Source organism: Triticum aestivum, chromosome 2B (genome assembly GCF_018294505.1).
Source record: "Triticum aestivum cultivar Chinese Spring chromosome 2B, IWGSC CS RefSeq v2.1, whole genome shotgun sequence".
Taxonomy (NCBI): Eukaryota; Viridiplantae; Streptophyta; class Magnoliopsida; order Poales; family Poaceae; genus Triticum; species Triticum aestivum.
Window position 1 is genome coordinate 734,147,939 of NC_057798.1, and position 144,179 is coordinate 734,292,117.

Genomic DNA, 144,179 nt, shown 5'->3' on the forward strand with positions numbered 1-144,179 from the left:
CAAAAACTTAAGTCATAGAGGTGCATAAAATGGCGGAAGCAACAACCGTTATGGACAAAGGAAGCTTATAAGCTTTCAGTAAAATGCTTCATTAATGAAGCCCCAGTGTATGGTGGGGTGTATACATTTAAAGATGTGTACCCTGAATAATGCGGTAGATCCAAACATACATTTGTGAAGGAAAAGAAAATTAGCAAAAATAAGGGAGAGAAAAGGGGAAAAACAAGTTAAAGTGAAACCTAAGGAGGCCGAACTATGTGTAGAATCTTGGGAGCCGGACAACGTTCCATGGGTTCGGCTCAAGGCGATTATCCGCAGCATTACGAAGGCGATAGGCTCCTCCAGTAGGAACTTCATCTATGATAAAGGGGCTCTCCCATTTGGGTTTGAGCTTGTCCTTTTTCTTTTCCGGGAGGCGTAAAACAAGTTCTCCGACATTGTATGTCTTAGCCCACACTTCTTTGCTTTGGTAATGCCTAGCCTGTTGTTGATAAAATGCAGAACGAGCTTTAGCAACATCACGCTCCTCTTCGAGTCCATCTAGGTCATCCTTCCGATCTAGTTCGGCTTCTCTCTCTTCGTACATGCGCACTCTAGGTAAGTCATGAATAATGTCGCCAGGCAATATGGCCTCTGCGCCGTACACCATAATGAAGGGTGTGTATCTGGTCGTTCGATTGGGCGTGGTCCGGAGTCCCCAGAGTATGGAATCGAGTTCCTCAACCCAGTGCTTGTATGGTTCTTGTAAAGAGCACACTAGTCTGGGCTTAATACCACTCATGATCAGACCATTGGCCCTTTCGACTTGGCCATTTGTTTGAGGGTGGTATACGGATGCATAGTCGAGTTTAATGCCCAACTTAGAGCACCAAGTTTTCACCTCATCAGCTATAAAGTTGGAGCCATTATCAGTGATGATACTGCGCAGGATACCATAATAGTGGACTACGCCGGATATAAAGTCAATCATTGGCCCTGCCTCAGCTGTTTTGACTGGTTTGGCTTCTATCCACTTAGTGAATTTATCTACCATTACCAGCAAGTATTTCTTTTTGTGGCTTCCCCCTTTAAGGGGTCCAACCATATCAAGCCCCTAGACCGCAAAGAGCCAAGTAATGGGGATTGTTCTTAATGCGGTGGGAGGCATGTGACTTTGATTGGAGAAAAGCTGACAGCCCACGCAATGTTGGACATGGGCTTGAGCATCTGCTCGAGCTGTAGGCCAGAGAAAACATGTCCTGAATGCCTTGCTTATGAGGGCTCGAGCTGTGGCGTGATGATCGCCCAGGCCAGCATGTATTTCTGTCAAGAGTTGCCTTCCCTCCTATTCGGAGATACACATTTGAAGGACTCCTGTAGTGCTCCTTTTGTACAGCTCACCCTCATGCACTTTGAAGGCTTTAGAGCGTCGAACCTATGCACCGAGCTTCATTTTGATTGTCGGGAAGCTCCTGCCTATTAAGGTAGGCCAGGAATGGTTCAGTCCAGGGAGCGATAACCGCCATGATCTCATGATTAGAGGGTGTTATCTCGATATCCGGACCCCCAACGATGTCTGCATTGTGTTCGGCAGCTGGGGGTGTGATCAGGTACATACTGCCTTCTCTGCTCTCACCCAGCCACACTACGGATGGCTTAAAGGGCCTTTCCACAAAAGTGTTAGGTGGCATAGGGTCGCACTTAGCGCCCATACAAGCAAGGATGTCGGCTGCCTGATTACTCTCTCGAGCGACGTGATGAAACTCAAGTCCTTCGAATAGAGCTGATATTTTTAATATGTCGTTTTGATATGCCGCCATTTTTGGGTCCTTTGTGTGGGTCCTTTGTGTCGAACTCTCCATTGACATGGGATATTGCGAGGTTGGAATCACCGCGCACCTCCAGGCGTTGTATACCCATGGAAACGGTCATGCGAAGACCATGTAGCAGCGCCTCATACTCGGTTGCATTGTTAGAGTCCGTATACATAATTTGTAATACATAGCGGACTGTGTCCCTAGTAGGAGATGTTAGGATGACGCCAGCCCCTAGTCCGGCTAGCATTTTAGAGATGTTAAAGTACATAATCCAATTGGAGTATGAGCTATACTCTTTAGGGAGTTCGGCTTCCGTCCATTCAGCGACAAAGCCAGCTAACACCTGGGATTTAATAGCCCGGTGTGGCTTGTATACTATTTCAAACGGTAAAAGCTCAATGGCCCATTTGGCTATGCGGCCAATGGCGTCCCTGTTATTGATATTGTTGTTGAGTGGTACTTTAGATGCCACTGTGATCGAACACTCTTGAAAGTAGTGTCGCAGTTTACGGGATGCCATGAAGACTGTGTCGGCTATCTTCTGATAGTGGGGGTATCGGGATTTGCAAGGTGTAAGGACCTCCGATACATAATAAACTGGTTTTTGGGTGGGCAATTTATGTCCCTCTTCCCCTCGGTCGACGACGAGCACAATACTAAATACTTGGTCAGTTGCCGAAATATATAATAACATAGGTTCTCCAACACCTGGTGCATCTAGGATTGGGTTGCTTGCGAGAAGACCTTTGATTTCTTCCAATCCGGCTGTGGCAACGTCCGCCCATTTGAAGTTGTCAGTGCGTCGTAATAGCTTGTAGAGTGGTAATGCTTTTTCTCCCAATTTGGAGATAAAACGGCTTAAGGCCGCGACACACCCAGCTAATTTCTGGACTTGTTTTAGGTCTGTTGGTATGGCCAATTGTTACAAAGCTCGGATCTTGGCTGGGTTTGCTTCAATTCCTCTATGGGAAACAATGAACCCTAGCAAATTTCCGGTTGGTACTCCGAAGACACACTTTTCCGGATTGAGTCGTATGTCGTATGTCCGGAGGTTGTCGAAGGTGAGGCGATGATCGTCGACCAGCGTTTCGACGCGTTTTGTCTTAATGACCACGTCGTCTATGTATGCTTCGACTGTTTTGCCGATTTGTTTTTCCAAGAAAGTTTGAATCATACGCTGGTAGGTAGCTCCAGCGTTTTTGAGCCCGAACGGCATAGTGTTGAAGCAGAAGGGACCATAAGGGGTGATGAATGTGGTTGCAGCCTGGTCTGATTCCTTCATCTTAATCTGATGGTATCCGGAATAGGCGTCGAGGAAACGCAAAGAATCGTGCCCTGCCATTGCATCAATGATTTGGTCGATGCGAGGCAATGGGAAGGGGTCTTTAGTGCAAGCTTTGTTGAGGTCCTTGAAATTGACGCATGTGCGCCAGGATTTGTCCTTCTTTGGTACCATAACCAAGTTGGCTAACCAATCCGGATGTTTAATTTCCCTAATAAACCCAGCCTCTAGCAACTTGGCTAGCTCTTCTCCCATGGCTTGACGCTTTGGTTCAGAGAATCGCCGTAGTGTCTGCTTCACGGGTTTGAATCCCTTGATTATACTGAGACTGTGTTTGGCTAGTCTACGTGGGATGCCAGGCATATCTGAAGGGTGCCAGAAAAAGACATCCCAATTCTCTCGCACGAATGTGCATAAGGCGGCGTCCAGTGCCGGATCCAGTTGTGCTCTGATAGATGCTATTTTGTTAGGGTCCGTCGGGTGCACTTGAAATTTGACTATTTCCTCAGCTGGCTTGAAAGAGGTGGATTTGGATCTCTTATCGAGAATCACATCATCCCTATCCACCGTGGACCATAGGTTGGTTAATTCCTCCGCCGCTAGGGCTTCGGATAGCGCCTTGAGGGCCAAGGATGCAGTTTTGTTTTCGGCACGAAGGGCTTTGTCCGGGTTGCTTGAAATTGTGATGATTCCATTGGGTCCAGGCATTTTGAGCTTCATATACCCGCAATGGGGTATAGCTTGGAAGCGTGAGAAAGCATCCCGGCCGAGGATGGTGTGATACCAACTATCAAAGGGGACCACATGAAAGAGCAACTCTTCGGATCTATAGTTTTCGGGCGTGCCGAATACCACATCCAGCTTAATTTTCCCAGAGCACCATGCTTCTCGACTGGGGATAATGCCTCAAAAGGTGGTATTGCTTTGCTTAAGCGTGATCTGTACATCTGCATTTTATCGAGCGTGTCCTCATATATGAGGTTAAGCCCACTGCCGCCGACCATGAACACTTTAGTAAGTCGAAAACCATCCATGATGGGGTTTAGTACTAGGGCAGCGGATGCTCGGACTGATCGGGCCTTTGGTTCGTCTCCGGCCGTAAAGGTTATTGCCATGTCGTTCCATGGGCTAAGTCGGTAACTTGGTGGACTTCGGCGAGGTCGCAGAGTGCCCATTTGTGCCGATTGTTTGAACAAAAGGTCTCGAAGACAATGAGGATGCTAAAGTTGTCCCTCTCTGGAGAGTATTTCTCCGGAGTGGTGGTGAGGATGGCCTCTCCACTTTTTGCTACTTGTCGGAGTACCCAGCATGCTCGAAGGCTATGGGTTGGGAATGTGCGCGGAGGGGCGTGTATCGGGCAGGGCTTGTCCAGGAGTTCGTCAAGAACGGACCTCTGTCCCGTGAAGGGTTTATTTTTCCTGCCCATAGACTGGTGGTCGGGTGACTGATAACCCACAAGTGTAGGGGATCAGTTGTAGCCTCTTTCGATAAGTAAGAGTGTCGAACCCAACGAGGAGAGGAGCTAAAGGTAGAACAAATATTCCCTCAAGTTCTATCGACCACTGATACAACTCTACGCACGCTTGACATTCGCTTTACCTAGAGCAAGTATGAAACTAGAAGTACTTTGTAGGTGTTGTTGGATAGGTTTGCAAAATAATAAAGAGCATGTAAATAAAAGTAGGGGCTGTTTAGATGAAGAAAAAATAAAGTAAATATAGCGAGTGTGGAAAAGTGGTGGTAGGAGTTGTGAAATTGTCACTAAGCAATTGACTACTTTACTAGACCGATAGCAAGTTTTATGTGGGAGAGGCATAAGCTAACATACTTTCTCTTCTTGGATCATATGCACTTATGATTGGAACTCTAGCAAGCATCCGCCACTACTAAAGATCATTAAGGTAAAACCCAACCATAGCATTAAAGCATCAAGTCCCCTTTATCCCATACGCCACAACCCCCTTACTCGGGTTTATGCTTCTATCACTCAAGCAACCCACTATAAGCGAATCATGAACATATTGCAACACCCTACAGCGAGAATCCCTCACGCTTGCACGACACAGAGGGCACAATAGGATAGCAACATAACCACAAGAAAATTAAACCAATCATAGCAATTCATCAATCACCGGTAGGACAACAAAAATCTACTCAGACATCGTAGGATGGCAACACATCATTGGATAACAATATGAAGCATAAGGCACCATGTTCAAGTAGAGGGTACAGCGGGTTGCGGGAGAGTGGACCGCTGAATATAGATGGGGGAAGGTGATGGAGATGTTGGTGAAGATGATGGAGGTGTTGGTTGATAATCCCCAAGTGCAGGGAATCATCGTAGCAATTTCCAAAGGTGGAAGTGATAAGTATGGAGTGTCGAACCCACAAGGAGCTAAAGGTAAGATCAATATTCTGTCAAGCCCTATCTGCCACTGATACGACTCTACGTGCACCGAACGTTTGCTTCCAACTAGAAACGAGAAATAAAACTATGTTGTGGGTATGAAGAGGATAACTTTGTATGATATCGGAGAGCTAAAACATAAAAGTAGGTGCTGTTTTCATGAAGTTAGAATATAATACTAAATAATATAAATAGTGAGTGTGGAATAATGGTGGATCAGTGTGCGGAATTGACCTATGCAATTGTTAACAAGACCGGTAGTCACTATTGCAATTTCATATGAGGGAGAGGCAAAAGCTAACATACTTTCTCTACTTGGATCATATGCACTTATGATTGGAACTCTAGCAAGCGTCCACAAATACTAAAGATCATTAAGGTAAAACCCAACCATAGCATTAAAGCATCAAGTCCTCTTTATTCCCATACGCAACAACCCCTCTTACTCGGGTTTGTGTTTCCATCACTCACCAACCCACTATAAGCGAATCATGAACGTATTGCAACACCCTACAACAGGGATCCCTCACGCTTGCACGACACGGAGGGCACCATAGGATAGCATCAAAGTGAAACATACAACTCATACCAATCGATATCATCAATCAACCCAAAGACAAAAGATATCTACTCAAAACATCATAGGATGGCAACACATCATTGGATCATAATATGTAGCATAAAGCACCATGTTCAAGTAGGGATTACAGCGGGGTGCAGAAGAGTGGACCGCGTAAAAGAGATGAGGATGGTGATTATGATGGTGATCTTGATGAAGACGATCACCGCGGCAATGATTCCCCTCCCGATGGCACTCCGGTGCCACCAAGAGAGAGGATGAGAGGTTCTCCACCTTGTGCTTCCTCCTCCATGGCTTTCCCCCTCTGTTCCTTAGCCTTCATGGAGATGATGGCCCCTCCGAGATCCTCCTCCATGGCCTCCGGTGATGATGGTCCCCTCCGGCAGGGTGCCAGAGAGGGCCTAGGTTGATTTCTCATGGCTACAGAGGCTTGCGGCGGCGGAACTTCCGATCTAGGTTAATTCCCGAAAGTTTCAGTATTTATAGGAATTATTAGCGTTGGTTTCACGTCAGGGGAGTCTCCGGGCCGTCCACGAGACAGGGGGCGCCCCCCCCCTAGGGGCGCGCCCTCCTATCTCGTGGGCAGCCCGGAGCTCTTCTGGCCCAACTCCGATGCTCCGTGGTCTTCTTTTGGTCCATAAAAAATCCTGAAAATTGGCACGTCATTTGGACTCCGTTTGGTATCCCTTTTCTGTAGAACACAAAAACAAGGAGAAAACATAAACTGGCACTGGGCTCTAGGTCAATAGGTTAGTTCCAAAAATCATATAAAATGATATATAAATGCATATAAAACACCATAGATGGGTAATATAATAGCATGAATACTTCATAAATTATAGATACGTTGGAGACGTATCAACATCCCCAAGCTTAATTCCTGCTCCTCCTCGAGTAGGTAAATGATAAAAGAAATAATTTATGGAGTGTGAATGCTAGTAGGTGGACAAGTTTGATCAATGATAATTTCAATCACCTTTTATAGCATCAATATGTGTCATAATAGTAGCTTATCTCATAAAACTTTTCATGATCAAGTAACAATCTATTCACAATGTCAAGTATGGTTCAGAAACTTCATTGAGAACTAACAAACTATAATTTCAGTCATTGAAGCAATTACAATTTATCATAACATCAGAAAGAATCAAGAATAGAGCTATTCAGCAAGTCCACATACTCAACTATCTTATAGTCTCCTACAATTGCTAACACTCACGCAATACTTGTGGTTATGGAGGTTCAGCCGGACACTGAGAAAGATAGGGGCTTATTGTGTTGCCTCCCAACATATTCACCTTTAGGTGATGTCAACAATAATAGCCCATGCTAACTTACATCCAATTGGATATATATATCATGATCCTTCAAACACGAGGGGCTTGCCAAAGGATAAAATGAAAAAGGGAAAGGTGAGGATCACCTTGACTCAAGCATAAAGTAAAAAACATAAAGTAAAAGATAGGCCCTTCGCAGAGGGAAGCAGAGGTTGTCATGCGCGTTTAGAGTTGATGCACAAAATCTTAATGCAAAAGAATGTCACTTTATATTGCCCCTTGTATGTGGACCTTTATTATGCAGTCCGTCGCTTTTATTACTTCCACAACAAGATCGTACAAAGCTTATTTTCTCTACACTAATAAGTCATACATATTTAGAGAGCAATTTTTATTACTTGCACCGATGACAACTTACTTGAAGGATCTTACTCAATCCATAGGTAGATATGGTGGACTCTCATGGCAAAACTGGGTTTAAGGATATTTGGAAGCACAAGTAGTATCTCTACTTGGTGCTAGGAATTTTTGGCTAGCATGAGGGGGAAAGGCAAGCTCAACATGTTTGGAAGGTCAATGACAATATACTTTAACTGAGATGTCGGAAAACATAAACCATTACCTTGTCTTACTTGTCCAACGTCAACTCTTTTAGCATGTCATACTTAATGAGTGCTTCACAATCATAAAAGATGTACAAGATAATATATTTGTATGTGAACCTCTCTTTCCTTATTACTTCCTATTAATTGCAACGATGACCAAAACTACGTTTGCCAACTCTCAACAACTTTTATGCCTCATACTTTCTATGTGTGAAATCATCACTAACCACGTTATAAGCATATGAAACATATAAAAATTCAGATTTATGACATTCAACTTATTCAACAATTTACTCAAAGGATATACATGAAGCACATGAGTAAATGACAAACTACTCCAAAAGATATGAGTGAAAGACACTGAGTAGTCAAATAATTAACTAGCCATGGAAGGGTTCCCCTTTTTTTATTCAATAATTCAGATCCAAAGATTTTATTCAAACAGCGAGTAAAATTTAAATAAAATGACATTGCAAGGATAGCACAACTCATGTGAAGAAGCAAAAACTTAGGCTCAACCGATACTAACCGATAGTTGTTGAACAAGAGAGGTGGGATGCCTACCGGGCAATCCCCAAGCGTAGATGCTTGAGACTTCTTGAAATATTATCTTGGGATGCCTTGGGCATCCCCAAGCTTGATCTTTTATGTCTCCTTAATTCCTCTCATATCACGGTTTCTCTTTTTATCAAAAGCTTCATTCACAACAAACTCAACAAGAACTCGTGAGATGGGTTAGTATAAACCAATACAAAACCTTATCATTTTCTACTGTAACAAATCACTAAAATTATTATTCAACATTGAATACTAAATTCCTCTGCATATTTAATACTCCTATTCTCAAATAGAATCATTAAACAAGCAAGCATTCGCAAACAGTGCAAACATAACAGCAATCTGCCAAAACAGTATAGTCTGTAAAGAATGCAAGAGTATGAATACTTCCCTAACTCCAAAAATTATGAAATAAAATTCACACTGTAATAAATTTATCATAGCTTAATATGCAAAAAGATTCAACATTATACCGTTCTCTGACTTTTCTAGGGAATTTTTGCAACAGCGGTAAAGTTTCTGTTTTCAAACAGCAACATGTATACTAGCAAAATAAACATGGCAAAGGCTATCCTTGACTTTTTATTCAAAATAAATATGCAAAACATTAATATAAAAACCTTCAAGCAAATACTAACAAAAGAAAATGACGCTCCAAGCAAAACACATATCATGTGGTGAATAAAAATATAGCTCCAAGTAATGTTACCGATGAACGAAGACGAAAGAGGGGATGCCTTCCGGGGCATCCCCAAGCTTAGGCTCTTGGTTGTCCTTGAATATTACATTGGGGTGCCTTGGGCATCCCCAATCTTAGGCTCTTGCCACTCCTTATTCCATAGTCCATCGAATCTTTACCCAAAACTTGAAAACTTCAACCACACAAAACTCAACCAAACTTCGTGAGATAGGTTAGTATGATAAAGAGTAAAGCATGCACTTTGGTACTGTAAAGAACAAGGTTCATAATTGTTTTCACATAAAGCCTACTGTACCATATCATTTCTACAAATTATATTGAGAAATATAAGCCATAGAAACTAGAAAACAAGCAGACTATGCAATGAAAACAGAATCTGTCAGAAACAGAACAGTCTGTAATGATCTGAACAATAACCATACTTATACTACTCAAACAATTATTAAATAAATTGGTGGACTTGAGGAATTTGTCTATTAATCTTATGCAAAAAGAATCAACTCAAAATCACTCTTCTGTAAAACATGACAGCTAATCTCGTGAGCACAAAGTTTCTGCTTTTTACAGCAAGATCACATTAACTTTCACCCAAGTCTTCCCAAAGGTCTTACTTGGCACTTTATTGAAACAAAAGCTATAAAACATGATTACTACAGTAGCTTAATCATGTATACACACAAAAACAGTAAGGATAAACATTGGGTTGTCTCCCAACAAGCGCTTTTCTTTAATGCCTTTTAGCTAGGCATGATGATTTCAATGATGCTCGCATAAAAGATAAGAGTTGAAACAAAAAAAGAACATCATGAAGAATATGACTTAGAACATTTAAATCTAACTCACTTACTATGCCTAAGGATTTTGTGAGCACACAATTTATAGGAACAAGAATCAACTAGCATAGGAAGGCAAAACAAGTATGACTACAAAACTTTAAGCACGTAGAGAGGAAACTTGACATTATTGCAACACCTACAAGCACATATTCCTCCCTCATAAAAAAATTCAGTAGCATCATGATAGCAACTTTGTTCTCATACTCAAATGGAACCTCTCCCGAAATAGTGGAATACTAACTAAAGTTGACACTCTTCCAAATCCACTTTCATAAATATCGTACAGAGATTCAACATCCTCCAAGAAAGTGGGATCACTAATTCCTAAAGTTGACACTCTTCCAAACCCACTTTAAACTATAGCATTATTCATAGTTCAAAAGGTATAAGTGAAGTTCCTGGAGCATTTTACCATTAATATAGACTAGCCAACATACAAGCTCAAAATATATAAGTGAAGCATATGAAGCATTCTACAAAACCATACTAAACGATTTAAGTGAAGCAGAAAGAGCAATTCTATAAGATCATACTTAAAAGATATAGGTGAAGCACATGAAGCATTCTGTAAATCAATGAAGAGCTAGCTCATACTAGCATGAATCTTAAAGAAAAATACAAACACAAAGGACACAAATCATGTGAACAAAACAAAAACCAAGGTATACCGATATTTGTTGAAGAAGAAAGATGGGATGCCACCGGGGCATCCCCAAGCTTAGATGCTTGAGTATCCTTTGAAATATTTACTTGGGGTGCCTTGGGCATCCCCAATCTTGAACTCTTGTCTCTCTTTATTCTTCTCACATCGGTAACTCCTCGTTCTTCAAACACTTCATTCACAAAAACTTAAACAAAAACTTGTGAGATCCGTTAGTGTAATAAAGCAAACTACCACTTTAAGGTACTGTAATTAACTCATTACTTGTTTATATTGGTGTTAAACCTACTGTATTCCAACTTCTCTATGGTTCATACCCCCCCGATACTAGCCATAGATGCATCAAAATAAGCAAACAACACACGAAAAACAGAATCTGTTAAGAACAGGACAGTCTGTAGTAATCTGGAAGTTTAGTAAACTTGTGTAACTCTAATAATTATAAAATAAATTTGAAAAATTGAAAAATTTGTACAGAAGTAATGTGCAAAAAGTTTCAGGCCCATTTGACTTTCCAGTAAAAATGTAAATTCATGCACTACAGCCAAAGTTTCTGTTTTTGTTCTGCACATAGTAAACAAGCAATCTTATCATGCTAAAACCAAAGCTTAACACATTATTTTTATAATACAATGGTTATATACAAGGGGATAATTATTTACATAGAAACTTCCATGAAAAATTCTACATTGCTTCCGTGAGCATGAACACAAGTGCTCAAGGTCGACCCTCACTTCTTCAATGCATAACTTTCCAATCACTTCTCTTTTTGAAAAACTTTTTTAGGCATGAGAGGCAAGCAATTCCTTTTTGGTATTATCATTCTTTAAAAAAATTGTATGTTTCACCCACAACTAAAAAGGAACAAAAAGGAAAAACAAAATCTACTTAGTGAAGGAAGCAAACAAGCACACACGGGAATATCACCCCCACGCTATTGCTCCCCGGCAACGGCGCCAGAAAAGAGCTTGATAATCCCCAAGTGCAGGGAATCATCGTAGCAATTTCCAAAGGTGGAAGTGATAAGTATGGAGTGTCGAACCCACAAGGAGCTAAAGGTAAGATCAATATTCTCTCAAGCCCTATCTGCCACTGATACGACTCTACGTGCACCGAACGTTTGCTTCCAACTAGAAACGAAAAATAAAACTGTGTTGTGGGTATGAAGAGGATAACTTTGTATGATATCGGAGAGCTAAAACATAAAAGTAGGTGCTGTTATCATGAAGTTAGAATATAATACTAAATAATATAAATAGCGAGTGTGGAATAATGGTGGATCGGTGTGCGGAATTGTCCTAAGCAATTGTTAACAAGACCGGTTGTCACTATTGCAATTTCATATGAGGGAGAGGCAAAAGCTAACATACTTTCTCTACTTGGATCATATGCACTTATGATTGGAACTCTAGCAAGCGTCCGCAAATACTAAAGATCATTAAGGTAAAACCTAACCATAGCATTAAAGCATCAAGTCCTCTTTATTCCCATACGCAACAACCCCTCTTACTCGGGTTTGTGTTTCCGTCACTCACCAACCCACTATAAGCGAATCATGAACGTATTGCAACACCCTATAGCAGGTATCCCTCACGCTTGCGCGACACGGAGGGCACCATAGGACAGCATCAAAGTGAAACATACAACTCATACCAATCTAGATCATCAATCAACCCAAAGACAAAAGATATCTACTCAAAACATCATAGGATGGAAACACATCATTGGATCATAATATGTAGCATAAAGCACCATGTTCAAGTAGGGATTACAGCGGGGTGCAGAAGAGTAGACCGCGTAAAAGAGATGAGGATGGTGATGATGATGGTGATGTTGATGAAGACGATCACCGCGGCGATGATTCCCCTCCCGATGGCACTCCGGTGCCACCAAGAGAGAGGAGGAGAGGTTGTCCCCCTTGTGCTTCCTCCTCCATGGCTTTCCCCCTCTGGTACTTGGCCTTCATGGAGATGATGGCCCCTCCGAGATCCTCCTCCATGGCCTCCGGTGATGATGGCCCCCTCCGGCAGGGTGCCAGAGAGGGCCTAGATTGATTTCTCGTGGCTACAGAGGCTTGCGGCGGCGGAACTTCCGATGTAGCTTAATTCCCGAAAGTTTCAGTATTTATAGGAATTATTGGCGTTTGTTTCACGTAAGGGGGGGGGGGGGTCTCCGGGCCGTCCACGAGACAGGGGGCACCCCCGTAGGGGCGCGCCCTCCTATCTCGTGGGCAACCCAGAGCTCTTCTGGTCCAACTCCGATGCTCCGTGGTCTTCTTTTGGTCCATAAAAAATCCTCAAAAATTGGCACGTCATTTGGACTCCGTTTGGTATCCCTTTTTTGTAGAACACAAAAACAAGGAGAAAACAGAAACTGGCACTGGGCTCTAGGTCAATAGGTTAGTCCCAAAAATCATATAAAATGATATATAAATGCATATAAAACACCATAGATGGGTAATATAATAGCATGAATACTTCATAAATTATAGATACGTTGGAGATGTATCATTGGTGTAGATCACGGTGATGATGATGGCCCCCGGCGGTGTTCCGGTGCCACCGAAAGCAAGGGGGAGAGAGCCCCCCTTCTTCTTATTCTTCCTTGACCTTCTCCCTAGATGGGAGAAGGGTTTCCCCTCTGGTCCATGGCCTCCATGGCTTGGGAGGGGCGAGAGCCCCTCCGAGATTGGATCTGTCTCTCTGTTTCTGTGTTGTGGGATTCTACCCTTTCACCGTTTCTTATATATCCGGAGATCCGGAAGTCCGATTGGGTTGAAACCTTCGCCAAAAATTTTCTCCGAAAATTAGCTTTCTTGCGGCAAAAGAAGAGTGTCAACCGCCTTACGGGGTGCCCACGAGGGTCAGGGGCGCGCCCCCTGCCACGTGGCCCCCTCGAGCACCGTCTCGCGTTGGTTTTTCTTCCCAATAATCATAAATATTCCAAAAATGATCTTTGCCCGTTTTTATCCCGTTTGGACTCCGTTTGATATGGGGTTTCTGCGAAACATAAAACATACAACAAACAGGAACTAGCACTGGGCACTAGATCAATATGTTAGTCCCAAAAATAATATAAAAAGTTGCCAAATGTATATGAAAGTTGTAGAATATTGGCATGGAACAATCAAAAATTATAGATACGATGGAGACGTATCAGCGTCCCCAAGTTCAATTCCTGCTCGTCCTTGAGTAAGTAAATGATAAAAAAGATAATTTTTGATGTGGAATGCTACCTAACATAATCTTGATCATATGTCTAATCATGGCATGAATATTAAGACACGAGTGATTCAAAGCAATAGTCTATAATTTGACATAAGAACAATAATACTTCGAGCGTATTAATAAAGCAATCATGTCTTTTCAAAACAACATGGCCAAAGAAAGTTATCCCTACAAAATCATATAGTCTAGCTATGCTCCATCTTCATCACAGAAAATATTCAAATCGTGCACAACCCCGATGACAAGCCAAGCAATTGTTTCATACTTTTGATGTTCTCAAACCTTTTAAACTTTCATGCAATACATGAACGTGAGCCATGTATATAGTACTATGGGTGGAATAGAGTATGATGGTGGAGGTTGTGTGGAGAAGACAAAAAGGGAGAAAGTCTCACATCAACGCGGCTAATCAACGGGCTATGGAGATGCCCATCAATTGATGTCAATGCGAGGAGTAGGGATTGCCATGCAACGGATGCACTAGAGCTATAAGTATATGAAAGCTCAAACTGAAACTAAGTGGGTGTGCATCCAACTTGCTTGCTCATGAAGACCTAGGGCATTTGAGGAAGCTCATCGTTGGAATATAGAAGCCAAGTTCTATAATGAAAAATTCCCACTAGTATATGAAAGTGACAACATAAGAGACTCTCTATATGAAGAACATGGTGCTACTTTGAAGCACAAGTGTGGTAAAAGGATAGTAACATTTCCCCTATTTTCCCTTTTTTCATTTTTTCCGGGCTTCTTTGGACCCCTTTTTTTATTTAGGATTCTTTGGCCTCTCTTTTTTTAATATTTTTTTATTGGGCAATGCTCTATAATGATGATCACCACACTATTATTTACTTACTACCCAATATTACAACTCGATACTAGAACAAAGATATGACTCTATATGAATGCCTCTGGTGGTGTACCGGGATGTGCAATGATCAAGCATAGCAAAGATATCAAAAAACAGACAAGCCATGAAAACATCATGCTAGCTATCTTACGATCATGCAAGGCAATATGACAATGAATGCTCAAGTCATGTATATGATGATGATGGAAGTTGCATGGCAATATATCTCATAATGGCTATGGAAATGCCATGATAGGTAGGTATGGTGGCTGTTTTGAGGAAGATATAAGGAGGCTTATGTGTGATAGAGTGTATCATATCACAGGGTTTGGATGCACCGGCGAAGTTTGCACCAACTCTCGAGATGAGAAAGGGCAATGCACGGTATAGAAGAGGCTAGCAATGATGGAAGGGTGAGAGTGCGTATAATCCATGGACTCAACATTAGTCATAAAGAACTCACATACTTATTGCAAAAATCTATTAGTCATCGAAACAAAGTACTATGCGCATGCTCCTAGGGGGATAGATTGGTAGGAAAAGACCATCGCTCGTCCCCGACCGCCACTCATAAGGAAGACAATCAATAAATACCTCATGCTCCAACTTCGTTACACAACGGTTCACCATACGTGCATGCTACGGGAATCACAAACTTCAACACGTGTATTTCTACAATGCACAAGTACCCACTAGCATGACTCTAATATCACCATCTTTATATCGCAAAACTATTGCAAGGAATCAAACATATCATATTCAGCGATCTACAAGTTTATGTAGGATTTTATGACTAACCATGTGAATGACCAATTCCTGTCATCTCTCTAAATAGATATAAGTGAAGCAAGAGAGTTTAATTCTTTCTATAAAAGATATGCCCATGCTCTAACAAATATAAGTGAAGCAAAATAGCGTTCTACAAATGGCGGTTTTCTATGTGAAGAGAAACACGCAATCCAAACTTCAAATGATATAAGTGAAGCACATGAAGCATTCTATAAAGCCATACTCAAAAGATTTAAGTGAAGTGCAATGAGCATTCAATAAATCAACCAAGGACTATCTCATACTAGCATTGTGCATAAAATAAAAGTGAAAACTAAATGCAAAAGACGCTCCAAGACTTGCACATATCGCATGAACGAAACGAATCCGAAAACATACCGATACTTGTTTAAGAAAGAGGGGATGCCTTCCGGGGCATCCCCAAGCTTAGATGCTTGAGTCTCCTTGAATATTTACTTGGGGTTACTTGGGCATCCCCAAACTGGAGCTCTTGCCTCTCTTCCTTTTCCTCATATCGAGACTTCTCGATCAAACACTTCATCCACACAAAACTTCAACAGAAAACTCGGTAAGATCCGTTAGTATAATAAAGCAAATCACTACTATAGGTACTGTTGCAAACCAATTCATATTTTGTTTTTGCATTGTGTCTACTGTAATATAGCTTTTCCATGGCTTAATCCACTGATATAAATTGATAGTTTCATCGAAACAAGCAAACTATGCATCGAAAACAGAATCTGTCATAAACAGAACAATCTGTAGCAATATGAACATTCACCATACTTCTGGTACCCCAACAATTCTACAAAAATTAGGAAAAATAAAAACTTTCTATAGAAAGACAGTGCAAAAAGAATCAGAACATTTTGACGTTCCAGTAAAAAATGTAAATCACACACTACAGCCAAAGTTTCTGTCCTGCACCATACAAACCAACAAGCATTGTAAACAACCTAAAGGCAAACCTTAGCACATTATTTTTATAATACAATGGAATTGTACAAGGGGATAATTATTTTTGATGAAAAGTTTCTGTAATTAAGATTCACAAAGTTTCCATGAGCATGAACAAAGTTCAAGGAGCTCTCCCACTTCAACAATGCTTGTCTTTCTCACTTTCAGTTTCCTTTTTGAAAATTTTTGGGTTCCCCTCTTTATTTTATTTTGTTTTTAGACTATATAAAAGCACTCAACAGAAATAAATGACTCTGTAAAACTTCCGGGTTGTCTCCCTGGCAGCGCTTTCTTTAAAGCCATTAAGCTAGGCATATAGTGCTCAAGTAGTGAATCCACCCAGATCCCAAGGTATATCAAAGCCAATTTTAATTAACAATGATTTGTGATTTAGTAGTGAGCACAAAGTATCAAGCAACAACGAAGTCTAACTCTCTTCCCATGCATCAGCATGTCATAAAAGAACAATTCATGCACACATAGTAAAGGCCAACGCATAGTATAAGCAGTTTCTTGCAATTTTATCATATTGGAAACATGGAGAGGTAGATATATAGTTCCTCTCTCATAATAATTGCAAGTAGGAGCAGCAAGCACATGCATATTATGTCTATCAAAATCATCATGTGTAGTAGTAAAACGCAACCCATCAATATAATACTTAATAAGCACAAACTTCTCCGATAGAGTGTAGTCGGGAGAATTCAAAACGATAATAGGACTATCATGCGTGGGTGCAATAGAAACAATTTCATGTTTAACATAAGGAACTATAGCAAGTTCATCTCCATAAGCATAATTCATATTGGCATCTTGGCCACAAGCATAGCAAGCATCATCAAAAAGGGATATTTCAAGAGAATCAACGGGATCATAACAATCATCATAGCAATCATCCTTCGGTAAGCACGAAGGGAAATTAAACAATGTATGAGTTGAAGAGTTACTCTCATTAGAATGTGGGCACGGGTAGCTAATCCGCTCTTCCTCCTTTTGTTCTTCGCTCTCCTCATCATCTTTTTCATCCAATGAGCTCACAGCTTCATCAATTTCTTCTTCCATGGGCTCCTGCAAAATATTAGTCTCTTCTTGGACAGCAGAGACTTTCTCAATAAATGCATCAATATCGGCTCGGAATTGAATTCATAATTCTCATAGCAATATTGAAGTATAGCAAAAAAATTCAGGTCTATAAACAGCATCATCAAGATTTTCAAACTCTTTAAACAAAGATTCAATCTCATAAGCACCCATAAAAGCAACAAATTCCTCTATTTGTTCCACATCATAGTAATCATATTTACCATTAGCATAAGAAGCCAAGGTTTTATCATCATTAAATTTGCATGAAAAGGGAAGGTGTGGAGCCTTCATCCTAGAGCAACAAGTATAATCATATCTCAAGCATAGTTCCCGAGCATACCAATGCAACATATAAATTTGATCCCATAATAGTGTTCCTTTTTGTGTCAAGCAATAATCCCTAAAGTAATCATGTTGATCCAACGTGTCTCCCATAACATAATTGAATGGGGTTTTCTCAGGATTATCAAAGTAGTACATAATATCTTTCACATAATGAGCATCGAGGGGTTTAGGAGGTTGCCCATCTCCATGAGTAGCAAGTACACCTAATTTTTTTAGTATTTCGTGTTCCATTTCCATAACTAAAGATAGAGAACAACTAAGAACAACAAATAAAAATTACTTAGTGATAAAGCAAACAAGCACACACGAAAATATTCACCCCACGCTATGACTCCCCGACAACGGCGCCAGAAAAAGGTCTTGATAACCCACAAGTTTAGGGGGTAAATTGTAGCCTCTTTCGATAAGTAAGAGTGTCGAACCCAACGAGGAGCTAAAGGTAGAACAAATATTCCCTCAAGTTCTATCGACCACCGATACAACTCTACGCACGCTTGACGTTCGCTTTACCTAGAACAAGTATGAAACTAGAAGTACTTTGTAGGTGTTGTTGGATAGGTTTGCAAAATAATAAAGAGCATGTAAATAAAAACTAGGGGCTGTTTAGATGAAGACACAATAAAGTAAATATAGCGAGTGTGGAAAAGTGGTGGTAGGAGTTGTGAAATTGCCCCTAAGCAATTGACTACTTTACTAGACCGATAGCAAGTTTTATGTGGGAGAGGCATAAGCTAACATACTTTCTCTTCTTGGATCATATGCACTTATGATTGGAACTCTAGCAAGCATCTACAACTACTAAAGATCATGAAGGTAAAACTGAATCATAGCATTAAAGCATCAAGTCCCCTTTATCCCATACGCCACAACCCCCTTACTCAGGTTTATGCTTATGTCACTCAAGCAACCCACTATAAGCGAATCATGAACATATTGCAACACCCTACAGCGAGAATCCCTCACGGTTACGCGACAAGGAGGACACAATAGGACAGCAACATAACCACAACCAAATTAAACCAATCATAGCAATTCATCAATCACCGGTAGGACAATGAAAATCTACTCAGACATCATAGGATGGCAACACATCATTGGAGAATAATATGTAGCATAAGGCACCATGTTCAAGTAGAGGGTACAGCAGGTTGCAGGAGAGTGGATCGCTGAATATAGATGGAGGAAGGTGATGGAGATGTTGGTGAAGATGATGGAGGTGTTGGTGTAGATCGTGGTGATGATGACGGCCCCCGACGGTGTTCCGGCGCCACCGGAAGCAAGGGGGAGAGAGCCCCCCTTCTTTTTCTTCTTCCTTGACCTTCTCCCTAGATGGGAGAAGGGTTTCTCCTCTAGTCCATGGCCTCCGTGGCTTGAGAGGGGCGAGAGACCCTCCGAGATTGGATCTGTCTCTTTGTCCCTCTCTGTTTCTACTTTCTAGGATTCTGCCCTTTCACCGTTTTTTATATATCTGGAGATCCGTAACTCCGATTAGGTTGAAACCTGCGCCCAGATTTTTCTCCAAAAATTAGCTTTCTTGCGGCAAAAGAAGAGCGTCAACCGCCTTATGGGGTGCCCATGAGGGTCAGGGGCGCGCGTGCCCCCTAGGGCATGCCCCCTGCCTCATGGCCCCCTCGGGTACCGTCTCGCATTGGTTTTTCTTCCCAAAAATCATAAATATTCCAAAAATGATCTTTGTCCATTTTATCCCGTTTGGACTCCGTTTGATATGGGGTTTCTGCGAAACATAAAACATGCAACAAACAGGAACTAGCACTGGGTAGTGGATCAATATGTTAGTCCCAAAAATAATATAAAAAGTTGCCAAAAGTATATGAAAGTTGTAGAATATTGGCATGGAACAATCAAAAATTATAGATACGATGGAGATGTATCAGTGATCCACCGGGATGTATCCGTTTAGTCCGGGCCGCACACTGCTTAAAGGTAGTAGGCTCCAGTTGAGTTTTCTGGGCCCTCCATGTGCTTTCCATCGCACAGTACTTTTTCACTACTTGTGATAGTTCTGTAAAGCTGTGTATGTGGCGACGGTCAAGGGCATTCAATATCCCCTTGTCAGTGCAGTTACGATGAAAGACCGAAACTACGTCGTCGTTCGGGCAGTCTTTGATCCTGTTTTTAACAAGCAGGAATCTGGCCCAAAAGTGGTGGACCGTTTCCTGAGGCTAAGTGCCGCACATATATCATGTTGTATATATCTGGAGGACCTGAGTTGCTTGGAGAATATAGATTGTGGTGGGTGTGTGGTTTACATTTTAGGTCCAGTTCCACATCCGTACTCGGAGCTTTAAGGGTCTCCGAGGCGACCCGTTCGGGTCCTGGGAGGCCCAAGGGCTCCTGCAATCCTATGCTTGAGCCAGAGTCCGGAGGGCGTGAGGTCCCGTCCGAACGGGGAGTGTCCGGCTCAGGGGATTCAGAGACCCGAACATACTTATTCGTCAATGTAGGGAGGGAAGTGTACTTGGTCGGTTCCTCAACGACCGCTACGAGGTGGGTGATTGGAGGGTGATTAATTTCCCTCTGGTCGGGCTTGAGCCCGATCCGGTCATAGTCTGTTGAGACCCTTGGGGCGGCGATGCAGTCCAGCAGTTCGTTTAAAGACGAGCATCCGCTGGATCCAACTTTTTGGAGTACTTGGGGCCAACGCGAAGACGATGTTCGGCGGCTGTAAGGGGTGTTGCGGGCTCGATGACTATGCAAGTTCCTACGGTGAAACTGCCGAACTGGAGAGTCTTCCCAAAAGCGAGGCACCTTCCAAAAGTGATATTGTTGTTGATGACTAGGTGAGCCATAAATCGCTTTTGTAGACAGCACGACAGAGCTCTCAATGAAAGCACCTGGGTAAACACCGTGTCCCATGGTTTTACCTCCTTTAAGAGGGCCCGAACCTGGGTAAATATTGTGTCCCCTGGTCCCCTGTTACCATTGATCCTTAGACGCACAACTTGGCCTCCCTATCCGAGATCTGCCAGTTTTGACACCGACAATGGTTGCCCACAAAATTGTCGACCACCAAATAATACCGAAGCACCGCCCAAAAAATTCATGAATTAATTTCTAGTTAAGTAGTCAACCATATGGTTGAAAAATTGAAAAGTAAATGGTGTTTCCCAATCCATGTCACAGCAGCTAAGCAACTACTCGTTGGTTACAAGGTCGAGGTAAGTATGGACCTAAGTTGTTCACTATTGGGTTGTATAGAATTTAGCATCCTAAACTCACACACCTATCATGCAAAAACTACAATGCATGAAAATACTGGGTAACATGGTAAAAGTGGAATTTGCCTTGGTTGTTGTTGTCATTGGTGCACTCTTCACAGTCACACGGGTTGCACTCATCATAAAATAATGTTGATACAAAAATAACACATAGCAATCATAAGCACACAATTCATGTAAAGAGAAAACTTGCATGAATGCAAACTAACAAATCACACATCACAAGGTGTTGGTGTGTCTTAGTTTGTTTTAATTCAACTAGATCACTCCAAGTTTGAGTTCCTGGTTTGGTTTGCATTTGTTGGAACTTTCACGAGGTAAGGCTTGGGCACCTCAATTCATTGCATACCTTCTTTTTAGTGTGGATGTTGTGGCCCAGGCGTGGCCAGCGGCTCGGAATGGCCCTCCTGGTAATTCTCCTCGGCTTTGGATGGCGTCACCATGTTGATATCTTGGCGTGCTCCTGCCAATGGAGCCACTGTCGGTCATGCACCAAAAGGTACGTGGATGACCGATGTTCACAATAATGATACTAGCCCCCGGGCCTGGGCTTGGCATGCATTCGCCTCATAGCCAGTGTCAGGCCCTATCAGCGAATGAGCTAGGCATGTGGCTTGCTCTTGGCGTGTCAATTCTAATTAGACCGCTCGAGAGGAGGCTTATCCTCTGGGTCGAGCATCTTGCCCCCAGTGGGTGATGCAACACGTCGCTTCATGATTCTATCAGATGCAGGAAACAAATCATTTGCACCAGGCATGCCCGGTTTGAAAATGTGTAGGTCTTCACACACCGACCCATCGATCCTGCGTTGCTTCGGTCTTTTCATAGAGTAGCACGTGTCATGATGGCTCTTGCCAATAAAATCCACCGTCGGGTGTTGTGACATCGTCGCTTGGGTTTGCATGGGGAACCCAAAGGTCAATTAATCAAATTAATTGCCTTCGGCAGAGAGGAGTCGATCTACTATGAGCTTCTACCTATAAAAGGTGAAGCGTAGTCTCTCCTTCTCTTCACTCGTCTGCTTCTTCTTCCTTGCTCTCTCGGTTCTGCAGTTTCATAGTTCTTCAGCTGCTGCCACCGCCTGCCGCCTCACCTCTCTTTTTGACATCACCATGTCTGCAAATGAGGTGTCCGAGTTCGAATTGCAGCGGCTATGGGTGCGTCTCGTCGTAAAGGAGGCGGATATGCGCGAGCTTAGCGGTGCTTTGAGCAGCACTGATCTTCCCCTGGAGGAGACGGCGCGGAGCTGCGTGGCAGCTTGGAGCACGAGTGTGCCCGCCGAAGGGGGTGGAGTGGCTCTTTAGCCGTCTTTACGCTGACCATAATCGTCAGGAGGGGCTCTGCACGACATCTACCTTGAGATCAAAAGGGGTGACCAACTTCGGGCTCTGACCGTTCAAACCCTATGGTGCATTCGATGGGAGCCAACATAAATCACCTGATCTTGTGGGAATTACCGCCCTAAGTCAACTTTATAAACTCGAAACTGATTCTCGAACATTTCAGAGCTAGTAGCATGAGTAAGATTTATTCTGGACACTAGGATAACAAAAAAGGGGCATCAAATTGTTATTGTTTGCTACAAAAGCAACATCGACCATGCATCCTGGCTCCTGCCGAGGCCAGAGGCTATGATTTGCACTCGACATGGCACCTAGATTCTTTTTTATGAGTAACTTTATTTTAGCAAGGTTCTTTTTTTATGACAGCTACATTCTTTTTTTTATTAGTAACATTTTTTAGAAACACTGCATCCTTTATTAAATGTTAATGTTCAAAGAGATACATGTAATATTGGGCAAAGTAGTGAGCCACATATGGCGCCCGGTTGAAAGAGAAGAAGCCGCCTTGGCAAGAGGATGAGCTTCTCCATTATGAACTCTTTTTTCATGGATAAAACTTGTCTCTAGAATTGAGCCGCTTGGTGCTGGATCTATTGCATAATCATCGCATAGTGGCATGGGACATCATTCCGAATATTAGCCACGACTTCTGCACAATCTGATGCAACACAAAACAACTGGATATGAAGATCAGAGGCTAGAGCCAAAGCCTCATTGCAATCGTAAGCTTGAAGAGAAGCCAGATCAACCAAACCTTCAAAAACCCCAGCGAAGCTCCAAGATACAGTCTGAGCTTATCGTGGTATATAATTGCAGCTGCTCCCCGCTTGTCGTCCCTAGAAAGACCTTCATCGATGTTAAACTTGACATCACTATGTTCAGGTGGAAGGCAAGTTGTTGTTGTAGGCACTGAGCTAGTCACATGGATATCCCTATAATTTGCATGCAACTCCCTGGATATCGCAGCCCGGTCCATGGGCGTCGAACTGAGTGCCGCTATTTCAATATCTTCCAGAAACTTTCTAATAAAACATGAGGTACTTTAGTGGGCTTTAGAACTGATCATCATGGATAACCCTTCTCCTAGCCCACCAAATTGCTCATATTGTGACGAGCACGTTGGTAATGTCGTTCGCTAGGTGTACCAACTAGCCAATGGAACTAGAGTTTAGCATCACCTGTTCGGTAAGAAAGGATCACATCTGTCAATTCTTCATCCGCCAAGGCCGAGACACAGTGTGTCATCTGACAATCAGATAGTGAATGATGCCACGAATCAGTGCAACCTTACAGATCGAACACCCTTGTGAGTCACCATGTTTCTATGGTTTTGAACATCCCTCGTAGGCAGAGAGGTCTTGGCTAGGCGCCATATAAAATTATTTATCTTCGATGGTATTTTCAAGTTCCAGAGCTAGCTCCAAGAACGGCGATCTACCTCGTAGTAGGGGTTGCTGGGATTGTTCTCCAACCAATCTGTGCGCTGCTAATTTGTTGCTGAGAGTAATCTGTAAGCAGATCAAACTGAAAAACTCCTTTCTTTTCATAATGCCAGTACCAAAATTCATCCTAGACTCGTGAACTAAGCGGGATGTTAAGGATTGCTTCTTTGTCCACAGCATAAAAGTGTGCATCAAGTACGGCTTCATCCCAAGATAAAATAGTTTGGTCTATGTGTTGGAAATATGCCCTAGAGGCAATAATATCGTATTATATATTTTCATTATTCATAATTAAGAGTTTATATTTCATGTTATAACTGCTATGATCCTGGAATATGTGATTCAGTGGAAAACTCATATGCACATGTGAAATGATAAACAGATAAAATAAAGGTTTCTAGTCTCGCCTCTAAGACTAGCTCAAGTGTTGTTGGTGTCATGTTTTTCGGATCTTAGGATATCGTAAGTGTAACGATGATCCTAAAACAACATTGAGATTATGACGTTGGAAGAAAGATCATATTGAATCGAGCCAAACTTATTTGTTATGAATTGAGTTAATATCGTCTATATTCAATTGTATTAAGGTGGAGTGTTAGCATGTGTTTTAGTTCCTCAGACCATGAGAGTGTCTCGGTCACTTCCTACCAGACGGTGGGCTTTGGGGTTGCTCAAACGTGATCTGTAACAAGGTGATCATAACGACAACTTCCAGGCTCACCGGAAAGTTTGACAAGTGACCGGATAGCTCGAGAGTGGGATTTTCTCCTCCAACGATGGAGAGATATTCTTAGGGCCCTCTCGGTATGACGGCATCCATCATCATCTGTCCAGACACAGGTGACTATGTCACAGGATTGCCGAAACATGTTAGCAAGAAAGAAGAACAAAACAGGTAAACGAGAGCAACGGTATAGTGAGCATGGTGATGACTCAAGAGGATACCAATGCAGACTGGGTTTTGTAAAGTATTCCGAAGCAAAGGGAACATTGCATGATAACCAAAGGTTCACTGGAATATCATTCGTGTAATCATAGGGACCGATATGGATGTCCACGATTCCGCTATCGGTCCTTGAACGAAGGGGTTTCGTTCATGTCTATGATTTACTGAACCTATGGGGTCACTAGCTTAAGATAATCATGATCTACTGAGTGTTAGTAGTACGGGACTGATGAGAATATATTCGTGAAATAGTTTCATTCATATCTGGAATAGTTCTGAGAGGTTTCGGAAGCATTTCGGGGTCACTGGAAGGGTTTTAGTGAATATCGGGTAATACCGTGTATTACCAATTAATTATATATAGGTGAAAAATGTTTTCGAGGATGTTAATATATATAATACTCTGAAAATGTTTAAAGTATTTTTATATAATTTAAATATCAACGGGCCTTAAAAGGCCAAGAGGTGGAAGGCAACTTGGGCCAAAAAGGCCCAAGTGGGAAAGTGCCACCCTTCCATAAGGAAGGGGGCCGAAATGGACTAGGGGTGGGAGTAGGACTCCCACCTCCTTGGCCGGTGCACCAAAGGAGGCTTTCCTCCCTTGGCGGCTGCCCTCTCCTCCCCTCCTAACATATATATACTAGAGGATTTCCACCCTATTTACACACAAGTTCTGGGTGCCTCTTCTAGTTGATCTAGTTCTAGTTCTAGTTGGTTCTAGACTAATTAGAGCTAGCCCTACCCACCTCTAATCCTCATAATTAGAAGTCCAGTGTGGTTCTAATCTCCTGTCACTAATTCTATGGCGATGATTAACTCTGGCCGATGAAGCACTGCCGGATCGTGAAGACTGTACGCTTGCAACCAAGTAGAGAGGCCGTGCTTTCGGTCTTCGGTTCGAGGGATCGTTCGAGGAGGTTCGCGGGATCTTCATCAACGTTTGAGGGACTTCAAGCACGATCTACACCGACTCTTCTTCTTCCACCGCACTCCGGAGTTGGTAACGATCGTTGATCCCAATCCGTTATGCATCATCATATTGATCTTGGTGATCGTAGGTGCGATTTTTTTTGTTTTCTACTATGTTTCCCAACACTATGAGCTCACATACCTTCTATGCCGGGTTGGCTGTTTAGGACACACAGGTCGCACTCTAAAATCTCTCGAAATCCAATTATCTTGCCAAATGTAGTGTCATTACCTGAACCGATCCTCCATATTAGGCCCAACTTTAGAGTATCACTGCCCTCGACAATAGATCACCACATCTGTGAGTGATTCTCCCCTAACTCTGCATCAAGGACTGGACATGTAGGGTAGTACACCGACTTAAGATTGCGAGCACTCAATAACGTAGGCTCTTGCAACAGGCGCCACGCTTCGCGAGCAAGCAGCGCCAAACAGAATATATCAGTATATCTAAAGCCCGTCCGCCCATAAATTTGGGTTGAGTCATGACCTCCCATGAATCCCAAGTAGTTTTGCTCTCGCCTTTTTTCTTTGATCCCCACCAAAACTTATGAAGAAACCATTGATGTGATGACAAAGGCCATGAGGCAAGTTGAAACATCCCATAGAGTAAGTTGGGATTGCCTGTGCCATGGATTTCAGCAAAACTTCTTTCCCACCAACTGAAAGTTCCTTCTCCATCCATCCTTGCACTTGTTTCCATATTGTATCCTTCAAGTATTTAAAAGATTCCTCTTTTTCTCTTCCCACGTGAGAGGGTAACCCCAGGTATTTCTTTGAAAGTTTCTCATTCCGAACATGCAATGCATGTTTAATTTCCTGTCTCACTGACTCCGAGCATCCCTTGCTGAAGAAAATAGAGGACTTCTCTCTATTTATGCAATGTTCAGATCCCACCCTTCTGGCCATGTCTAGAGTAGCATTAAAAAATAGCAAACTATCACCAACAAACAAAAGATGATTAACTTGTGGAGCATTAGGGGCCACCTAGATCCCATTTATAGCCTCATTAGGAACAGATGATTTCTAGAGACAAGAAAGTCCCTCAGCGGCTAACAATAAAAGATATGGTGATATAGGATCTCCTTGTCGAATCCCACGAGTTGGTTCAAACTCCTCCTACTTGCCACCATTGAGCATAACTGAGAAACAAACGGATGTTACACACCTCATTATGGTTTCCGTTAATCGTGGGCTTATCCCAAGTTTTAGCATTACCACCTTCAAATACGGCCACTCCAGCCTATCATAAGCCTTCATCGTATCATGTTTTAATGTACAGAGCATGTTGCCCTTCAACTTTTTATTAGTAATTGACACTTGGATTCTTGCAGCAGAGCTTTGGACCGATGGGCTGCTAACTAACCGATGGATTTGCCTACAATTTGGGTCCTTGAACTGCATTGCGCTTTGGTCCACGACATTGCAGCTCTTCTCTTCCTCTTGACCACTAAAACGCTGGAAAATCTTATGTGTCGCATTCTGCAGCAGATTGTAGATCCATCGCACACGCGATCGACTTGTGCCAGCCATTACATAGATTTCACGTTCTTATTTTCAGAACCTTCTAGAAGGTATTAGCCGTCTTCTTCAAATTTTGGAAACCTTCTACGAGGTTCCTGAAACATTTTTTTTCTTTTCTCTTTTCGTTTCCTTTTGGGTTTTTTCATGTTACTTATTTTCTTTTCTCTCTATATCCTTTCCGTCTTCTTTTTTCATCTATATGTATTCTTTTTTTTAAGTTCATTTTTATTTTGCAAAAAAACTCGTGTTTTTGGCAAAATGTTCATCAATTTAAAAATGTTTGTGTTTTTCATAAATTGTTAAAAACTAAAAGAAATGCCCTCGTTTTCAATTTCAGTTCAAAATGTCAAAAAAGTTTTCTTTTACAAAAACTATTCAAGAATTAAAAAAAATTGCACTTTTCAAAAATTGTTTTGAAGTTCAAAAAACATTCATGTTTTAATTTTTGCAAATTCTAAACATTGTTTGGAAATGCTAAAATGTTTATTGGGATTTAAAAAAAAGTGTTTTCGAAAAATGTTTTCTCTTTTCCAAAAAATGTTTGCATTTTTCAAAATTGGTTGAGATTCCATAATTTTATTTTCTCAAAAACAAATTCAATTTCAAAACTAGTCCACATTTTTTAAACAAATAAAATCATTTTCATAAATTATTTTCGTTTAAAACAATATCCGGCATTTAAAAATTGTTGAATTTAATTAAAAAACTGTTTTGATTTTTTTAAATGCATTTAAATAATAAAGCTGCGGTGTGTTCTTATGTACTCCTGTTTTGAGTATATCGTGCTTTTTATCTTCCTCTGTAGCCATCAGCGCGAGTAGCCAATCAAGCTCACTCCTTTTATATGACTAGTACGTCAGTAGTTATGAAAAACATGTGGCAGGTCTCGCATTACACCAGACAGAAACAGAAGGACAAAATCACTAATTAAGGAGTACTTCTTGCGGAGATCACTCCAACTTTCCCAGGTTGCGACAAGTGGCGCGCTGCATGTGCGCCACTTGTCGCAACCTGGGAGTTTTCCCTTTTTTCGTAGATCCATTTATTCAAAATGTTTTATCTCTTAAACCGTGCGTCCAAATCTCGAACCGCTTTCGTCATTGGATTTCTCGTGTCGAGATCTTCAAAACTAGATCCCATGTTGATAGGTTTTGACGAACTTTTTTTTCACGAAAAAACCGGACGAAAAAACGAACCGGAAACACGGGTTTTTTTCCCTTTCCGAAAGAGGCACGCCCGTGCCTCTGACGAAAGCACAACCGTGCCTCTGGCGGAAGCAAAACCGTGCCTCTGGCGAAAGAAAAAAAAACAGAAAACATGTTTTTTTCCTTTTCCGAAAGAGGCACGCCCGTGCCTCTCGCGAAAGCACAACCGTGCCTCTGGCGAAAGCAAAACCGTGCCTCTCGCGAAAGAAAGAAAAACAGAAAACGCGTTTTTTCCCCTTTCCGAAAGAGGCACGCCCGTGCCTCTCGTGAAAGCACAACCGTGCCTCTGGCGAAAGCAAAACCGTGCCTCTCGTGAAAGAAAAAAAATATAAAACGCATTTTTTTTCCTTTTCTGAAAGAGGCACGCCCGTGCCTCTCGCGAAAGCACAACCGTGCCTCTGGCGGAAGCAAAGCCGTGCCTCTCGCGAAAGAAGAAAACAAACAGAAACCGCATTTTTTTCCTTTCCAAAAGAGGCATGCCCGTGCCTCTCGCGAAAGCACAACCGTGCCTCTGGCGGGGGCAAAACCGTGCCTCTCACGAAAAAATGCATTTTTTTACGCAAAAAAGTATTTTTTTTCGAAAACAAAATTGGTCAAAAAGCTAGGGATAACCGGTAGAAAACCAAAACGTAAAAAAAAAACGAAAAAAAACTTTTAAAAAGCTGAAAACACGCACGTAAAAATAAAAAAAACAAAATCCGGAGGGAGCGCCCAGAGCGCGACACGTGGCGAATGGCTATGAGCGCGCCAAGTGACGCTGATCGTTGCGAGGCTTCCGAAGGTGTGCTCATTAATTAGTTGCTTCCACAGAAGGATGCCACGCTTCACGCGGCTGCCAGATTTGGCCGGCCCAACGTGGACCACAAGCCATCAACGCTTTGTTTTTCTTAGTTTTTTTTTCGTATTTTTGCATTCATTTTTCTCTCTTTCCCTCAAATTTTTTTTAGTTTTTCTCTTTATTTATTTTTACTTCTGCATGTATTTCAAAATATTCTGAATATATCTGTTATAAAAATCACTACATATACAACAGTTGAAAATTATTAATCGTGCATTGAGAAAATGTTAAACGTGTATACAAAATGTTTCTAATGTATACGAAATTTTTACAATGAATACGAACATAGTAGGCCTTAAAAAATATTTACAAGAAAGTGTTAATCATGTATTTAGAAAATATTCAACATACATATAAAAAATGTTGGTATATATAAAGAATGTACAATGTTTATGGAAAGTAGACATAAACAACTGTATGTTTAATAAATTGTAAATTATGTATTTAAAAAACATTAAACATGTATATCAAATGTTTCTGAAGAATACGAAAAAAATTACAATATTAATGGAAAAGTAGAAACCAAAATATTTTTTTTATAAAATGTTAACATATACATGAGAAATATTAGAAAATGTTCATGATGTAAAATAAAAATGTGCAGTATGCATGGATAAAGTAGCTATGAAAATTATATGTTTTAAATAACCGTATATTTGGAAAGTGTTAAACATGTATATATAAAATATCCCGGATGTTTTCAAAAGATGTACTATATTAATGGCAAAGTAGATATAAAAATATAAGTTTTAAAAAGTGTCAATCATCTATTTATAGAAATGTTAAACTTTTATATAAAAATGTTTCTAAATTTTAAGAAATTCAAAACTTATAGAGAAATGTGGACATTTAAAAGTAAGATTTCAAAAAAGTAAAATAATTTATTTCGGGTATGCTAATGAGTACATAAAAATGTTCCTGATGTATACGAAAAATGTTGAATATGAATGTAAAAAATTTGACATCAAAAGAAATAAAAACAAAAAAACAGTGAAACCTAAGACAAGATAAATAAAATAAAATATAGTAAAACCATGAAAGGAAAAACTGAAATCTGGGAAATAAAATGAAGAAACAAAACAAAACCAAAACGAAATATAAGAAAATAGTAATAACAAAAGAACCGAAGAAAACCAGTAACCCGAGCGACCTGAGCGAGTGTACAGCCTGCGGTAATGGGCCTGCCTTATATGCGCGCGCCTTCAGGCGAGACAGATGATATTCTGGTGATAAGGGCGAAATCACTAATTAAGGAGTACTCCTTGCGGAGATCACTCCAACTTTCCAAGGTTGTGACAAGTGGCGCGCTGTATGTGCGCCACTTGTCGCAACCTGGGAGTTTTTCTATTTTTTCGTAGATCCGTTTATTCAAAATGTTTTATCTCTTAAACCGTGCGTCCAAATCTCGAACCGTTTTCTTCATTGGATTCATCGCGTCGAGATCTTCAAAACTAGATCCCATGTTGATAGGTTTTGACGAACTTTCTTTTCACGAAAAAAACGGACGAAAAAAACCGACGAAAAAACCGAACCGGAAATATGGGTTTTTTTCCTTTCCGAAAGAGGCACGCCCGTGCCTCTGACGAAAGCACAACCGTACCTCTGGCGGAAGCAAAACCGTGCCTCTCGTGAAAGAAAAAAAACAGAAAACGCATTTTTTTTCCTTTTTCAAAAGAGGCACGTCCGTGCCTCTCGCGAAAGCACAACCGTGCCTCTGGCCGAAGCAAAACCATGCCTCTCGCGAAAGAAAAAAAAATAAAAAACACGTTTTTTCCCTTTCCGAAAGATTCACGCCCGTGCCTCTGACGAAAGCACAACCGTGCCTCTGGCGGAAGCAAAACCGTGCCTCTCACGAAAGAAAAAAAACAAAAAACTCGTTTTTTTTTACATTTTCGAAAGAGGCACGCCCGTGCCTCTCGTGAAAGCACAACCGTGTCTCTTGCGGAAGCAAAACCATGCCTCTCGCGAAAGAAAAAAACAGAAAACGCGTTTTTTCCCTTTTTGAAAGAGGCACGAAAGCACAAACGTGCCTCGGGCGGAAGCAAAACCGTGTCTCTCGCGAAATAACAAAAAAACAGAAAACACGTTTTTTCCCTTTCCGAAAGAGGCACGTCCGTGCCTCTCGCGAAAGCACAACCGTGCCTCGGGCGGAAGCAAAACCGTGCCTCTCGCGAAGGAACGAAAATCAGAAAACGCGTTTTTTCCCTTTTCAAAAAAGGCACGCCCGTGCCTCTCGCGAAAGCACAACCGTGCCTCTGTCGGAAGCAAAACCGTGCCTCTCGCGAAAAAAATGCTTTTTTTTGCACCAAAAAATTATTTTGTTCGAAAAAAAATTGGTCGAAAAGCTAGGGAAGACCGGTAGAAAACCAAAACGTCAAAAAAGAACCGAAAAAAAACCATTTAAAAAGCCGAAAACACGTGCATAAAAATAAAAAAATAAAATCCGGAGGGAGCGTCCAGAGCGCGACACGTGGCGAATGGCTGTGAGCGCGCCAAGTGGCGCTGATCGTTGTGAGGCTCCCGAAAGAGTTCCCGAAGGAGCGCTCGTTAATAAGTTCCAGGTGAGCGCTCTTTCTACAATCCCTGAACTTAAAAAAAATGTGAATTTCGTTCAAATCTATGAAATTTTTACCTATTCAAGTAAACATTTTTCAAAATTGTGAAATTACAAATGGATGATCATTTTCAAAATCAACGGTCAATGACTCTACTCGTCAAGTAGTCAATGATTAGGAAATCTGTGATGATATTTTCTGAAATATGCGAAGATATTTTTTGAAATATGTGAAGGTATTTTTAAGCACAATTTTAACATCGTTTGGAAATAAGAACATTTTGAAGATGCATAATCAAACGTTTCTAAAAATACATTGAGCATTTTTAGTGAGAACTTTTTAAATAACTACTTTCATTATTTTTTAATTGGAAAAACAAAATATTATTATGGATATATATTTGTGAGAACATTTTCATAGTATATATATATATGAATGGAGGAAAATTAAAACACAAAAAGGTAAAAGAAAAATGAAAAAACCTAGCAAAACTGTTCCTACTCTTCAGCTACTAGCGTTCTGGCTGGGTCGGGCCACCCCAGAAGTATAGACGCATGGACCTCCTATTCTTCCCATAAGGGCATGTTTGAATTCCTATCAAAAGTTGGTTGACCCGTAGATTTTTGCATCCGTTTGAATCAGAGAATTGGCTCGCCCCTCTTGCCCTGCTCACCTCTGCATTATTTACACCAACTCTTTGGCTACACGAAGGCGCTGAAATGCTTGGCAGAAAATTGGCTTTGTTAGGGCATCTCAACGCTGACTTGTATCGGTCCGGACCGAACAATCCGGATGTGTTTTTGCTATGGGGCAACCTAATCATCCGTGCACCGGTTAGGATGTCCTTTTTTTGCAAAGAGGGGGTTGTGGGCGTCTGGACCGCTATCACGCACACGTCCGACACCTCGGGCACATCCAAAACCCTCTCTCGCGCTTTCTCTCCAACGAATGCGTCGCATTCATGTCGGCCCAGAGCCGCAACGGTCGGCATTGATGTCGCACGATGTGATCAGACGGGAGGGTGGTGCTGACCGATGCTTGAGAAACCAACTTTGGTCGTTGCGCCACATTGACTGCCCATTCATATGGCCACGACTATATAAGCACGGCGCTATCCACGTCCATATCACACTCTCCACTCCACATCTTCGCACACCTACATCGCTCTGCTCCTCCCCCACTCACCGGCGATGGGCAAGTCTTGGCCCCCAGCAGGCGGTTCATGATCGTGGCGCTACCGCCCTTGCCCTCGGGTGGGTCTTGTCACCCCGTCTCGCCCGCACCTCCACGGAATGGGAATATATTGAAGCTTAATGCCTCACCCCGATAATTATTGGGAGTTCCAAATACCATGTCTAACGTTACCTTTCCGATGCAATGCATTTCCTTGCCACGGATATTACCTTTAAAGGAACTCTTGCTCGGCTGAATGTGGGACTTGTCAAACTGCATCTTTTATAGTGTTTCCTCATAAATGAGGTTAAGGTTGCTGCTTGATTACTTCCTTTGCTGATCCAAAAATGGAGAAGAAAGGATTCTCGCCATTTTTACCAGAGCTGACCCTCAGTTATCAAACCCACGGTAGGATTATGCCCTTTAAGCCAGGGTATCAGACAAGCTTTTGCTAAAGGATTGATTCCAGCTTTTGGCTGGATCGTAAATCAAACTTGACACTTCAAACACTTATAATAAAAATAGCTACATGTATGAGGTCTTAATGCTTACAGCAATATACTTGTGAAGGGACCATATATAATTTTAATTTGTGCACTGGAAGTCACCCATAGAGATGTGCTTGTTACGAACTAAAGTGGGGGATGTGTCCAAATTACGTCTTGGACGACACGTGTCCTGCATCAAGAGTCAATTGTCCAACCAAAGGCCCTATCCATCTCATGACCTTGCCTCCATAATTAAGATTGCAATAATTAGACAAAATCATTGGGTTTTTAATGACTACACCTCTTGAATTCCCAGAGATGGGATCCGTGTTACCGTACTAAACCTTTCTGTCACTGGTGTTCTAAAAAAACTTCACGGTCTCCCTGTCCTTAGCCACTCCGGGGATCGTTCTCCATGATCTTGGGTACCTGAAGTGATGAAGAACACGGATGAGACAAGAGACAACTACAGAATAGTTTTATTGCACACATACAGGATGTTAATTCAAAGCACTTCCATTGATTCCTCCAACAAATACATCAGGTTGTAAGGCTCTTGCCTCAAACCATAGCTTACCAGACTACTCACACATGGAGATTAGATCACACGAAGAACACATCATGAAGATAGTTTGATTGATAATATGTCTTACAATGGATGTTGTGTGTGATACTCGATTACAAGCATGACTAGAGGAGTAAGAACTATGGTGGAGATCGAGGTGGTGGCTATGGAGACGGAAAATGGCGGTGGCTAGGGTTGATGAAGATGGGGATGTAGATGACTCTGTTTTGTGGTTATGCGGATCCTCTATTGACATTCCGGTCTTGACACATTTATAAAGTATGTTCAGGTGAATGAGAGGCATCGGTTTCCATGCCATATGACCGCTCATGCGAGCAGGCGCGGTCGCATGGAACACCATCTTTTGCTCTGGAGCTTCTAGTGCGCCTCCACTTGGTTTCTACTATCCCCTCCTTTACTCATTTTTGTGGCACCCCGGCTCAGAGCAACCAATTTACCTTGCATCGCCAGCCCAGAGACCAAGTCTTCTGGCAATACACAACAACTTGGTACAGAAAACAACCGCTTTATTGATCTCATGCGAATACATAGGTTCGATGATAACATAAGGAAACGAGACCAAGCGGCACACATGGTGTTGCTGCACTTATGTACATTATTTAATATACAGGACATGGACCTTGATGATAAGGACTCATCTACGCAGTAGCGGAACACCGACGTAGCGAAACTCCATCTCAAAGGGACACTACTGGGACAAGGCCTAGATCACGACGAACGGAACGACTTCAACTACAATTGGCATGACACGCCAGGGGAGTACTTTGAATGTACTCGCAAGCTCACATCAAACAAAGCAAATATGACAAACAACAATAAGGCATTTAACAAGTTGGATGCATGAACATGAGCATGATACTATATCCATGAAGTGCACTAGTGTAATGATCACGGTCCCTCAGACCAACTTACCATCTTGGGTTACTTCGTAACCACAAGAAAAACTTACCATCGTGATCCTGACTCGATCACCTCAGGAATAACCATAGTGATCCTCACAAGATCACCAACTTTTGAATGTGCCATCTCGGTGTTATGGGTGTGTCGGTTATTAATTTCCGTTGACCCACGATGTGACCTAATATGAATTGTGTCCATAATTGAGGATGCGGCTATCGATAGATTATACACTTTGCAGAGATTATACACTTTGCATGACACTCTCCCCGCCACTCCGACAAACTCTCCTTTGGGATAAGTCCTGGGTGGCCTCGATGTCACTGCGTGACATCCGCCACCTTTGTGGCCGACCACCGTCATGGCCAAAACTAAAGCAAACGATCCCAAACGGGGACAATGGTACCATACAACTTCGGGCACACAAGGTTATGGCTACCTACCGGGCCAGGGCAGAGCGAGCACATAGCCTTCCCTAGTTCGAGGCACCGACGAGAGGCATGACAATAAACTGAATTAGGGCCTCCCAATCCAGGCAAGTGTGGTTGCACTGGTGAGCTCGATTCGATGCCACTATGACTCGATCAACAACTTGTTCAAGTTGAATTAACATCATGTTTAACTTGAATTTAAAATAATTCGAGTCATAGTATGAAATGAAATGCACAGGTCATGGATATGAAAGATGAATGCACCATCATTAGCATGAACATATAACATGATCTCTACTGCACATAGTACTAAGATGACATTCATTCTACTACATTGATATAACATGGATGAAATAATATGCACAAGTTTTATATAACAAATTATTTCAACTAAATGCAATTAAAGTGAACTTTAATTCAAGTAAAAATCATTGCTATTGCAATGCCATCCTTGCAAATGATTGTTGTGGCTTGCCTCAGTTCTGAGGAGTGTCACAATACTCCTGGTCTTCTCCGAGGCAACTAGAACCTTCTGAAAAAAAATTAAAATGCAAAAAGAAAATTTCACATAAAGCCTTTTATTGCACCAGAAATTTTCTATAGCAAGATAAATTCTCAAACTTGGCAAACAGAAACTTTAGCTCGTTACAAAACTAGTGCAAAAAGAATCAACTCATTTGTACTTATGGGAGATATTGCTGGTCAAAATTGTGGTCAAAATATATGAATTAAACAAAAATTAAGAAAATCCACAAGCAGCCACTTCGAAGACGTATTCTCAAAATACGCCTCCACTTATACTGCTTCAGGTGAGTGGCCGAGAGGCTGACAGGTGGAGCCGTCCTGTCAGATTTGAGAGAGAGAGAGAGATTAACAAAGGAGGCGGCGCTACCGCCGGTGGTTCTCCGGCAAGAAGACCTCGGGGACCACCGGAGAGGAGGGGGATGGATCCAGCGCATCAAAACGACCACATACGTACCTGAAATGACGACAGAGGTGGACGCACGGCATCAAAACGTTCCTCTCTAGAGATGGCGGGCAGCGGAGCTCGTCGGAGTTGATGATTCCGGTGCGAATCCGATGAACCAGCAGCACCGTCAGGCTCAGGAGGTCAACACGAACATGTCTGAGGTGGTGGGTAAAGACGGGGAGCACCGGAGCAGGAGGTTGACTGTGGGGGGTCCGTGGCCAACTCCAGCAAGGATTGGCGGCAGGAGGCCCTCCCGGCCTTGGCGCACTAGTTAGGAGATAGATTTGTGGCCAGAGAAAAAGTTTGGGATGATTGAAATGGCTCGGGAAGCATTCTATATATAGATGGCAAGGTGGCCGAGCTCAGGCTCCGCTGGCAATGAGCTGCAGAAGAAAATGAGAGGGGGAGGGGCTTGGGCTCGACACGTAGATGAAGTAGATGATGCCAAGAACAGTGTGTGCACACCGCCAAGTCTATAGCGCGTGAGGTGGATCAAGATATTCACGCGAGCGCACAATACCGAACGGATGTGCCATGGTCGCGTCTGTCGTGCAGTCTGCTAGCGCCGGGGGTAGAGGAGTGCTAGGTGGAGAGAGATGAGCATTCTAAGTGGCGCGAGCAAGCTGCGATGGCGCGAGGAGGGCGAACGAGAGGTTGTAGGAGTGTCCCAGCGTCCGGAGAGTGTCGAACGCCTATCAAACACCCTGCCCATGCACGGTCACCCGTAAACTGGCACACGCGATGCATCTGAGGCTGTGAGACCGTGTCTAGGTGTAGTCCCTTCAACGTGATTCTGCAGTGTACCCTCAGCTCGACACCTAGCTCGTTGGACAAGAAAGGAGAGGGAAGAAGTGTTTCTGGGTAGAAACTTGTGATCAGACCTGAGAGAAAATTACTTGGAGATAAATAGTAAAAAAATTGGTGTGTAAGAATCTCCTAGGAAGGTAGTGATGTGGTAAAAATTTCAGCCCAAATGAATCAAGGAAAAATCTACTTGCTTCTAAAAGAGACAGTTCTGTCCAGAAGCAAAAACATTTTCCTTAGCTAAAATTTGCCAAATGACCCAGGCATATTTTTACATGGGAAGGTGAGGTATGATCCAAAGAATATTTGGGAATTTATTGAGAATATTATGAGTAAGGAAAAATGAGTGTTGCTTCATAGCTTAGTGAACAAACCTTCATTTGCAAAGCGCAAATGAATATTATGCCATTAAAGAAAATTATTTCATGGCATAATAATGAGAGTGAGGGATAATAGAATCCACTTGGAAGAAAATCAAATGGATTTCCAAGTGGTAAGTCCAAAAGAATTGACTGAAAATCCAAATGCAAATCAAATATTCAATAAATCCAAGAAAAAGAAAAATGGGGCAAAATCCAGGGTGTCACAATTTCCTTGTTCTAACTTGATTTCGTTCATAAAATAGCCCATTACGTGTGGAAACAAAATAAAGTAAGAATTTTTGGAATCCTGTCCATTCATTAGTCATTACAAGCAATATCGGAGCAAATATCTCGGTTTTAATGGATAGATCGGTTTAAACTCAGGTTAGAGGAGTGTAAAAATAATACTCATCAACTCCCCCAAGCTTAAACTTGATTGTCCTCGAGCAACATAAAGAGTAATCCAAATCATAAGGAACTCAGTTTTTTAAACCGAAATAACAAGAAGGTTTCGGTTCACTTACGATCGGTACGCCTAGATAGCCCTCCGCTTCTTAACCTAAAAATTTAGCATAAGTGTAGCGGTGGCATGGTTATTATGCAAGTGTTAGTGAAGCAAAGATAATCAAATCAGAGTTTTTGTTATACTAGATAAAACAACTTTGCGATACTTAATTCAATTTCCTCTAGTTAACACTTGCATGTTGGGAATGCATAGAAGAGTTATTCTTTCATTGAGCCATGAAAACTTAAATTAGGGGCTGAAAGATATGTAGAGACCAACATGATTCTAGAGTACTCATTAACATACCCCTGAATTTCTCGTCCTCAAGGCTCTGAAGAACTTTATTTCAATCATTCTTTGCTGATACTTTGGTTGTCACGTGAAGGGATTATGCCAAATAAGTGAACATGCATAGAGTTTCGTTGTGGCTTAATTTTGGGAACTATTGATCTTGATATTTTTCTCTTTCGAGCTCTTATTATCAGTTCTCGATATTTACCACATGCGCACACATTCAAGACAAAGATAAATAATATTTGATGTGGTGTTGCCACTACATATGCCAACAAACTCATAGCTGAAATCCGAGCTGAAACTCTTGTGGATCATTCATTAGCTAGCAGAGTTCTCAGCATAACATCAATAAAGGTGGTGAAGTTATAGTTACACACATACATGTGCATATAGTAGCAGGGCCATGGCACCAGCGAGAAGTTGAAGCACCATGTAAGAGATACAACACAAAATTTTGGCATAATCTCGTTCACCCTTCAACTAAGTTCCTCTAGACAACTTAATCCATAAGTGTTATTGAGTCTATGAAATTAAAAATATGAGGTTGAGCATTTCTAACATCATCTTCTCCACTATTTTTCTCAACATCCAAGTTTTTCAAGACTTTCTCTTGTGCATGGTTATTCTTGATTAAGATCGTTTTCTTTTAGAAACAGTCCCACGACAAGTCTGGGTTATCTAGACTAAACAAAACAAAGGCTACAAAATTATTTTAGCTACTAGAACAAAACCTTTGTTTTAATTATCAAGACTTACTCCCTCTTGCACACATCACACATACTATTACCACATCTATTATCAGCATTTCATGTGCATAAGATGGGAGTCGTAGGACATACCTTCACGGTCATGAATGTGTGCACTTCTCTTCCTCAATCTTGCATTCCTCGTTGTCTGGCATAGATCGGCTCCTCTACAATATAAAAAAGAATGCAAACGAACTCACGGGGGCAAAAGAAAAGAGCAACGCAAAACTTGTTCTATTTTTGGGCTTTGGGGTTTTTTGAAAACTAGCTTGCAAACAAAAAATCACAAGAGCAAAAAGAAAAATGAAACCAAATAAACAGCAAAGTGTTGGAACAGACCAACACGAGTAGTGTTTCAAAGCTCAGCGAGCTGAAGTAAAACCCGCATTAGAATTTATTCAAATAACACTAACGCATCTTGGTGTAGACGTGGAAGTGACCTCCCCCAAGCTTAAGCTCTTTCAAGCCCAAATCGGTGATATCATTGTGGCGGTTGGTCAGCAGCCCATCCTTGGCTCCAGTTGGAGAAGCTTGTACTCATGTAGGCGGATGTGTCTCGAAAGGATTCAGCAAGGTTGCTCATGTCATTGATGGAGCCTTTTAGACTGTAGAGGCCCGTGTAGGTGGTGTAGGCTTCTTGCTGCAGCTACTCCTCTTTGTCGTCAATGCAAGTTCTTCATTAATCTGTTCAAGTTCCGGACCTTCTTGGTCAAAAGTTGCATCTCCTTCCTATGACACATATGTGATTGTCCAGTTCTCTGGGGAAACGGTCAGGAATAGGAGTAGGTAACAAGTACCTTACTCCGGGAATTTGAATGCAATGATAACCACGGGGAACTACTACCATTCTAGTGCTAGAAAGAACACGGATATTAACAAGGTTGTTACCGACAATAGGGTGAAGATGATTGTAGTTCAGGCCAATGAAGTTCGCCAACATGGTGATCATGCCTCCACATATGATGTCTCCTTGTGCATGGTTTTCTTAATGTGTGAGGTGTAGAAAAAGTATTGCCCCTAAGTTGGGTGAATAACCAATGCCAAGTTTAGCTGCTTTCCCGAGAACTAGAATATTCTCATCATTTATATTAGAAACCTCTCCTCGTGCCTGCAACGAGTTAGTGACAACATAAATGAAATAATGTATGGTAGAACCTTCAATGCAACTGGCTCCTTGCTTAGAGCCATGGTAACTCGTCTGATAGAAAGATTGCCTTGAGTGCGGTCCAGTAAAATCATAAACATAACGGATGTCATCATCATTGTTCGTGAAGCCAAATTGAGTACATCAATCATCCAGAGTGATGTTGAAGTCCTAGTTCATGAGATGGAATGTGATCCGCTACTCCTCATATGTATTTGCCATAAGACAAGCATTATGTGAGAGAGTACTAAGAAACTCAAGCGCCATGCGTTCATATGTGTCACATCCCTGATAAATAAAATAATGCAACCCGACATTATCACAAAGTAAATTTAAACCATTAGTAGTACCTAGCTTGGCGAGTGTGCACTAATACATCTCCAACATATCTATAATTTATGAAGTATTCATGCCATGTTTACAATAGTTTTATATGGTTTTGGTGCACTTTTATATGATTTTTGGAAACTAACCTATTAACCTAGTGCCCAGCGCCAGTTGTTGTCTTCTACAGGTTTTTAGTTTTCCAGAAAATTCATACCAAACAAAGTCCAAATGCCAAAAAAATACGGTGATTTTTTTGGAACATAAGAGACCCCCGAAGCTTCGAGGAAGGACCATAAGACCCACGAGCCGGCCACAAGCTCACCCCATGCACCCTAGGGGTAGGGAGTGCCGTTTGAGCTTGTGGGGCCCTCGTAACTCTGATTGGCATGACTCCAATGCTAAAAAATCATATAAATCCATAAACCCCACAAAGAAATCTAGAACTTTGAGGCCGCCATCGTAGGCCTCTGTACTGAAGCAATCTCATCTGGTGGCCTTCTCCGGCACCCTACCGGAGACGGAAATCATCATCGGAGGCCATCTTCATCATCTCGGTGGTCCCCATGGTGAGGAGGGAGTAGTTCACCCCGCGACTGAGGGTATGTCCCAGCAGCTATGTGTTTGATCTCTATCTCTCTCTCTCTCGTGATCTTGATAGGGCACAATTTTGATGTACCATGGGCTTTGTTAATATAGTCGGATCGTATGGTGTTCTTCCCTCTCTATCTTTTTGTGACGAATTGAGTCTTGCCCTTTAAGGCTTCATTATTATCGGATTGAATATTTTGGATTTGAGATCACTTGATGCATGTCTTGCATGTGGATACCTATGGTGACAATGGGGCATTATAGTGAATCACTCGATGTATGTTTTGGTAATCAACTTGCGGATTCCCGACGTGACATTAGGGTAATCTAGGCACATATGTTGTAGCGACCATGATCCCAATGGACCGAAGTCTCTGTGCTTAAGTGTCATCCCTGGATCGGTAATGCTGACACACACAGTACTCGAGGAATTATAACAGAGTTCAATCACACACTTATTACATCGAGTCCTCATAAAGAGTATGATTACACAAAAAATATATGGCTGAAGGCCATCTAAACTAAATAATTGTGGAAGCTTCAAAGGTAAATGAGTCCATCAACTCCAACGACATAGCTGAGTGCATGACAACGACCTATCGCACCTTATTCATCGTCTGAGTAGTCTGCAACATGAGATGTTGCAACCGTGTAGGTCAGCACATTGAATATGCTGGCAGAGTTACACTGTAAAGCAATGAATGCAAGAACTATATCTACATGCAATATTTGGCTGGTGGAGGCTCTAAGTTTATGATTTTACATAAAGCTAGTTTTTTCTACAACAAAGGAATAAATTTTGTTTAAACTACTCCCAGTTGGTCCAATATTTGAGAAGGTTCCTCCAACTCAAATCCCAATTAAACAAGTATCATCATTAAACCCAATTCAATTTATTAAAGAGTGATGAGATCAAAAATAATATCCAATTCCAGATACTCAAGATGTCCATAACCAGGCACACGGCTAACCATGATGAGTTTATACACTCTGCAGAGGTTGCGCACTTTTCCCCACAAGACTCGACCTCATCCGTGATCGGAAGATTGAGACATAGTCTTTCTGAAGCATTAACTCTCTACTCTGGGCAGACCGGTACACCTACTTTCTCCTACATCTGCTAGTCCACCTCTTCGAGAGCTCAGGCAAGTTACTAAACTACGCTAGAGCCCATAATGGCTTGTGGCTGCACACAGAAGTTTCTAGGCATGAAATATCATATGATCCCTTTGAGCCTGGGTGGTGAACCGAGGAAAAATCACACGGGTACTCCGGGATTTCCCTAATGGACAAACACTTGATTCTCCAGGTGCCCCAACCAATCAACCCAGATGTGTATTAAAGTTGCCACCTTAATGTTATCCAAGATTACAAACTCTCATAACTTCCATGTGAATCATGATCCAATCCCCGTCTACGAGCATGGCTAAGCAATAATAGAGCATAACATATATTCCCGGGGTGATTAAAAGGTATTAGGTTCCTACCTCATAATACTACAACAAACCACATATTCCCAATCCTACTCATGCAAATATTTGAGGGGCAATACTAATGCATAGTAAAACTGGGTATAGAAGAGTATGATCAAAGTGTAACTTGCCCTGCTGATGATCTGCAAACTCTATAGATTTGTAGTAACAAGCTTCGCACTCCGGATAATCTAGCATAGACAAACAATAGCATACATAAGCAATCACTCAAACGAAACAAAGAGAAAAATCGAGAAAAGATCCAAATCCAACACGAAACAAGCAAACGGCTAACCTAAACAGAAAACAAAACCTAACAACATTATTTTCATGTGGATTATATCTTAACAGTAGGTACAAGTGATTAGCTACAATTTGCAAAAAGAAACGACTCAAACGGAGATACGGAACTCAAGATACAAATGAAACAAGATCGTTTACTAATCTAAACTAAACTCAAATTTTAAATTTTCAAAATCATGTTCAAGTTGGTTAATTGGAAAGAAGAGATCGTTACAAAGATTTAGGCGCTGGTTTCATCTAATTTGGATAAACGAGCAAAAAGTTACGCTAGTTTTAAGATCAAGGGCTAAATTGCGAGAAAAATATTCGCAGATAGGTCCCTGACCGAAAATAAAACTAAAAAGAAAAATCTACGGAACGAACGTTCGTTAACAGAACTAAACGGATGAATTCATTTGTTAATATGAACGAACGGGTGAACGTTCACTATTTAAACTAAAACAAAAATGAAAAATCTATCTAAACCCTAAACCGAAACAAACCGAAAAAACTAAAAAGAACCAAAAAAACCGAGTTGGTTTTTATAGGTCAACGCGGTTCGGCGCGGTCAACGGGGCGGTGGCTCAGCTCCGGCGGCGGCGGGACGACGACAGCGGGTGGCGGCGACGCGGGGCGGTGGCGGCGAACTACGACGGCGGTGGTGGAGCTCAGCGACGGTGGTGCGCGGGGTGGCGGCGCGATGAGGAGGCGGGGGGTCGGGTCCCGGCCCTTATAAAGGGGGTCTCGGGCTCCTCCGACTTGGAGGCGGGGTGACCCCGGACTCCAGCGAGTCTGGCTCCCACACGGCGTCGCGGCGGAGGAAGGTGGCGCGGGCGAGCTGGGCTGGCTAGGCCTTCGGCCGAGTTCGGTCCGGAAAAAGTTTTTTTAATATCGCCGTTGAGAAAAATCCTAATAAAATATAAAAAAATCTAAAAATTCCAGAAACAATTTTCACCGTCCAAACCTAATATTTAGGACAAGATGAAGATTTTTTTGGACTAAATGCAATTTTCAAAAATGCATGTTTTTCTCTAATTCAAATAAAATACAAATAAAATAATAATTTGGTTTTAAAATTTCTTCTCCAATATTTCTCTTCTGTTGAGGAAGTCATATTATCTTCTCTCATTTATTTTCATTGTGGGAAATAATTGGAGAGAAAATATTAAAATCAAATTGATCCTCTTTTCAAATTTGAACTAAATTCAAATATGAAAATTTTGTGAAACCTCCAACTCTCTCCTTGGGTCCTTGAGTTGCTTAAGATTTCTAGGATCACAACCAAAATGCAAATAAAATATGATATGCATATGATGATCTATGTATACATCCAAATTGAAAATTGGGATGTTACAAACCTACCCCCTTAAGATGAATCTCGCTGTCAGTGTCAAAACGGGCGGATCTCGGTTAGGGGGTCCCGAACTGTGCGTCTAGGCGGATGGTAAGAGGAGACGAGGGACACGATGTTTTTACCCAGGTTCGGGCCCTCTTGATGGAGGTAAAACCCTACGTCCTGCTTGATTAATATTGATGATGTGGGTTACAAGAGTAGATCTACCACGAGATCAAGGAGGCTAAACCCTAGAAGCTAGCCTATGGTATGATTGTTGTTCGTCCTATGGACTAAGGCCATCCGGTTTATATAGACATCGGAGAGGGCTAGGGTTACACAGAGTCGGTTACAATGGTAGGAGATCTACATATCCGTATCGCCAAGCTTGCCTTCCACGCCAAGGAAAGTCCCATCCGGACACGGGACGAAGTCTTCAATCTTGTATCTTCAGAGTCTTGGAGTCCGGCCGATGATGGTAGTTCGGCTATCCGGACACCCCCTAGTCTGGGACTCCCTCAGTAGCCCCCGAACCAGGCTTCAATAACGACGAATCCGGCGCGTATGTTGTCTTCGGCGTTTGCAAGGCGTGTTCTTCTTCATGCTCCATGTGTTTGCCGGATAGTGTCCGGTTGCTTCATAAATGCTGCGCTCCTTGGCTTCTGCGTCCAATAATGGTCTTCTTCCATGCATCGCACGAATGCGAAAAGCCAGGGTATTTTTATGTTTTACCCCCTAGCTGCGCAAATAAGCTGCCTATAAGAGAGGCGAGGATCCAGATCCAAATCACATCATCCTCCTTCCGCAAGCACTCATCGAGGCGCATCTGACACCAAACCCATTCCAACATGGACAGTCGACGCAGCTCCTCTTCTCGCGCTCCCAGCCCTAAGCCAGGAGATTGGAGGAGATGCTCAGTCCCGCAGAGCGAGTTAGTGAAGCTCCAAGCAGAGGGATATCTTCCCCCGGCCTTCATGGTTCCGGTTCGAGCCGGACTGGCCACCTACAAAGGTGGGAAGCAGGCGGAGAGCGCCCCCAATCCCTCCAAAGGAGAGCGGGTGTGCTTCGTCTCCTACTTAATAAGGGGACTCGGATTTCCTATACATTCGTTTCTCCGGGGCTCCTGGAGTTCTACGGACTCCAGCTTCATCACCTTACACCTGCCTCCATTTTGCACATCGCGGGCTTCGTAGCTCTGTGTGAGCTGTTCTTGGGCATTGAGCCCCATTTTGCGCTGTGGAAGAGGCTGTTTTGCCTCGTACCCCGCTCTCACAAGGGGTCGATATATCAAGTGGGCGGAGCCGAAATATGGCGCATCGCCGGGACCGGATACCTGTCCGGGACCCCGAAGAAGACGTCCGAAGATTGGCCTTCGGAGTGGTTTTATATGGAGGACGCTCCGCTGCCGGATCCAGTCCGGATCGGCCTCCCGGAGTTCAGCAACGCTCCCCTGAAGAAACGCCTAAGTTGGCGCCCACGGAGCCCTCGACGAGAAGATGATAGTAGCGTCCATTACTTGATGGGCTGGATATGGCTGCTAGCCCATTCCAGATTAACCATGATCGGAGTCATGGCCACATGCATTATGCGTGGGGTGCAGCCGCTCCAATATAGGGGCCACCCCATATGGGACTTCAACGGAGACGACGACGCCACCCGTCACAGCCGCAAGGGACCTGGCTCAGCCGACGATCTGGTGAAGATCCTGTCCGGCTTGTACAAGGGGGAGAAGGAGGACTTCCTCCGCACGAATCCTCTGAACGGATTTTCCATGAACAACCCTCGGAGCTGGGTAAGCGGTCGCATGCATATCTGAACCGTGCCTTTAAAGGCAATTGTCTTATTGTATGATTTTGACACAGGAACTGCGTCGGGATGTGGAGGGCATAAAAAGCCCAGCCCCACAACCCGAAGACCTAGAAAGGTCCCTTGATCCGGCCTCCGAAGAGGATCCGGACTTAGCGGTGGAACTGATCAACGGGGTGTACCACCAGCTCAGCATAGATAATGCTTTAGTCGCCATTATGGCTGACTAAGTACGACCGAAGTCCTGGCGCCATTACTTCTTTAATGCTTAGTTCTGACCACCGTGCACCAATGGTGTTCGACAGGAAGCGCCTTTACGGCAGGAAGTCGAGCCCGCGGTGACCGGCCAACAAGGGTCAGTCCGGCCCAGCAGGCGGAAGAGGAGTGCGACGCGAACTGAAACGTCGCCGCAATGGTACGGAGCACCGCTATTTTTTAAGGGAAGGATTCCCAGGAGGTATATTAATGCTCATAACTTTTCCAGAAAGAGCGCTCGCCGGACAGTGTCCGGAGAGGTTGCCAATCAAGCCTCCGCCAGCCATGCTCCAACGCATGGCCCGGAAGGGGAGGCGAATACAAGGCATGAGTCGGACTCTCCTCCGACGGAGGATGCCGATAGGCTGTCCGCCACCCGGTCTGAGGTGGAGAGCGCCATGAATCACAGGCGTCGCCGGACAGTTCTTCATGACGCGTGTTTCTCCCCGGAGGCGTTAAATGCCTTTGATGCGGGAAACGCGCACCTCCGTGCCACTCAAGATGGGTTAACCAGAGCCACGGAGCAGTATGTGAAAGACATACGTGTAAGTAATTTTAATAGTTATATATGCCAGTAGCCCCCGAGACTTAAAATGGTTAAAATAACTAATTGAAGGATCAATTTTTATGCAGGATCTTACGGAGAAGAATACCCATCTGTCCCAGGAGCTCCAAGAGTGCAAGGCCCAACTTGAGGCCGCACTGGCCGCCACAGGGGGAGCCACAGAGACCCCCGCTGGTAAGACATACTTTGAAAAGATAATTAATTAACAAAGCGCGGCGTGAATCTGACAATAATATGGCAGAGGGCGCCGGACTAGATCCGGACAAGCAACAGCTACTGCACCAGCTAAAGGCTGGCAAGAGGGTGCTTATGAAGGTGCAGCAGGAGAGAAACAAGCTCCAAGATGCCCACACCCAGCTAGGAGAAGAGCTGAAAGGTGTTCGGGCCCAGCTGTCTGGCTCCTTGAAGGAGAATCAGCGACTTCGTCGCGGCATTTATAGTAAGTGCTTGAGCAAATTCCTTTGAAAAGAAGAATTCGGCGAGGAAGTCGTTTGACAGAAATATGTCTTTAGGTGTGCTCACAGGTTGCCCTGCGGAGGAAATGCCTGGGTCAACAGGTGACCAACTTCCCGAGCTGGCGCAATTGTTCGAACGTGTTCGGCAGGCGATGAATGGCGTCGTTCAGGCTTTATGGCCATCCGTCTCCCTACCCGAGGGTCTTGGTGAGCTTGCTGAGAAGCTCCAGGGAGCACGGCGACGCCTTCGTTTGTGGAAGATATCGGCCTGCCGTCAGGGCGCCAGGGAGGCCTGGGCCATGGTGAAGACGCGCTACCCGAAGGCTGACCCAAACCACATGGCCGAGGTCGGACCTGCGGGGCCTGATGGGAAGGAGATCCCTATGAGCTTGATGTATGGCCAAGTAGAACTGGCCGCGAAATATTCCCAACAGGACTGTAAATTGGACAGCCTGTTAGATGGGATTGAGGAGGAGTACAATCAGTCAGTTTGACGATGTAGTTTGAAATGACATGTAAGATGCCTTCTAGCCGGATTGTAGATCGTTTGTCTTTGCGGACCGTTTTGCTTCAACCTCGGGACCCAACAGTCCGGAGTGTGTCCGAATACCCTTACGGTTATAAAAGAACCGGGGCATGCATGGAGAGAAGGCGTCGGGGTCATAATTGCTTTATCAGACAAGTGCCCAGCTAGTTATGTTATATTACATGGTTAGTAAGAAACATCTTCCAGGGAGAATAGTTCCGCTAAGGGTTCCTTTCCCTGGGAGGCATGCCCTAAGGTGCAATGCCGGACTGCGAAAATAGCAGAAAAAGCATCTGGGGGCTTATAAATAAGTAAGTAATAAATCATCTTTCAAGTCACCGACCGAATATTCTCTGAAGAATGCTAGCTTTCGGCTTCACCCAGTCTGAGGTACACATCCGGCTGACCCGACAGTAACAATCGCAGAGGTGCTCCCTTTACCTCCTAGCCGAACAATCGGGAACGTAGGGGTAAGCACAGGAGCCAGGCAACCCAGCTTGGCCAAAACTTAAGTCATATCGATGCATATAATGGTGAATAAAAGGTACATGCGGAAGTATGACACATGTATTGGGCGTGAAGCCCATATTAATAAGCTTCTGGAAAAGAAGCCCCCAGGTATAATGAGTGCTAGGAGCACATCAGGTGTGTGCGAACAAAGCGCAAGTCAGCCTATAAAAGGTATTGAAAAAAAAGGTGGGAAGAAGGAGGGGGACAAGAGACAGTAAAAAATATAAAAAGGTGGACGGGGGAGTGAGACGAACTCTGAGTCCGGTGTTTAGGCGTAGAATCTTTGGAGACGGGCTGCGTTCCATGGGTTCGGCTCGAGTCGGTTGTCAGATGCTTTACGTAGACGGTATGCTCCGCCGGTCAGGACTTGGTCGATGATGAAGGGACCTTCCCACTTGGGCTTAAGTTTGTCCTTTTTCTTGTCCGGCAGGCGTAGAACGAGTTCGCCGACATTGTAAGTTTTGGCACGTACTTCTCTGCTTTGATATCTTCGAGCCTGCTGCTGATAGAATGCGGAACGAGCCTTTGCCACGTCCCGCTCCTCCTCTAAGGCGTCCAAACTGTCTTGCCGATCCAACTCGGCTTCTCTTTCTTCGTACATGCGCACACGAGGTGAGTCATGAATTATATCGCAAGGCAGAATTGCCTCTGCGCCATACACCATGAAAAATGGTGTGAATCCAGTAGTTCGGTTTGGCGTGGTCCGCAGCCCCCAGAGTACGGAGTCGAGCTCCTCTACCCAGTGCGTGTTAGATTCCTTGAGGGACCGCACTAGTCTGGGTTTGATGCCGCTCATGATTAGACCATTTGCTCGCTCGACTTGACCGTTAGTTTGGGGTGATAGACCGAAGCGTAATCGAGCTTGATGCCCATGTTTTTGCACCAGAGTTTAACCTCGTCGGCAGTGAAGTTCGTGCCGTTATCAGTGATGATGCTGTGGGGGACACCAAAACAATGTACTACCCCGGATAGGAAGTCTATCACCGGTCTGGATTCTGCCGATTTAACCGGCTTGGCCTCAATCCATTTGGTGAATTTGTCCACCATGAGCAATAAGTATTTGTGCTTGTGGGTTCCCCCTTTAAGGGGTCCAACCATGTCAAGCCCTCAGACCGCGAACGGCCAGGTAATGGGTATAGTTTTGAGGGCGGTGGGTGGCATGTGGCTCTGATTAGCAAAGAGCTGGCAACCGATGCATCGTTGGACTAAGTCCTGAGCATCTGCCCGGGCTGTCGGCCAATAAAATCCTGTACGGAAGGCCTTGCCTACGAGTGCCCAGGCTGCAGCGTGGTGCCCGCCGAGTCTGGCGTGAATTTCAGCCAGGAGATTCCGCCCCTCCTCTTCGGAGATACACCTTTGAAGGACTCCGGTTGTGTGACGCCCGGATAATTAAGCAACAGTGAACCTATGCTAATGTGGCCACGTCACAACGATTACTGTTGATAATCTTGCAAGGATTCAAAACTCGTTCAAATTCAAATTTGAATTAAAGTTAAACTAGAAAAGTTTTCAAAAGTCAAAACTAAAATGTTCTAAATGTAGCAAGTAATTCATAATAAATATTGGTGGAGAAGACACACTGTTATAAAGTAGTTAGATGCACTATAATAAATAATTAGTGGCAAAAGTGTTTCAAATGCTTTTAACATAATAAACAATTCCAAAACTATTTTATTGCAGTGCTAAACTGTTTGTGGCAGTGGCATAAATTGTAACACTATTTTAGGTGCCACTTTTGTATTTTATTGAAACTAAGCTAAAACAGAAAAAACAAACTAAAAGAAAACAAAATCAGAAAAATAAATAAAAAGTAAAAGAAACCGAAGAGAGGAAAAGGAACCCCCCCTCCCTCACTGGGCCAGATGGCCCAGCTGGCTGGCCCAACTGGGCAAAGGCCCAACCGGCCACCCCATGGCCTATATGGCCTCCCACCCGAAACCCTAACCCCGTCGCCCACTCACTCCCCCGATTCTCCCCACTCCCTCTCGCGCCGCCGCACACCGAGGACAGAGGCGAGTCGCCTTAGACCCGAGCCCAACCATCGCCACGATCTCCCCACTCTGCCCCATGACCACCACTCCCCCCCACACTCGTTCATTCTCCCCCTCCCCGGTCCAGATTTGGATCGAGGGAACGAGCCCACGGCGCCCATCCCCGTCGCCCCGCACGAACTACCCCGCCTCCCTGACGACCGCGCCGCCCCTCGCCGATTGGATGCCGCCCGGAGCCCGCACCGCTCGTCCGCTTGTCGGAGCCGCCTCGCCATGGCCGCCGTCGACCTCGCTCGCCTGCGCACTCACCCTACCGCCTGGGATCTCGCTGGGAGGACCGTCGTCAACCCCTGCTTCGTCTACGCCGCTGGATCGAGGCCGGGGGGCCACCATGTCGATGTACGCCTCATCGCCCCCGTCTGCCTCCGCCTCGGCCGCCTCGCCCTCGTCCGCGTTGCCACCACCGGACCGTCCCCGTCCTCCTCCTCAACGGCCGACCCCGAGCCTCGCCGCCTCCGCTTCCCTTCAATGCAAGTGAGGCCCCAGCCTCTGCCTCCCTCTCTTTTCCTCTATCGCCGTACCCGACCACCGCGCCCCGCAGCTGCGCCCGGCCACCCTCGCCTCGCCCTGGCGCCCTCCCGTGCGTGCCCGCGATGCCACACGCGCTCACACGCGACCCCGTCCGTCGTGGCCTCGCCCCGCTGATGCTTCTGCTGCCGCTGCCGTGCCAGCGCCTTCCCGCTCGCCGGCCGCGCCCCTGCGCGTGCGTCCGCACGCCCGACCTCGCGTGCACCCGCCCTTGTCCCGTCGATGCCCGTGGCCGCGGCCCCGGCTAGCCGCGCCTGGGTCCGACGCCCGGCGTTTGCCCCGGTGCCCATGCCCGCACCCGTTAGCCCGTTAGGCCCTGGGCCTATGACAGATGGGGCCCCATGCCCCCAGAGGACGTGTCTGTTAAAAAAAAGGAGTTAAAAAATATATATATATAAATAAATCAATAATAAATAATAAAATTAATTAATTAATTAATTAATTAACTTAATTAATTCTGATTAACTTAGCTAATTAAGATTAATTAATCTAATGACTAATTAACCTAATTAACTACTGTTAATTAGCTAACAGAGTATGACAGTGGGGCCCACCCCTATTAACACTAATTAGGTTAATTAAAATGTTTAATTAAAAATGTGTCACTGACCAGTGGGACCCACTGGTCAGGTTGACCAGTCAACCCTGTTGACTGCTGACGTCAGCATGACCTCATGCTGATGTCATAAATCCATTTTCGAATTAAATAAAATAATTAATTAAATTCCAGAAATTCATTAAAAACTTTAAAAATCATATCTTTTAATCCGTAACTCGGATTAAATTATTTTCAACATGAAAGTTGCTCAGAACGACGGACGAATCCGGATACGCAGTCCGTTCGTCCGCCTCACACCCCTAACCTATCGAACTCGCAACTTTCCCCCTCCGGCTCCTCTGCCCAAAAACGCGGAACACCGGGAATACTTTCCCGGATGTTTCCCCCCTTAACCGGTACCACCTCATACCACGTTAGGGCACACCTAGCACCGCTCATTGTCACGTCACGCATCGTCGTGTTTATGTTTGCATTGTATTCATTGTTTCTTCCCCCTCTTATCTCCGGTAGACTACGAGAGCGACGCTGATGCCACCGAGTACGACTACGTCACCGACGACCCCTCCTTGTCTGAGCAACCAGGCAAGCCCCCCCTTTGATCACCAGATATCGCCTACTCTTCTCTATACTGCTGGCATTAGAGTAGTGTAGCATGTTACTGCTTTCAGTTAATCCTATACTGCTGCATAGCCTGTCCTTGCTACTACTGTTGTTACCTTTACCTGCTATCCTACTGCTTAGTATAGGATGCTAGTGTTCCATCAGTGGCCCTACACTCTTGTCCGTCTGCCATGCTATACTACTGGGCTGTGATCACTTCGGGAGGTGATCACGGGTATATATGATACATACATACATACTATACAGATGGTGACTAAAGTCGGGTCAGCTCGATGAGTACCCGCAAGTGATTCTGATGAGGGGGCTGAAAGGACAGGTGGCTCCATCCTGGTAGAGGTGGGCCTGGGTTCCCGACGGCCCCCGATTGTTACTTTCTGCGGAGCGGCAGGGCAGGTTGAGACCACCTAGGAGACAGGTGGGCCTGGCCCTGTTCGGCGTTCGCGGATATTTAACACGCTTAACGAGATCTTGGTATTTGATCTGAGTTGGCTACGAGCCTATACGCACTAACCATCTACGCGGGAGTAGTTATGGGTATCCCGACGTCGTGGTATCAGCCGAAGCACTTCGTGACGTTAGCGACTGAGCGGCGCGCGCCGGGTTGGACTGCGTTAACGCAACTTCCTTTGTAATGGAGGTTGCTAGGTCTGCTCACCGGCCGCGTACGCAACGTGTAGGTGTGCTCAGGGCGATGGGCCCAGACCCCTGCGCGCTTAGGTTTAGACCGGCGTGCTGGCCTCTCCGTTGAGCCTAGGTGGGGCTGCGACGTGTTGATCTTCCGCGGCCGGGCATGACCCAGGAAAGTGTGTCCGGCCAAATGGGATCAAGCGTGCTGGGTAAGTTGGTGCACCCCTGCAGGGAAGTTAATCTATTCGAATAGCCATGATCTTCGGTAATAGGACGACTTGGAGTTGTACCTTGACCTTATGACAACTAGAACTGGATACTTAATAAAACACACCCTTCCAAGTTCCACAGACAACCCGGTGATCGCTTTTCCACAGGGCGACGAGGGGAGGATCGCCGGGTAGGATTATGCTATGCGATGCTACTTGGAGATGCTACTTGGAGATGCTACTTGGAGGACTTCAATCTACTCTCTTCTACGTGCTGCGAGACGGAGGCTGCCAGAAGCGTAGTCTTCGATAGGACTAGCTATCCCCCTCTTATTCTGGCATTCTGCAGTTCAGTCCACCGATATGGCCTCCTTACACATATACCCATGCATATGTAGTGTAGTTCCTTGCTTGCGAGTACTTTGGATGAGTACTCACGGTTGCTTTCTCCCCCTTTTCCCCTTTCCTTTCTTTCCTGGTTGTCGCAACCAGATGCTGGAGTCCAGGAGCCAGACGCCACCGTCGACGACGACTACTACCCCGGAGGTGCCTACTACTACGTGCAGCCCGCTGACGACGACCAGGAGTAGTTAGGAGGATCCCAGGCAGGAGGCCTGCGCCTCTTTCGATCTGTATCCCAGTTTGTGCTAGCCTTCTTAAGGCAAACTTGTTTAACTTATGTCTGTACTCAGATATTGTTGCTTCCGCTGACTCGTCTATGATCGAGCACTTGTATTCGAGCCCTCGAGGCCCCTGGCTTGTATTATGATGCTTGTATGACTTATTTTATTTGTAGAGTTGTGTTGTGATATCTTCCCGTGAGTCCCTGATCTTGATCGTACACATTTGCGTGCATGATTAGTGTACGATTGAATCGGGGGCGTCACAAGTTGGTATCAGAGCCGACTGCCTGTAGGAATCCCCCTTTCCAACTCCTTGGCCGAAGTTGTGTCTAGTCATTGCAAAACTTTTACTAACTTGGCTGTGTGCCTTACGGGCCCACGTCGCCATTGGGTGGTAGTAGGATCTTTTATTCCTCGACCTATACTCTGGGACTCTGATCTCTCTACTATTCGGGTTAAATGAATTTGCTAACTCTAAGATTAGGATCTCGTGATCGCATCCACCCGGAGAGCCCCTTACTGCAGAGGATCGCCTGCTACATCAGAAGATTCCGAAGATACTCTCTGATGTTCTCTCGAGACTTTGTGCCCATCACTTTTGCTATTCCCGACCACCGATAAATCCGTATGGATAACTACTTACACTTGCCATTCATACAATCATCCACCATTGATCTTGTTATTACAAGATACCCCGAAGTTTTCTCTATTGTTCCGAGAATACTTTGTGCCTACTGCCAAGCAGTTCTTTGCCACATGAATACCCCCTTCAAATAAATTCTCGCACTTATCGAGTATCCGCTCATCCCCCAGTTGTTCATGTGTTACACAAAAGTCTTCGAAATACCACCCGATATTCCGAAAATCCTCAGCAACCTATTGCTCTGGAATTTCTTGTTTGCTTTCATTATGATTAATCCCATAAGTATACAAATCTTATTGACATTCCTTGTCATTATCATTTTGAGTCTGTTGACTCAATATGTTGCGAATACACGCAATCATCATTGATCCTTATAAATTACCTTTCCGGCTGAGCTTCCATTCTTTTAACTGGAATTGGTTCTCGACCAATCCAATTGTCGTTGATTATACCCTAAGGCTATTAAACTTATCCATCTCTAATCAGAGCATTGCTTTTGATCCCTTGATTTGGAAATCATAATTCCTTTGCATTTGACAATTGAGTTAGTCAGTTGTTTCTATAATCTGATCTCCTTGCATTCTTCTTCCTCTAGTTGAGTACCGATACTCGTATCAGATCCTTTGTGGACCATCAAGTCCTTTGTTGGATTGTTATCCGACAGTGTCCTTCACATTTGATCACCTTGTGAGTTCTTCCCCTGATACATAATGCCTTTGTTAAGTTGTATCCTCTGCTTGGCCAACCATGCTCTGCTTTCGGGCTTGTGTTATTTACTCTTGAAACTTGTGGTATATGTTTCTAAGAAGCCTCTATGGGTTGAACATATGCCTTCTCTAAACCGTGTGAACCCGAAAGTTTTCACGAGTCCTACTCTTCTGGTGCTTCACCAGATAAAATTTCAACACTGCAACTTCATCGAACGTGAGAAGTGAATGAAAGGTTATGCATTGGAGAAGTGGGAGTCGACCTTGAACTTGTGTTCATGCCCATGGACACGATGTAGATCTTATCATTAAAGCTTCTCTTAAATAAATTATTCCTTTGGTATAAGTTCATCTTATATCTAGGATCTGGCCTTTTGCAACCGTGGTTCCGACCATGATTGTTCTTCTTTGATCTCATTTCTCGGACAAGTTAAAACAATTGTCTTCTATGGATCAATACACCAGTCCAACCTTTACTTTGATCTTGTGTCGAGTATTACCCCCCTGGTATCTCGAGATTATCATGGAACTGCATAACTTTTTATGAGTTCTTCATCAAGTGCTACCTTCCCACTGATTCCAATTTTCCGTGGGCTTTGAGTTATTGAACACTCAAAGACACCGATAACTGAACCGAGTCCACTCTTCGGTTCAACAACTCTTCAGTAAGCTTCTATAAGTACGAGTTTGTACCCGATCACGCCATTCCTAGCCTGTTTGGCTATATCATTGTCGTGACGATTCTAACTGTGCTACCTGGTCCTTATTCTCGGAGCACCAATTTTCGACGATGAACTAACCTTACGTCGATCCTCATCGTCATATCATTTCGCCTTGAACAACAAGCTTGGTTTCGAGTTTGTGTCGTACCCTTGGTTCCAATAACCTTTCACTTCATCATTACTTGACTTGATGTCGTTACCGATCGATTACATCTTCATGAACTCTAGCGACAAAGGTGTCGTGATCATCAACATTCTGAGCTCATCCAGGATATCAATTGAATTCATGATGAGAAATACCATCCTTGCCCTCGATGAATTGTATTATCGTCGACCACTTTATTGCCCTCCCACCAACACAAGCTTGTTCATGTTTGGTGTTATACCTTGAGTTCCTTGCTATCCAGCAATTGTTCTTCTTTACCTTGGAGTATTACCATCCTTTATGTCAAGAATGTTCTGAGATTTGTTCCACCTCTTGAGAATTCTTGACATAGAAATACTTCTCACCATCACCATTCTTTCTTGGTCCCCGTGTTAATTCCAACAAGTGAACGGTGTTGTTTGGATTCTTTCCTTCTAGCAACCCTATTTTTTTGAAGTTAATGGTCGAAAGTTCACTCTTAGGCTATTGACTATTGAATCACCATTCTGACATTGGTCGTGCAACCCAACCCATATTTCGGGTGCACCTTTCAACCAATGTTTAATTGTGTATGTTTTCCTCGAGCATACATCATTATACCATTTGATCTGACAAATGTCATCTTCTTGTTCACATTATTGTGGAAAGCCATCTTTTGAAAATCTCAATGAATTGTCGCTGAGTCAATCAGCCACCTCCTCACCTCTCCTTGGTTTAATGATGAACTATTGTTTCAGGAACCCGCTCCCATAGTTCATTTCCCGAGAATCTTGCAATGCCATTTCAACGATTTGTGTTGCGCCTTTTCTTCTCGGACATCCTGAGTCTGAGGCATCATGACACCAATTGGATCTGAATCTCGGTCAGATATGATGGTTGGGACAACTTTCCAGGAGTTATGTTGTTTGTCCTTTGATGACCCGGTAACATGATGTCATGCCTAGCACCCCCCCCCCCCTGGCTGGAGGACCTATCATTATAGATTCCTTTTCAGCAAGGTTATCCATTCATCCATGAGGAAATTGTAAGACTTATTCTACAAGTTATTCCTGATGGATCCTTCATGTTTCCAAAGTTTGATCTTCACCTGAAGACCATGTCAATGCTACCTCGAAGCATGTCAATGGTACTCCGATTTTCAACAGGAACCTTTGAAGCACGATGCTAAATTTTGTTTATCATTTATCCTAACACCGTTGTATGGGTAATATCTTGAGATTCCTCCCCCTTACCTAAATGGTTGTCTACTTTATATCCTGTCATGGATATCTTGCTCTGCTTGTCCTTGGGAAGGATATACCCCTAAATTATGTGTTTTAACACATTTTCCTTTCCATTGTTCTGTTTAATCTGATATTCATATTTTCCTTTCCATTGTTGTGTTTGACATTCTTGTGATCTATATAATCTAAGCAGTAAAGATTCACTGCTTATGTAAACACCTCGATGTATAATTGGTCAGTAAGACCCTGTTATGATTGTTGATGATATTCCGGTAACCACCGATGGACGAGAACTTTGCCTATTGGCCTGCCTCATTCAACGAGCAGGAAAATGGTTCTCTTCGTCCCTCGCCCTTGGTATCGATGTTGTTGCCGACATATCTGACAGGCTACCCTTTGACACGCCTTACTATCATGACCGTGCAAAATGTCGGCCCCCTTCCTACTTTCAACCACATGGTGGGCCCATAACCCACAGTTCCACAGGATCGAAACCTGACTCTCCTGCACCCCCTCTTCCCAAGGTTGTTCCTCGCGTGTGGCCTCGTATGTAATTCACGGGCCACCGTCCCAAGTGATCTATTTTGGTAACAGACGCAATACTCAATCTCATTGCTCTGGACCCCTTTCGCATGTTGTTTCAGACATCGAACAATGGCCTATCCGTTTGAAACTTCTCATGGTACCTTCTTACTTTACTCTCGATATTTTCTTAAGTACAATTCGAGAGTTACTTCCTACCCCATTCCCTGAATTATGTACCAGATAGTCAACCTGGTAAGGCCCGCCCTTCCCGAGTCTTCCCCCCATATCCTTTTCGTAAGTACGATGAAGCTCCCGAAGAAAGGATGACGACTTCATCATTTTGACCTGAAGCAGAAGTATGAAGGCATCAATATATTGGATTGACCTCTTCGAGAAGAGCAACCAAGGCCGAGAATATCCGTTAGAATTTCGTAACTAGACCTTTCCCCCCTTCTCTACCTCTTAAATCTCGGGACGAGATTTCTTGTAGTGGAGGAGAATTGTGACGCCCGGATAATTAAGCAACAGTGAACCTATGGTAATGTGGCCACGTTACAACGATTACTGTTGATAATCTTGCAAGGATTCAAAACTCGTTCAAATTCAAATTTGAATTAAAGTTAAACTAGAAAAGTTTTCAAAAGTCAAAACTAAAATGTTCTAAATGTAGCAAGTAATTCATAATAAATATTGGTGGAGAAGACACACTGTTATAAAGTAGTTAGATGCACTATAATAAATAATTAGTGGCAAAACAGTTGTTCAAATGCTTTTAACATAATAAACAATTCCAAAACTATTTTATTGCAGTGCTAAACTGTTTGTGGCAGTGGCATAAATTGTAACACTATTTTAGGTGCCACTTTTGTATTTTATTGAAACTAAGCTAAAACAGAAAAAAGAAACTAAAAGAAAACAAAATCAGAAAAATAAATAAAAAGTAAAAGAAACCGAAGAGAGGAAAAGGAACCCCCCATCCCTCACTGGGCCAGATGGCCCAGCTGGCTGGCCCAACTGGGCAAAGGCCCAACCGGCCACCCCATGGCCTATATGGCCTCCCACCCGAAACCCTAACCCCGTCGCCCACTCACTCCCCCGATTCTCCCCACTCCCTCTCGCGCCGCCGCACACCGAGGACAGAGGCGAGTCGCCTCAGACCCGAGCCCAACCATCCCCACGATCTCCCCACTCTGCCCCACGACCACCACTCCCCCCCACACTCGTTCATTCTCCCCCTCCCCGATCCAGATTTGGATCGAGGGAACGAGCCCACGGCGCCCATCCCCGTCGCCCCGCACGAACTACCCCGCCTCCCTGACGACCGCGCCGCCCCTCGCCGATTGGATGCCGCCCGGAGCCCGCACCGCTCGTCCGCTCGTCGGAGCCGCCTCGCCATGGCCGCCGTCGACCTCGCCCGCCCGCGCAGTCACCCTGCCGCCTGGGATCTCGCTGGGAGGACCGTCGTCGACCCCTGCTTCGTCTACGCCGCTCGATCGAGGCCGGGGGGCCACCACGTCGATGTACACCTCATCGCCCCCGTCTGCCTCCGCCTCGGCCGCCTCGCCCTCGTCCGCGTTGCCACCACCGTACCGTCCCCATCCTCCTCCTCAATGGCCGACCCCGAGCCTCGCCGCCTCCGCTTCCCTTCAACGCAAGTGAGGCCCCAGCCTCTGCCTCCCTCTCTTTTCCTCTATCGCCGTACCCGACCACCGCGCCCCGCAGCTGCGCCCGGCCACCCTCGCCTCGCCCTGGCGCCCTCCCGTGCGTGCCCGCGATGCCACACGCGCTCACAGGCGACCCCGTCCGTCGTGGCCTCGCCCCGCTGATGCTTCTGCTGCCGCTACCGTGCCAGCGCCTTCCCGCTCGCCGGCCGCGCCCCTGCGCGTGCGTCCGCACGCCCGACCTCGCGTGCACCCGCCCTTGTCCCGTCGATGCCCGTGGCCGCGGCCCCGGCTAGCCGCGCCTGGGTCCGACGCCCGACGTTTGCCCCGGTGCCCATGCCCGCACCCGTTAGCCCGTTAGGCCCTGGGCCTATGACAGATGGGGCCCCACGCCCCTAGAGAATGTGTCTGTTAAAAAAAAGGAGTTAAAAAATATATATATAAAAATAAATCAATAATAAATAATAAAAATAATTAATTAATTAATTAATTAACTTAATTAATTCTGATTAACTTAGCTAATTAAGATTAATTAATCTAATGACTAATTAACCTAATTAACTACTGTTAATTAGCTAACAGAGTATGACAGTGGGGCCCACCCCCTATTAACACTAATTAGGTTAATTAAAATGTTTAATTAAAAATGTGTCACTGACCAGTGGGACCCACTGGTCAGGTTGACTAGTCAACCCTGTTGACTGCTGACGTCAGCATGACCTCATGCTGATGTCATAAATCCATTTTCGAATTAAATAAAATAATTAATTAAATTCCAGAAATTCATAAAAACTTTAGAAAATCATATCTTTTAATCCGTAACTCGGATTAAATTATTTTCAACATGAAAGTTGTTCAGAACGACGGGACGAATCCGGATACGCAGTCCGTTCGTCCGCCTCACACCCCTAACCTATCGAACTCGCAACTTTCCCCCTCCGGCTCCTCTGCCCAAAAACGCGGAACACCGGGAATACTTTCCCGGATGTTTCCCCCCTTAACCGGTACCACCTCATACCACGTTAGGGCACACCTAGCACCGCTCATTGTCACGTCACGCATCGTCGTGTTTATGTTTGCATTGTATTCATTGTTTCTTCCCCCTCTTATCTCCGGTAGACTACGAGAGCGACGCTGATGCCACCGAGTACGACTACGTCACCGACGACCCCTCCTTGTCTGAGCAACCAGGCAAGCCCCCCCTTTGATCACCAGATATCGCCTACTCTTCTCTATACTGCTGGCATTAGAGTAGTGTAGCATGTTACTGCTTTCAGTTAATCCTATACTGCTGCATAGCCTGTCCTTGCTACTACTGTTGTTACCTTTACCTGCTATCCTACTGCTTAGTATAGGATGCTAGTGTTCCATCAGTGGCCCTACACTCTTGTCCATATGCCATGCTATACTACTGGGCTGTGATCACTTCGGGAGGTGATCACGGGTATATATGATACATACATACATACTATACAGATGGTGACTAAAGTCGGGTCAGCTCGATGAGTACCCGCAAGTGATTCTGATGAGGGGGCTGAAAGGACAGGTGGCTCCATCCCGGTAGAGGTGGGCCTGGGTTCCCGACGGCCCCCGACTGTTACTTTGTGGCGGAGCGGCAGGGCAGGTTGAGACCACCTAGGAGACAGGTGGGCCTGGCCCTGTTCGGCGTTCACGGATATTTAACACGCTTAACGAGATCTTGGTATTTGATCTGAGTTGGCTACGAGCCTATACGCACTAACCATCTACGCGGGAGTAGTTATGGGTATCCCGACGTTGTGGTATCAGCCGAAGCACTTCGTGACGTCAGCGACTGAGCGGCGCGCGTCGGGTTGGACTGCGTTAACGCAACTTCCTTTGTAATGGAGGTTGCTAGGTCTGCTCACCGGCCGCGTACGCAATGTGCAGGTGTGCTCAGGGCGATGGGCCCAGACCCCTGCGCTCTTAGGTTTAGACTGGCGTGCTGGCCTCTCCGTTGAGCCTAGGTGGGGCTGCGACGTGTTGATATTCCGCGGCCGGGCATGACCCAGGAAAGTGTGTCCGGCCAAATGGGATCAAGCGTGCTGGGTAAGTTGGTGCACCCCTGCAGGGAAGTTAATCTATTCGAATAGCCGTGATCTTCGGTAACAGGACGACTTGGAGTTGTACCTTGACCTTATGACAACTAGAACCGGATACTTAATAAAACACACCCTTCCAAGTTCCACAGACAACCCGGTGATCGCTTTTCCACAAGGCGACGAGGGGAGGATCGCCGGGTAGGATGATGCTATGCGATGCTACTTGGAGATGCTACTTGGAGATGCTACTTGGAGATGCTACTTGGAGGACTTCAATCTACTCTCTTCTACGTGCTGCAAGACGGAGGCTGCCAGAAGCGTAGTCTTCGATAGGACTAGCTATCCCCCTCTTATTCTGGCATTCTGCAGTTCTGTCCACCGATATGGCCTCCTTACACATATACCCATGCATATGTAGTGTAGTTCCTTGCTTGCGAGTACTTTGGATGAGTACTCACGGTTGCTTTCTCCCCACTTTTTTCCCCTTTCCTTTCTTTCTGGTTGTCGCAACCAGATGCTGGCGTCCAGGAGCCAAACGCCACCGTCGACGACGACTACTACCCCGGAGGTGCCTACTACTACGTGCAGCCCGCTGACGACGACCAGGAGTAGTTTAGGAGGATCCCAGGCAGGAGGCCTGCGCCTCTTTCGATCTGTATCCTAGTTTGTGCTAGTCTTCTTAAGGCAAACTTGTTTAACTTATGTCTGTACTCAGATATTGTTGCTTCCGCTGACTCGTCTATGATCGAGCACTTGTATTCGAGCCCTCGAGGCCCCTGGCTTGTATTATGATGCTTGTATGACTTATTTTATTTGTAGAGTTGTGTTGTGATATCTTCCCGTGAGTCCCTGATCTTGATCGTACACATTTGCGTGCATGATTAGTGTACGATTGAATCGGGGGCGTCACAGGTTGTGCTTTTCTTATAAAGTTCTCCCTCATGGACCTTGTAGGCTTTAGATCGCCGAACTATGCAGCGGGCCTCATTTTGGTCTTCGGGAAGTTCCTGCCGAATTAAGTAGGCTAGGAATGGTTCTGTCCACGGGGCAATTACTGCCATTATTTCGTGAGCTGAAGGTGTTATTTCGTTGGCTGAGCCGCCGATTGTGTCAGAATGGTCTGAGTTCGGTGATACAGCTGGCTCCGGATTGTTATTTCCGGACTCCTCTTCCCATAACACGGATGCCTTGAAGAGCCGTTCCAGGAAGATGTTTGGAGGGACGGCGTCTCGTTTCGCACCGATGCGTGCTAACACGTCTGCTGCCTGGTTATTATCCCGGGCTACATGGTGGAATTCAAGTCCTTCGAACTGAGCTGACATTTTTAGGACGTCATTGCGGTAAGCTGCCATTTTTGGATCTTTGGCATCAAAGTCTCCATTTACTTGGGATATTGTGAGGTTTGAATCCCCGCGCACCTCTAGGCGTTGAATGCCCATGGAGATTGCCATCCGGAGGCCATGTAGAAGGGCCTCGTATTCGGCTGCGTTATTGGAGTCCATGTACATTATTTGAAGTACGTATTGGATTGTGTCTCCAGTTGGGGACGTCAGGACGACGCCAGCCCCCAAGCCAGCCAACATTTTGGATCCGTCGAAATGCATGATCCAATTGGAGTATGCGCCGTACTCTTTAGGGAGTTCGTCTTCGGTCCATTCGGCGATGAAGTCGGCCAGAACCTGCGACTTTATAGCTCGCCGTGGTTTATAGGTTATGTCAAATGGTAAGAGCTCAATAGCCCATTTGCAATCCTGCCCGTTGCGTCGCGATTGTTTATAATATCGTTGAGAGGTACTTCGGAGGCCACCGTTATGGAACACTCTTGAAAGTAGTGTCGCAGCTTCCGGGATGCCATGAACACCGCATATGCTTTCTTTTGATAATGTGGGTATCGGGACTTGCATGGAGTTAGAACAGTGGATACGTAGTACACTAGTTTTTCAAGAGGGAATATGTGCCCTTCTGTCTCTCGCTCGACGACGAGTACCACGCTGACAACTTGATGTGTTGCTGCGATATATAATAACATAGGTTCGCCCAGGTTGGGCGCGGCCAGGACCGGATTTGTTGCCAGTATGGCCTTTATTTCTTCGAGTCCGGCTGTGGCAGCATCCGTCCATTCGAAATGTTCGGTGCGCCGGAGGAGGCAGTAGAGGGGCAGAGCCTTTTCTCCCAAACGGGAGATGAAGCGACTTAAGGCCGCTACGCATCCGGTTAGTTTTTGTATTTGCTTGAGGTCTTTTGGAATATCCAATTGTGACAGAGCTCGGATTTTGGCCGGGTTTGCTTCAATTCCTCTACCGGATACGATGAAGCCCAAGAGCTTTCCGGCTGGTACGCCGAAAACGCATTTTTTCGGATTGAGCTTAATGTCATATGCTCGGAGGTTGTCGAATGTCACCCTCAAGTCTTCTACTAGAGTTTCGACGTGTTTGGTCTTGATGACCACATCGTCTACGTATGCCTCTACTGTTTTGCCTATCTGGGTAGCCAGACATGTTTGAATCATGCGCTGATATGTTGCGCCGGCGTTTTTGAGTCTGAAGGGCATTGTGTTGAAGCAGAATGGCCCATATGGAGTAATGAATGCCGTTGCGGCCTGGTCTTTCTCCGCCATCTTGATTTGATGGTATCCGGAGTATGCGTCGAGGAAGCACAATGAATCGTGCCCTGCGGTAGCATCGATGATTTGGTCGATGCGAGGGAGGGGGAAAGGGTCCTTTGGACAGGCCTTGTTAAGGTCTTTAAAATCGACGCAGAGGCGCCAGGATTTCTCCTTTTTTGGTACCATTACTAGATTGGCTAGCCAGTCCGGATGTTTTATATCTCTGATGAATCCGGCTTCTAAGATTTTGGCTAGCTCTTCTCCCATTGCCTGTCTTTTGGTTTCGGAAAATCGCCGAAGAGTTTGTTTGACCAGCTTGAATCCTTTTAGGATGTTTAGGCTGTGCTCTGCCAGCCTGCATGGGATTCCTGGCATGTCTGAAGGGTGCCAGGCAAAAATGTCCCAATTTTCCCGAAGGAATTCTCGTAGTGCGGCTTCGACATCAGGACTTAATTGTGCCCCAATGGAGGCCGACTTTGTGGGGTCCGTTGGATGGACCTGAAATTTGACTATTTCGTCTGCTGGTTTAAAAGAGGTGGACTTGGACCTCTTATCGAGTATCACATCGTCCCTATCCACCGTGGAGCGCAGCGTGGTTAGTTCCTCTGCCGCTAGGGCTTCGGACAATGCCTCTAGGGCCAGTGCGGCTGTCTTATTTTCAGCGCGGAGTGCTGTATCTGGATCACTGGCAAGAGTGATTATCCCATTGGGTCCGGGCATTTTGAGCTTCAAGTACCCGTAGTGGGGTATAGCTTGGAAGATTGTGAATGCCTCTCGCCCTAACAAAGCGTGATATCCGCTGTCGAATGGGGCCACTTGGAATGTGACCTCCTCGGACCTGTAATTGTCCGGTGAGCCGAACACTACGTCTAGTGTGATTTTTCCTGTGCAGCGTACTTCTCGACTAGGGATTATCTCTCTGAAGGTTGTGCTGCTTCGTTCGATGCGGCTCCAGTCAATATCCATTTTTTGAAGGGTTTCCTCGTAGATGAGGTTTAATCCGCTTCCGCCATCCATGAGTACCTTGGTAAGGCGAAAGCCGTCCACTATCGGACTGAGGACCAATGCGGCTGGTGCTCTAGCTGTTCGGAATTTAGGTTCGTCGCTGGCGTTGAAGGTGATAGCCGTGTCACTCCATGGATTTGCTGTTGCTACTTGGTAGACTTCGGCGAGGCCGCGGATTGTTCGTTTTCGCATGTTATTTGATGCGAAAGTCTCGAAGACTGTTAATACTGTACCGGTACTGCTAGGCTGTTTGCCCGGGGCTAAAAAGCCTTCGCCACTTTTGGCCACCTGCCGTAGTATCCAACATGCTCGAAGGCTGTGTGTTGGAGTGGCGCCCTCCGTACTGTGGATTTTGCAGGGTCCATTGAGCCAGCCCTCCAGTACGGTTCCATGCCCTTTAGGGGGTCTTTGCTTTTTGGTTTTTAACCCAGGTGCTTGAGTATGGCGCACCCTTTTACTTCAGACTAGGGTTGTGGTCAAGGCCGGACTGTCCCAAAACCTAGTTTTGGTGTTCCTGGCACTCTCTACCGCACAGTATTTTTGTACGATAGTCGCTAGGTCGATGAAGCGTGTAACTTCACGACGACTTATGGCGTTCATGATTCCCTTGTCCGTGCAATTGTTGCAGAAAATTGAAATCGCGCTTTCTTCGCAGCAGTCCTTTATCCTGTTCATAACCAGGAGGAATCTGGCCCAGTAATGATGTACTGTTTCATCGGGCTCTTGCCGTATTCGAGATAGATCGCGTATGTTTGGGTGGGCGGGTGGAATCAAGTTCGGAACCCCGCCCGATCTGAGGCTCAAAGGCCAAGAAGTTTCCGGATTTGGAAGCTTGACTTGCTGGATGCTTTCCAACGAATCTAGTCCGATGCCTGACTCTAAGTTCAGTATTTGATTAGCGTCCGTCCCTTCACGGGAATCCGGCTTGGAGGGATCAAGAATCCGGACATAGTTGGTTTTCAACATAGAAGGAGGGTTGCCGCATTGTTCCTCTACCACGACAACATGGTGGGTGGCCTGAGGAGGGTTAATCTCTCTCGGATCGGGTTTAAGCCCAATCTGATCGTAGTCTGTAGCGACTCCCAGGGCGGCAATGCAATCCAAGAGCTCGTTTACAGAGGAGAGCTCAATCGGATCTAACTGCTCGGCGAATTCCGGGCTGACGTGAAGATCGCTTTTGATGACCTGAGAGGTCATCGTCGGAGCAGTGGCCGAACAGGCGGTCATTAGAAAACCACCTAGCCGGACAGTTTGGCCGGCGGCCAAAGCTCCCTTGACGACGGTGCCGTCTTTAAAGACGGGAGAAGGCATCCTTCCTGATCGCGATGGCACAGAGGAACTCTCAATGAAAGCACCAATGTCGGTGTCAAAACCGGCAGATCTCGGGTAGGGGGTCCCGAACTATGCGTCTAGGCGGATGGTAACAGGAGACGAGGGACACGATGTTTTTACCCAGGTTCGGGCCCTCTTGATGGAGGTAAAACCCTACGTCCTGCTTGATTAATATTGATGATGTGGGTTACAAGAGTAGATCTACCACGAGATCAAGGAGGCTAAACCCTAGAAGCTAGCCTATGGTATGATTGTTGTTCGTCCTATGGACTAAGGCCATCCGGTTTATATAGACACCGGAGAGGGCTAGGGTTACACAGAGTCGGTTACAATGGTAGGAGATCTACATATCCGTATCGCCAAGCTTGCCTTCCACGCCAAGGAAAGTCCCATCCGGACACGGGACGAAGTCTTCAATCTTGTATCTTCATAGTCTTGGAGTCCGGCCGATGATGGTAGTTCGGCTATCCGGACACCCCCTAGTCCGGGACTCCCTCACTCGCCCTCGAGATTCAGGTTGGTTAGCAAAAAGGTTTGGGTGGTCCTTGCAAAGGTTTTCTTCTCGCTCCTAGGTGGCTTCCTCTTTGGTATGGTGGCTCCACTGAACTTTGCAAAACTTGATAACCTTGCTGCGAGGAACTCGACTGGAAAAGTCGAGAATCTCGACTGGCTTCTCTTGATAGATTAGATCACTATCCAACTGAATTCCTTTCAATGGCACTGTATCTCTCAGAGGAATGTCGGCCATCTCTGTGTGGCACTTCTTCAACTGGGATGCATGAAACACATCATTAACTCCTGACAATCCTTCGGGTAATTCCAACTTGTAGGCAACTTCTCCCATACGTTCCAAAACTTTGTATGGTCACAAAAAACGTGGTGCTAGCTTTCCCTTGACTCCAAAACGTTTAACTCCTCGAAGTGGGGACACACAAAGATATGCTCTGTCTCCGACTTCATAAGCTACCTCCTTGCGCTTTGTATCTGCGTAACTCTTCTGCCTGGATTGGGCTACCTTGAGTCGGTCTCGGATTAGCTTAACCTTCTCCTCAGACTCTCTGATTAAATCTGGTCCGAACAACTGTCGATCTCCAACTTCATCCCACGATAACGGTGTCCTGCACCTCCTTCCGTACAAAGCTTCGAAAGGGGACATCTTCAAACTGGCTTGATAACTGTTATTATAGGAGAACTCTGCATAGGGCAAATTGTCATCCCAACTAGATCCATAATCTAGCGCACAAGCTCTCAACATGTCCTCCAGAATCTGATTGACTCTCTCGGTTTGTCCATCTATCTGTGGATGAAAGTATGTACTGAACTCTTGCCTAGTACCCAAAGTTTCATGCAACTGATTCCAAAACTTCGAAGTAAACTGTGTTCCTCTGTCTGATATGATGGTCCTCGGAACTCCATGCAGACATACGATCCTGGTCATGTATAGCTTCGCCAACTTAGCACTCGTATAAGTTGTCTTCACAAGGATGAAATGGGCTACTTTCGTCAAGTGATCAACTACAACCCAGATAGAGTCATAGCCTGAACGAGTCCTGGGTAATCCCGTAATAAAATCCATTCCAAGTTTATCCCACTTCCATTCGGGTATTGGCAACGGCTGTAGCAATCCCACTGATTTTTGATGCTCTGGCTTAACTCTCTGACATACATCACATACCGCTACATACTCGGCAATATCCTTCTTCATTCCTATCCAACAGAAACTTTCCTTCAAATATAGATACATCTTGGTGTTGTGTGGGTGAATCGAGTAAGGCAAATCGTGAGCCTCATGAAGAATCAACTTCCTGATCTCAGGGTCATTAGGCACAAATATACGATCCTCAAACCATAAGGTGTCATGCTCATCCTCACGAAATCCTTTAGCCTTTCCTTTACTCATCCTTTCCTTTATCTCAGCAATCTCCTTGTCCGTCTTCTGGGCTTCTCTGATCTTACTCACCAAGGTAGGCTGAATTTCCAATGTTGCAACATAACCTCTTGGAACTATCTCCAAGCATAGCTCTCGACGTTCGTCCGCTAGCTCCTTAGGTAATCCTCTGGTTATGAGCGTGTTAACATAACTCTTGCGGCTCAACGCTTCTGCTACGACATTGGCCTTTCCGGGATGATAAAGCAATCTCATATCATAATCTTTTATGAGCTCCAACCATCTCCTTTGCCCGAGGTTTAGCTCCTTCTGCGTGCAGATGTACTTCAAACTCTTATGATCCGTGTATACATCACAAAGGTTTCCGATGATAAAGTGTCTCCATGTCTTGAGCGCATGCACTATGGCTTCCAACTCCAAATCATGCATAACATAATTCAACTCATGAGTCAAAGATGTCGTGAGGCATATGAAACAACTCTTCCATCCTGCATAAGCACTCCTCCAAGTACTCGACGTGAAGCATCGCAATAAACTTGGAAATCCTTGCATATATCTGGGAGAATCAGCACTAGGGTTGTAGCCAAACATTTCTTCAACTCCTTAAAACCGGCCTCACAATCCTCAGTCCATTTAAACTTGTTGTCCTTCTTCAATAACTCCGTCATGGGCTTCACAATCTTGGAAAAATTCTCAATAAATCTCCGGTAATAACCTGCAAGTCCAAGAAAACTTCTGATCTCTCCCACTGAGGTGGGTGCCAACCATTTAGTGACAGAAGCAACCTTGGTAGGGTCTACTGCTATCCCTTCTCCGTATATAACATGTCCAAGAAATCCAACTTCCTTTAACCAAAACTCGCATTTGCTGAACTTGGCATACAACTGTTGTTCCCCGAGCTTCTCGAGAACCAAATGCAAATGTTCATTATGCTCTTCTTCATTCTTCAAATATACCAATACGTCATCAATGAAAAACACGACGAACTTATCCAAAAACTCCATGAACACTTTGTTCATCATACTCATGAAATAGGCAGGGGCATTAGTCAAACCAAATGACATAACTTTATACTCATATAGCCCATACCTCGAGGTAAAAGCTGTCTTAGGTATATCCTGCTCTCGAATCTTCAACTGGTGATAACCTGATCGAAGATCAATCTTGGAGAAAACTTTAGCTCCTTGCAGCTGGTCAAACAAATCATTGATCATCGGCAGAGGATATTTGTTCTTGATAGTCACTTCATTGAGCGCACTATAATCAACAACCATCCTCAAAGATCCATCCTTCTTCTCAACTAGAAGCACTGGGGCTCCCCAAGGTGATGAACTTGGTCGAATATAACCTTTCTCCAGTAACTCCTTAATCTGCTTCTTAATTTCCTCCAGACCATTTGCGGGCATCCGATACGGTCTCTTGGATATTGGTCCGGTGTCTGGCAATAACTCAATCAAAAACTCAATGTCTCGATCCGGTGGCATGCCTAGTAACTCCTTCGGAAATACAACGGGTAATCCTTCACCACTGGTACTTCCTCCTGAACAACTCCTGATAAGAAATTCACTTGAGTCCTCCTCGGCAAATGCCTAGACACATACTTGATCCTCTTTCCTTCCGGGGTGGTGAGAAGAATTGATTTACTGGCACAATCGATGTTTCCCTCAAACTTGGATAGCCAATCCATGCCTAGTATCACATCCAATCCTTGTGACTACAGGACAATCAGGTCGATGGGAAAAACATGTCTACCTATGATTACTAGCAACTGATAGAATTCCCTACTAGCCATATACTCCGCTCCTGGGGAACTTACTAACATAGGTGACTTAAGGGTTACTGTTGGCAACTTATACTTATCCACAAATCCTCTTGATATGAATGAATGAGATGCACCAGTATCGAAAAAACAAGTGTTGTAAATGCATTAATCAAAAACTTACCGACAACTACGTCGGGTTGATCCTCAATCTCCTCCACACTCACGTGGTTCACCTGACCTTTGGTGAAGGGGTTGGGCTTCTTTGCAGAACCTCCATTTCCATTTCCATTATTTGCTTCAGGACATTTAGTGGCATAATGTCCGGTCTTCCTACACTTGAAGCAAGTAATGTGGCTTAGATCCCTCTTGGCTGGTGTTGTAGGGTTGGAACGGTTCTGACTGCTGCTTCCTCCATTCCCATTGCCATTCTTGGGGCCACTGTGGTTGTGCAAACTTCCTCCATTGTGTGTATGTCCTCCATGGTTATGGCCTCCATGGTTGTGAGTATGTCGTCCCGAGTACGGGGAATAGCGGGGCTTCTGCTGAGCTCCAGAAGTGTACCTCCCCTGTCTATACTTCCTCTTGCAATTTTCAATCTGTTGCTGCTTGCCTTCTATCATGAGGTCCCTGTCTACCAACTCCTGGTAGTTGTTGAAGGTTGCTACCATCAACTGCATACTCAGCTCATCATTAAGTCCCTCAAGAAACTTCTCCTGCTTTGCGGCATCTGTGGCCACATCATTTGGGGCATAACGGGCTAACTTGCTAAACTCATCCACATACTGTCCCACTGTACGTCCTCCTTGGCGCAAGTTGCAAAACTCACACTTCTTCATGCTCATAGCTCCTGCTGAAACATGGGTGGTGCGAAAATCCTGTTGAAACTGGTCCCATGTAACTGTATCAATGGGGTAAGTGGTGGTGAAGTTCTCCCAACAAGATGCTACGGGTCCATCAAGCTGATGTGCGACAAAGCGCACTCTCTCTGCATCTATGCATCCTGCAGTAATCAGCTCTCTTCCAATCTTGCAGAGCCAATTATCTGCAACAATCGGCTTGGTGCTGCTAGAGAACACCGGCGGATTCAACCTCAAAAAATGGGCTAGGTTGTCAACAGGGGGTGGTGGCGGTGGGGGGTTGTTGTTGTTGTTGTTGTTGTTGCCTTGGTTCTGGTTTTGAACTAGCATCTGGAACAAGGCATTCTGTTGCTGGATCAACTGAGTGAGCTCCGGTGGGAATATGAATCCATTGTCACATCTCAGAGGCATCTCATGGGTTATAAGGGGTGAGAAAACAGAATAGAATAAGGTCTAAGAGAGATTCACTACCCATATGCACATGAGACAAACACAAACAATTCACTTCATTCAATAACACACAAGGTTAACACAAACGATCTAAACTATGATTACAAGCTCGATCGATGCTAACTACTTGGAAGAATCCTACTAGTAACATGGTGGTCGTCTAGAAATTTTGATTGGAAGAAGGCTCCATGATATCTGCTCCAGCTTCGTCAATGTAGTCGTCACCACTATCATCATTTGCATCACTGTCCATGTCGGTGTCGTCCAAGATGATGTAGTCCTCTGAACGGATCTCCTTTGCAGGTTCTCACTTATGGTTCTCCATGGGTAGTCCTAGCTTCCTCTTCAATTCTTCATGCTTCTCCAGTAGTACAACAATTTCTTCCTCATATCCATTGCATGTAAAATTGAGTTCCTCTTCTAGCTCGATATTCTTCTTCATCAGCTTCTTGATCTTCTTCATGTTGAAGCACAGTTGATTCTCTTATCGGCGAATGTGATCACCCATCTCCTGAATGTAAGCTGCAATTGATCCATCTTTCCTGGTACGAATCATCTCCCATTCTTCATCTCAGCGGCCACATATTTGATAAATGGTGTTTTCCAGCTCCTTGTGATACACCTCATATATGTGTCCAAAAGTGATGTGGGCTGCCATGCTCTTTCCCAAACTCCAGCTTGGTGCGTCCAGGTAGAAATCTATAGGATCCGTTGTTGGTGCAAACGTCCTCCCAGGTACCCAGACTTTGATCTTCCAGCGCTCCTCTTCCGGTAAAGTTGTAGAGAAAGTTCTAGTGAAGCTTGGTAGTCCGATGTTCAAGTACTTACTGACTTCTTTCAAGTGTCGTCCGAAAGGGGTGCCCTCATCTTGCTGGGTGAACTTGTTCCTGGGGTCCGCCACCTATAGAGTGGAAATAGAGGAGAATTAGAAACGAGAGAGAAGAGAAATCATGTGGCTTATTCTAGTGGTCGCGTCCTACAGTCAGCGTGTGCTCTTATACCATCTTGTAGCAACCACGATCCCAATGGCCCGAAGTCTCTGTGCTTAAGTGTCATCCCTGGATTGGTAATGCTGACACACACAGTACTCAAGGAATTATAACAGAGTTCAATCACACACTTATTACATCGAGTCCTTATAAAGAGTATGATTACACAAAAAATATATGGCTGAAGGCCATCTAAACTAAATAATTGTGGAACCTTCGAAGGTAAATGAGTCCATCAACTCCAACGACATAGCTGAGTGCATGACAATGACCTATCGCACCTTATTCATCGTCTGAGTAGTCTGCAACATGAGATGTTGCAGCCGTGTAGGTCAGCACATTGAATATGCTGGCAGAGTTACACTGTAAAGCAATGAATGCAAGAACTATATCTACATGCAATATTTGGCTGGTGGAGGCTCTAAGTTTATGATTTTGCATAAAGCTAGTTTTTCCCTACAACAAAGGAGTAAATTTTATTTAAACTACACCCAAGTTGGTCCAATATTTGAGAAGGTTCCTCCAACTCAAATCCCAATTAAACAAGTATCATCATTAAACCCAATTCAATTTATTAAAGAGTGCTGAGATCAACAATAATATCCAATTCCAGATACTCAAGATGTCCATAACCGGGGACACGGCTAACCATGATTAGTTTATACACTCTATAGAGGTTGCACACTTTTCCCCACAAGACTCGACTGCATCAATGATCGGAAGATCGAGACATGGTCTTCTGAAGCATTAACTCTCTACTCTGGGCAGACCGGTACACATACTTTCCCCTGCATCTGCTAGTCCACCTCTTCGAGAGCTCATGCAACTTACTCAACTATGCCAGAGCCCATAATGGCTTGTGGCTGCACACGGAAGTTTCTAGGTATGAATATCATATGATCCCTTTGAGCCTGGGTGGCGAACTGAGGAAAAATCACACTGGTACTCTGGGATTTCCCTAATGTAAAAACACTGGATTCTCCAAGTCCCCAACCAATCCACCCACATGTATATTAAAGTTGCCACCTTAATGTTATCCATGATTAATAACTATCATAACTTCCAGGTGAATCACGATCCAATCCCCATCTACGAGCATGGCTAAGCAATAAAAGAGCATAACGTATATTCCCGGGGTCATCAAAAGGTATTAGGTTCCTACCTCATAATACTACAACCAAACCACATGTTCCCAATCCTACTCATGCAAATATTTGAGGGGCAATACTAATGCATAGTAAAAACTAGGTATAGAAGAGTATGAAAAGTGTAACTTGCCTTGCTGACGATCGGCAAACCCTAGAGATTCGTAGTGACAAGCTTCGCACTCGGGATAATCTAGCATAGACAAACAGTGGCATACATAAGCAATCACTCAAACGAAACAAAGAGAAAAATCGAGAAAAGATCCAAATCAAACACGAAACAAGCAAATGGCTAAACTAAACAGAAAACAAAACCTAACAGCATTATTTTCATGTGGATTAGATCTTAACAGTAGGTACAAGTGATTAGCTACGATTTGCAAAAAGAAACGACTCAAATGGAGATACGAAACTCAAGGGACAAACAAAACTAGATCGTTTACTAATCTAAACCAAACTCAAATTTTAAATTGTAAAATCATGTTCAAGTTGGTTAACTGGAAAGAAGAGATTGTTATGAAGATTTAGGCGCTGGTTTAATCTAATTTGCATAAACGAGCAAAAACTTACGCTAGTTTTAAGATCAGGGGCTAAATCGCGAGAAAACTATTCACGGATAGGTCCCTGGCCGAATATAAAACTAAAAAGAAAAATCTACGGAATGAATGTTGTTAACTAAAGTAAACGGACGAATTTGTTTGGTAAAACGAACGAACGGGTGAACGTTCACTAATTAAACTAAAACGAAAACGAAAAACCGTTCTAAACCCTAAACCGAAAAAACAAAAAAATCCAGAAAGAACAGGAAAAAACCAAGTTAGCTTTTACCGGTCAACGTGGTTCGGCGCGGTCAACGGGGCAGTGGGATTCGGCGGGCGGCGGCTTGGCTCCGGCGGCGGCGGGACAACGGCAGCGGGTGGCGGCGACGAGGGCGGTGACGCGGGGCGGCGGCGACGTGCAGCGCAGAAGCAGGCGATGGCGGTGGCGAACTACGGTGGCGGCGGTGGTGCGAGGGGCAGCGAAGCAATGAGGAGGCGAGGGGGTCGGGTCCCGGCCCTTATAAAGGGGGTCCCAGGCTCCTCCGACTTGGAGGAGGGGTCGGCGAGGCGGGGCGGCCCCGGACTCTGGCGAGCCCGGCTCCCGCACGGCGTCGCGGCGGAGGAAGGCGGCGTGGGCGAGCTGGGCCGGCTGGGCCTTCGGCCCAGTTCGGTCCGGAAGAAGTTTTTTTTAAATAATATCGCTGCAGAGAAAAATCCTAATAAAATATTTAAAAAATTCTAAAAATTCCAGAAACAATTTTCACCGTCCAAACCTAATATTTAGGACAAGATGAATATTTTTCTGGACTAAATTTAATTTCCAATAATGCATGTTCTTCTCTAATTCAAATAAAATAGCAAATAAAATAATAATTTGATTTTAAAATTTCTTCTCCAATATTTCTCTTCTATTGAAGAAGTCATATTATCTTCTCTCATTTATTTTTATTGTCGGAAATAATTGGAGAGAAAATATTAAAATCAAATTGATCCTCTTTTCAAATTTGAACTAAATTCAAATATGAAAAATTTGTGAAACCTCCAACTCTCTCCTTGGGTCCTTGAGTTGCTTAAGATTTCTAGGATCACTACCAAAATGCAAATAAAATATGATATGCATATGATGATCTATGTATAACATCCAAATTGAAAATTGGGATGTTACATAGGTTGATACACATTTTTGTCCTACTTTCTCTGATAGAAACTTTGGGGTAATCTTTGAAGTTCTTTGTGTTGGATTGAATATTATGAATCTGAAATTGTTTGATGCTTATCGAATAATTAACTCATGGATACTTATGGTGACATTTGAGTATCTAGGTGACATTAGAGTTTATTGATGTGTATCATATGGTGTTATTGTAGTATAATCTCTAGGGTTTTTTGCGACACTTATATGGATGGCTCAATAGATTGATCGGAAAGATAACTTTGACGTGATTTGGTACCTACAAAAATTTCATCTTATGTTCTCCACTATTGATACGAACTTTGGACTGATTCTTTGTCTCACATTGAGTGATTGTTATATGATTCGGTTATGGTAGCACTATTGAGAGATTGCACTACTAAAAGTATGAACTCTAGACCTCATTTCTAGGCATTGCAATACCATTTGTGCTCACTTTTATTACTTTTTACCTTGTTGTTTTTATTATTTCAGATTGCAAAAACCTATATCTACTATCCATACTACACTTGTATCACCATCTCTTTGCCGAACTAGTGCACATATACAATTTACCATTGTGTTGGGTGTGTTGGGGACACTGGAGATTTCTTGTATTTGATTGTAGGGTTGTTTGAGAGAGACCATCTTCATCCTAAACCTCCCATGGATTGATAAACCTTAGGTCATCCACTTGAGGGAATTTTGTTGTTGTTGAAAGTGCAATCATGCCCTTAATATTATTTTGATGTTGATGACAATATACTCATAGGGGACTAAAAAGTTTGTCAAGTATATCTCAGGTTTTAGTCCCCTCGGAATCAATTGTGTGTGTGGATTATGATTTCAGAAATGTTTCACTTCATCAAGAACGAAGAAACAAGACTATATTTGTGTTTATTCTTCAGTATAGGGATCCTGCACTAATCAGAGGGGAACATGGGGTCTTGTGAGAGTCTTGCTCAATATCTACTTCAAATTCATTATCTGATCTTCATCTCTGTCAGACGACCGATACTCACCGGACGTCCGGCTGCTTCTATACAGAGCCAAAACATCAGTCGTCCGGTGTTCACCGGTCGTCTGAAAATCCTATACAGAGCCAAAACATCGGTCGTCCGGTATTCATCGGACGTTCGGCAATCTTTCATCCAAGCCAAAACATTGGACGTCTGGTCCCTGCCAGACGTTCGTTGTCTGCAGAGCCCTCGGTCATCCGATATTCTTCGGTCGTCCGGTAATTTCTCCACCAAGCCTAAACATCATACGTCCGGGATACTCTGGTCGTCCGGTACCTTCTATACCGGGTCAAAACATCGAACGTCCGGTCCCTGCCGGTCGTTCGGTGTCTGCCGTGCCTTCGATCGTCCGTTGTGCATCGAACGTCCGACGCTATAGTGATGTTTTGGGCTCCAACGGTCACTTATTGTGGCATACTATAAATATCTCTCTCCTATCCCGTGTGAGGGTTGACCATTCACTTCAAACATCCTCAAGAACACATTTCACTCTCTCTCTCTCACTCTCCAACACCAAATCTTATATTCCTAAGGGATTGGAGACCATTTGAGAGAAGTTGTCCACCCAAGTGATAGATCCACTCCTTCCCCCTCTTTGCACCAAAGGAATTCGTGATTTGAGCAAGTCTTGAGCTTTTCCCATTGTTCTTGTTACTCTTGGAGGTTGGAGACTCCTAGGAATTGGAGTCATTTGGAGAGGAATCATTCATTGTGATTACCCCCGAAAAGTTTGTGAGGGTTTGGAGACCACCCCCAAGGTCTACCACTAGTGGTTGAGAAATGCCTTCATGGTGTTATCTCAAAGGGAGAATATGGTGAGCCTTCGTGGCGTTGGTGTGCCTTCGTGGTAACATCCGCCTCTCTAACGATGACGTAGCTTCCCTCCAAGGAAGTGAACATCGGCATACATCCTCGTCTCTCGAAGTTGCGGTTATCCCTAACCCTAACTTCCTACTTGTGGTTACTTGTCTCTTAGGCCTTACTATATCATATTGTGCTTGCTTACTTATTTATCTATGTTACTTGTTTACCTTGCTTAGCGCTTAGCATCATACTTGAAATTGTTAGGCCCACTTTCATATTCCGCATTAATGCCTAAAATTGCTAAGTAATATTTAAAATTTGTAACTGTACCTGTTCACCCCCCCTCTAAGTCCATCTCGATCCTTTCAACTGGTATCAGGGCCTTGTGCTCTATTCTTGTGGCTTAACCGCCCTAGAGCGAGATGAACCCTGATGGGTCGGGATTCCCCTTGTTGCGGATCCGAAGGATAAGGACGCGGCTTCCATGGAAGACAAGTCCTTCACTTCTGAGGATCTGGAACGAGCGCTTGCTAAGAAAAAGGAGGAGCATGATGCTTATCTTGAGGCCTTGTTCCAAATGAGACTAGCCACATTGACCATGATGCTTGCACCACTTTCTGGTGGTGCGGCCTCGAGGCCAACTGTGCCTACTCCTTCACTTGGCCAACAACCTCCTAGTAATGAACACTCCAGTGTTCCTTGGCTTTATGCAAGACCTCAAGTAGAGAAACCAAAGTATAACCCTCAAGGCAAACCTCCTTTACTTGATGACACAACCAATTTTTCTTTGTGGAGAGTTGCTATGCAGGATCATCTTTGATATGGAAATGATGAGATGTTGGAGATCTTGGAGTATGGTTATCAAGTTGAAGACAAGAAGAATCTTACACCAAGAGAAGTATATGACAAGCATCTCAATGACACCACAATCATGTGCATAAGGAGAGGCATGACTGAGAAGCAAAGGAGACCATACATACACATCACAAGTGCCAAGGAATTATGGGATAGCATTGTGAGGACCAAGAACGGTACCTCCACTCTCCGGCTTGCTCAATATGAAATTGCCAATGGTGAATTGTAAAACTTTTGTATGGAGAAAGGTGAATCCCCCACACAGCTCCTTGAGCGTCTCATGACTCTCACCGCCGACATCGGGTCTTGTGATTGTGACAAGACACAAGATGGATTCGACTTGACTAAGCGATTTCGCGTGGACAAGTTGCTTCATGCTCTTGGTCCCTATCATCACCAAATGGTGTGGGACATAAGACAACACCATGGATTCAAGGAAATGACCCCGGATGACATCATATCCATGTTCAAACTATTTGAAGAATCAAAGGTAAATGCCACAAAACATCTTGCCATGCACGGTACCCCAACATCAAAGATCAATCTTGCTTTGAAGGCCAAGCATGTATGTGAAGAAGAGCAAAGTGAAGAAGAAGATGATTGTCGGTGTCAAAACTGGTGGATCTCGGGTAGGGGTCCCGAACTGTGCGTCTAGGCGGATGGTAACAGGAGACGAGGGACACGATGTTTTACCCAGGTTCGGGCCCTCTTGATGGAGGTAAAACCCTATGTCCTGCTTGATTAATATTGATGATGTGTGTTACAAGAGTAGATCTACCACGAGATCAAGGAGGCTAAACCCTAGAAGCTAGCCTATGGTATGATTGTTGTTCGTCCTACGAACTAAAGCCATACGGTTTATATAGACACCGGAGAGGGCTAGGGTTACACAGAGTCGGTTACAATGGTAGGAGATCTACATATCCGTATCACCAAGCTTGCCTTCCACGCCAAGGAAAGTCCCATCCGGACACGGGACGAAGTCTTCAATCTTGTATCTTCATAGTCTTGGAGTCCGGCCGATGATGATAGTTCGGCTATCCGGACACCCCCTAATCCAGGACTCCCTCAGTAGCCCCCGAACCAGGCTTCAATGACGACGAGTCCGGCGCGTATGTTGTCTTCGGCGTTTGCAAGGCAGGTTCTTCTTCACGCTCCATGTGTTTGCTGGATATTGTATGGTTGCTTCATAAATGATGCGCTCCTTGGCTTCTACGTTCAATAATGGCCTTCTTCCACATGTTGTACAAATGCGAAAAGCCAGGGTATTCTTACGTCCCCCCCCCTAGCTGCGCGGATAAGCTGCCTATAAGAGAGGCGAGGATCCAGATCCAAACCACACCACCCTCCTTCCGCAAGTACTCATCGAGGCGCATCTGACAAAAAATCCATTCCAACATGGACAGTCGACGTGGTTCCTCTTCTCGCGCTCCCAGTCCTAAGCCAGGAGATTGGAGGAGATGCTCAGTCCCGCATAGCGAGTTAGTGGCGCTCCAAACAGAGGGATACCTTCCCCGGCCTTTATGGTTCCGGTTCGAGCCAGACTGGCCACCTACAAGGGCGGGAAGCAGGTGGAGAGCGTCCCCAATCCCTCCAAAGGAGAGCGGGTATGCTTCGTCTCCTACTTGATAAGGGGACTCGGATTTCCTATACATCCGTTTCTCTGGGGGCTCCTGGAGTTCTATGGACTCCAACTTCACCACCTCACGCCTGCCTCTATTTTGCACATCGTGGGCTTTGTAGCTCTTTGCGAGCTGTTCTTGGGCATCGAGCCCCATTTTGCGCTGTGGAAGAGGCTGTTTTGCCTTGTACCCCGTTCTCACAAGGGGTCGATATATCAAGTGGGCGGAGCCGAAATATGGTGCATCGCCGGGACCGAATATCTATCCGGAACTCCGAAGAAGGCGTCCGAAGACTGGCCTTCGGAGTGGTTCTATATGGAAGACGCCCCGCTGCCGGATCCAGTTCGGATCGGCCTCCCGGAGTTTAGCAACGCTCCTCTGAAGAAACACCTAAGTTGGCGCCCGAGGAGCCCTCAACGGGAAGAGGATAGGAGCGTCCACTATCTGATGGGTCGGATACGGCTACTAGCCCATTCCGGACTAACCATGATTGGAGTCATGGCCACATGCCTTATGCGAGGGGTGCAGCCGCTCCAATATAGGGGCCACCCCATGTGGGACTTTAACTGGGAGAATGACGCCACCCGTCATGGCCGCACGGGACCGGGATCGGCCGCCGATCTGGTGAAGATCCTGTCTGGCTTGTACAAGGGGGGGAGGACTTCCTCCGCACGAGTCCATTGATTGGATTCTTGATGAATAACCCTCGAAGCTGGGTAAGCGGACGCTTAAATATCTGATCTGTGCTTTCAAAGATAAGTGTCTTACCTTATGGTTTCGACGTAGGAACTGCGCCGGGATGTGGAGGGCATAAAAAGCCCGACTCCACAACCCGAGGATCCGGGAAGATCCCTTGATCCGGCCTCCGAAGAGGATCCGGACATTAAGGTGGATTTGATTGACGGGGTGTTCCACCAGCTCAGCATAGATAATGCTTTAGTCGCCATTACGGCTGACTACCCTGGTTTGTGTCCGGCTTCCCAGGTGAGTACGACCGAAGTCCTGACACCGTTACTTTTTTAATGCTTATTTCTGACCACCATGCACCAATGGTGCTCGGCAGGAAGCTGGGCCCGCGGCGACTGACCAAACGAGGTCAGTGCGGCCTAGCAGGCGGAAGAGGAGTGTGGCGCGAATCGAAACGTCGCTGCAAAGGTACGGTGCACCATTGTCCTTTAAGGGAAAGACTCCTAGGAGGCATATTAATGCTCATTATTCTTCCAGGAGAAAAAGCGCTTGTCGGACTGAGTCCGAAGAGGGTGCCCACCAAGCCTCCGCCACCCAGGCTCCAACGCCTGGTCCGGAAGGGGAAGCGAGCGCAAGGCGCGAGCCGGACGCTCCTCCAACGGAGGATGCCGACAGGTTGTCCGCCACCAGGTCTGAGGTGGAGAGCGCCATGAATCATAGGCGACGTCGGACAGTTCTTCATGACGCGTGTTTCTCCCCTGAGGCGTTAAGTGCCTTTAATGCAGGAGACGCGCACCTCCGTGCTGCTCAAGATGGTTTAACCAAAGCCACGGAGTAGTATGTAAAGGACATACGGGTAAGGAATTTTAGTGGCTATATATGCCAGTAGCCCCCGAGACTTAAAATAGTTAAACTAACTGATTTAAGGATCATTTTTTATGCAGGATCTTACTGAGAAGAATACCCACCTCTCCCAGGAGCTTCAAGAGTGCAAGGCCCAACTTGAGGCCGCACTAGCCGCTGCCGGGGGAGCCACGGAGACCCCCGCTGGTAATTCATATTTTGAAAAGAGTAATAGTTTATGAAGTGCGGCGTGTGTGTATAGTCTGACAATAGTATTGCAGAGGGTGCCGGACTAGATCCGGACAAGCAATAGCTACTGCGCCAGTTGAAGGCCGGCGAGAGGGTGTTTACTAAGGTGCAGCAAGAGAGGAACAAGCTCCAAGATGCCCACACCCAGCTTGGAGAAGAGCTAAAAGGTGTTCGGGTCCAGCTGTCTAGCTCCTTGAAGGAGAATCAGTGGCTTCATCGCGGCATCTATAGTAAGTGCTTGAGCAAACTCTTTTGAAAAGAAGAGTTCGGCAAGGAAGCCGGTTGACAGAAATATGTCTATAGATGTGCTCACAGGTCGCCCTATGGAGGAAATGCCCGATTCAACAGGTGACCAACTTCCCGAGCTGGTGCAACTGCTTGAACGTGTTCGGCAGGCGATGAGTGGCGTCGTTCAGGCCTTATGGCCATCCGTCTCCCTACCTGAGGGCCTTGGAGGGCTTGCTGAGAAGCTTCAGGGAGTACGGCGACGTCTCCGTCTGTGGAAGATATCGGCCTACCGTCAAGGTGCCAGGGAGGCCTGGGCCATGGTGAAGACGCGGTACCCGAAGGCTGACCTAAACCACATGGCCGAGGTCGGACCTGCGGGGCCTGATGGGAAGGAGATCCCTGTGAGCTTGATGTACGGCCAAGTAGAGCTGGCCGCGAAATATTCCCAACAGGACTGTAAATTAGACAGCCTGTTAGATGGGATTAAAGAGGCGTACAATCAGTCAGTTTGACGATGTAATTTTAAATGACATGTAAAATGCCTTCTAGCTGGATTGTAGATCGTTTGCCTTTGCGGACCTTTTTGCTTCAACCTCGGGACCCAACAGTCCGGAGTGTGTCCGAATACCCTGACGGTTATAAAAGAACCGGGGCATGCATGGAGACAAGGCGTAGGGGTCATAATTGCTTTATCAGACAAGTGCCCAACTAGCTATGTTATATTACATGGTTAGTAAGAAACATCTTCCAGGGAGAATAGTTCCGTTAAGGGTTCCTTTCCCTGGGAGGCATGCCCTAAAGTGCATGTCCGGACTGCCAAAATAGCAGAAAAAGCATTTGGGGGCAGATAAATAAGTAAGTAATAAATCATCTTTCAGGTCGCTGACCGAATATTCCCTTAAGAACGCTAGCCTTCGGCTTCACCCAGTCTGAGGTACACATCCGGCTGACCCGGCAGTAACAATTGCAGAGGTGCTCCCTTTACCTCCTAGCCGAACAATCGGGAACGTAGGGGTAAGCACAGGAGCCAGGCAACCCGGCTTGTCCAAAACTTAAGTCATATCGATGCATACAATGGTGATCAAAAGGTACGTGCGGAAGTGTGACACATGTGTTGGGCATGAAGCCCATATAAGTAAGCTTCTGTTAAAGAAGCCCCCAGGTATAACGAGTGCGAGTAGCACATCGAGTAAGTGCGAACAAAGCGCAGATCAGCCCTCAAGAGGGTTGTGCTGAAGAAAGGGGAGGAGAAAGGAGGGAAAACAAAGACAGCGAAAAAGATATGAAAGGTGGACGAAGGAAGGAGACGAACCCTGAGTCTGGCGCTAGGCATAAAATCTTCGGAGACGGGCTGCGTTCCATGGGTTTGGCTCGAGTCGGTTGTCAGATGCGTTGCGTAGATGGTATGCACCGCCGGTAAGGACTTGGTCAATGATGAAGGGACCTTCCCATTTGGGCTTAAGTTTGTCCTTTTTCTTGTCCGGCAGTCGTAGAACTAGCTCGCCAACGTTGTAAGTTTTGGCTCGTACTTCTCTGCTTTGATATCTTTGAGCCTGCTGTTGATAGAATGCGGAACGTGATTTTGCCACGTCGCGCTCCTCCTTTGAAGCATCCAAACTGTCCTGCCGATCTAACTCGGCTTCTCTTTCCTCGTACATGCGCACGCGAGGTGAGTCATGAATTATGTCGCAGGGCAAAACTGCCTCAGCGCCGTATACCATAAAAATGGTGTGAATCCGGTTGTGCGGTTTGGCGTGGTCCGCAGCCCCCAGAGTACGGAGTCGAGCTCCTCTACCCAGTGCGTGTTAGATTCCGTGAGGGATCGCACTAATCTGGGTTTGATGCCGCTCATGAGTAGACCATTTGCTCGTTCCACTTGACCGTTAGTTTGAGGGTGGTAGACTGAAGCATAGTCGAGCTTGATGCCCATGTTTTTGCACCAGAGTTTAACCTCGTCGGCTGTGAAATTAGTGTCGTTATCAGTGATGATGCTATGGGGGATGCCAAAACAGTGTACTACCCCGGATATGAAGTCTATCACAGGTCCGAGTTCTGCCGTTTTAACCGGCTTGGCCTCTATCCATTTGGTGAATTTGTCCACCATGACCAATAAGTATTTGTGCTTGTGGGTTCCCCCTTTAAGGGGTCCAACCATGTCAAGCCCCCAGACCGCGAACGGCCAAGTGATGGGTATAGTTTTGAGGGCGGTGGGTGGCATGTGGCTCTGATTAGCAAAGAGCTGGTAACCAACGCATCGTTGGACTAAGTCCTGAGCATCTGCCCGGGCTGTCGGCCAATAAAATCCTGTATGGAAGGCCTTGCCTACAAGGGCACGGGCTGCCGCATGGTGCCCGCCGAGTCCAGCGTGAATTTCAGCCAGGAGATTTCGCCCTTCCTCTTCGGAGATACACCTTTGAAGGACTCCGGTTGTGCTTTTCTTATAAAGTTCTCCCTCATGGACCTTGTAGGCTTTAGAGCGCCGAACTATGCAGCGGGCCTCATTTTGGTCTTCGGGAAGTTCCTGCCAAATTAGGTAGGCTAGGAATGGTTCCGTCCACGGGGCAAGTACTGCCATTATTTCGTGGGCTGAAGGTGTTATATCATTGGTTGAGCCACCGATTGTGTTAGAATGTTCTGTGTCGGGTGGTGCAATTGGTTCCGAGTTGTTATTTCCGGACTCCCCTTCCCATAATACGGATGGCTTAAAGAGCTGTTCCAGGAAGATGTTTGGAGGTACGGCGTCGCGTTTTGCGCTGATACGTGCCAGCACGTCTGCTGCCTGGTTATTATCCCGGGCTACATGGTGGAATTCGAGTCCCACGAACCGGGCTGACATTTTTAGCACGGCATTACAGTAGGCTACCATTTTTGGATCCTTGGCGTCAAAGTCTCCATTTATTTGGGATATTGCGAGGTTTGAATCCCCGCGCACCTCTAGGCGTTGAATACCCATGGAGATTGCCATCCGGAGGCCATGTAGAAGGGCCTCGTATTCGGCTGCATTGTTGGAGTCCATGTACATTATTTGCAGTACGTATTGGACTGTGTCTCCGATTGGGGACGTCAGGACGACGCCAGCCCCCAAGCCCGCCAACATTTTGGAGCCGTCAAAATGCATGATCCAATTGGAGTATGCGCCGTACTCTTTAGGGAGTTCGGCTTCGGTCCATTCGGCGACGAAGTCAGCCAGGACTTGCGACTTTATAGCTCGCTGCGGTTTGTAGGTTATGTCAAATGGTAAGAGCTCGATGGCCCATTTTGCAATCCTGCCCATTGTGTCGCGATTGTTTATAATATCGTTGAGAGGTACTTCGGAGGCCACCGTTATGGAACACTCTTGAAAGTAGTGTCGCAGCTTCCGGGATGCCATGAACACCGCATACGCTATCTTTTGATAATGTGGGTACCGGGACTTGCATGGAGTCAAGACAGTGGATACATAGTACACTGGTTTTTGAAGAGGGAATTTGTGCCCTTCTGTTTCTCGTTCGACGACGAGTACCGCGCTGACAACTTGATGTGTTGCTGCGATATATAATAGCATTGGTTCGCCCAGGTTGGGCACGGCCAGGACCGGATTTGTTGACAATACAACTTTAATTTCTTCGAGTCCGGCCATGGCGGCATCCGTCCATTCGAAATGTTCGGTGCGCCGGAGGAGGCGATAGAGGGGCAGTGCCTTTTCTCCCAAACGGGAGATGAAGCGGCTTAGAGCCGCCACGCATCTGGTTAGTTTTTGTATTTGCTTGAGGTCTTTTGGGATATCCAATTGTGACAGAGCTTGGATCTTGGCTGGGTTTGCTTCAATTCCTCTACCGGATACAATGAAGCCCAAGAGCTTTCCGGCTGGTACACCAAAACACATTTTTCCGGGTTGAGCTTAATGTCATATGCTCGGAGGTTGTCGAATGTCACCATCAAGTCGTCTACTAGAGTTTCGACGTGTTTGGTCTTGACAACCACATCGTCTACGTATGCCTCAACTGTTTTGCCTATCTGGGTGGCCAGACATGTCTGAATCATGCGCTGATATGTTGCGCCGGCATTTTTGAGTCCGAAGGGCATTGTGTTGAAGCAGAATGGTCCATATGGAGTAATAAATGCTGTTGCAGCCTGGTCTTTTTCCGCCATCTTGATTTGATGGTATCCAGAGTATGCGTCGAGGAAGCACAATGAATCGTGCCCTGCGGTAGCATCGATGATTTGGTCGATGCAAGGGAGAGGGAAGGGGTCCTTTGGACAGGCCTTGTTAAGGTCTTTGAAATCGACACAAAGGCGCCAGGATTTGTCCTTTTTTGGTACCATTACCAGGTTGGCTAGCCAGTCCGGATGTTTGATATCTCTGATGAATCCGGCTTCTAAGAGTTTGGCTAGCTCCTCTCCCATTGCCTGTCTTTTTGGTTTGGAAAATCGCCGAAGAGCCTGTTTGACTGGCTTGAAACCTTTTAGGATATTTAGGATGTGCTCTGCCAGCCTGCGTGGGATTCCTAGCATGTCTGAAGGGTGCCAGGCGAAAATGTCCCAATTTTCCTGAAGGAATTCTCATAGTGCGGCTTCTACATCAGGATTTAATTGTGCCCCAATGGAGGCCGTCTTTGTGGGGTCAGTTGGTTGGACCTGGAATTTGATTATTTCGTCTGCTGGTTTAAAAGAGGTGGACTTGGACCTCTTATCGAGCATCACATCGTCCCTATCCACCATGGAGCGCAGCGTCGTTAGTTCCTTTGTCGCTAAGGCTTCAGATAACGCCTCTAGGGCCAGTGCGGCTGTCTTATTTTCATCGCGGAGTGCTGTATCTAGATCACTGGCAAGAGTGATTATTCCATTGGGTCCGGGCATTTTGCGCTTCATGTACCCATAATGGGGTATAGCTTGGAAGATTGTGAATGCCTCTCGCCCTAACAAGGCGTGATATCCGCTGCCGAATGGGGCCACTTGGAATGTGACCTCGTCGTACCTGTAGTTGTCTGGCTAGCCTAACACTATATCTAGCGTGATTTTTCCTGTGCAGCGTACTTCTCGACTAGGGATTATTCCCCTGAAGGTTGTGCTGCTTCGCTCCATGCGGCTCCAGCCAATTTCCATTTTTTGAAGGGTTTCTTCATAGATGAGGTTTAATCCGCTGCCGCCATCCATGAGTACCTTGGTAAGGCGAAAGCCGTCCACTATCGGACTGAGGACCAATGCGGCTGGTGCTCTAGCTATTCGGAATTTAGGTTCGTCGCTAGCATTGAAGGTGATAACCGTGTCGCTCCATGGATTTGCTGTTGCTACTTGGTAGACTTCGGCGAGGCTGCGGATTGTTCGTTTCCGCATGTTATTTGATGCGAAAGTCTCGAAGACTGTTAATACCATACTGGTACTGCCGGGCTGGTTGCCCGGGGCTAAAAAGCCTTCGCCACTTTTGGCCACCTGCCGTAGTATCCAACATGCTCGAAGGCTATGTGTTGGAGTGGCGCCCTCCGTACTGTGGATTTTGCAGTGTCCATTGAGCCATCCCTCCAGTACGGTTCCGTACCCTTTAGGGGTTTTTTGCTTTTTGGTTTTTAACCCAGGTGCTTGAGTATGACGCACTCTTTTATTTCGGACTGGGGTTGTATTCAGGGCCGGATTGTCCCAGAACCTAGTTTCGGTTTTCCAGGCACTCTCCATCACACAGTATTTTTGTACAATGGTCGCTAGGTCGGCGAAGCGTGTAACTTCGCGACGACTGATGGCGTTTATGATTCCCTTGTCCGTGCAATTGTTGGGGAAAATTGAAATCGCGCTTTCTTCACGGCAGTCCTTTATCCTGTCCATAACCAGGAGGAATCTGGCCCAGTAACAATGTACTGTTTCATCGGGCTCTTGCCATATTTGAGATAGATCGCTTATGTTTGGGTGGGCGGGTGGAATTAAGTTTGGAACCCCGCCCGACCTGAGGCTCAAAGGCCAAGAAGCTTCCGGATTTCGAAGCTTGGTTTGTTGGATGCTTTCCAACGAATCTGGTCTGATGCCTGACTCTAGGTTCAGTATTTGATTGGCGTCCGTCCCTCCGCGGGAATCCGGCATGGAGGGATCGAGAATCCGGACATAGTTGGTTTTCAACATAGAAGAAGAGTCGCCGCATTGTTCCTCTACCACAACGATGTGGTGGGTAGCCTGGGGGGAGTTAATTTCTCTCAGATCGGTTTTAAGCCCAATCTGATCGTAGTCCGTAGCGACTCCCAGGGCGGCGATGCGATCCAAGAGCTCGTTTATGGAGGAGAGCTCAATCGGATCTAACTGCTCGGCGAATTCTGAGCTGACGTGAAGATCGCTTTTGATGACCTGAGAGGTCACCGTTGGAGCGGTGGCTGAACAGGCGGTCATAAGAAAACCACCTAGCCGGATAGTTTGGCCGGCGGCCAAAGCTCCCTTGACGACGGCGCCGTCTTTAAAGACGGGAAAAGGCATCCTTCCTGATTGTGACGGCACAGAGGAACTCTCAATGAAAGCACCAATGTCGGTGTCAAAACTAGCGGATCTTGGGTAGGGGGTCCCGAACTGTGCGTCTAGGCGGATGGTAATAGGAGACGAGGGACACGATGTTTTACCCAGGTTCGGGCCCTCTTGATGGAGGTAAAACCCTATGTCCTGCTTGATTAATATTGATGATGTGTGTTACAAGAGTAGATCTACCACGAGACCAAGGAGGCTAAACCCTAGAAGCTAGCCTATGGTATGATTGTTGTTCGTCCTACGGACTAAAGCCATCCGGTTTATATAGACACCAGAGAGGGCTAGGGTTACACAGAGTCGGTTGCAATGGTAGGAGATCTACATATCCGTATCGCCAAGCTTGCCTTCCACGCCAAGGAAAGTCCCATCCGGACACCGGACGAAGTCTTCAATCTTGTATCTTCATAGTCTTGGAGCCCGGCCGATGATGATAGTTCGGCTATCCGGACACCCCCTAATCCAGGACTCCCTCAATGATGATGATGAAGAAGATGGTGATGATATTGACTCCGATGAGAGCCCTTCATATGTAGGCATTGCTCTCTTTGTCGAGAAGTTTAGCGCGGGAAAATTCAACGGAAGATTCCAGAAGAAGAAAGTGAGAAAATGCTACAACAGTGAAGAAACCAACCACTTCTCCAACGAGTGCCCTTATGAGAAGAGAGAAGATAAACCAAGGTTTCCCAAGACCTTTCCCAAGAAGAAGTTGCCAAATCTTTTGAACTCCAATCTCAAGAAGAGAGATTGGAAAGCAATGGTTGCTCATGAAGAATCTGATCCGGATGATGTTATTGGTGTTGCCGGAGTTGCTAAAGATTCTCAAAACACCTTGAGGCTAGTCAACAAGAGTGGTGATGTTGTCACCTACAACTATATGAAAGACTACAAGGGCAACGCTCACAAGTGCCTAATGTCAAAGGTCGTGGTAGAAGATGGAGAGGACCAAAGCTCTCCTGACAAGATCAAGGTATCCCCACAATCAAACCCTCCTCTTTTCACTCCTTATACTCCTAGTGATGAGTATCTTGATGCGGAGGATAATTATGATGATAATGATATAGATGACCCCATGTTTGCAAAATTAAATAAGGTCATGTGCTCCCTCAAAGTAAAGAAGCTCACTATGTTTCATATGCTTATGGATATGGTGGGTAAGCACACTGTCACCATTAAGGAACTCGAAACCCTCGTAACCGAGGAGAAGGAAAAATATGAAATCCTTGAGCGGAAAGTCCAATATTAGGAAGCACGAAATGATGAACTATGCTGGAAAATTGGTGCAAATATTGATGTTCATGCTAAAGATCTTGCCTCCTTGAAAAAGGCTAAGGACTCTTGCGAAGAGTTGATGAATGATAAAAGTAAGCTTGTGAAGTCTCATGTTTCTCTCTCTAAGGATTGTGAGCTTCTATCTGTTGGGGTCTACGGTAGGGTGCGTCGACTGCAAATTAAAATTTTCCTACGTGCAGAACAACCAACAACATGCTACAGAAGATGGATCATAGTTCGTTACCACTAGACGCGCAGTGCCGTGCAGCGGAAGTAGAGTTGAGGCAGCGCGTCCGCGTGGATCGTCTCCTCCTCGTCCGATCTCCCTCGAACAGTCGGTCGTCCGATCCCACGTACAAGTTCGCCGGAGCGGCGCAGGTGCACCGCCTCTAATGGTATCCGTGCGTGCAAGAGGAACACCATGCAGTGGAATGCTAGGTCCGATCACACAGTCGACAGCGAGTGGAGGTGGCTATTCGCAACACATGCAAACCCTAGTCGCACTGCCGAAGCGATCAACCAAATAAGTGCGCTGCACCTCCACCTTATATAGGCGTCCATTGTGGGCTCAACACTTGGGCCTCGCACGGACCCTAAAGCCCAAAGTCTACTCGGTCACGTTCCTAGTTCAGTTTGGATCACATCCGACCAGTGTCCTACGAACCGACCTCGTAGGTTCCTTCCCTTAAGCGCGCGACCCCTTAGGTTCAAGTCGGCTTGGTCACAGTTCGGATCACCTCCGACCTGCATGATTGGTAGAGGCCTCTAGCAAGGCATGCCGACCACCAAGAAGACTATGAAGCTGGTTAGGCGAACATGTACAACGTGTCACACTTCTGTTCCCTTTGCCTCACGATATATGTTGTCAGGCTCAAGGCGAGACTGTCATCCTTGTGCTAGCCCGACCTCTTTCTCGTTCCAGTGATACCGACCACAAACCGGATTATCTCATAATCCTTGTTGCATGGCCATGCTTATCCTTGTCGGATCACACGAGGGGCCCAGAGTATATCTCTCCTTATCGGAGGGGCAAATCCCATCTTGCTCGACCATGTCTTGCGGCATGGGACTAGACAAACCCGAAACCTACCTTTGTAACTACCCAGTCACGGAGTAGCGTTTGGTCGGCCCAAAGCAAGTCTGTCACCATCCCGAGAACATGCGGCAGCTCAGGTCTTAGGACATAGAATGTATGTTGTACTAGAGACTCACAGATGACATATCGCTGCGTCTCATAGTTGGGTCTATCCGACTCAGACCTTATCTCGACTCAGATCCGACTACGTCGAATCCAACCAGACCTTTCCAAGTCCATGCTATTCGGTTAGCATCTAATGCTCCATGGCTAGTGAGACCAAGCCATCGACCATGTCATATGCTAGTCTAGTCTGTTGCGCGTCCACACAGCCCTTTCGACTAGGGACCTTTTAGGACAGTCATCATACAATGCATAGTCCCGCAAACAAGTCACGTACTTGCTGACACACATCATTGATAATGTCCAAGGACTATCTTTATTCATAAACACATAGGGAATATCATCATACATGATTGCCTCTAGGGCATATCTCCAACACTATCCTTGTCCCTCAAGACTAAGGAAGAAGAGCTCACCCTTCTTACAAAGAGTTTTGAGACACTCAAGCTTACTTATCTTGAAACTCTAGCCAATGCTTACTCTTCTCCTATTATCAATGTTGATGCTTGTACTACTATCTCTAGTAGTGACCTAGCATATATTCTTGAGGAGAATCGTTTTCTCAAGGCTCAACTCGAAAAAGGTATCATGACATGTGCTCAAGGACAATAGAACCTTAATGAGGTATTGAGCCAACACAATGAGGTGTTTGCCAAAGAGGGGCTCGGGTTTGACCCAAGCACAAGCAAGAAGAAGACGTCTTCTCAAAGGTGCACCACTCCTCTAAAAGAAACATTTGTACGAGAAGGGCACAAGGAGAAAGGTAAGGTTGTGAGTGGGAAGGCCAAAAGGGGCATGCCCACTCTCAACAAGCCAAAAGAGTTCATGCCTCCATCCTATGTACTCCGTAAAACTAAGGATGGGGAAGTTTATGCAAATTTTGTTGGTCCTTGAAATGCATTCCGTTTTTATGGTATTTGGGTCCCTAAGACCCTTGTGACTAACTTGAGAGGTCCCATTGCAAAATGGGTGCCTCTAACCAAGTCATAATTGTGTGTAGGTTGCTTTCTCTGGTGGAGTAAAATGGGTGATCGATAGTGGATGCACCAATCATATGAACGGAGATAGCAAATTGATCTACGATTTCATGGAAGCCATTTAACCATTTATGAACATTATGTTTGGTGGAGGGTCAAAAAGACAGGTACTCGGGTTGGGCAAGGTGGCTATAACAAATGACATGTCTCTTGCAAATGTCATGCTTGTCCAATCCCTCAAATACCATTTGCTTTCCGTTCGCCAATTGGCTTCTGTTCGTTATGATACACTCTTTGGACTAATGGATGTGAAGGTCTTTAAGAGAGATACTCTCAAAGTGGCCTTTGTTGGAGAGTTGGATGGCAACCTTTACACGGTTGATTTCTGAAAAGAGAGCATATTCCATGCAACTTGTCTAATGGCCAAAGCCGACAAGGGGTGGCTATGGCATCGTCGGCTAGCCCATGTCGGCATGAGAAATCTTCAAGATCTCTTAAAGGGTAATCACATCCTTGGGCTAACCAATGTCTCTTTTGAGAAAGATCGTGTGTGTAGTGCATGCATAGCCGGGAAGCAACATCAATCAAAGCACCCACCCAAGAATATCATGTCTACTCCAAGGCCTTTGGAGCTCCTTCATGTGAATCTTTTTGGGCCTCCTTCATGGGATAGTCTTGGTGGGAAAAAGTATGGACTTTTCATCATTGATGATTACTCAAGATATACATGGGTGTTTTTCCTCAAGTCCAAGGACGAGACGAAGATCACCTTCATTGATTTTGCCAAGTAAGCACAACGCAAGTTTGACAAAGAAATCTTGGCAATAAGAAGTGATAATGGCTCCGAGTTCAAGAACTACACATTGGAAGGATTTCTTAGTGATGAAGGGATTGAGCATCAATATTCCGCACCATACATGCCTCAACAAAATGGTGTTGCAGAAAGGAAGAATCGTACACTTGTGGAGATGGCAAGGTCCATGTTGGATGAATACAAGTCGCCACATAGTTTTTGGGTCGAGGCTGTCAGCACCGCATGCCATGCATCAAACCGGCTCTTTCTCCGCAAAATATTGGAAAAGACTCCATATGAGCTCCTAACTAGGAACAAGCCAAATGTCAAGTATTTTCGTGTATTTGGGTGCAAAAGTTTCAGCCTCAACAAAAGAGAACAGTTAGGAAAATTTCAATCCAAAACAACCGAGGGCATATTTGTTGGTTATGGATCAAACTCTCATGCCTATAGAGTCTACAACAAATCCAATGGATGTGTTGTAGAAACTTGTGACGTGGTGTTTGATGAATTTAATGGCTCCCATGGGGAGCAAGCTGATCTAAGTGATGTAGGTGAAGAAGATTCGTCTCAAGATATTTTGTCCATGGGTGTTGGTGCTCTTCTTCTCATGGAACAAGAACCTCATGATGATGAGGAAGAAGATGGAAGTTTCACACATCATCAAACCACTTCAACACCCATGACATCACATGCTCCTATTGTTCAACCAATGCCTATAGTTCAAAAACAAGAAGATGATCAAGTCCCTCATCATGATCATCTCCATGAGCAAGATCATCACCTAGTGCAAGAACAATAAAGTGTAATCATTAATGATGAACCTCAACAAATGCAATATGAAGAAGAAGATCTTCCACCACACATTAATGATCCATATGTTGAGGATGTGGATGATGGACATGAAGTTGAACCTCGTGAAACCCTAACCTCTGTCATGCCCCGTGTGGCCGGTCGTGTTGATGTTGATAAAATTTTCACCAGCATATCGGAAGGTAAAGTCACTCGTAAACAATTGACAAACTTTTGTGCTCACTTCTCATTTGTGTCTAGTGTTGAGCCACTTAAGGTACAAGGTGCATTGATGGACAATGGTTGTCTAATTGCTATGCAAGAAGAACTGAACAGTTTTGAACGCAACCAAGTGTGGTCATTAGTCAAGAGGCCAACTATAGAACACAATGTCATTGGAACAAAATGATTTTCAAGAACAAGCAAGATGATAATGGTGTAATCATCTGCAACAAGGCAAGGTTAGTGGCACAAGGGTACTCACAAGTTGAAGGTTTGGACTTTGGTGAGACCTTTGCTCTCGTTGCCCGTCTTGAATCTATTCGCATCTTACTTGCTTATGATGTTTTCAATGGTTTTACATTAAATCAAATGGATGTGAAGAATGATTTCCTTAATGGTCCTTTATAAGAAGAAGTATATGTATCATAACTACCTGGGTTTGTTGATCCCGATCACAAAGACTATGCGTATAAACTTCATAAGGCTTTGTATGGCCTCAAAGAAGCACCTCGTGATTGGTATGATCATCTTAAGAAGTTTTTACTCGATGATGGTTTTTGAGAGGGGTGATCGATCCCACTCTTTTTACTAAGAGGGACAAGGGTGATTTGATCTTATGCCAAATCTATGTAGATGATATCATTTTTGGTTCTCCTAACATTCATTTGTGCAAGAAGTTTGTGGCTTCCATGGCCAAGAACTTTGAAATGTCACTCAATGAGGATTTGAAGTTCTTTCTCAGATTTCAAATACAACAATTTCAAGAAGGAATTTTCTTATCTCAAACAAAATACCTCAAGGATATTCTAGCGAAGTTTGACATGACAGATGCAAACCCTTGTAAGACACCCATGCCAACAAAAATTGTACTCAGTGAAGACACAAACGGTATCCCTTTCGATCAATCTATTTACCGCTCTATGATTGGTTCATTGCTTTATCTTTGTGCATCTAGACCAGACATCATGTTCAGTGTATGCATGTGTGCTAGATTTCAAGCTTCCACTACAAAAAAAGACACATCCGTGAAATTTTGGGCCGAACGAATTTTTTTTTGTCATACATATGACACTTCTACGACGATAATTGTGACAAAACCCGATATCATCATAGATGTGGTGGGCTCCTACTTCTATGACAAAAAATCATGACAAAAAATGGGCTTTTCGTCCTGGGAGGACCGGAGACGTAGCTGAATGACATTCTTTGGGCCGTCCATGACGAAAAAAATCGTGGTAGAAGCGAGGGTGAGGAAAATTTCGGGGACTTCCCGGTTATGGTAGGTGATCGGGGGCCGAGCGATGCACGTTTCTCTCGTATACCTACGCGCGTGTGTGCGAGGCGTTGCTCTAACTGAACCCGAGCGAGGCGTTGGGCTCTAACTGAACCCGAGCGATTGCACTGCAGGCTACGCGTTACTGAACCCGAGCGATCGATCGATGGCTGTTAACTGAACCCGATCGAGCGTTTCCTTTGCTACTGCTGCTAACTGAAGCCGATCGATTGGATGAACAGTGAGCGTTGCGGGGGGGGGGTGGATGAACAGTGAGCGGTGGCAATGCCTCTGGATGAACAAGACCCCATGGTGTGGAGGGCTGGATGAACAGGACGACCCCGTGGAGGGCTGGATGAACAGTAGACGGTGGAGGGGTGCCCATGGAGGGGTGGTTGAACAGTAGCCGGTGGAGTAGCGTGCGGTGGAGGCTAGATGAATAGGACCCCGTGGAGGCTGGAGGAGGTCGACAGTAGCCCGTGGTGGTTGGAGGAGGTCGACGGTGGAGATGAACAGTATCCCGCGGAGTCCCGTTTTGCGGTACGCCACACCCCTCCCGATGAACAGGACCCCAGTTTCGACCGTAGCGCTCCAACACAAGTCTGTTTCATCTGTTTTGCGGTACGCCACACCCCTCCCAATCAACAGGACCCCCGTTTCGAACATAGGAGGTCCATTTCGTCCGTTTTGCGGTACGCCACACCCCTCCCAATCAACAGGACCCCCGTTTCGACCGTAGGAGGTCCGTTTCCTCCATTTTGTGGTACGCCAGACCCCTCCCGATGAACAGGATCCCATTTCGAACGTGGCCGGTCGAACACAAGGTCGTTTCCTCCATTCTGTGGTACGCCAAGCCTCATTTCCATCACCTGTTCCGTCCAAGCCCTCCCGATGAACATGACGGCACATTCCATTCCGACCCAGCCGGTTGGCTCCCCATGAACATGACGACGATGATGTTTCTCCGTTCCGACCTAGCCATGTACACGAGCCCTGGCCGTACGTATGCACGAGTAGGCGTTCGAGACCCCGCCCGTATGTACACATATGTGGCCATATTTTCTTTCTTGCACCCTGGCTGTTGTACGTACGTGTACATGCTATGTGCGCGCCTCTACTATGACACGTTCGCACCTCTACTACGACACGTGCGCGCCTTTACTATGACATGTGCGCGCCTCTACATCCACCAGTATGTACGTATACGTTCGCGACCAGAATGACAATGCTACATATGCTTCGATCAGGTGGGTCCCGACTGTCAGGCACTTCCTTGCGAGCGAAGATGTAGCTGGTGGGTCCCAGCAGTCAGGGGTGCGAATCGTTTTTTTCGGACGCACTTCCTTGCGTGCGAAGATGTAGCTGGTGGGTCCAGGTAGTCAGGGGGAAACATTTTTGTCGCGAAATACAGTGGCCCGTCCGGTGGGTCCCAGCTGTCAGGTGGAGGAATCATTATTTTGCGCGTAATAAGGAGGCACTTCCTTGCTGCGGCCATGGACCCAGCTGTCAGCCTCTCCACATACAGTCCACGTCCGATGGAAGTCGTTCCTTGACCATTTTGACCACGCCGCGCCGAGAGCACCACAGCGGTGGACGGCGGCGAGGCCTGGGAAGGGGACGACGGGGAGCCAGGGAAGACGCGGCAGTGGAAGCCCGCGCGGAGAGGAGTACGAGGGTTCACTGGTTCGGTTGTGGTGTGAGGCTGCTGTCGCCGCAGGGCCTGGCCAGTGGTGGGAATAGTAGGGGGCAGTGAGGCCTCCGCGGCAGCACAGCCGACCATGGGAGACAGGAGCATGCGGCACGACCGGCGCTGCTTTGGGCGGTTGAAGCAAGAAGACCACAGGTTGAAGAAGCACTACGGCTGTTGGATGGACATCATACGGTCACTGGAGCTAGAATCGTTCATATTGACTAAAGTTGACAAAGGCCCCCGTCCCAGTCAACTTAGTAGGCCCACAAGTCAGCCTCCCACCATGGTGGGTCCCAGCTAGCAGGGGGAGTATTCATTTTTGTGTGCGTAACAAGGAGGCAGTACCGGTGGGTCCGAGCTGACAGCGGGGGAACATTTTTTCGCAAAATACGGTGGCCCGTCCGGTGGGTCCCAACAGTCAGGGGGGAAATGTTTTTTTTCGCGAAATAAGGTGGCCCATCCGGTGGGTCCCTGATGTCAGGTGGAGGAATAATTATTTTGCGCGTAATAAGGAGGCACTTCCTTGCAGCCGCCTGGACCCAGCTGTCAGCCTCTCCATGTACAGTACTCTTCCGATGGAAGTCGGTCGGTGACCACGTTGACCACGCCGCGCTGAGAGCACCAGGGCAATGGACGACGGCGAGGCCTAGGAAGGGGACGACACGGAGTCGGGGAAGACGCAGCAGTGGAAGCCCGCGCGGAGAGGAGTACGAGGGTTCACTGGTTCGGCTGTGGTGTGAGGCTGTCGTCGCCGTAGAATAACAGGGTGTGTGGGTGAGTAGAGGGATGGCCTGGCCAGCGGTGGGAGTAGTACGGGGCGGTGAGGCCTCTGCGGCATCACAGCCGGCCACGGGAGGCAGGAGCACGCGACACGACCGACACTGCTTTGGGCGGTTGGAGCAAGAAGACCAGAGGTTGAAGAAGCACTACGGCCGTTGGATGGACATCGTACAATCACTGCAGCTAGAATCGTTTATATTGACTAAGTTGACAAAGCCCTTGGTACGCGTTAACTTAGTAGGCCCACAGCTCGCATTTGGCAGAGAACATATAGCCCATTTGCGATTTGTAAGAATGTACATCCCATTTTTTAATTCTAATGGAATTTACTACAACCCATTTACAGTTTGTTAAAAGTACATCCCAACTTCTAGCTAGGACAACGATTAATAATTTCAAACAACCGCTCAAAACAGAATTCAAAAAAATCCCCACATTTTGATGGGATCCAAATATTTTTATCCAAAATTTCTAGTCAAGTTAAATATAATTTCAAAATAAAGTTGTATTACGTTAAAATCCAACGAAATATTGCGCGTGCAACAAGTAATGAAATTATAATTTTCAAATTCCAAAAATAACATATTTTTTAAACTAATTACGTGTTTGGTGCATAGTTACTGCCCAATTATTATAATTACATCCCATTTATTATTTCTTAAAGTCCATTTTGTTGTTAAGCCTAATGCATACCTCCTAGGAAAGTTTGCAGCCCAGCGGGGCGGAGAATAACAAGTTGACCCGGATATTCTGTACAATTGTCGGCCCAGTTGCATTGCTGATGTTGAAAAAAGGCCTGTGCAGTACAGTACAACCTAACATGGTTATTTAGCCCACAATCAGCGACGCCGGAAAGGCCCAAACAAGGCTTCTGTACAACTTTTTGAAGTCACTGAGCTCAATTAATAACTTAAGAAAAAAGATAGATTACAGTGGAACCTAATTAAAAGTTTTCACGAGCAAATAAATAATTCAACGGGTCCCACTTGTGCGTGTGTGTGTGTGAGAGAGAGAGAGAGATACCCATCGATCGATGCTCGTAAATACATCTTTTAGCCATATGCATTGCCGATGCTCAGTAAAAACTTATATAGTTCACACAATCATATAGAACATCATAGCACACTAAAGTTGCATACAAAGATTTCACCAGGCGGCACAATCAGGATGGAAGCAGTGGATCGCTACGGGAAGGGCTATGTTGAATCCAACGAAGTCATACATAACGGTTCATCGTCTTTATCAATGACGGGGAAATATCTTGAATGTTGCGCAAAGAAAATAAACAGACAACACAATAAGTTCTGCTAGCACATTAAGTTGACGAACAACCCTTTCTAAAAAAAGTTCAGGTACAAAATTAGAACATGTCACAATCAAATGTACTGGCATATCAGTGCTTCACACCCACAGCTTGGATTTAACTAGTACTCCCTCCATCCGGAAATATTTGTCATCAAAATGAATAAAAGGGGATGTATTTAGATGTATTTTAGTTCTAAATACATCCCTTTTTGTCCATTTTGATGACAAGTATTTTCGGACGGAGGGAGTATCTGACAAGATTCAGTTGTTACCTCAAATTAGAGCACATCCAGGCAGCCAGCCCTGCCTCTTCTCCCAAAGAAGCATTGGCCTCCGCCGCGCGATGGAGTAGGCCGTGTGCCATCGATCATTCCGAGCAACATGGGGAAAGTATGACGTTGACTCCTGTAATGGACGTCATCGACAGACCCTGGCACCAGCGGCAGCGGCAGGACTTCGATTGATGGATTGACCACTTCTTCGACATGCACGAACACTCGATACAGGTACATCCCTAACGTGGTCCGCGGCGGCCTTGGTGGCGATGAATAGTACAACCCCGTTCCTGCACCGGTATCTCAACACCAATCACCTTCGGTATGGTGGACGGCTTCTTCATCCATGCCATAACCGTCAGAGCCCAGCTGTCTGGAGGAACAAACATACTTACGAGCTCACCTCCAAGGTCGTTGATAAGCTCGTTCATGGACTCGTTGTTCCAAGCACGTCGAGGCATGCCGTGGAAGGTAAGCTTTGTTAAAAACTCAAGCTTAGAGGGCACCGAGCCCCATCTTGGGTGCCACCGATCAAAGCTCACCAGCGCGCCATCGCAGAACAAACGCCGGGAAGATTCAAACACACGACTGCAGTCGAAAGTTGTCCAGAACATGACGAAGAAATCAGCCGGTGGCGGACAAACTTCGACGAGCAAGTCACTTATTTGGATGCCGTGCGCAATGCCAAGTGCTTTGACAAGGTCATCCGGCGAGACGGGAGGCTTGTCGCCATTGATGGTTACCATCAGCACTTTGCCGGAAAACTGGTCGTCAAGCACCGCCATGCCACTGTTGAGTGATAGCACATAGCGACCGAAGGCAGGACGGACCTCAGGATCTCCGGCTCGGAGATCCACGTTGACCGGCGACATGATAGTGCGCTTGAGTACAGGGAGTACATGAGGGGGATTTGGGGGAACCGAAGTAGGAATCGAGATTCCAGAGGTGGGGGAGGGGCGGGAAACTGGGGATGAACAGGTAGCATGAACGAGCACGCGCCAATATGCTCTCGGCGCGCAAGCGCACGAAAACACCGGTGGCGCCCACATGTCGGCCTAAGAGTCCTTATTCTTTCTTTTTTGGAGAGCCCGGCCTTTTTTTCAGGATCTTTTGAGAGCCCGGCCTGAGAGTCATAATTGACCTGTTTGGCATTGCGTTACTACTCGGCCCATATTCAACGACACCTCACTGGCCCAAACAAGTGTACATCATCGAAAAGACACTGAGCTCAAATTATATAACTTGAAAAAAGGAGATATACTCTGAACACTGGAGAATGGTGATGCCCTCATTTAGCCCACCAGTAGTTCGAGACAATAAACAGTTCGAAACAATGATATATACAACATTCAAACACTGACTAGTGACTACTACTGACATAAACATCAAGACATGATAGTTCATAAGAAGTCTTGCTACACCACCAAAACGCACCCATCTGCAGCGCTCAGACTCTCGTGATCCAGACGAGAATGACATTCTAAACAGAAGCAACTATTACATAGTAAGAGTGACATAGACGAGGATGACCAAATGACAAGGAATATGCATAACAAAAGAAAGAACTACCCATCCAGAACCAGCAGCAAAGACAACAAAGTCATTCGAAGAGATGATCCAACACCATCATAATTTGCAGCCCCGCTTCAGCGACCAGTGATCCGGAGACACCAGTACTCCACCCTTTCGATGCAACAGCCCAATTACCTATCAACCTGAAGGCTTGAACCACATCACTGCCTGTCGTAATTGAGACATCCAAGGATCAAAGTTAATCCGGATGCCTTTGTCATTCTCACCTTCTTTTGGCTGCAGGCTGTATCGTTGACAATCAGGGGAGTTTGCTCCCGAACTCCTAGGGCTCGCCGTGTAGACACAGTTTTCCATAGCAAACAGAGCCTCTCTGCCATCAAGGTCCTTGCCAATGGTGATCTCCTGGTTAATCGGATAATTGAGTCCGAGAAACAGAGAGTGTGAACCAAGGCTGTTTACCCGCCTCCAACTAAAAAATCCTAAAGGCCCCAACAAGCTGGTATCCTGCTCATAGACGTAACAGCCACTGTCCGGATACTCACGTATTACACGGTGCTTGTATACAGTGGGGTTTTTGCAATATAACTTTTCCGGCTCATGTGTCCGAATGATCATCAGTCTTTTGCCGTCGTCTGATCGAGCGAGGAACCAGTTGTGCTTCCCTGTTTTTGGCAAAGGTGGTGTGATTACAAAGGGCAGTAACTGTAGGGACACTGCATCATATCAAAAAGGACAGGCATTGTTAATGTAAGATCAGCATTGTTCAGAGTATGAGTAGGATAATGCAAGAAACAGCATTGATATGTCCCTGTTGGAACTGGGAGGAAAATACAGGGAAATGTATACTGGGTTCGAAAATATAGAAGTGCCATGCATGGTTATACTCATGTTATCTCGCAATCGATTCTTCACAGGAAACTACCATGTCATGCATGTTATGTAATCATGTTCTGTCCTCACAAACAAATTCTTCAAGGTAACTAACAGACCATGCATTGTTATATACTCGTGTTCTGTGGGCAAAATTTTTGTGAGGATATTATTCTAGCCATTGATTGCTGAAGGGCGAATATAGGTATGTACACATGGTAAGCATTGCAGGATTTCACTACTTCCAAATATAGAGTTCTCCATATGCACATTTACTTCCCTAATGTATGGTTAGATGAAACCAACAGTGTGGTGCATGTTTCTACATCATGAAAATGAGGAAACTAACATGGCCATTGATACACACTCATATTTAGTAGTAGTATATAGATTACTGTAAAATAAGGATAATATCCATATATTCCTAACCGTTTGATTATTCAGGGTACAAATTGGCTGTAATGACATGGTCACAATCGCATGAATTAACTCATTCCAAATATAGCTGATTTACGGCGTCTCTAATACATTGCCATAGTTCTACTCAAATTCTGCTCAAACAGGGATATGCCAATCATCACAAAAAGTTCAAACAGTGTCATGGCGTCATCATTAACATGAGACGGAAACAACTTACACGCGCCGTCCCAGCAATACGTGGTGCCATCTGCTTTGTCGATCGCGTAGATGATGCCATTGTGTTCAATAGCATCACAGAAGTGTGTATCAGCTTTGACGATGATCCACTGCGAGCTGAGTTGTCTCCAGCTAAAGAAGGCACCGGCGTAAAGATAGGCGAGTCCGCGGTCGAACAAGGCAATTAGCTTGAAGTCTGCGTAATTCGCATGTCGTGTGGGCACTTGGCAGATTACAATCTTCTGCAAAACAAGGTCCGTCCAACTGACGTGGTAATCTAGATGACTTGGACCGCGATGGTAATACTCTATATAATCCAACGGAGGAAGGATAATCTCATGGGAGGTCTGGAAGTTCACGAGCACCAACTTTTTACCGTCTTCTCTGAAGGCAGCCATCCAGTGGGAGTTCATGCCGACCCAGTACATACCTGCCAAGAAGTTTCGGGCGATGGTGATCAGATCGATGTCGAGGGAAATGATGTACGGCGACCCACTACATACCTGCAAAGAAGTTTCGGCTAATGGAGATCGGATTGAAGTCGAGGGGCATCATGTACGCCTCCGTATCATGGTGAGCCAATCTCGCAAGACCAGATAGCAGCAAGCAGGGTGTCTTGAAAAGCTTAGGCCTCGCTTCGACGATGGCCGTGTGCATGTCCCTCGAGCATGCAGCCAGCCGCAGGGCGCTCAACATATCCATACACGAACAACAAGAGTCGAGGATGTCACTGGGAGATTGCTCCAATCGCGGCTCATATGGATGCTGCGCGGTTCGCGTTCGGCCATGGTGGAGTTTGGAAGGTGGGGGTTTTGGGGGCTTGATTTACGGGGGAGAAGGATGTCGGTGCTGGAGCGGCTAGCGAGGGAATAGTGGTACTGGGGGAGGCGAGTGAGGCGACGGTACACGGGGGCACAGTGAGATGGAGACGGAGACAGAGAAGGAGATGGAGATGGAGTGGTGCTATGGGAGCGGAGAGGGAGACGAGGCGAGGCGCCAATGTGCTGTACAGCGGCGGTGACAGACTGCACAGTGCACAGGGTGAGGCTGACTTTGGTAACCCGAACACGCCGCCTGGACTAGTGTCAGGCGCAGGGTGTTGTCACTTCACTGTGAGGACCGGATGAATAGTATTTTGACCATCAAGTGTACCACAGTTGTACTACTACTACTAGTAGTAGGAACATGAGTACTCCAGTATTGTATAGCGGAAATAGGTCTCCCGTGCTAGCATGCCTGTTCACTTCATCGTTCAGGTATCATCCATATTGCGAGCAGAACCAAATTCTCGTGCATGCCCAATCAACGCCCTGCCGCGATGCATGCAGTGGTCGTTCTGGTGCATCAAGGACGGCATGCAGATCGTTCCACACTTGAGAAGAGGAAAAATGGAAAGGTAGAACGCGGCAGCAGAGGAAGAGAACGCTGGCTAACGAGGCTGGGAGGGGATCGAGCAGGAAGTTAATGCTCCACGCCTAAAGGTTTTGGGAAAACCTGATTTTCATAAGGTGACTTATACTCACCTAAACGGAGGGAGTATTCCTTAACCAGAGAATGTTGTGTCTCCCACTCACGCGCTCAAAAAAAAGCTACGACACATTTTTTTATCTGTTTGCATAGGTCCCACCTATCAGGAAGGATGGGCACGTACACGAACAGGTACGACTCATCAGTCTACCCGCATAGCCTTTTCGTTTAGTCTACCTAGCCGTCTAATCAACTGCCTGCACGCCACTTCTCCCATTTACTTCTCCATCGGGAACCGATTCTCCTCGGCTTCTTCACCTCCCCTTCGTCTTCATTTGCATCCAAACCCCACTGCGTTCACATTGTTTTAACCTCTTTAAATAATCATCTACTACTTCAGTTAGACTAGCCATCTAATCCTAATTCTCCAAACCATAGCCCTCCGTTCCAGCGGTTCCAAATGGCGAAAGAGATCGAGATGCAGGTTTTTAGCGTCCAACATGTCCTCGTCGAAGGCTCGATGCGCATAGTTGCCACCGTCACCGTCCACCCAAGGGTTGTTCGGCAGTGGATCAACAATGTATCCAACTCCCTCGAAAAGGTAGAGACGAGGGTCATCGGTCTCGACGCAGAGTACACGGAGCGTGCCCCTGGGAAGATCCAGCGCGCCGCCGTCCTTCAGCTGTGCCTCGAAGATGATGTTTTGGTGTACCACATCATACACTCGCCCTCCATACCAGGTGAGCTTCACGATTTCTTGTCTCGGGAGGACGTATACTTCTGTGGGGCAGCCATCGAAGGGGACAAACAGAAGCTGGAGCCGTACAACCTTGATTTGAAAAGCATCGCTGACCTACAAACCAGAATCAAAATTCATGTAGAAGATTGTGATAAACAGACACCATCCCTATTCGACGTAGCAAATTTTGTGCTCGGTACAAATCTTCAGAAGGGTGACGAGACGGTGGCATTAAGGTCGTCTGGATGGGAGAATTATCCTTGACGTACGAGCGGATAAAATATGCTGCCCTCGATGCCCGTGTGAGTTTCGAGATAGCTGCAAGGTCCAAAGAACTTGTTGCGAAGCCGTCTCCGACAGAGAATGAGAAGAAGAAGAAGAAGAAGAAGAAGAAGAAGAAGAAGAAGAAGAAGAAGAAGAAAGAAGAAGAAGAAGAAGAAGAAGAAGAAGAAGAAGAAGAAGAAGAAGAAAAGAAGAAGAAGAAGAAGAAAAGGCTGCACCAGCAGGAGGGCATTATGGATGGACGAACTATTACCTCTCTTGTAAAAAAAATTATTCCCTCTCAGTGTATATTGATATAGATGGACTATTTCGATGGTGTGCATGTCTTTGGAACAGAGTAGTAGCGTGGGTCCGCTTGACTAAAGGAACTATTTATCCGCATATATAGCTTTCTCTGCTACTCCTTCTAGTGATCGGTATGCAGTGCATGTGTCCGTAGACATGACAGCTTGTCCATGGAAGTTCAACTACGGCGACCATCACGTTTCATCTCGCGATTCCCATGACGCCTCTCCAACGCACGGCACCACGCCCCCCGACGTGCGCCTCACCCCTCTCGGCCGCACCGCCCCTCTGCCTTTGTGTGCATGACATGTGGGCCACCTAAAATGCGGCGAGCATCAAGTTTCTACCACAGCCACACGCGATTCCCACGACGCCGCTCGAACCCATGACACCACACGTCCCCCGACCTGCGGCTCACCCCTCTTGGCCCCACTGCCCCTCTGCCTTCGGGAGCATTACATGTGGACCAGTCACCTATCGGGTCCACATGTTATTGACTCAAAGGCGCTGAAGCTCAGTCCCGACGGCCCTGAGAGGGAAATGTAACTCCTGCGCCAGGGCTTGTGGTGCTCCCGCAGCACGAACTCGTGCCAAACTCGAGATTTGTTTCTTTACTATACATGCACGCAACGATTTAATGGACATTGTAATCTCAACATGTGATGGGGAGCTCTAAATTTGAATTTGAAACTTATAAAACGAAAAGATTCAAAACAAATAAACTGGGAGAGAGGGAGTATATCGTAGGATGTGTCCCATACAAAATAAGTCCCCTGGTTTGTCACCGCGAAGATGCGGTTAGAAAGGAGCACAGCGTCTTCCTACTCGTACGGCAACAAATCGGCCGCAGACAGCATGGTCCGCCTTTGACCGCCATGTGCAAGGTTCGTGCTATCTTATTCAATCTCACCGTGGTTCCATCGTACCAATTCATGCGGTGGCCCGTTGCATGGCTGATCCCAATGTTGGACAAAGGTTCTACGGGAACGGTGTCACCGTTGTAAATGTTGTGCAAATTGATGTTGGTACCCTCCCGTACATATGCAAGCCAATCTCCACTCGCACCGAGCCTAACCTGTGAAACAGTGGGCAGGGGGAGAATTAGGAAATGGACACGGAAGTAGTCTTTAGAATGCATTTACTACGTGATCAAACTCATCTTACCTGCTCATCGGAGGAAATCCGAGTGCCCCTCAACGTCGGCATCTCAAGGGGCGTCAACTTGCAACTACGGCCACGCCGCGCTGGAGAGACCCCCAAGGAAACATCCTCGTGCGTTCCACGGAACATCAAGATGCATTTGTATGAGTAGTTTATCTTGTGAGAGAAAAGGATGAACGAGGGAAGGCCTCTAGAGATAGAGATGGACACTACTACTACCAATGTGCTGGCCCGTGCGTTGCAATGGATCCAAAGTAGTAGAATAATACTTGTTCACGTGCTTGAAATATAAACACTCTAGTTTTGATATACATGTGTCAGCAGACATGACAGCTTGTCCATGGAAGTTGAACCACGGCGACCATCACGTTTCTTGTTTCTACCACTGCCACACCCACACGTGATTCCCACGACGCCGCTCCAACCCACGGCACGACGTCCCCCGACGTGGACATGGATCCTCTGACGTGGCTATCACTGCCTTGCCCTGCCTTTCCTTCGCTGACAGGTGGGACCCACGCTTATGGGTCCCACATGTCAGTGACAGAATGGTAGGATTGTTCGCGTCAGGGGATCCTCATCCCCTCGATGTGCCCCTCATCCCTCTCGGCCCCACCGCTCCTCTGCCTTTGTGTGCATGACATGCGGGCCAGCTGAACTGCGGCGACCATCAACTTTCTACCACAGACACACCCGATTGGACGCGGTTTGCCTGCTCCGCTGCTGTGCTCCGATCCGTACTCCCGCACCATCGAATTTTCATCCAGCGGCTGTGACACATTTCGTCCCGGGCATCAATCCTCAGTTGGAGTACTTATGTACTACAGGTAGTACCCGCCGGTGTGGCCATCTACGCCTCATAACGCCCCGACACCCAGCTGTGGCACCCTCGCCACGGCCATGCCACCACCGGCCGGTTCATCTCGAACGAGTGAGTCGCGAACCATGCCACCACCATGAGAATGACATGTGGGCCAGCCGCATTTAAGGTCCGCATGTCATTGACTCATAGGCCGGGCACTAAGCCACTGAAGTTCGGTCCCGTGGGCCCCGAGAGGGAAATGTAACTCCTGCGGCAGGCCTTGTGGTGCTCCCGCAGTACGAGCTCGTGCCAAAACTGGAATTTGTTTCTTACTACTACCAACTAGTACTAGTAAGGTACACGTGCATTGCACGCATGAGATTCTGGTGGTTTGTGCATTATGCTTCTACATGTGGAGTTTTCTGGATTCTAACATGTGGCAAAATCTGGTGGAATGTAAGGTTAGGCAAGTTTGATTAACTTAGGTGAGTGTTTGGTTCAAGCCACACCTTAGGCAGGCCACACTAAGGCCCCACATGACATACACACAAAAAAATGTGGCAAGATTCCCTTAGGCCTGCCAACTTGTGGCTCTCATTTTGAAGAACTAATAACTTTGCCTAAGCTTAGTTGTGGCAAAGTTAGTCATGAATTAAGTTCAACCACGGAATCTTCTAGATTATACATGTGGCAGAATCTGGTGGATGATATCCAACGGCCAGTAGTGCTCGGATTTGCCATCTTTGTACCGTCGGATTGGCTTCATCCGACGACCAACTTTCAAAGTTTTTCACACACTATATAGGGGGTATAGACATAGATGTGCCGGTCCGTTGCAATGGATCCGAAGTATATCTATTTAGTGGAGTGCACTCTAAACACATTATCTATTTATTTTTATCTAATCTTTTGTAGCCATGCAACCAAGCCACATAAGCTTCATGGGTGCCCCCCACATCATATTATCCATACTACGTTGATTGAAAAAAAGATAAATCACCCAAAACAAGATCTTCCCGTTTTTTGTTCCTACGATGTTGTGCCGTGCACGTACCTACTAGTTGTATAGTGGTAGTACTTGTAATATAGTTAGGAGTACAAACTTGGTACTAGTAGGAGTAGTACTAGTACGGAATGCTCCTACTCTATCAACGAGCCCCATCTGACACCAAATTTCTTGGCTTCCGTGCTATAGCTAGATCTTCCCCCTCGTTTCTGTTTTCCCACCTGGCGGCGGGCGGGGTGTCGGTTTGCTCAACGGTGGTCCCACATGAAAGTGAAAATGCTAGGCAACACGCCTTCACTAAGTTATGTGTCGTGCTGGACGGGCCACGGAGTACTCCCGATTCTCGGGCGTGTGGGGGTGTGACACAAACGCGGCAGGCCTTTTCCTTTTACTAGCAATGTGCCCGTGCGTTGCGACGGATCCAAAGTAGTAGAATAGTAGTATTTGTTCACAAACTTGAAAGAAATCACTATTGTTTTGATATACTCCTAATATATTACTCCCTTCGTACCTAAATGTTTGTCTTTTTTGAGATTTCAAATGGACTATCACATACGGATTATATAGACATATTCTAGTGTTTCTAGCCAGATGCCCGAGCGTTGCACGAAGTTGATGGAAAAGGTAAGCACAACTTATAAATTGACGGATGGAGTACTAGTTACAATGATGCATATAATTAAGCAAAGGGTTCGCACATGTCGGTATTGACTGGAACGAGAATGCAACAGCACAATAAGAATTAAGGCCACGATGATGCAATTGCAGTGGTGGTTACAGAAGGCAAGAAGAAAGATGGATCCATGAACATACGACCTACTCCTCCTCAACTTAGTGCGCCGGGCCACCGACCAGCGGCTAAGGAGTGGCGGCTTTTGTGGCGAGGTTGAGGTGCTTCTCAGCAAAGGCATCCAAGGCTTCCAGCCGGTTGAGGAAGGCCAACATCATAGCATCCTCACTGGCCTTGTAGATACCTATGTACATGATTTGCTTGTACACGTGGATGTGTAGGTCGACAAATTCTTGCAGGGCGAGGCGCCGCGCGGCGAGCGCGACCTCTAGGTGGACATTCTTCGTGGCATCAGCAGGCAGTCGCAGGTCCACCAGTGCTTGAACGAGGTTCCGGCCATGGAGGCCGATTAGAGTGGAAGGCAATGAGGAGCCCGGGCGCGCGGGTTGGAGGAGTATGGCAATGTCGTTCACGTGCTTCTTGAGGATGGTGAACTTGTTGCTGGTGGCAACCATCATCTGGTCCAACTGAGAGTCATAGTTGGCGTTGACGGCGGCCATCCACCAGCCGGTCTCCAACACCGTATGGAGACGCTCCTCGGCGCCATGCTGCAGGCCGGCATCGTGGACCATCTGGCGCAGCCACTGGCCGCTCATGCGCATCACCACCATGGGTCTGGAGTGAGCTATTTTTCGCTTAGTGTAGGTGCCTAGGCAAATGCTTAGGTGCGTACGATTTGGTAGATGCATTGGAATGGAGGGGCGCCTTTATATGAGGGCAATGAGGGCAAACTGCATTGCATCCACATCGTACAGCCTCTTTTCCCGGACCTCCTCCCATTACTTCCCGCATGCATTAATTGAAGGAGGATTCATTGGCCATTCAACATATCGGGAACCGCTACTCCCTCCCTCATCTGCATTAAAGCCGTATCGGGAACTGCACCGCCCGCTGTCAAATCGAATACTCCCTCCAACTAGGTGAGTATTAAGTCTATTGGAAATATGCCCTAGAGGCAATAATAAAAGGATTATTATTATATTTCCTTGTTCATGATAATTGTCTTTTTATTCATGCTATAATTGTGTTATCCAGAAATCGTAATACATGTGTGAATACATAGACCACAATATGTCCCTAGTGAGCCTCTAGTTGACTAGCCCGTTGATCAACAGATAGTCATGGTTTCCTGACTATGGACATTGGATGTCATTGATAACGGGATCACATCATTAGGAGAATGATGTGATGGACAAGACCCAATCCTAAGCATAGCACAAGATCGTGTAGATCGTTTGCTAGAGCTTTTCCAATGTCAAGTATCTTTTCCGTAGGAGTGCTTTGGGTGTACCAAACGTCACAACGTAACTGGGTGACTATAAAGGTATACTACGGGTATCTCCGAAAGTGTCTGTTGGGTTGACACGGATCGAGACTGGGATTTGTCACTCCGTATGACGGAGAGGTATCTCTGGGCCCACTCAGTAATGCATCATCATAATGAGCTCAAAGTGACCAAGTGTCTCGTCACGGGATCATGCATTATGGTACGAGTAAAGTGACTTGCCGGTAACGAGATTGAACAAGGTATTGGGATACCGACGATCGAATCTCGGGCAAGTAACATACCGATTGACAAAGGGAATTGTATACGGGGTTGCTTGAATCCTCGACATCGTGGTTCATCCGATGAGATCATCGAGGAGCATGTGGGAGCCAACATGGGTATCTAGATCCCGCTGTTGGTTATTGACCGGAGAGCCGTCTCGGTCATGTCTACGTGTCTCCCGAACCCGTAGGGTCTACACACTTAAGGTTCGGTGACGCTAGGGTTGTAGAGATATGAGTATGCAGTAAACTGAAAGTTGTTCGGAGTCCCGGATGAGATCCCGGACGTCACGAGGAGTTCTGGAATGGTCCGGAGGTAAATAATTATATATGGGAAGTCGAGTTTCGGCCATCAGGAAAGTTTCGGGGATCACCGATATTGTATCGGGACCACCGGAAGGGTCCCGGGGGTCCACCGGGTGGGGCCACCCATCCCGGAGGGCCCCATGGGCTGAAGTGTGAGGGGAACCAGCCCCTGGTGGGCTGGTGCGCCCCCCCCCTTGGGCCCCCCTGCGCCTAGGGTTGGGAACCCTAGGGGAGGGGGCGCCTCCACTTGCCTTGGGGGGCAAGGCACCCCCCTTGGCCACCCCCCCCCCTAGGAGATCCCATCTCCTAGGGCCGGCGCCCACCCTGGGGACCCTATATATAGAGGGGGGAGGGAGGTCAGCCTTACCCTTGCACTTGGCTCCTCCCTTCCCCCTTGCTACACCTCTCCCTCCCGCAGACGCTTGGCGAAGCCCTGCCGGGATCCCTGCTGCATCCACCACCACGCCGTCGTGCTGCTGGATCTTCATCAACCTCTTCTTTCCCCTTGCTGAATCAAGAAGGAGGATACGTCACGCTGACCGTACGTGTGTTGAACGCGGAGGTGCCATCCGTTCGGCGCTAGGATCTCCGGTGATTTGGATCACGACGAGCACGACTCCCTCAACCCCGTTCTCTTGAACGCTTTCGCTCGATCTACAAGGGTATGTAGATGCACTCCTCTCTCTCGTTGCTAGATGAACTCATAGATTGATCTTGGTGAAACCGTAGGAAAAATTTTGTTTTCTGCAACGTTCCCCAACAGTGGTATCAGAGCTAGGTCTATGTGTAGTTCTCTTTGCACGAGTAGAATACAAATCTGTTGTGGGCGTAGATGTTGTCAACTTTCTTACCACTACTAGTCTTATTTTGCTTCAGCAATATTGTGGGATGAAGCGGCCTGGACCGACCTTACACGTACGCTTACGTGAGACAGGTTCCACCGACTGACATGCACTAGTTGCATAAGGTGGCTAGCGGGTGTCTGTCTCTCCCACTTTAGTTGGAGCGGATTCGATGAAAAGGGTCCTTATGAAGGGTAAATAGAAGTTGACAAATCACGTTGTGGCTTTTTCGTAGGTAAGAAAACGTTCTTGCTAGAACCCAATTGCAGCCACGTAAAAGATGTAACAACAATTAGAGGACGTCTAACTTGTTTTGGCAGCAATTGCTTTGTGATGTGATATGGCCAAAAGTTGTGATGAATGATGAATGATATATTGTGATGTATGAGATCATGTTCTTGTAATAGGAATCACGACTTGCATGTCGATGAGTATGAAAACCGGCAGGAGCCATAGGAGTTGTCTTAATTATTGTATGACCTGCGTGTCAATGATTTAACGCCATGTAATTACTTTACTTTATTGCTAAACTGTTAGCTATAGCAGTAGAAGTAATAGCTGGCGAGCAACTTCATGGAGACACGATGATGGAGATCATGGTGTCATGCCGGTGACGAAGATGATCATGGAGCCCCGAAGATGGAGATCAAAGGAGCTATATGATATTGGCCATATCATGTCACTACTATTTGATTGCATGTGATGTTTATCATGTTTTTACATCTTGTTTACTTAGAACGACGATAGTAAATAAGATGATCCCTCATAATAAATTCAAGAAAGTGTTCCCCCTAACTGTGTGCCGTTGCGACAGTTTGTTGTTTCGAAGCACCACGTGATGATCGGGTGTGATAGATTCTAACATTCACATACAATGGGTGTAAGACAGATTTACACATGCAAAACACTTAGGTTAACTTGACGAGCCTAGCATGTACAGACATGGCCTCGGAACACAAGAGACCGAAAGGTCGAACATGAGTCGTATGAAAGATACGATCAACATGGAGATGTTCACCGATGATGACTAGTCCGTCTCACGTGATGATCGGACACGGCCTAGTCGACTCGGATCATGTAACACTTAGATGACTAGAGGGATGTCTAATCTGAGTGGGAGTTCATTAAATAATTTGATTAGATGAACTTAATTATCATGAACTTAGTCTAAAATCTTTGCAAAAATGTCTTGTAGATCAAATGGCCAACGCTCATGTCAACATGAACTTCAACGCGTTCCTAGAGAAAACCAAGCTGAAAGATGATGGCAGCAACTATACGGACTGGGTCCGGAACCTGAGGATCATCCTCATAGCTGCCAAGAAAGCATATGTCCTAGAAGGACCGCTAGGTGAAGCACCCATCCCAGAGAACCAAGACGTTATGAACGCTTGGCAGTCACGTGCTGATGATTACTCCCTCGTTCAGTGCGGCATGCTTTACAGCTTAGAACCGGGGCTCCAAAAGCGTTTTGAGCAACACGGAGCATATGAGATGTTCGAGGAGCTGAAAATGGTTTTCCAAGCTCACGCCCGGGTCGAGAGATATGAAGTCTCCGACAAGTTCTATAGTTGTAAGATGGAGGAAAATAGTTCTGTCAGTGAGCACATACTCAAAATGTCTGGGTTGCACAACCGCCTGTCCCAGCTGGACATTAACCTCCCGGACGAGGCGGTCATTGACAGAATCCTTCAGTCGCTCCCACCGAGCTACAAGAGCTTTGTGATGAACTACAATATGCAGGGGATGGTGAAAACTATTCCTGAAGTATTTTCAATGCTGAAGTCAGCAGAGGTAGAAATCAAAAAGGAACATCAAGTGTTGATGGTCAATAAAACCACCAAGTTCAAGAAAGGCAAGGGTAAGAAGAACTTCAAGAAGGACGGCAAGGATGTTGCCGCGCCCGGTAAGCCAGTTGCCGGGAAGAAGTCAAAGAATGGACCCAAGCCTGAGACTGAGTGCTTTTATTGCAAAGGGAAGGGTCACTGGAAGCGGAACTGCCCCAAATACTTAGCGGACAAGAAGGCCGGCAACACTAAAGGTATATGTGATATACATGTAATTGATGTGTACCTTACCAGTGCTCGTAGTAGCTCCTGGGTATTTGATACCGGTGCCGTTGCTCATATTTGTAACTCAAAGCAGGAGCTGCGGAATAAGCGGAGACTGGCGAAGGACGAGGTGACGATGCGCGTCGGGAATGGTTCCAAGGTCGATGTGATCGCCGTCGGCACGCTACCTCTACATTTACCCACGGGATTAGTTTTAAACCTCAATAATTGTTATTTAGTGCCAAGTTTGAGCATGAACATTGTATCTGGATCTCGTTTAATACGAGATGGCTACTCATTTAAATCCGAGAATAATGGTTGTTCTATTTATATGAGAGATATGTTTTATGGTCATGCCCCGATGGTCAATGGTTTATTCTTAATGAATCTCGAACGTAATGTTACACATATTCATAGTGTGAATACCAAAAGATGTAAAGTTGATAACGATAGTCCCACATACTTGTGGCACTACCGCCTTGGTCACATTGGTGTCAAGCGCATGAAGAAGCTCCATGCAGATGGACTTTTAGAGTCTCTCGATTATGAATCATTTGACACATGCGAACCATGCCTCATGGGCAAAATGACCAAGACTCCGTTCTCCGGAACAATGGAGCGAGCAACCAACTTATTGGAAATCATACATACTGATGTGTGCGGTCCAATGAGCGTTGAGGCTCGCGGAGGATATCGTTATGTTCTCACTCTCACTGATGACTTAAGTAGATATGGGTATGTCTACTTGATGAAACACAAGTCTGAGACCTTTGAAAAGTTCAAGGAATTTCAGAATGAAGTAGAGAATCAACATGACCGAAAGATAAAGTTCTTGCGATCAGATCGTGGAGGAGAATATTTAAGTCACGAATTTGGTACGCACTTAAGAAAATGTGGAATCATTTCACAACTCACGCCGCCTGGAACACCTCAGCGTAACAGTGTGTCCGAACGTCGTAATCGCACTCTATTGGATATGGTGCGATCTATGATGTCTCTTACCGATTTACCGCTATCATTTTGGGGATACGCTCTAGAGACAGCTACATTCACTTTAAATAGGGCTCCGTCTAAATCCGTTGAGACGACACCGTATGAATTATGGTTTGGGAAGAAACCTAAGCTGTCGTTTCTAAAAGTTTGGGGATGCGATGCTTATGTCAAGAAACTTCAACCTGAAAAGCTCGAACCCAAGTCGGAAAAATGCGTCTTCATAGGATACCCTAAGGAAACCATTGGGTATACCTTCTACCTTAGATCCGAAGGCAAGATCTTTGTTGCCAAGAACGGATCCTTTCTGGAAAAAGAGTTTCTCTCGAAAGGAGTAAGTGGGAGGAAAGTAGAACTTGATGAAGTACTACCTCTTGAACCGGAAAGTAGTGCAGCTCAGGAAAATGTTCCTGTGGTGCCTACACCGACTGGAGAGGAAATCAATGATGATGATCAAGGTACTTCGGATCAAGTTGCTACTGAACTTCGTAGGTCCACAAGGACACGTTCCACACCAGAGTGGTATGGCAACCCTGTCCTGGAAATCATGTTGTTAGACAACGGTGAACCTTCGAACTATGAAGAAGCGATGGCGGGCCCAGATTCCAACAAATGGCTTGAAGCCATGCAATCCGAGATAGAATCCATGTATGAAAACAAAGTATGGACTTTGACAGACTTGCCCGATGATCGGCGAGCGATAGAAAACAAATGGATCTTTAAGAAGAAGACGGACGCGGATGGTAATGTTACCATCTATAAAGCTCGACTTGTCGCTAAGGGTTATCGGCAAGTTCAAGGGGTTGACTACGATGAGACTTTCTCTCCCGTAGCGAAGCTGAAGTCCGTCCGAATCATGTTAGCAATTGCCGCATACTATGATTATGAGATATGGCAGATGGACGTCAAAACGGCATTCCTTAACGGCTATCTTAAGGAAGAACTGTATATGATGCAGCCGGAAGGTTTTGTCGACCCTAAGAATGCTAACAAGGTATGCAAGCTCCAGCGATCCATTTATGGGCTGGTGCAAGCATCTCGGAGTTGGAACATTCGCTTTGATGAGATGATCAAAGCGTTTGGGTTTATGCAGACTTATGGAGAAGCCTGCGTTTACAAGAAAGTGAGTGGGAGCTCTGTAGCATTTCTCATATTATATGTAGATGACATACTTCTGATGGGAAATGATATAGAACTTTTGGACAGCATTAAGGCCTACTTGAATAAGTGTTTTTCAATGAAGGACCTTGGAGAAGCTGCTTACATATTAGGCATCAAGATCTATAGGGATAGATCGAGACGCCTCATAGGTCTTTCACAAAGCACATACCTTGATAAGATATTGAAGAAGTTCAATATGGATCAGTCCAAGAAAGGGTTCTTGCCTGTATTGCAAGGTGTGAGATTGAGCTCGGCTCAATGCCCGACCACGGCAGAAGATAAAGAAGAGATGAGTGTCATCCCCTATGCCTCAGCCATAGGATCTATTATGTATGCCATGCTGTGTACCAGACCTGATGTAAACCTTGCCGTAAGTTTGGTAGGAAGGTACCAAAGTAATCCCGGCAAGGAACACTGGACAGCGGTCAAGAATATCCTGAAGTACCTGAAAAGGACAAAGGACATGTTTCTCGTTTATGGAGGTGACGAAGAGCTCGTCGTAAAGGGTTACGTCGATGCTAGCTTCGACACAGATCTGGATGACTCTAAGTCACAAACCGGATACGTGTATATGTTGAATCGTGGAGCAGTAAGCTGGTGCAGTTGCAAGCAGAGCGTCGTGGCGGGATCTACATGTGAAGCGGAGTACATGGCAGCCTCGGAGGCAGCGCATGAAGCAATATGGATGAAGGAGTTCATCACCGACCTAGGAGTCATACCCAATGCGTCGGGGCCGATCACTCTCTTCTGTGACAACACTGGAGCTATTGCCCTTGCCAAGGAGCCCAGGTTTCACAAGAAGACCAGGCACATCAAGCGTCGTTTCAACTCCATCCGTGAAAATGTTCAAGATGGAGACATAGATATTTGCAAAGTACATACGGATCTGAATGTCGCAGATCCGTTGACTAAACCTCTTCCGCGAGCAAAACATGATCAACACCAGAACTCTATGGGTGTTCGATTCATCACAATGTAACTAGATTATTGACTCTAGTGCAAGTGGGAGACTGTTGGAAATATGCCCTAGAGGCAATAATAAAAGGATTATTATTATATTTCCTTGTTCATGATAATTGTCTTTTATTCATGCTATAATTGTGTTATCCGGAAATCGTAATACATGTGTGAATACATAGACCACAATATGTCCCTAGTGAGCCTCTAGTTGACTAGCCCGTTGATCAACAGATAGTCATGGTTTCCTGACTATGGACATTGGATGTCATTGATAACGGGATCACATCATTAGGAGAATGATGTGATGGACAAGACCCAATCCTAAGCATAGCACAAGATCGTGTAGTTCGTTTGCTAGAGCTTTTCCAATGTCAAGTATCTTTTCCTTAGACCATGAGATCGTGTAACTCCCGGACACCGTAGGAGTGCTTTGGGTGTACCAAACGTCACAACGTAACTGGGTGACTATAAAGGTATACTACGGGTATCTCCGAAAGTGTCTGTTGGGTTGACACGGATCGAGACTGGGATTTGTCACTCCGTATGACGGAGAGGTATCTCTGGGCCCACTCGTAATGCATCATAATGAGCTCAAAGTGACCAAGTGTCTGGTCACGGGATCATGCATTACGGTACGAGTAAAGTGACTTGCCGGTAACGAGATTGAACGAGGTATTGGGATACCGACGATCGAATCTCGGGCAAGTAACATACCGATTGACAAAGGGAATTGTATACGGGGTTGCTTGAATCCTCGACATCGTGGTTCATCCGATGAGATCATCGAGGAGCATGTGGGAGCCAACATGGGTATCCAGATCCCGCTGTTGGTTATTGACCGGAGAGCCGTCTCGGTCATGTCTACGTGTCTCCCGAACCCGTAGGGTCTACACACTTAAGGTTCGGTGACGCTAGGGTTGTAGAGATATTAGTATGCAGTAAACCGAAAGTTGTTCGGAGTCCCGGATGAGATCCCGGACGTCACGAGGAGTTCCGGAATGGTCCGGAGGTAAAGAATTATATATGGGAAGTCAAGTTTCGGCCATCGGGAAAGTTTCGGGGGTCACCGGTATTGTACCGGGACCACCGGAAGGGTCCCGGGGGTCCACTAGGTGGGGCCACCCATCCTGGAGGGCCCCATGGGCTGAAGTGGGAGGGGAACCAGCCCCTAGTGGGCCGGTGTGCCCCCCCCCCTTGGGTCCCCTGCGCCTAGGGTTTGGAACCCTAGGGGAGGGGCGCCTCCACTTGCCTTGGGGGGCAAGGCACCCCCCTTGGCCATCGCCCCCCCTAGGAGATCCCATCTCCTAGGGCCGGCGCCCCCCTGGAGACCTTATATATAGAGGGGGGAGGGAGGGCAGCCTTACCCTTGCACTTGGCTCCTCCCTTCCCCCTTGCTACACCTCTCCCTCCCGCAGACGCTTGGCGAAGCCCTGCCGGGATCCCTGCTGCATCCACCACCACACTGTCGTGCTGCTGGATCTTCATAAACCTCTCCTTTCCCCTTGCTGGATCAAGAAGGAGGAGACATCACGCTGACCGTACGTGTGTTGAACGCGGAGGTGCCGTCCGTTCGGTGCTAGGATCTCCGGTGATTTGGATCACAACGAGTACGACTCCCTCAACCCCGTTCTCTTGAACGCTTCCGCTGGATCTACAAGGGTATGTAGATGCACTCCTCTCTCTCATTGCTAGATGAACTCATAGATTGATCTTGGTCAAACCATAGGAAAAATTTTGTTTTCTGCAACGTTCCCCAACAAAGTCATCTTACGAAAACCAAATAGTAAAGACATAGGCATGGTGCATTAACTCTCACGTTGTTTCTTATTTTTTTGACATAAATAGAGGAACCAACCAATAAGAGATGTGGGGCTTGTATGCTTTTAATGACTTGATTCTATCAAACATGACATGCAGCGGTCAGTTCGTTGCACAAGAACAAATACAACCCACGTCAGCACAGACGCATCTTATAGCATCACATCCAATGGCTATAAAAGATGAATGAGACCAAATTATATCTCATCTAGATGATTTCTAGCAAAACTATATTAATAATACTTAGTACTCCTGCACCATGTATCATATATTAGTATCATGTAGTACTTTATTTATTGCCATGTATGACACATAGTACTCAAATCTCTATCTTTCTTCATTTAATTCTATGACACCTCATCAAAATTTCTAAGGCTAGTACCATTACAACCAGCCTTAGCAAATACTCCCTAAACATTAAGTTCTCTCGTTTTCCTCTCCACCTTGGTCACCTAGACGGAGGGAGTGTACTTGATACGTCTCCAATGTATCTATAATTTTTGATTGTTCAATGCTATTATATTACCCCTTTTGGATGTTTATGGGCTTTATTCTACACATTTATATCATTTTTGGGACTAACCTACTAACCGGAGGCCCAGCCCATATTGCTGTTTTTTTGTCTATTTCAGTATTTCGAAGAAAAGGAATATCAAACGGAGTCCAAACGGAATGAAACCTTCGGGAGCGCTATTTTTGGAACAAATCTGATCCGGAGAGCCTAGAGTGCAAGTCAAGAAATCTCCAAGGACCCCACGAGATAGGAGGGCGCCCCCCCCCCTTAGGGGGGCGCCCCCCTGTCTCATGGGCCCCTCGGGCGTCCACCAACGTACTTCTTCCTCCTATATATGTCCACGGACCCCGAAAACATCCGGGAGCACCACGAAACACTATTTCCACCGCGGTAACCTTCTGTATCTGCGAGATCCCATCATGGAGCCTTCGCCGGCACTCTGCCGGAGGGGGAATCGATCACAGAGGGCTTCTACATCAACACCATAGCCTCTCCAATGAGTTGTGAGTAGTTTACCACAGACCTACGGGTCCATAGTTATTAGCTAGATGGCTTCTTCTCTCTTTTGGGATCTCAATACAATGTTCTCCCCCTCTCTTGTGGAGATCTATTCGATTTAATCTCTTTTTGTGGTGTGTTTGTCGAGATCCGATGAATTGTGGGTTTATGATCAAGTTTATCTATGAATAATATTGGAATCTTCTCTAAATTCTTTTATCTATGATTGAGTTATCTTTACAAGTCTCTTCGAATTATCAGTTTGGTTTGGCCTACTAGATTGATCTTTCTTGCCATGGGAGAAGTGTTTAGCTTTGGGTTCAATCTTGCGGTGATCTTACCCAGTGACAGAAAAGGTTGCAAGACACGTATTGTATTGTTGCCATCGAGGATAACAAGATGGGGTTTATATCATATTGCATGAGTTTATCCCTCTACATCATGTCATCTTGCTTAATGCGTTGCTCTGTTCTTATGAACTTAATACACTAGATGCAGCTGGATAGCGGTTGATGTGTGGAGTAATAGTAGTAGATGCAGGCAGGAGTCGGTCTACTTGTTATGGACATGATGCCTATATACATGATCATGCCTAAATAACATCATAATTATTCGCTTTTCTATCAATTGCTCGACAGTAATTTGTTCACCCATCATAATACTTATGCTCTCGAGAGAAGCCTCTAGTGAAATCTATGGCCCCCGGGTCTATCTCTTATCATATTTGCTTTCAATCTACTTTTATTTCCATCTTTACTTTCTTGCATCTATATTATAAAATACCAAAAATATATTTATCTTATCATACTTTCTCTATCAGATCTCACTTCCATAAGTGACCGTGAAGGGATTGACAACCCCTTTATTGGGTTGGTTGCGAGTTCTCAGTTTGTTTGTGTAGGTGCGTGGGACTTTTTAGGAGCCTCCTACTGGATTGATACCTTGTTTCTCAAAACTGAGGGAAATACTAAGCTACACTTTGCTGCATCACCCTCTCCTCTTCGGGAAAAACCAACGCTAGCTCAAGACGTAGCAAGAAGGATTTCTGGCGCCGTTGCCGGGGAGGTCTTCGCTCAAGTCAAGACATAGCAAGTACCCATCACAAACCCATCTCCCTCGCATTTACATTATTTTCTCTCGTTTTCCTCTCCCCCCACTTCACCCTTGCCGTTTTATTCGCCTTGTCCTTCCCAATCTCCTCCTCTCTTTTCGCTTGCCGTTTTTCTGTTTGCTTGTGTGTTGGATTACTTGTTGCCATGGCACAAGATAATACCAAGTTCTGTGACTTCTCGAATACCAATAATAATGATTTCCTTAGTACTCCGATTGCTCCTCTTAATGATGTTGAGTCTTGTGAAATCAATGCTGCTTTGCTGAATCTTGTTATGAAAGATCAATTCACCGGCCTTCCTAGTGAAGATGTCGCTACTCATCTAAACAATTTTGTTGATTTGTGTGATATGCAAAAGAAGAAAGATACAGATAACAATATTTTCAAATTGAAGTTATTTCCGTTTTCACTTTGAGATCGCGCTAAAATTTGGTTTTCATCTTTGCCCAAAAATAGTATTGATTCTTGGAACAAGTGCAAAGATGCTTTTATCTCTAAGTATTTTCCTCCCGCTAAGATCATCACTCTTAGGAATGATATTATGAATTTTAAACAACTTGATCATGAGCATGTTGCCCAATCTTGGGAAAGAATGAAATTGATGCTTCGCAATTGCCCTACTCATGGTTTGAATTTATGGATGATCATACAAAATTTTTATGCCGGTTTGAACTTTGCCTCTAGAAATCTCTTAGATTTGGCCGCGGGAGGCACGTTTATGGAAATTACATTAGGAGATGCTACAAAATTTCTTGATAATATTATGGCTAATTATTCTCAATGGCACACCGAAAGATCTTCTAGTAAAAAAGTGCATGCTATAGAAGAAATCAATGTTTTGAGTGGAAAGATGGATGAACTTATGAAGATGTTTGCTACTAAAAATACTCCTCTTGATCCAAATGATATGCCTTTGTCTTCCTTGATTGAGAATAATAATGAATCTATGGATGTGAATTTTGTTGGTAGGAATAATTTTGGAAACAATGCTTATAGAGGAAATTTTAATACTAGACCGTTCCCTAGTAACCCCTCTAATAATTATGGAAATTCCTACAATAATTCTTATGGTAATTTTAATAAGATTCCCTCTAATTTTGAGAATAGTGTGAAAGAATTTATGATTTCTCAAAAGAATTTTAATGCCTTGCTTGAAGAAAAATTGCTCAAAGTTGATGATTTGGCTAGGAACGTTGATAGACTTTCGCTTGATGTTAATTCTCTTAAACTTGGATCTTCTTCTCCTAAGCATGATATCAATGAGTCTCTCAAAGTAATGAGAATTTCCATTGACGAGTGCAAGGAAAGAACCGCTAGATTGCGTGCTAAAAAAGAAAGCTTCATAAAAGCGTGTTCTTCTAAATTACCTGAAAATAATGATGAGGATCTTAAAGTTATTGATGCGTCTCCGATTAGATCTATGTTTTGCAAGATGAATTTTGATGATTATGGGAGTGATGACGAATCAACTTTGCCTAGAAGGCGTCCCAAAAATTTGGAATCTTTAGATCGTGATGTTAAATTTGGTAAAAGAGAGATTGGAGAATCTTCAACTTCTAATATTGAACCTACTATCTCGGATTTCAAGGAATTTGATTATGATAATTGCTCTTTAAAAGGTTGTATTTCCTTATTGCAATCCGTTGTTAATTCTCCTCATGCTTATAGTCAAAATAAAGCTTTTACCAAACATATCGTTGATGCTTTGTTGCAATCTTATGATGAAAAACTGAATTTGGAAGTCTCTATACCTAGAAAACATAATGATGAGTGGGAACCTACTATAAAGATTAGAATTAAAGATTATGAGTGTTTTGCTTTGTGTGATTTGGGTGCTAGTGTTTCCACGATTCCAAAAACTTTATGTGATATTCTAGGTTTCCATGATCTTGATGATTGCTCTTTAAATTTGCACCTTGCAGATTCCACCATTAAAAAGCCTATGGGAAGGATCAATGATGTTCTTATTGTTGCTAATAGAAATTTGGTGTCCGTAGATTTTATCGTTCTTGATATAGATTGCAATCTTTCTTGCCCTATTATTCTTTGTAGACCTTTCCTTAGAACGATTGGTGCGATTATTGATATGAAGGAAGGGAACATTAGATTCCAATTTCCTTTAAAGAAAGGCATGGAGCACTTTCCAAGAAAGAAAGTCAAATTACATTATGAATCTATCATGCGTGCTACTTATGAATCAAGTGCCAAAGATGGCACTAGTTAGATCTATCCTTGCTTTTATGCCTAGCTAGGGGCGTTAAACGATAGCGCTAGTTGGGAGGCAACCCAATTTTTCTTTATGTTTTTTGATTTTGCTCCTATTTAGGAATAAATCTTGCATCTACTCTCTGTGTATATGTGTTTTTATCTTTTAATTAGTATTTGTGCCAAGTAGAACCTATAGGATAAACTACGATGATAGTTGATTTGATTCTGCTGAAAAACAGAAACTTTGTGCTCACGAGAAAAAATTCAATAAATCACAGAAACGTGATTTTGCATTGATTATTTTCTCTTCTGATCAATAGAAAAATTCTCCAATACGTCCTATTTTGTTAGGATTTTTAGAGTTCCAGAAGTTTGTGTTACTTACAGATTTCTACAGACTGTTCTGTTTTTGACAGATTCTGTTTTTCGCGTGTTGTTTGCTTATTTCAATGCATCTATGGCTAATAAATTAGTTTATAAACCATAAGGAAGTTGGAATACAGTAGGTTTAACACCAAAATAAATAAAGAATGAGTTCATTGCAGTACCTTATGTGGTGGTTTTGTTTTCTTTCACTAACGGAGCTTATAAGATTTCCTGTTGAGTTTTGTGTTGTGAAGTTTTCAAGTTTTGGGTAAAGCCTTTATGGACTATGGAATAAAGGGTGGCAAGAGCCTAAGCTTGGGGATGCCCATGGCACCCCAAGATATTCAAGAGTAGCCAAAAGCCTAAGCTTGGGGATGCCCCGGGAAGGCATCCCCTCTTTCGTCTTCGTTCATTGGTAACTTTACTTGGAGCTATATTTTTATTCGCCACATGATATGTGTTTTGCTTGGAGCGTCGTGTATTATATTAGTCTTTGCTTGTTAGTTTACCACAATCATCCTTGCTGTAACACACCTTTTGGGAGAAGCCTATTTGATTAGAATTTGCTAGAATACTCTATGTGCTTCACTTATATCTTTTGAGCTTGATAGTTTTTGCTCTAGTGCTTCACTTATATCTTTTAGAGCACGGCGGTGGTGTCTTAATTTTGAAGAAATTGCTAGTCTCTCATGCTTCACTTATATCATTTTGAGAGTCTTTTAGAACAGCATGGTATTTGCTTTTGTTACAAAGTTGGTCCTAGAATGATGAGCATCCAAGTTGGGTATAATAAAAACTATCATAGGAAGTGAATTGGATGCTATGATCAACTTGATACTTGATAATTGTTTTGAGATATGGAGGTAGTAATATTAAAGTCATGCTAGTTGGGTGATTATGATTTAAGAATGCTTGTGTTGAAGTTTGTGATTCCCGTAGCATGCACGTATGGTGAACCGCTTTGTGATGAAGTTGGAGCACAATTTTATTTATTGATTGTCTTCCTTATGAGTGGCAGTCGGGGACGAGCGATGGTCTTTTCCTACCAATCTATCCCCCTAGGAGCATGCGCGTAGTGCTTTGATTTTTGATGACTTCTAAATTTTTGCAACAAGTATATGAGTTCTTTTGATTAATGTTGAGTCCATGGATTATACGCACCCTTTCACCCTTCCACCATTGCTAGCCTCTCTTGTGTCGCGCATTTTTCGCCGGTACCATATACCCACCATACTCCTTCCTCCACCATACCTACCTATTATGGCATTTCCATAGCCATTCTGAGATATATTGCCATGCAACTTTCCACCGTTCCGTTCATATGACACACATTACTTTTGTCATATTGCTCTTTGCATGATCATGTAGTTGACATTGTATTTGTGGCAAGGCCACCTTCATAATTTTCATACATGTCGCTCTTGAGTTATTGCATATCCCGGTACACCGCCGGAGGCATTCATATAGAGTCATATTTTGTTCTAGCTTTGAGTTGTAAATCCACAAAAGTGTGATGAACTTCATTATTAGAGCATTATCCTCATGAGGAAAGGATGATGAAGGCTATGATTCCCCCACAAGTCGGGATGAGACTTCGGACTTTACAAAAAAAAAAAGAGAAAAAAAAAGAGAAAGGCCAAAAAGAAAAAAAAAGAAAGGCCAAAGAAAAAAAAGAAGAGAAAAAGAAAAAAAGAAAAAAAGAAAATGAGAGAAAAAGAGAGAAGGGACAATGCTACTATCTCTTTTTCCACACTTGTGCTTCAAAATAGCACCATGATCTTCATGATAGAGAGTCTCATATGTTGTCACTTTCATATACTAGTGGGAATTTTTCATTAAAGAACTTGGCTTGTATATTCCAATGATGGGCTTCCTCAAAAGTGTCATAGGTCTTCGTGATCAAGCGAGTTGGATGCGCACCCACTTAGTTTCTTTTGTTGAGCTTTCATATATTTATAGCTCTAGTGCATCCGTTGCATGTCAATCCCTACTCACTCACATTGATATCTATTAATGGGCATCTCCATAGTCCGTTGATACGCCTAGTTGATGTGAGACTATCTTCTCCTTTTTTGTTTTCTCCACAACCACCATTCTATTCCACATATATTGCTATGTCCATGGCTCACGCTCATGTATTGCGTGAAAGTTGAAAGAGTTTGAAATTATTAAAGTATGAAACAATTGCTTGGCTCATCATCGGGGTTGTGCATGATAAATACTTTGTGTGATGAAGATAGAGCATAGCCAGACTATATGATTTTGTAGGGATAACTTTCTTTAGCCATGTTATTTTGAGAAGACATGATTACCTTGATTAGTATGCTTGAAGTATTACTATTTCTTATGTCTTTATGAACTTTTATTTTGTATTATATGGATCTGAACATTCATGCCACAATGAAAGAAAAGTACATTATGAATTATGCTAGGTAGCATTCCACATCAAAAATTCTCTTTTTATCATTCACCTACTCGAGGACGAGCAGGAATTAAGCTTGGGGATGCTTGATACGTCTCCAACATATCTATAATTTTTTATTGTTCCATGCTATTATATTACCCCTTTTGGATGTTTATGGGCTTTATTCTACACATTTATATCATTTTTGGGACTAACCTACTAACCGGAGGCCCAGCCCATCTTGCTGTTTTTTGCCTATTTCAGTATTTCTAAGAAAAGGAATATCAAACGGAGTCCAAACGGAATGAAACATTCAGGAGCGTTATTTTTGGAACAAATCTGATCCGAAGAGCCTGGAGTGCAAGTGAAGAAATCTCTCGTGGGCCCCTCGGGCGTCCACCGACGTACTTCTTCCTCCTATATATGTCCACAGACCCCGAAAACATCCGGGAGCACCACGAAACCTTCTGTATCCGCGAGATCCATCTTGGAGCCTTCGCCGGCACTCTGCGGAGGGGAATCAATCACGGAGGGCTTCTACATCAACACCATAGCCTCTCCGATGAGTTGTGAGTAGTTACCACAGGACCTACGGGTCCATAGTTATTAGCTAGATGCTTCTTCTCTCTTTTGGATCTCAATAAAATGTTCTCCCCCTCTCTTGTGGAGATCTATTCGATGTAATCTATTTTTGCGGTGTGTTTTGTCGAGATCCGATGAATTGTGGGTTTATGATCAAGTTTATTCTATGAATATATTGGAATCTTCTCTGAATTCTTTTATGTATGATTGAGTTATATTTACAAGTCTCTTCGAATTATCAGTTTGGTTTGGCCTACTAGATTGATCTTTCTTGCCATGGGAGAAGTGTTTAGCTTTGGGTTCAATCTTGTGGTGATCTTACCCAGTGACAGAAAGGGTTGCAAGACACGTATTGTATTGTTGCCATCGAGGATAACAAGATGGGGTTTATATCATATTGCATGAGTTTATCCCTCTACATCATGTCATCTTGCTTAATGCGTTGCTCTGTTCTTATGAACTTAATACACTAGATGCATGCTGGATAGCGGTCGATGTGTGGAGTAATAGTAGTAGATGCAGGCAGGAGTCGGTCTACTTGTTATGGACGTGATGCCTATATACATGATCATGCCTAGATAACGTCATAATTATTCGCTTTTCCATCAATTGCTCGACAGTAATTTGTTCACCCACCGTAATACTTATGCTCTCGAGAGAAGCCTCTAGTGAAACCTATGGCCCCCGGGTCTATCTCTTATCATATTTGCTTTCAATCTACTTTTATTTGCATCTTTACTTTCTTGCATCTATATTATAAAATACCAAAAATATATTTATATTATCATACTTTCTCTGTCAGATCTCACTTTTGTAAGTGACCTGAAGGGATTGACAACCCCTTTATTGCGTTGGTTGTGAGTTCTCAGTTTGTTTGTGTAGGTGCGTGGGACTTTTGAGGAGCCTCCTACTGGATTGATACCTTGGTTCTCAAAACTGAGGGAAATACTTACGCTACACTTTGCTGCATCACCCTCTCCTCTTCGGTGAAAACCAACGCTAGCTCAAGACGTAGCAATACTGCGCGGGCTTTTCCTGCGCGGTAGGCGGGGCAGTTTTGCCTAGTCGGTTCGACAGAGATGCGAGAAGACGAGGGAATAGGCTGCTGCAAACGTAGGGCTGTGTGATTTGACATCGAGTTACTGCTGGACAGGTGGGGCCCCATGATTTGACTTGCCATTATCATTTTAACTGCGGCGCTACGACCGGCGTGAGTCTCCTGATTCCTAACCACCTTCATACAGGTGCCTCTCCCAATGCTCCACCATGTAGTAGAGGTTGGCTCTTGCATGAGAGCCCACTTCTCCACTTTTTCCTTGCCTCTCTTTCCTCCACATATGCAAAAATGCCATGTAAAGTGCATTATTGTACTTACTTGCTCCTACAGGTGCTAAGCCTTCCACATAGGCATAAAGTCTGATGTGGCAAGTTAATCAAGAAGAGAGAGACTAGTTTGGTGACCCAAGGAAGAAATGGTGCTAAGTGCGTGTACCTAGGTGAAAAGACAATTTTGAGTCTATAGCTAATTAAATGAAGCAAACTTAGCAACAAAAAACTAATAAGCACACCATTTCATTGGAAGAGGTCACTCCTTGGCAAATGCAATAAATACTAGTACTCCCTGTGTCCCATAATATCAGAACATCTTTGGCTCTACACTAGTGTCAAAAATGTTCTTATATTATGGGATGGAGGGAGTACGAAGAAAGAGATAGAGAGGAGTAAAAAAATAAATACACTTATAGCCAACCTTATAGCTAACCTTGTTGTAGTATGAGTGACTAAGTGACAATTATGTATGACATGCCAACATCAGATAGCCTAATGCACCGTGTTAAATCTACAAGGGCGCGACCGCGCGAGCGACACGACGGTCGTGGTAGGCGCGACCATGATACGGGCTGCTGGCAGCCCTTGGATCTGAGATCAAACAGTTGCATGCTAAGTTGCTGAAAATTTGTAGAATAACCCTCCAGGATAGGATATTCACCCATAGGTCTAGAATCATGCCATGCAACCGTTCGATCTCAGATCCAAGGGCTCTCGGAAGCCCGTATCATGGGAGAATGGAAAGCCACTACCCTGCCGTTCGCATGCTGGCAGTTCGCTCCTACTCGTCCCCGCACGTCCTTCAATACTACGGCGGTTCGCTCCTAGTCGTCCCGTCCATTCGCATTATGGCAGTTCCACTAATCCTAACCCTCCTCCCAAATCCATGGCGTCCCAAATCTCCACGATCGGCAGTGAGTACAAGGTTAGAACCATCACCGGCGATGAGTTCGACGTCGTCTACACCCATTCTTCCGCGAGGGTGAAAGGATGTCTTTCTCGCTTTAGACGCATGTTCGAAGACTCAGATGGTGAGTGGGTCGCTGGGCTAGATGTTGAGTACACCACAGTCCTGGGATGAGAGAAGGATCTAAAGGACGAAGAGAGGAAGAAGCCCGCCGTGATCCAGGTTTGCGTGCATGACTTATGCTTGGTCTACCACATATGCCATGCCGACGTTGAATGCCTGGATTTTAAGGACTTCCTCGAGAGCAACCTAGTCAAATTCGTTGTTGTAGACTTTGGTAACGACAAAGAAGTCCTGGGTGGGATAGGCCTCGTTGTAGGCAACACCTTCGACCTCCAGAAGAATCGGCTGGTGTCCTCTCGTCAGCCTTCAATGCTGACCCTAGCAGGAGCCATGGTTCATCCTTCGTACGGTAAACTGGAGAAACCTCCATACACGTTTCATCGTTATGTATGGCAGCGGAATGTACTAGATATAGACCACATCCACTATGCTGCAATGGATGGCTACCTTTGTTTCAATATCTACAAGGGTTGGATGAAGAGTAAGACCAAGTGTGCGGTTCAAGCAAAGAAGTATCAGCCAAGTGGAAGAGGGACAAGGACGAAGTCGAGGACGTGGACAAGGACTCCGAGTAAGGTGGCAGTGTCGTTGATCATGGTGGTTCTAATGCAGTGTCTCCGGAATAGTTGCAAAGTTTAATTTCAGGTGTGCTTAATTTAATTTGAGGGGTGTGTTGTGTTGAGCCCCCATCAGAACTATGTTATGTTTCTTCTCGTTACTTTAACTCTTCAGTACGTACATACTAGTATTTCTTACATTTCATCTTTTAGTTGGTATAGTACTACCACTCGTTTCTTCACATTATATACGTACAATATATATGGCCAACATCATATAGCCAGCAGTTTAGTTGTCAAAGAATTTCAGGGTGCTTAGTTTTGTCAAAGAATTCCAGGGTGCTTAGTTTTATTTGAGGGGTGGGTTGTGCACTTATGCTGGACACCATTATTGTGACAAGCCTTTCTGATAGTACTATATGCATAATTTGGCGACGAGCGCTCTCTATATGTACCACCTTTTTTTTTAATTTCAAGTTTTGCTCCATGGCGCAATCCATCGATACTACTACTATACAAAAGTGGAGTATATACATTTTTTAAAAGGCTAGAGGGCGAGGCAGTCTAGCTCGGTCGGTTTCACGAGAGGCGAGGGCCTTTGTGATTTGACAGCTCATTGCTACTGTCAAATCGAATTGTACTGCACCGCCCGCTGCACGCCCAGCGCCTCCATTAGGGCATCCACAGTGCTTAGAGGCGAGCTTGCCTCTAAGCTGGACCCCACAGCGCTGCCTCCAAACAATCTCAAAACCACACAGTGTATAACATTTTGCTTCAGCCTCTATTGTGGTCCCATGATTGATTAAACAAAGGCATGGAAATCTGAATGGAGGAGAACTTTGGTGCATCACATGCATCGTTAGGAGCACAAACAGGCTGACGGGTGGGGCTGCTTGATTATTTAAATCACTAGAGGCAGCCTCCAAGCTAAGAGGCGATGCTAGAGATTTTTTGCTCAGAGGCGTGAAGTGCAGTGTATGGAGGCGACCTCTAAGAAGAGAGAGAGTGCTTAGAGGTAGTGAAAAATGCACACCATGGATGCTCTTAAACCCCTCCGTTAAACCCGCATGCAAACCAAGAATCCTACTCTAGCCACATGTTCGTTCATGAGCGGGCCGGAATTAAACGCAACACTGGCCGAGCTCCTCCCGTCCGCCCTCAGTTTAAACGAGGCCAGACGTCGGCCAAGCTCCTACCGTCCGCCCTCTATTTACACGAGGCCAGATAAATAGCGGGCAAGAATCGCACCCCTCTGCCGCTCCCCCATCTCCTCCTTCACCATTTTCTCCACTCTTCCGATGGCTTCCGATGAGCCGTTCTCCGGCATATTACCCGGCTGGGTGGCCTGCCGAGCCCTCCGGATACGGGCGAGACCGCTCGATGCTTCACCAACCTTGCTTGGCCCGACGGAGCCAGTTGCCGCCCCAAGAAGGCGCGTGGTTCAGCAACTCGCCGCTCCAGTTCAGCTCGATGAGGAGTGGCGAGTTGCTCCACGCTGGCACGGCGGCGAGCACGCCGGTACGGGCGTCGTCGCTGTCGCGCCATACCGCGCCACCAGTGTCTGCGGTGGCCACGCCTCCCGTGTCTGTGGGCGCACCTCCCGTGCCTGCGGCAGCGCCATGCAGACAGAGACAGAAGTCGGATGCATGGAGAGCGATGAGTCGGTGGCCAGCTTCTCCGTGTCCGCCGCCATCATCGAGGAGAAGTAGAACACGGGAGGCCGCCGCCACTTGAGACCCATGAAGGCCACCGCCGAGGCGACACCCGCGGATTCAGGTGGTTCCTTTGCTGCTTCGTCTCTTCCGAGGACCTTCGTCGACCCCGCAAGTGTCTGGCGGACATGAGGAAGACAAAGGGATCCGCGGGCGGCCATTTAGAACTAAAATAAGTCTAGATACATCCATTTCTAGGACAAGTATTTCTGGATGGAGGGAGTATTAATTATACAAGAGAGCAGGATTGGCACCTCTTAGTTCATGTAAATGTAATGAAATCCATCATGTTTATATGAAGATCCGGCTTTTTTATACGAAATCCTTCATGCTTATATGAAATCAGTCCGTGTTTGCACGAATTTCATCTGGTTGGTTAGAGTTGTAAAAATGTATGCCGCTGGCGTTTGATGTCGTCCTCCACGGAAGGAAGCGGGAGGAAATTTGTCGGCTGCCGTTGGAGATGCTCTTTATGCTGGAAATAATAGAGTGAAATCCAGTCCTTTTGAGTTAATTGCCTGTATGATTGTCCCTCTATAAAAAGTTAATTGCATGTACAATGTACACGTGACATGCAGGGTGGCTACAGCTTCGTACAGAAAGTTAAAAGGAAACAAGTCCATCCTTAATCTTGTATTCTAAGTACTTTGTGGGTTCCAGTGTCAGTACAGTAGCGAAAGAAGTATATATTAAATAAGTAGAGTAATATATAATATAAAAATCTAAAGTTAAAAGACAGAATTCGAACTCATGTCATCGCGTTGCGAGCATCCGGCGCTAACCAGCCCAGCACATTTTTGTTGTAGACCATGCTGGAGATATATCTCCATGTCTACTCTTATATATACTCCATTCGTTCCTAAATATTTGTCTTTTTCAGATTTCAAATGGACTACCACATACGGATGTGTATGTAGACATATTTTAGAGTGTAGATTCACTCATTTTGCTCCGTATGTCTTTTCAGGAAGGGGTCAGATTTGTCCTTGATTTATTTATGAGGTATCCAGATGGCACTGCACCGCCAAGAAAAGAGGGTAACATCAAAATTATGGACTACTTTTTTGAGTATGTTGGTAAGGTCCGGTCATAGTCACTTGTTGAAATCTCTAAAAAGACAAATACTCCCTCCGTCCGGAAATACTTGTCATCAAAATGGATAAAAGGAAATGTATCTAGACGTATTTTAGTTTTAGATACATCTCTTTTTATCCATTTTGATGACAAGTATTTTCGGACGGAGGGAGTAGAAAACAGAGTTGGTGATGATGGTGTGCGTGCCATCCTGCAATATAGGCCGTCGGATTTATATCTAACGGATAGGAAAGAAACTATGGCAATTTTGCAAAAATATACCCACACGTCTCTCCATGTTCGCAAATAAGGCCTTCCCTCGTTCAGCCTTTTCTCTCACAAGATAAACTACTCATACAAATGCATCTTGATGTTCCGTGCAACGCACGGGCAGCTAGCTAATTTCTTTTAAAATAGTTGCTGCGATAATTGGGTTGAAGTGATATATTTTATGTCTACCCCGAATGATTTCAGATTCACTAGTAGTAACAAAGAAAAGGTTGCCTTGTTAATTAACAGAAAACAGGGTGAAAACTATCACATGAGGCCGGTAAAAACAAGGCACACTGGGTTCAGCGTCATCGTCACTACAGTTGTGCGTGCGCGAGAAGTCTACATATCGAGGGGGCTACCGAGCGAGGCACCGAGACACAATGTTTGAGATAGAAACCAATTGACAGATTATGATCGGATCGAGTTTTCACCCTTCTGCTGTCATTGTTTGGGGGGAGGGAGAAAGACGTATCGAGAGTGTGCGTGGTAGGCACAGAGGCACAACTAGCGAGTGTGTGTGTGTGCGTCTGTGTGTGTGTGTGTGTGTGTGTGTTTGAAAGCGGGGTAGATAGATTATTATCAAGATCGATGTGCCACCCTACTCCTTCGGTGCCGGGTAGTGTGTGTGTGTGTGTGTGTGTGTGTGTGTGTTTGAGAGAGAAGCCAGTCGATAGATTAGTATCAAGATCGAGGTGTCACCCTACTCCTTCGGTGTTGGGAAGTGTGGGTGTGTGGGTGTGTGTGGGGGGCAGTGACACTCACATATCTCTACTCTTATAAAAAACAGAGTTGGTGATGATGGTGTTCCTGCCATCCTGCAATATAGGCCATCCGATTTATATCCGGCGGATAGGAAGGAAACTATGGCAATTTTGCAAAAATATACCCACACCCCTCTCCGCATTTGCAAATAAGGCATTCCCTCGTTCATCATTTTCTCCCACAAGATAAACTTCTCATACAAATGCATCTTGATGTTCCGTGCAACGCATGGGCATCTTGCTAGTAGTGAGAAGGAGTTTGTGTGACACATATCTAGCTATATTAAGGGATAGGTAGATAGCATATGTGTGAGAGACATTATTATACTTTGAGACGTTAGTGGTTGTGGGTGGGCGGAATTAAAGGGGTGGGCGTGTTAGATATAGAGAGCGTGTGTGTTTATGTGTGAGAGACTTGTAGGATGGGGTAGAAAGACGAATTTAACCCTGACGGAGGGAGAGAAATACACGAAGTGCGCGTGTGTGATTCCAATGGCCACAGGGAAATGAGATATGTATGCGTGTGAGAGAGATTGCGCAATTCATTCACGTATCACTATCTAGCGATTGTGGACGTGCATCACTTGAACATAAGTCAATATCTACTTCGTATCGTGGCCAAAGACAATATCGATTCAACGCTATAAAGATTGGACACTCACATATCACATTTTTCTATTTAAATAAACCTTTTCAGTTGTACATGCCAAAGTTACAGTGATGTTTCTTCAAACAACCAATGTAGCTATCATGTACATGCACCATTGTTACTCTTGCATTCAAATTCATTAGTCTTGGATGATTTAAGTTTCTATTTTGAAGTAATTTATGTAATATTCATATATGAATTTAACGGGTATGCAATTTATGAAATGGAGGCTATGTAATCATATGAGGTAACACTTTCAAGTAGCTGACTACAATATCCATTTCTTTTTGTGCACCTCTACACTAACACGTCAATGCATTATGTTTAAAGTAAATAACCAATGGCACTAAATTATCTATTTACACGAGAAATACATGGGCTGACGTTTGATCCCTTTTTTGTGAACGCGCCACTACACCCGTACGATTGGTCGCGCCCATGTGAACGTCCAAGTTATCAGCGCATCATCCCGAGTTATTGTCTTTTTTTCTGGTGTGGACTTCACACCAGTTATTAACTGCTGACGCGTGCCATGTGTACACAGTCTAGCATGACCTTCCAACTAGCACGGTCCAAAATTAGTTGAAACCGGATACAAACGATCCCGTGGGCGGCAAAATCTCCCGCCTCCTTCTAAAATTTCCGCCACCTTAGTCTTTAGCATGCGAAATCCCCCTTTTGTCCTTGGTGCACGGAGACCAACAGTTACAATACCGCCCTCATCTACATGATAGGTCGGGGCTGCTTTGGTAACTTCCGGTTCCCCCCACTACACGGCACCCCCATTTCCTCTCCCCCTCTCGCAGAAGCGACGAACTCCACAGCACTAGAGCATCTTACATCACGTCGTCCGTACTCCATTGCCCTTTCTCCCCTCCCCTCTCGAAACCCTAGACTGCTCATCCACTGGCGTACCATAGCCCATTCACTGCCAGCGGCGTCCACCTCGCCGGATCTGCTTCTGCGGCCGCATGTACCCCTCCCATATCCCCTAGAAACAAGTAGACTGCTCATCTACCACTGTACCATAGCCCATTCAGTGTCGACCTTGTCCACGGCGCCGGATCTGCTTCGCCGGTACTCTCGTTAACCGCCGCGCATCTGCAGCAGCTCATTCATACTCCCCACCGGAGACGCTTCGTCCACACCCCCCAGAGCCGCCCCACCGACGCCCCCGTCAATGGCCTCTGATCCTCTTCGCCGACACCTTCCTCAACCCTACCGGAGCCGCTTCGCCGACACCTTCCTCAACCCTACCGAAGCCGCTTCGCCGACACAATCGTCAACCCTATCGAAGTAGCTTCGCCTATACCATTCTCAACCCTACCGGGGCCGCTTTGCCAACTCATAAGTCCACGGCCTCAAATCCGCTTCCTCGCACCCTCATCCAACCTACCGGAGCAGCTTCTGACGCCCCGTCCACGGCCACAGATCCGCATCGTCGACACCACCCTTAACCCAACCACCAGAGCAGCTTCTGATGCCCCATCCACGGCCGCAGATCTGCATCGTTGACACCATCCTTAACCTAACCACCGGAAAAGCTTCTGACGCCCCGTCCATGGCCGCAGATCTGCGTTGTCGACACCATCCTTAACCCAACCACCGGAGCAGCTTCACCTACGCCCTCGTCCACGGCCACAGATCCGCTTCGCCCACACCGTAGTCCACCCTACCAGAGCCGCAACACAAACACACTACTCGACGGTTCTAGATCTCCTTACTGGACCCCGACAGCTAGCGCAGCGTCATCACCCTTGATGTTTCTAACCTGATTCCCACCGTCTGGAGAGATGCCAAGCACCCGCCACGGCCTAGGTACTTGTCACCTTTAAACCCGTCCAGCATCACATGCCTGATGTACTTCAAATATACTAACCGGTCGCTGTTACCTGTTATGCAGCTGGCAAAAACTACAAGGACGATGTTTCTTCTGGATCTAACAGCTTGGCCAACCAAGATCCTGGACTGAGGCATTGCTATGATCTTGTAAGCGCGTCTCTCTCTCTTGTATTGTTCTATGCCTGCCAGCGTGCTTTGCTAGAATTTTCGACCAGTAATCCCTTTGTGCAGACAATGATTTCTACTACTAGCTGCTAAATTAGATATGTAGATGTCATACATGATACTACCTTGTACCTCCGTTTCTAAATATAAGTCTTTCTAGAGATTCCACTATAGGCTACATAAGGAGCAAAATGAGTGAATCTACACTCGAAAATGCATCTATATACATCTATATGTGGTCCATACTAGAATCTCTACAAAAACATATATTTAGGAACAGGGGCACTACATTACACAAAATCGTAGGTGGCATGTAGGAATTCCAGTGCACTACATTAGGCTCCCTTAGAGTGCCTGCTAGTCCAGCACATAGAGTCATGGCTAGTTTATGGTACGCACACTATCGTTAATTGGTGGTTTAAATATGCGCAAGGGATATGCAATGTAGTATCATGTAGAGATGTCTGAAATTAGCCGTGTCAACTTGCAGATAGGGTTACACAATGAAAAAGTACAAGATGTATGTGGCAATTTCATGGAATATCGCAAAAAAAGGAGAGGCAACGGTGAGCCTATACAGTGTGCTATGTTACATCACTCCTCCATTGCAATCATCGTGACATGTTATTTGTATGCCAGTTCTATTAGCCAAGTTTCTTAGGGACAGTTATTACGAGTTATCCCAAGAAAATAAGCACCTGTGAATATAAGCTCCGTGTAATAAGCTAACCAGTTCTTTTCATTGCGTTTTCAGCTTATCTTTGGTATGATCAGTGGAAAGTCTAGGTTGCATTATATTTTTTTCATTTTGCTGCCCATATGGAAATTAATTTGACTTGCAAACGTCACAAATTGAACCCAGTGCAGTAATTAATATGATAGGAAAACAGATCATCACTATTTGCTCAAAATGCAAATACAAAGATACCATCTACTTGGCACAATCTACTTTGGTCAATGTTTTCCATAGAGATCCCATTGCCTAATTTAAACAAAGAATGCATGACCCACATTTAAATGAAGAACAATTATTTATTCAAATTCGATGGTCCAAGTGGCTGGTTATTATCATATAGCAGCAGCACCTGAAATCATCATATAGCAGCAGCAGCAGCAGCTCATAGCAACTCATCATACAGCAGCAGCAGTCTGCAATTCATCATATACCAGCAGCAACTCATAGCAATTCATCATATAACAGCAGCAGGAGAAGCTCATAGCAATTCATCATATAGCAGCAGCAGGAGCAGCTCATAGCAATTCATCATATAACAGCAGCAGGAGCAGCTTATAGCAACTCCTCATATAGCAGCAGCAGCAGCTCATAGCAATTCATCATATAGCAGCAGTAGCAGCTCATAGCAACTCATCATACAGCAGCAGCAGCTCATAGCAATTCATCATATAGCAGCAGCAGGAGCAGCTCATAGCAATGCATCACATAGCAGCAGCAGAAGCAGCTCATAGCAATTCATCGTATAGTGGATCAGAATGAAAATTTGGCAAAAAATCAGAGGAGATCCTCACCTTGTTGGATGAGCTCATCCTTCAACAGCACCTCAAGGCCATGGCCTGGGTCGAGGGGAGGGGGAATAATGTGCCTTCTGCCGCAGTGTGGCATCAGTCGTAGTTGTGCAGCGCCCGCCGAAGTAGTGCGTTGGACGAACCACAGTGGAGCAGCTGCTGGATACCATGAGAATGAGGGGCGGCGCCAGAGGGAGGAGTAGCCAGGGAGATTTGCCCCTACCCGTCGGCCATGTAGCCTAGCTGGACATAGCATCGTCGAGGACCAGGCCAGATGGGACCAGTGGCGACGGCTCGCTAGAGGAACCCTAGTGCTGCAGGCAGGGGATCGAGGTAGAGGGAAAGGGGAGAGGAGATGCAAGCGGGCAGGCAATGAATGCTTGCGTGTTTGTTTTTACTTAAGGGTCAGGTGTGACATGGGCATTAGCAGTTGCATTTTGAGTGTAATATAGGCAGACAACAGAGTCATTTCACTATTCCCCTTTCCCTTCAATTTTTAGTGAGGTTCTACCCGCAACACCCCCCCTCCAAAGCGAAATTAGTTAAGCCCAAGCCCATAACTCAAAAATGACTTCTTTACATCTTTTATGGCTTATTTTGACAATATGCCATGAAAAGGCGGAATCGAACTGGCCCTTAACCTGCAATTCAATTGTGCGTGCAATGATGAATCACTCCTGCCTGCTATCTGTACATTTAGGCATCATCATACATGGCATAACCTAATACATGTGCATTCCATTGTAGAATCTGGAATATGCAATGTTTATGTTAGTTCATACGTTGCACATGATGTTTAAAATCCCCTTAAATCTATTCAATCAAGTGATGGTCTTTAAGCCTCCTTCTTTGCTTCTTTTCTTGATATGTAAGATTTGCTCACACGTCTGTTCAATTGCTTGTTTGCATCAGCCAGCCATACTAGGACTGTTTGCTTTGATTACTTGTTGTTCTTGACCTAACACTCTAAAAGAGCTTGTCAACGATTTAAACACTAAGGGCTGCTGTAGTGGGGCCTTGTCTAACTCATAGGTGACATAAAGGTTTGGTTGTACACTATAGTAGGCTCTCCAAGAGTACCTGGAGATCCAGTTCGAAGGTATGCCTAGTTTTTACATAGTGCAGACATAGTAAATGCTCATTTCATTGTGTGCAAGTGCAAGAGATGCGGCATGTTTCATTATGTGATGTTGTTTTGTTATAATCTCATCCTTTTGTGTTCACAGACTGGAAAGTATGCATATATATCTTCCAAGGAGATGAGTAACTAGTTTGTGTCACCTTGCAGAGGGGGTGCAATGAAGATAAGATTGAGGATTTCCAAGTACAATATGTTAGGAAGGAGCCTTGCAAGAGAAGTAGGAGCTGCGTTGAGCCTCTTCAACCTGCTAAGGTAAGTCACTGTATGCAACTCAACAGTTCAATTCCTTGTTTGTTTCATGCATAGTTAATTTGCTCTTTTCAATTGCTTTATTTGTCCTCAGTTAATGAGATGCCCAAATAATCATGCCTAATGTTCGGTACTTGTATAACTATTAGTTGACATAATTAAAGGCCTTACCATTTAATTACTCTGCCAAAGTGTGCCTGAAGCTTTGAAGTCTATTAACCAACTATTATTGCATGAGGCTCACAATCTAGTTTAGACTACGCTAATGATTGCATAGTTTTGCCTGCTATAGTATGTTTGTATGAAACCCTCTGTTGTTCATTATGCTCCTTAAGACTCTAATTGAGATACAGAATGGCCAACTGCTTGCTTACTTATATGCAACGTGCTGTCTAAATTTGTAACTTGTATGTGTCTTCGATTGGGCCCCAACATCATGCTCCTTTGGTGAACTAATAGGGATTTCTGTATGCAGGCTGCACAGACTATGTTTTTTATAATTTTTAAAATATCACCTGCTTATGCTTCATGGCGTGTAACATTTTTTTTGAAAGTGACATGTAACATTACTGTTAGTCCTGTTTTGTCATGTAGTACAAAATAGTGTCTTGCTCGCTTCACTGTTGTAACTATATTTTTGCCCTGGTCATGTGTACTTACAGAAACATTTCAGGATGAAGTGACATCAACACAAAGATCTGCGAGCAGTGCGGCATGGCCGTTACTGAATGATTATGGATTGGAATTGGAATGTGCTGATGTTCTCGAGCATCAACTAGAGGTGGCAAGACAACGTGTACATGATTGTCAACATTTAATCAACAAGTTGAGACTGGACATGCAGGTATTAGATGCAGGAGTCAAAAAATGAAACAAGACACTGAGGTAACCATGAAGGAATTGGAGATTTTGCAGACTGAAATTTGTGCTACCTGAATCCGGCCAATCGATTATAGTTCAAATGGAGTTAAGTTGATGCGCGTCCATGATGTATGAGTTGTATTTGCCCAGTGTATGTAATTTGCTGTTTGTGTATGCTTTATTATCACCTGTGCCGTACCATAATGCCCAGTGGGTATAATCGGCTGTAATTTCTTTATTGTATAGTGTAGGATTATTCTACCTTTCTATGCCTTGATCTCTTTGTTGTATAGTGTATGCTTTTTAGAGGTGATAGTATTGAGTAGGATAATTATTTGAATATGCTATATCGTTCAAACGGGGGCCAACTCGCCCGACCATGGCCCTTCACGGGTCGTACGATCCATGGGTCATGTACGGGCCGTCGGATCCATGGGCCTTCAATGGGCCGTCGGATCCATGGGCCTTCAATGGGTCGTCGGATCCATGGTCCTTCTATGTCTCGTAGGATCCATGGGCCTTCTACGTCTCGTAGGATCCACGGGCCTTATAAGGGCTGACTCATTTATGGGTATTGTACGGGCCTTTAATGGGCCGTAGACGGGCCTTTAATGGAAATCGTACGTTTTATGGGCTGACCATAACGGGCCGTTAATAGGCCGTATTTGGTGATGCTATGAAAAAGGCCCAACAGATTAACGGTCCACAAACGGGCCGACTGTAATGACGGGCTGAATTTGGCCTACAAGCAGAAAATGACAGTAACGGGCCATAAGTAACCGAATGCTGCAAATGAGCCCAAGAATAAATGGGCCCTCAAAAGGCCGAAAGATAACTTGGGTTGGAAACGGCCCAATGGAATAATGTACCGTTAATGGGTATAAAGTGATACACTGTTCATTACGGGCCAGTTTCACCACGGGCCGTTAATGGGTGTAAAGTGATACATTGTTCATTACGGCCAGTTTCACCACGGGTCGTTAATGGGCCAATAGTTACAAAGGCCTCATATGGGCCGAAAGACTTCATGGGACATACATGGGCCAGAAGTGAAAACGGGCTGGAGTCATATTGGATGGCCCAGATGACGCTACTGGGCCTAATTCAGATAGGGCGTAACCGGCCTTGGGTTAGCGGGCTATAAATGGGCTACATGCGAACAGGCCGTTAACAGGCCTTCCATGGGCCGGCCCGCCACCTTTTGACCAAGTCAAACGGGTCGGCCTTTTCACAGGAATGGGCCACTGTTGGGTCGTGCCATGTGTCGACGTATCATAGGCGCCTTCTATCCAATGAGTGGATGACATTTGTCCCAATGATGAGCTGACACATGTTTCCTCTAGCCAATGATGATTTTACACGTGGAAAATCCCCATTGGTCGGGGCTGCTAATGGGTTATCGGATCCAGAACCCGACCTGATAGCTTAACGGCGTTCCGTTACAGTGGATGCCACGTGTCGGTCACCCTTGACGAAAGCATTTCTGTGACACGCGATTTATCGTCATGGAAGTGGACACTTCCGTGATGATAATTTTGGTAATGTCATGGAACACTTCTACGACAGCATAGGTATGACTATCGTGATTATGTCATAAAATTGTCATGGATGTACATGCATGACAAAAAACGCAACCTACTATGACAAACATGTATCATCATGGAAGTGTATTTTTTTGTAGTGTTCCCCTAGGGAAAGTCATCATAAGGCGGTTAAGCATATTCTTAGATACCTTGTCCACGCCCCAAAGTTGGGTCTATGGTACCCCAAGGATGCTAAGTTTGATCTCATTGGGTCCACGGAAGCAGATTGGGCCGGAGACAAAGTGGGACGAAAGTCCACCTCTGGTGCATGTCAATTTCTTGGACGCTCCTTGGTAAGTTGGTCCTCAAAGAAGCAAAATTGTGTTGCCCTTGACGGTGTCCTGGACCAGGGGGTACTCACCACGTCGTCTCCCGATCAGTTGGATTGGGCCGAGGACCCCCATGGCCGTATACTCATGGGCCAGTTCGAACAGTTGCCGCATACAAGGAAGATTCCACAAGACTTGGTGATCAAGACAAGGACTCCTCCCCCACCGGCGTATTCGGCTAGGACTCTTGTTATCCTAGGCCTCTGGTGCATTATATAAACTAGGGCCAGGCTAGTCGATAGATATACACAATCATAATCATAGGCTAGCTTCTAGGGTTTAGCCTCTACGATCTCGTGGTAGATCAACTCTTGTAATACTCATATCATCAAGATCAATCAAGCAGGAAGTAGGGTATTACCTCCATACAGAGGGCCCGAACCTAGGTAAATATTGTGTCCCCGCCTCCTGTTACCATTATCCTTAGACGCACAGTTCAGGACCCCCTACCCGAGATCCGTCGGTTTTGACACCAACATTGGTGCTTTCATTGAGAGTTCCGCTGTGTGATCGACAAAAGGATCAATGCATCGACTGCAGATCAATTGCGACGTCGACTTCTTCGTCACCGGCTCGACTGGTCACCTTGGCTTAACCAAGGACTGCCCCTACCTCCGATCGTTATGTTCAGATGAGGGCCTTCATCAACATCAACTCCAATCTCTATCATAATCATGGAGAAATTATCCTCGGAGCCCGGGGGCTCAACGTCAACATTGCCTCCCGGGTGACCATGCTGTTTTTCTGGACAGCGAACTTGTATCCGCCGCCACTGCCTCCTCGAGTGTCATTTTAATGATTGCTTCAATGGGATTGTGCGGAACTGAGTCTACAATAACCCTGGAAAATTTTGTCGAGTTCGGATGGAGGAATCTCTGGCAATCTCCGAGATTCCAGAGCATTGTCAGATCTGGACGGGAATCTGGACGAGTTTAGGGTGTGGTCTCCAGAGCCTAGCTCGGAGGTCCTTTAGAAGATCCAACCGTTAATCTGCTGCGGAATTCCCATATCTACCACCTCTCAAAATTTCAGCTCGATCCGACCGTCCAAACCCGGGAACCTTCCGATTGGTGCATCACTTTTCAGATCTGTTTTCTACGCGAGAACGAATCCGACCCGAATTCATCTTTTTTTATGAACGGGATTTCAGACATCCTTTTTGAAGGAAGTTTTGTATGAGGTATTTTGTTTTGTTCCCAAACACATCCCGCTAATTTTAAAGTCTTTTCCAATATGATCTTCACCATCGCGCTGGTGTCAAACCAGCCCGACAACGTTGCTCTACGGCTGCCGACCTGCGCTAGACACGTCGTCACTTTGTTGAGCTGAGCTCAATTTCTTCGGATCATCATCTCGGCAAGCCGAACAAGAGTTCGACATTGCGAAAGATAAATCATCACCAACATCGCTGCCCCACAGATTACACGGAGCGGGCACACCGGCATCGCCGCACGGTCACTTCATCAAGCCAGCATTGACCACGTCACAAGTTATGACCTGCATCGGCATGGCCGAACCGTTGCTTCATCGAGCCGATGTCCATCACGCCGAACTGCTTCAACACCTCGGCTAACATGGCAGCTGCAACATCTCCTCACCGACCTGCTCCATCTCCTTGTCTGGACTGGCGGCTTCGTCATCCCTTCATCGACCTACTCTGGAGACTTCGGCGTCGTCAACCGACCAACTTCGTCACGTTAGCTGGACCGGGGGCTTTGCCTCGGCAAGCCAACCTTTGCCAGCATCGCCATGCCGCCGCTCCATCGTTCACCAGGCAATGGGTGTGCGGATCAAGTCCCAATTTTGGGAGTAACCTTTTTTCAGATTGCTACAACAGGTAAACCAGGTGCTATTAATCCTAGTAATTTCTTTTGCTTGGGTTTATTTTTTCGAAAAATTATTACTCTGGTTTGTTCCATCATCTGTACACAGGTCTGTCAAATGATGGCCGCATTAATGATGGTTGCATGATGGTTTGGTATGTTTCCCGTCCGTAGTTCAGTGAACGCTGCATCTAGAGCCCGGACCGCCCTGCAAATTCAGGCTTTGTCACCCCTTCACTGCGTCACGCCAACGCCCTGCATCGACATTGGCTTCGGCTCCAGGCCACATCTCTTTAAATAAAATATTTTTGCGTAAAGCAATTATGCAAGGACTATATATGTGTGCACTTATTATTTCCAGGTCCCAATTATGCAAGGATTTTGTGCGCCAGGCCTTATTATTTCCTGGACCGCACTGTTTTATGTGTGCACGTAATCGATTTTGACTGCGTTAGGTGGTCAATACTCCGGAGTGCTGAACTCCTTGCTCGGACACCTCAGCCTTGGGGGTTGGGACCTTGGCCATGCCGAGGACTACGAACCTTGTCGGATCTATCACAGATCAATGGGCGTCTTCGTCCCGCCACAAGCCCGAATCGCGTCATCAACACCGAGCACATTAACCAGCTAAGTCGGTTTCATGCTCAAAGACTTTCTGTTTTAAATTTTGTTCGGTTCGACCAAGCTTTATACTTTTTTGGCAAAAAGTTGTTTGTGACAAAATTCCTTGTCAAAACTTTGTTTGTGACACACAAATTCAAATACCCCATTTACTTGGGGGCTTCCTTTATGAAGCATTTCCTCTTGCATATGATTATACTTGTATGGCTTCGTTCCTTGTTCGTGTATTATGCCACAATATGCACCATATTAACCTAAGTGTTCCGCAAGCTAGGTTGCCTGGTTCCTGTGCTTACCCCTACGTTCCCGATTGTTCGGGTAGGGAGTAAAGGGAGCCCCTCTGCGATTGTCACGACCGGGTCATCCGAGCTCGGACCTCAGACTAGGTGAAGCCGAAAGCTAGCGCTCTTATTGTTTTCAATCATGGTCGGCACACAACGGAACTCATGAGTACAAAAAATCTATTGCACAAGTCTCAAAATAACAATGAGCAACTGAAGAAAGGTATCGGTGGAGGTACTATTTTCTTCGAAGATGCTTTTTACACTTCATCAGTAATATAGCATAAGTTCCCTGAGCGCGCTTTGTCTGTTACAGCCTTATGGCCTGATTGCCTGGTTAATGGAAACACCGTCGATATTCTTGACAGGTGGAGTACATAACACTTTTCGGTCCTTGACCGAAGAGGGAGAAGCCGACGGTCGGTTAAGACGCGTTTAAAGTTCGGGTGAACACATATATGATATAAGTACTTCGTTACACACAATCATTATAACATAAAATTCTTTTCCCCAAGTCACTTGGGGGCTCTTAAAATTTACAGGAGTTGTTTTATAGTAAATGTGCAATGCCGGACACCTTTAGAGATTCTGCAAAAAACATTCTTCGATATTGTTATATATGCATCAGTTTCAAATTGTGTCTCTGGTCAATAGTTGGGTTGCCCGGCTCCTGCGCTTGCCTCCTACGTTCCGCTTTGTTCGGCTAGGTGTGCAAAGGGAGAACCAATGTGATTGTGTTTCCAGCTCGCACGGTTAAGCACCTCAGCAGAGAAAGCTGAAAACTAATTGTCACAATAAGCGTAAACCGGTCAGCGGTCCTATGATGATGTTAAATGACAGGCCGTTCATAACATTGGCCGAAGTTTTTACGGCTTGACTTCGGCTATCGTCAAACACTAACCGGGGG